At 39.9% G+C, this 144,179-nt stretch overlaps 2 protein-coding genes and 1 long non-coding RNA gene across 6 annotated transcripts; 1 reads left to right on the forward strand and 2 right to left on the reverse strand.

Annotated features, from left to right (window-relative positions):
* The first annotated feature begins 12,747 nt into the window (after positions 1–12,747).
* On the forward strand, positions 12,748–51,850 carry LOC139755166 (26S proteasome regulatory subunit 8). Of its 4 annotated transcripts, none has more exons than XM_071673328.1 (7): positions 12,748–12,898; positions 15,912–16,050; positions 29,237–29,460; positions 33,097–33,289; positions 42,183–42,469; positions 46,596–46,715; positions 51,366–51,850. In XM_071673328.1, the coding sequence occupies exons 1-7, from the start codon at positions 12,881–12,883 to the stop codon at positions 51,594–51,596; spliced, it is 1,212 nt and encodes a 403-aa protein (XP_071529429.1). In that variant the 5' UTR covers positions 12,748–12,880; the 3' UTR covers positions 51,597–51,850. The 4 variants fall into 4 exon arrangements, with proteins under 4 accessions (XP_071529429.1, XP_071529428.1, XP_071529432.1 ...); XM_071673327.1 differs by lacking the exon at positions 12,748–12,898 and adding an exon at positions 12,939–12,977; XM_071673331.1 differs by lacking the exon at positions 12,748–12,898 and adding an exon at positions 13,119–13,142.
* A 5,258-nt stretch (positions 51,851–57,108) lies between these two features.
* Positions 57,109–107,565, reverse strand: pea (ATP-dependent RNA helicase pea). Its single transcript, XM_071673326.1, has 13 exons — positions 107,287–107,565; positions 102,185–102,273; positions 100,018–100,914; positions 98,617–98,778; positions 94,088–94,259; positions 91,204–91,692; positions 87,072–88,013; positions 83,993–84,146; positions 77,186–77,353; positions 73,965–74,129; positions 65,575–65,778; positions 62,953–63,132; positions 57,109–57,466 (listed from the first exon to the last, which is right to left on the reverse strand). The coding sequence occupies exons 1-13, from the start codon at positions 107,378–107,380 to the stop codon at positions 57,244–57,246; spliced, it is 3,939 nt and encodes a 1,312-aa protein (XP_071529427.1). The 5' UTR covers positions 107,381–107,565; the 3' UTR covers positions 57,109–57,243.
* An 11,532-nt stretch (positions 107,566–119,097) lies between these two features.
* LOC139754920 (uncharacterized) lies at positions 119,098–125,765 on the reverse strand. Its single transcript, XR_011713986.1, has 4 exons — positions 125,629–125,765; positions 124,304–124,377; positions 121,664–121,760; positions 119,098–121,138 (listed from the first exon to the last, which is right to left on the reverse strand). It is a non-coding gene; the product is annotated as an uncharacterized lncRNA (long non-coding RNA).
* Positions 125,766–144,179: the final 18,414 nt, after the last annotated feature.

Consider the following 144,179-nt stretch of genomic DNA (forward strand, 5'->3'; position numbering starts at 1 on the left):
CACAAGCATCTTTTGCGCAATCCATCACTGATTCCCTAAATACATTCCATTCCTCCCCCACTCCCCTTACTTCCATTGTTCTCACCTTTTTCCATTCTGTACTCAGTCTCTCCTGGTACTTCCTCACACAGGTCTCCTTCTCAAGCTCACTTACTCTCACCACCCTCTTCACCCCAACATTCACTCTTCTTTTCTGAAAACCCATACAAATCTTCACCTTAGCCTCCACGAGATAATGATCAGACATCCCTCCAGTTGCACCTCTCAGCACATTAACATCCAAAAGTCTCTCTTTCGCACGCCTGTCAATTAACATGTAATCCAATAACGCTCTCTGGCCATCTCTCCTACTTACATAAGTATACTTATGTATATCTCGCTTTTTAAACCAGGTATTCCCAATCATCAGTCCTTTTTCAGCACACAAATCTACAAGCTCTTCACCATTTCCATTTACAACACTGAACACCCCATGTATACCAATTATTCCCTCAACTGCCACATTACTCACCTTTGCATTCAAATCACCCATCACTATGACCCGGTCTCGTGCATCAAAACCACTAACACACTCATTCAGCTGCTCCCAAAACACTTGCCTCTCTTGATCTTTCTTCTCATGCCCAGGTGCATATGCACCAATAATCACCCACCTCTCTCCATCAACTTTCAGTTTTACCCATATTAATCGAGATTTTACTTTCTTACACTCTATCACATACTCCCACAACTCCTGTTTCAGGAGTATTGCTACTCCTTCCCTTGCTCTTGTCCTCTCACTAACCCCTGACTTTACTCCCCAGACATTCCCAAACCACTCTTCCCCTTTACCCTTGAGCTTCGTTTCACTCAGAGCCAAAACATCCTGGTTCCTTTCCTCAAACATACTACCTATCTCTCCTTTTTTCACATCTTGTTTACATCCACACACATTTAGGCACCCCACTCTGAGCCTTCGAGGAGGATGAGCACTCCCCGCGTGACTCCTCTTCTTCTGTTTCACAAACATATACATATATAAACATGTACATATTCATACTTGCCATCATCCATTCTGTCGCTACCCCGCCACACATGAAATAGCATCCCCTCTTCCCCTTTCTTAACGACAGGGAAATGAAACACGATAAGTTCCTATGTGCACTTTCGTGTAATATTCACATCATTAGGGAAGATACAAGAAAGAAATATAACAGCCAGTTGATATACAACAAAGGGACTTAGCTAGGACTACCCGAATGTAGATCGGGTTCGTTCAAGTCTGGCAACATGCTTATCATTAAATCTATAATGTGGAAGAGAAATGGAACTGTGTACAAATTTTATCAACAAAAAAGCTATCCAATATGTATAGCCCTTCACAAATATTGATAGAAGATTCATTAATATTTTTTCTAGCAATAAATACACATATTATTGTAACATTTATATGTCATTTCATTTCATTTCTAAAACAAATGTTTTTTTTTTTTTTTTTGGGGGGGGGGGGTTAAAAAACCCTGATTCATTACCAGGAATTTTTGATATTTTTGGTAAGATATTAGATTTTCTTGAAAACCAAAGAATACGATAAAAATGTTCATGAATTCCAATCTGGGGTTGAAAAATATCGTGGGACTTTAAGGCCTGTAAATAAATAATCATTGGTTTCTCTCTTAGAAGAATCTGTGATTATTCGGTTCGTATTTATTGGGTATCTAATGGCTTGGAGAAGAATTATAAGATATTTCAAGTTATAGAAGTTTTTCATTACGTCATATTTCAATTCGTAAACATAAAGCTTTTTGGGCTAAAAATTCCCTTTTATAATTCATGCTGAATTGGAATCTAGGATTGAAATATATGTTGGTGGACATCAAAACCTGTAAATAAGTAATAAATATTCATTCTTTTAGACAAATTTGTGATCATTCGGTTCGTATCTATTGGGTTTCTGTCGGCTGAGAGAAGCATTATGATATATTTCCCGTTACTATTTCAGTTATGGAAGTGTTTCATTATGTCATATTTAAACTGCAAAACAAAAAGATTTTTGGACTAAAAAATTCCCAGAACTATTACCTGCCTTTTTTTTGTATTTTTGTGAGGGTACTAGAATTTCATAAAAACCTCAATATAAGGACAATCTTTCATGACGAATTCGAATCTAGGGTTAAAATATATGTAAGTGGACTTTAAAACCTGTAAATGAGTAATAAAAGTTTACTCATAAGATTCTGAGATGATTGTATTCTTGTCGCCTTAGGGAATCATAATGAGATATTTTCCATAATTATTTCAATTATAAAAGTACTTCATTATGTTATATTTGAATTGGAAAACAAAATGCTTTGTAGGCTAAACAATTTCTCGTAATTTCAGGTATTTTTGTGAGGGTATTAGAATTTCTTGAAAATCTCAGTATTAGGACCAATTTCCATGCTGAATTCCAATCTGGGATTGAAATATGTGTTCTGGGATATTAAGGCCTGTAATTAGATAATCAACGGTTACTCTTCTAGAAAAATCCGTAATTATTCAGTTAGTGTTTATTGGGTGCCTATCGGCTTGGAGAAGAATTTTGAGATATTTTCCCTGATTATTTACGTTATAGAAGTGTTTCATTATGTCATATTTCAATTCGTAAACAAAAAGATTTTTGAGCTAAAAAATTCCCTGAACTATTACCTGCAATTTTTGGTATTTTTTTCATGGTATCCGATTTTCTTGAAAACCATAGTATAAGGACAATAATTCATGCTGAATTGGAATCTAGGGTTGAAATATATTTTTGGTGACTTTAAAGCTTGTAAATAAGTAATAGATATTTACTCTTTTAAACAAATTTGTGATCATTTGGTTCGTATTTATTGGGTTTCTGTCGGCTTAGAGAAGCATTATGATATATTTCCATTACTATTTCAGTTATGGAAGTGTTTCCTTATGTCATATTTGACGTGAGAAACAAAAAGATTTTTGGGCTAAAAAAATCCCTGAACTATTACCTGCAAATTTTTGTATTTTTTCGAGGGTATTAGATTTTCTTAAAAACCACAATACAAGGACAATGTTTCATGTTGAAATTGAATCTGGGGTTAAAAAATATGTTAGTCTACTTTAAAACCTATAAATGAGTAATAAATATTTACAATTCTATAAGATTTTGTGATTATTCGGTTCATATTTATTATGTTTTTGTCGACTTGTGGAAGCATTATGAGATACTTTTCTTGATCATTTCAATTAAAAAAGTGTTTCATTATGTCATATTTCAATTGGAAAACAAAAAGATGTTTTTAGCTAAAAGAATTTCTCATAATTTCTTGTATTGTTGAGAGGGTATTCGAATTTCTTGAAAACCTCAAGATAAGGAACAATTTTCACTCTGTAAATAAATAATGAAAGTTAATCTCTTAGAAGAATCTGTGATTATTCTGTTCGTATTTATTGGGTATCTATCGACTTGGAGAAGATTTATGAAATATTTTCCGTGATTATTTAAGTTATAGAAGTGTTTCATTGTGTCATATTTCAATTCGTAAACAAAGATTTTTGGGGGTAAAAAATTCCCTTAACTTATACCTGCAATTTTTGGTATTTTTTTCAAAGTATCAAATTTTGAAAACTAAGTTATAAGGACGATAATTCATGCTGAATTTGAATATAGGGGTGAAAAATATATTGGTGGACATCAAAACATGTAAATAAGTAATAGATGTTTACTCTTTTAGACGAATTTGTGATGATTCGGTTCGTATTTCTTGGGTTTCTGTCGGTTTAGAGAAGCATTATGATATATTTCCCGTTACTATTTCAGTTATGGAAGTGTTTCATCATGTCATATTTGAACTGCAAAAGAAAAGTTTTTTTGAGCTAAAACATTCCCTGAACTATTACCTTGAATTTTTTGTAATTTTTCGAGATTATTAGATTCTCTTAAAAACTTCACTACTAGGACAATATTTCTTGGCAAATTCGAATCTGGGGTTAAAATATATGTTGATGGACATTAAAACCTGTGAGTAATAAATATTTACACTGATAAGATTGTTATTATTCGGTTCATATTTATTGGGTTTTGTCGGCCTGTGGAAGCAATATGAGATATTTTCCATGATTATTTCAATGATAAAAGTGGTTTAGTATGTCATAGTTGAATTGGAAAAGAAAAAGACTTTTGGGGTAAAAAAAGATCTAGTAATTTCTGGTATTTTTGGGAGTGTATTAGAATTTGTTGAAAACTTCAATATAAGGACGAATTATCATGCTGATATGGGATTGAAATTTATGTTGTTGGATGTTAAAGCTTTTAAATAAATAGTTAATGGCTGCTCTCTTAGAAGAGTCTGTATTTATTCTGTTCGTATTTACTGAGTATCTATTGGCTTGGAGAAGAATCACATTGAAGATATTTTCCGTGATTATTTGAATTATAGAAGTGTTTCATTACGTCATATTTCTATTCATAAACTAAGAGATTTTTGGGCTAAAAATTACGTAATTTTTGGTATTTTTGTCAAGATATCAAAATATTCTTGAGAACCACAGTATAAGGACAATAATTCATGCTGAATTGGAATCTGGGGTTGAAATACATGTTGATAGACATTAAAACCTGTAAATATGTAATACATGTTGACTCTCTAAGACAAATTTGTGATCATTCGGTTCGTACATTGGGTTTCTGTCGGCATTATGATATAATTATTGTTACTATTGCAGTTATGAAAGTGTTTCATCATGTCATATTTGAACTGCGAAACAGAAAGATTTTGGGGCCAAAAAAATTCCTGAACTTTTACCTGCATTTTCTTTTTGTATTTTTGCGAGGTTATCAGATTTGCTTGAAAACCTCAGTACCTGGACAATATTTCATGGTGAATTGGAATCTGGAGTTAAAATATATGTTAGTGGACATTAAAACCTGTAAATGATTAATAAATATTCACTCTTTTATAAGATTTTGTAACTATTCGATTCATATTTATTGGGTTCTTGTCGGCTTGTGGAAGCATTATGAGATATTCTTGATTGTTTCAATTATTAAAGTGTTTCATTGTGTCATATTTGAATTGGAAAGCAAAAAGATTTTTTGGACTAAAAAAATTTCTCGTAATTTCAGGTATTTTTGTGAGGGTATTAGAATTTCTTGAAAATCTCAGTATTAGGACCAATTTCCATGCTGAATTCCAATCTGGGATTGAAATATGTGTTCTGGGATATTAAGGCCTGTAATTAGATAATCAACGGTTACTCTTCTAGAAAAATCCGTAATTATTCAGTTAGTGTTTATTGGGTGCCTATCGGCTTGGAGAAGAATTTTGAGATATTTTCCCTGATTATTTACGTTATAGAAGTGTTTCATCATGTCATATTTCAATTCGTAAACAAAAAGATTTTTGAGCTAAAAAATTCCCTGAACTATTACCTGCAATTTTTGGTATTTTTTTCATGGTATCCGATTTTCTTGAAAACCATAGTATAAGGACAATAATTCAAGCTGAATTGGAATCTAGGGTTGAAATATATTTTTGGTGACTTTAAAGCTTGTAAATAAGTAATAGCTATTTACTCTTTTAAACAAATTTGTGATCATTCTGTTCGTATTTATTGGGTTTCTGTCGGCTTAGAGAAGCATTATGATATATTTCCATTACTATTTCAGTTATGGAAGTGTTTCCTTATGTCATATTTGACGTGAGAAACAAAAAGATTTTTGGGCTAAAAAAATCCCTGAACTATTACCTGCAAATTTTTGTATTTTTTCGAGGGTATTAGATTTTCTTAAAAACCACAATACAAGGACAATGTTTCATGCTGAAATTGAATCTGGGGTTAAAAAAATATGTTAGTCTACTTTAAAACCTATAAATGAGTAATAAATATTTACAATTCTATAAGATTTTGTGATTATTCGGTTCATATTTATTATGTTTTTGTCGACTTGTGGAAGCATTATGAGATACTTTTCTTGATCATTTCAATTAAAAAAGTGTTTCATTATGTCATATTTCAATTGGAAAACAAAAAGATGTTTTTAGCTAAAAGAATTTCTCATAATTTCTTGTATTGTTGAGAGGGTATTAGAATTTCTTGAAAACCTCAATATAAGGAACAATTTTCACTCTGTAAATAAATAATGAAAGATAATCTCTTAGAAGAATCTGTAATTATTCTGTTCGTATTTATTGGGTATCTATCGACTTGGAGAAGATTTATGAAATATTTTCCGTGATTATTTAAGTTATAGAAGTGTTTCATTGTGTCATATTTCAATTCGTAAACAAAGATTTTTGGGGGTAAAAAATTCCCTTAACTTATACCTGCAATTTTTGGTATTTTTTTCAAAGTATCAAATTTTGAAAACTAAGTTATAAGGACGATAATTCATGCTGAATTTGAATATAGGGGTGAAAAATATATTGGTGGACATCAAAACATGTAAATAAGTAATAGATGTTTACTCTTTTAGACGAATTTGTGATGATTCGGTTCGTATTTCTTGGGTTTCTGTCGGTTTAGAGAAGCATTATGATATATTTCATGTTACTATTTCAGTTATGGAAGTGTTTCATTATGTCATATTTGAACTGCAAAAGAAAAGTTTTTTTGAGCTAAAACATTCCCTGAACTATTACCTTGAATTTTTTGTAATTTTTCGAGATTATTAGATTCTCTTAAAAACTTCACTACTAGGACAATATTTCTTGGCAAATTCGAATCTGGGGTTAAAATATATGTTGATGGACATTAAAACCTGTGAGTAATAAATATTTACACTGATAAGATTGTTATTATTCGGTTCATATTTATTGGGTTTTGTCGGCCTGTGGAAGCAATATGAGATATTTTCCATGATTGTTTCAATGATAGAAGTGTTTTAGTATGTCATAGTTGAATTGGAAAAGAAAAAGACTTTTGGGGTAAAAAAAATCTAGTAATTTCTGGTATTTTTGGGAGTGTATTAGAATTTGTTGAAAACCTCAATATAAGGACGAATTATCATGCTGATATGGGATTGAAATTTATATTGTTGGATGTTAAAGCTTTTAAATAAATAGTTAATGGCTGCTCTCTTAGAAGAGTCTGTGATTATTCTGTTCGTATTTACTGAGTATCTATTGGCTTGGAGAAGAATCACATTGAAGATATTTTCCGTGATTATTTGAATTATAGAAGTGTTTCATTACGTCATATTTCTATTCATAAACTAAGAGATTTTTGGGCTAAAAATTATGTAATTTTTGGTATTTTTGTCAAGATATCAAAATATTCTTGAGAACCACAGTATAAGGACAATAATTCATGCTGAATTGGAATCTGGGGTTGAAATACATGTTGATAGACATTAAAACCTGTAAATATGTAATACATGTTGACTCTCTAAGACAAATTTGTGATCATTCGGTTCGTACATTGGGTTTCTGTCGGCATTATGATATAATTATTGTTACTATTGCAGTTATGAAAGTGTTTCATCATGTCATATTTGAACTGCGAAACAGAAAGATTTTGGGGCCAAAAAAATTCCTGAACTTTTACCTGCATTTTCTTTTTGTATTTTTGCGAGGTTATCAGATTTGCTTGAAAACCTCAGTACCTGGACAATATTTCATGGTGAATTGGAATCTGGAGTTAAAATATATGTTAGTGGACATTAAAACCTGTAAATGATTAATAAATATTCACTCTTTTATAAGATTTTGTAACTATTCGATTCATATTTATTGGATTCTTGTCGGCTTGTGGAAGCATTATGAGATATTCTTGATTGTTTCAATTATTAAAGTGTTTCATTGTGTCATATTTGAATTGGAAAGCAAAAAGATTTTTTGGACTAAAAGAATTTCTCGTAATTTCAGGTATTTTTGTGAGGGTATTAGAATTTCTTGAAAATCTCAGTATTAGGACCAATTTCCATGCTGAATTCCAATCTGGGATTGAAATATGTGTTCTGGGATATTAAGGCCTGTAATTAGATAATCAACGGTTACTCTTCTAGAAAAATCCGTAATTATTCAGTTAGTGTTTATTGGGTGCCTATCGGCTTGGAGAAGAATTTTAAGATATTTTCCCTGATTATTTACGTTATAGAAGTGTTTCATTATGTCATATTTCAATTCGTAAACAAAAAGATTTTTGAGCTAAAAAATTCCCTGAACTATTACCTGCAATTTTTGGTATTTTTTTCATGGTATCCGATTTTCTTGAAAACCATAGTATAAGGACAATAATTCATGCTGAATTGGAATCTAGGGTTGAAATATATTTTTGGTGACTTTAAAGCTTGTAAATAAGTAATAGATATTTACTCTTTTAAACAAATTTGTGATCATTTGGTTCGTATTTATTGGGTTTCTGTCGGCTTAGAGAAGCATTATGATATATTTCCATTACTATTTCAGTTATGGAAGTGTTTCCTTATGTCATATTTGACGTGAGAAACAAAAAGATTTTTGGGCTAAAAAAATCCCTGAACTATTACCTGCAAATTTTTGTATTTTTTTGAGGGTATTAGATTTTCTTAAAAACCACAATACAAGGACAATGTTTCATGTTGAAATTGAATCTGGTGTTAAAAAATATGTTAGTCTACTTTAAAACCTATAAATGAGTAATAAATATTTACAATTCTATAAGATTTTGTGATTATTCGGTTCATATTTATTATGTTTTTGTCGACTTGTGGAAGCATTATGAGATACTTTTCTTGATCATTTCAATTAAAAAAGTGTTTCATTATGTCATATTTCAATTGGAAAACAAAAAGATGTTTTTAGCTAAAAGAATTTCTCATAATTTCTTGTATTGTTGAGAGGGTATTCGAATTTCTTGAAAACCTCAATATAAGGAACAATTTTCACTCTGTAAATAAATAATGAAAGATAATCTCTTAGAAGAATCTGTGATTATTCTGTTCGTATTTATTGGGTATCTATCGACTTGGAGAAGATTTATGAAATATTTTCCGTGATTATTTAAGTTATAGAAGTGTTTCATTGTGTCATATTTCAATTCGTAAACAAAGATTTTTGGGGGTAAAAAATTCCCTGAACTTATGCCTGCAATTTTTGGTATTTTTTTCAAAGTATCAAATTTTGAAAACTAAGTTATAAGGACGATAATTCATGCTGAATTTGAATATAGGGGTGAAAAATATATTGGTGGACATCAAAACATGTAAATAAGTAATAGATGTTTACTCTTTTAGACGAATTTGAGATGATTCGGTTCGTATTTCTTGGGTTTCTGTCGGTTTAGAGAAGCATTATGATATATTTCCCGTTACTATTTCAGTTATGGAAGTGTTTCATCATGTCATATTTGAACTGCAAAAGAAAAGTTTTTTTGAGCTAAAACATTCCCTGAACTATTACCTTGAATTTTTTGTAATTTTTCGAGATTATTAGATTCTCTTAAAAACTTCACTACTAGGACAATATTTCTTGGCAAATTCGAATCTGGGGTTAAAATATATGTTGATGGACATTAAAACCTGTGAGTAATAAATATTTACACTGATAAGATTGTTATTACTCGGTTCATATTTATTGGGTTTTGTCGGCCTGTGGAAGCAATATGAGATATTTTCCATGATTATTTCAATGATAAAAGTGGTTTAGTATGTCATAGTTGAATTGGAAAAGAAAAAGACTTTTGGGGTAAAAAAGATCTAGTAATTTCTGGTATTTTTGGGAGTGTATTAGAATTTGTTGAAAACCTCAATATAAGGACGAATTATCATGCTGATATGGGATTGAAATTTATGTTGTTGGATGTTAAAGCTTTTAAATAAATAGTTAATGGCTGCTCTCTTAGAAGAGTCTGTGATTATTCTGTTCGTATTTACTGAGTATCTATTGGCTTGGAGAAGAATCATATTCAAGATATTTTCCGTGATTATTTGAATTATAGAAGTGTTTCATTACGTCATATTTCTATTCATAAACTAAGAGATTTTTGGGCTAAAAATTACGAATTTTTGGTATTTTTGTCAAGATATCAAAATATTCTTGAGAACCACAGTATAAGGACAATAATTCATGCTGAATTGGAATCTGGGGTTGAAATACATGTTGATAGACATTAAAACCTGTAAATATGTAATACATGTTGACTCTCTAAGACAAATTTGTGATCATTCGGTTCGTACATTGGGTTTCTGTCGGCATTATGATACAATTATTGTTACTATTGCAGTTATGAAAGTGTTTCATCATGTCATATTTGAACTGCGAAACAGAAAGATTTTGGGGCCAAAAAAATTCCTGAACTTTTACCTGCATTTTCTTTTTGTATTTTTGCGAGGTTATCAGATTTGCTTGAAAACCTCAGTACCTGGACAATATTTCATGGTGAATTGGAATCTGGAGTTAAAATATATGTTAGTGGACATTAAAACCTGTAAATGATTAATAAATATTCACTCTTTTATAAGATTTTGTAACTATTCGATTCATATTTATTGGGTTCTTGTCGGCTTGTGGAAGCATTATGAGATATTCTTGATTGTTTCAATTATTAAAGTGTTTCATTGTGTCATATTTGAATTGGAAAGCAAAAAGATTTTTTGGACTAAAAAAATTTCTCGTAATTTCAGGTATTTTTGTGAGGGTATTAGAATTTCTTGAAAATCTCAGTATTAGGACCAATTTCCATGCTGAATTCCAATCTGGGATTGAAATATGTGTTCTGGGATATTAAGGCCTGTAATTAGATAATCAACGGTTACTCTTCTAGAAAAATCCGTAATTATTCAGTTAGTGTTTATTGGGTGCCTATCGGCTTGGAGAAGAATTTTGAGATATTTTCCCTGATTATTTACGTTATAGAAGTGTTTCATTATGTCATATTTCAATTCGTAAACAAAAAGATTTTTGAGCTAAAAAATTCCCTGAACTATTACCTGCAATTTTTGGTATTTTTTTCATGGTATCCGATTTTCTTGAAAACCATAGTATAAGGACAATAATTCATGCTGAATTGGAATCTAGGGTTGAAATATATTTTTGGTGACTTTAAAGCTTGTAAATAAGTAATAGATATTTACTCTTTTAAACAAATTTGTGATCATTCTGTTCGTATTTATTGGGTTTCTGTCGTCTTAGAGAGGCATTATGATGTTTTGCGAGTGTATTTGATTTTCTTGAAAACCACAGTATAACGAAAAAAAAATCATGCTTGATTTTAATCTTATGTTGAAATATACGCGGGAAGATATTCAAGCTTGTAAATAAATTATAAATGTTTACTCTTTTAGAAGAATCTGTGATTATTCGATTAGTATTTATCAGATTTCTGTCGGCTTAGGGAAGTATTATATTTTCCACAGGACACCAGACACGCCTCAGCCCTTCTACATCGACACCACAAGACCCCAGACACCTCAGTCCTTCTACATCAACATAATAAGACTCCAGAGACGCTTCAGCCCTTCTACATCAGCAAACACAAGACCCCAGAAACGCCTCAGCCCTCCTACATCAGCACTACAAGACTCCAGAGACGCCTCAGCCCTCCTACATCAGCACTACAAGACCCCCGAGACGTTGTTCAGCCTGCAGTACAATGAAACTTTACCAACACTTAAACTCTCCTGTAGGAGCGCCATGGGGCTTTAGTAAAGCCTCCGTCATCCAGCAGCAGCAACAAAGCAGGACCTCGGCAATACCTCAGCCCTTCTGTAGCAACACCAGCTGAGCCCGGAGAGACCTCAGCCCTATATCAGCAGTACAAAGGGACCCCAGCAACGTCTCAGCCCCCCTGCGTCAGCACCACGTGTCCTTGGTAATATCGCTTCTCTCCTGCAGCAGCAAAATTGAACCTCAGTAATATCTTAGCCCTCCTGCAGCAGCACCACATGATCCCGGCAACGCCCCAGCCCTCCTGCAACAGCACCACGGGACCCTGTTAGCCCTCCTGCAGCGCCGAGTCTCCTGACTCACTTCTTCAGTTGAGCTATCTGAGCTTCCGCACTTTGCAACCGCACATTTCTGAAGGGTGTCTAGACAGACAACCATAACTAAACGTTACAACTACTATCTGAAATATCTCGACCCCAGGAAGGGGATGTATCACCCTTAACGTTTCCCTGCATGACATTCATAATCCTTAGCCGCCTAACAAACTTATTTTCGAATATAATCCACCCTTCTTCGTAAGCCAACTGTGACTGCGATAGGGTTAAAAAGTATCTGGTCAGGGATACTAAGAAACCAATAAATCACGTTGCTTATTAATTTATCTTTGGTGTTGCAGGGTGAAATTTCTACCACTAGTCATCATAAATGATCCAATTCAGGTTCAAAGTAATCATTTTCAGCTAGATATTTCCAATCCGACCAAGAACACGAGTTAAATTCTCTCATAAATTGTCACTATTACAGTTTGAGGCAGCTTCAGCCTGGGGTGTGCGAAAATTGATTTGGATAACTTTCATATACGACAGTATATATCATTTTACGCATCTTACGCGGCATCTCACGTTAAAAAAGAATATTACGACAGGGAAATCCTTCCGTAACCTTAAAAAATGTAACAATTTGCACTAATTCAAACCGGTGCAATCTAGACTATAATAACTTCATAGAAGAAAATCTCAAGCATGTTTAAACAACCACTTTGGTGTTAATATTGATGCCTCGATAAGGCAATGAATTTCTCTATTTTATCAGAGTTTGAATTCTTTTTCTATTTCAACTCTTAACTAAAGTCTAACAAAACGTTGACTTACTTTAGTACTTCAGAAATACGATATGAATCAATTACATAAGGTCGATACCCCTTCCTTGATATTAAAATGAATAGACAGAAGTAAGTGGAATGATAATGGAAAAATATAATTGTTACATATATCAAGAAGAATTTGCTATAAAGTCGATATTCCGTAGTGACAGGCGAAATGGGGACCGCAGAGAAGGTAAACAACTGCATTGATAATAATTTTCCTCAAGTTTTTGACGTTTAAGTACGGGATGTTTAAATTCTTTTTAACAAATGTAAGAAAACTGGACTAATGATTAATATAGGAAGTCATGTTGTGTGTAGTTACCTGCTGGCTATGTGGTGGCCTGACTTAACCTTAGCACCTGGTGTAAGGTCAGAATTTTTCTGCACCTAAAGACGGTCATCGGTGCGCTGTTACCACATAGAACCGTGTACAAGTGAGCTACAGGTTTTGTCAGTTGATACCAATGTGATACGGTCAGCGGTCTTGTTTAAGATATAATGTGATCTAGTCAAGGCCAAAGTGCTGCCCATAATCCACAGGACAACGTCTGCTCGGCCATCCATTGTTTTATACCGTCCCGCAGGTCGTCTTACCTGTACTGGCCCACAGCTGTGCTGAGAAGCGTCTCAGTAGACATCAAGTTCGCAATTATTATTCAGTTATCTGATTGCTTTGTCTTTTCACTCCTTCAAACCACCTAGGACGCATTTAATCTTGTCGGCACAACAGACCATGAAATCCCCTAATCATCTGAGGTGTACCAAAGTAACACAGTGTCCTATCAAAACTGTCATAGATGTGTTCACGAGAGCAGGTAGTGTAATGATTGATATAAGAGAAGATTCTTATTTGCTTAAAATAGAACTAACAATTATGCCTTATTGCTCTCAGCAGATTGGTCTCCTAGACATCATACATAGCATTCTTTCTTAAACGGTAGTCCCCACATTAGTTAGAAATAGGCAAATCTGCAGAATTAGTATGTATTTTTGAATTAAATTCCTGTAAATAGGAGTATATTTTTCTCCATATTGGTGTGAGAGGGTACTCAGCTCACGAATGGCACACTCTTAGGGAAGGCTAGGACATTCATTGTATATATAAGCATAGTTGCTGGACTCAGCCTGCTTGTGGTTATGTAGTGAGTGAAAATTCACCTTCGGCAAGGATGTATAATCATCTCTTGATGGTAGGGAGTACAGTCTTGTTGGAGGACGTCTCACTACAAAGGAATCCATTATTTCCCTGTTATTGGAAGTAGTGCATCCTTGGAGTTGCTGGAGCTCCTGGAATAAGGGTTTTGGAGTAACTCCGGCGTTATGCAGTTATGAATGGTTATAATGATCCTAGGTTTTTTGTTGGTGTGATTTTATTCAGCATACACCTGAAGACTATACCCTTTATGGATTATCTTTTATAAGGCATGATTTCACACATTTCATATGTATCATTTTCATAGTTGTAAAATACATTTAAAATGTTTTTCTATATTTTACATGCATTATTTGTAGTTGGTAGGCAGCCACTGATCAGGGAGGTATATTACTGGTGATACCTGCCTGGCCATTGGTAGGGTTAGTGATGGCTGCATAGAGAGCCAGCACTTCTGTGGTTGTCGAATTGCACTTTCCATGTCACACATAACACTTGACAACACTTAACTCCTACAACTCACTCTTTATAACTAGATTTTTCCTGTGGTGAGTGTTATGCACTAGCTCTGCCTTTGGCAAAATGGTGGGAGAATTAGGCAGAAGTAGTAGGTAGGAACTAACACAGGAGCACTAAGTAGCAGTAGGTAGGAGCATTAGGAAATAGTAATAGGTTAGAACATTAGGTAGACACCTCAGGTGGAAGTAGTCATTTGGAAGGTAGGAGCCTCTGAAAACATTGTGCTAGAGTCGCTCTATGCCAGTGGCCTGTTAAGGGTGAGACACTAAAGGCTAAAAGAATAGCACGAGTTCACCACTTATAGAGACTTTTTGTCATGGCCAGAGATACAGATAGATAAATAGACATTATTTACTTATCATTTACATAGGCAGGACATTATTTATAAGTAAATGAAAGAAGATATATTCTCGTCAAAAGGTAAAAGAGAAATTTTTTTTGTTTATTGTAAACTTTTTACTGTAATGACCTTACATTGAGCTTTCTCAAATATTGATGCAGTTACGCTTTATTCTACTATTCTAGGGCATCTTTGGTATGCTGTTTATTATTATTTAGTTTCTAGGAGTATTTGTGGACAAGATGTGGAATCATACATCACCTCAGAATTTAAGCAAACGTACACTGTACTTCATAATATTATGATAATGCTTGGTGCAATGAAAGGGTTAAAATGAATTTGTATAAAGAACAACATATCTAGTTTGGATAATGTTTAGCATTACAGCAAGTGATTGGATGTGAGCAAATGAGGCCTTTATGTTTCTGGTGCTGTCTCTGATGCAGGGAACATTGAACAAATATGAAAGAAAAGTTACTTTTATCATTATTACTATGATTATTACTATTATTATTATTACATCTATTATATAACCATAGGATCCCTTCTCTAAGGGTTTCTGCAGCATCAAGACTGCACTACAGGCAGTAGTAGAGAAAGGATGAACCCTTTGGAAGGGAGAATTTCTTTGACAAGAATGTGCTCAGATGATTCAGTTATTTGACAAATCGCATATTGATAATTTGCAAAGATATGAGCGATAACATGAGAAAATGTTTCTTTTACAGAAGAATTGATTATGATTGTTCCTCCTTGCATCTCACATTTTGTGATGATGCAGTTTCACTCTCTTTGTTGCTTTAGGGTTGTCTGAAATGTGATTTTTTTTCTACCTGTATTGTTATGTTTCTAGTAACATATGTAGATAAGATGTGGAATCGTATATGAGTTAGGAATTCAAATGAAGGTACGAAGGTTTAAAGTCATGGTGGTGGCATGGCATATGCAGTAATATGTAATACTGTGATAGTAATATGATGCAATGAAAAGGTTCAAGAGAGTGATGAAATAGCAAGTTCAAATGTTTTATATATTGCCTTGAAAAGTATATTGAAGGGGACTAGTTCATCCTCATTTTCAAACATTAGTAGAAACATTGCTTTAGATATTACTGGATATGACTGTAGTAAAGCATTTGCTGGTTGAAACTGGTTCCATGGCCATGTACTTACAGCATTTACTTTTTGGCAGATGGAGCTGGAGAATAAGAAAGGTGAAGGGTACAAATCTTACTATACCCACAAGACAGAAAACCTGCAAGCCATTATAGCAGAGAAAATGCAAGATCTAAGAAGACTGCAGGCTCAACGCAATGAGCTGAATGCAAAAGGCAAGTACACTCATGATTACTATTTTAAGTTATATTTCATTATTTATATCAATTACATTTATTTTTTCATACTTGATTGCCATTTCCTGTGTTTGAGAGGTAGTGCTAGGAATAGACGAAAAAAAGCTGCATTGGATCACATCCATACTTTAGCTGTCATGTGTTATGCACAGTAACCACAGCTCCTTATCCACATCTAGGCCCCACAGACCTTTCTATGGTTTACCCCGGCCGCTTCACGTACCTTAGTTCAGTCCAGTGATTGCATGTCGACCTATGTATACCACATCATTTTAGTGCTGTCTATCCTGCATGCCTTTAACTCTCCTGCATGTTCAGGTCCAAATCACTCAAAAATCTTTTTCACCTCATCCTTCCTTCTCTACTTTGGTTCCCCATATTTCTACTTCCCTACACTTCGGACACACCCATCCTCTTTATCAACTTCTCTCCACTCAGTCATCCCATGTGTCCAAACTATTTCAGCACCTGCCTCAGCTCTCTCAACCTCATTCCTATCATGGGAATATGATCACTGTTTGGGAGGTCACCTTTGCGATAATATTTTCCTTTTCCAATAAACTTGCCGATGATACCGGCACAAATCAAATCAATTATTATATCTTGTGTGGTCAGGGTTGTGTGAACTATAAAGTTTGCTGCACACCAACCTTCACCTGGAACCATTCACTCTCCTCTCTTCCTGCTCGTACACAACTTTCATTCTTGATAAAAACTCACTGCTTATAGCAGCTTTCCCCCCACACCATATATTATTAAAACCTTCCACAAGGCATCTTTATCAACCCTATTATATACTTTCTTCAGATCCATAAATGCCTCATACAGATCCTTCTGTTTCTCTAAGTATGTCTCATACTTTAAAGCATTAAAGAAACACATAGTCGACACATGTACCACTTTTAAAGCCACGCTGTTCCTCCCCAGTCTCATGCTCTGCACATGCCTTAATCCTTCACTTCCTCTACCCTTTATTATTCTGTTACAGGACCCAATAACTCTTGTGCACTTCTCTTTCCCTTATCTCTCCCATGTCTTCAAACTTAACCAAGATAGTTCCTAAACACTGAGATTCTTTCAAACCAAGATAGTTCCCAATCACTTAGATTCTTTCACCTCTTCTTGTCTTTCTCCCCCTTATTTGTAAAGCAGTTTAGTACATTTTTTTCTCTCATTTTATAGGGCTTTGCAAAATCAATTCTTTCACTCTGTTTTCTTTCAGACACCATTACTTTACTTTTACTAGCATTCACCTTTAATCTCCTATGCTTACACAAATCATAAAACACACTTACAGACTTCTGCAACTCCTCTTCACTCAGCAAACAACACAGTATCATCCACAAACAGGCTTATCACCAGATGTATCTCACATCTATTCAGGTATCATCTTAGCTGCTCTTTTCAGTTAGGTCTTGTGCTTATTTAGGTATGGTGACCAGACTTGTGATTCATTTACAAAGCTGACTGGAATAACTTATGTGACTTCTTTTCTTACTTTCCTTGGGTAAATTGCTGTCTCTTATGTGTGATGCTTCTTTTTCTGCTAAACTCATAGCAGTTTTTATTTATGTTAACTGAGATGGCATGGGCTGCTTAGGCCCTAATCAAGGCCATCCCATTAATACTGAGTGTGAATGAATATGGCCTTTTTTGTCTTTTTTCCTGGCACTACCTTGCTGAAGCAGGGGGTAGCGATGCTGTTTCCTGTGGGACAGGGTGATGCATTTATGGGCCACCGAGGGTTGGGCACATAGGTTTGAATCCTGGTTACAGCAGTCGGTCCACAGTCAACCTTGCTGTTCATCCACCCTTAGGGATTGGTCGATAAAATGGGTACCTGGTTCAGGCTGAGGTTATAGATATCTGGGAGTGGACTTAGCAATGAATGGAACCATGGAAGTAAGTCACAGGGTGAGGGATGGGATGAAAGTTCTGGGAGTGATGAAGAATGTGTGGAAGGATGGGACGTTATCCCGGACAGCAAAAATGGGAATGTTTGAAGGATTAGTAGTTCCAACAATATTATATGGTTGTGAGGCAGAGGAGGGTGGATTTGTTGAAAATTAAATGTTTGAGGACAATACATTGTGTAAGGAGGTTTGATTGAGTAAGTAATGAAAGGGTAAGAGAGATGTGTGGAAATAAAAAGAGTGTGGACTGAACCAGGGCATGTGAAACATCTGGGGTAAGCCGTGGAAAAGGTCTTTGGGGCCTGAATGTGGATAGGGAGCTGTGGTTTTAGTGTATTACACTTGACATATTCGCCATTTCCCGTGTTAGCCAGGTAGCGTCAAGAACAAAGGACTGAGCCTGAGAGGGTAAATCCTTACTTGGCCGCCTGCCTCCGTTCCTTCTTTTGGAAAAGTAAAAACTGGAGGGGAGGATATCCAGCCCCCTGCTTCCACCCCTCTTAGTTGTCTTGTATGACATGCAGGGTATACGTAGAAAGTATTACATTTCCCCAGTACTATATTTGCCAATAGACAGTTCGCCTTTTTCACAGTTCTCCTAATGTGTAACTCGGGCCCTTAATGAGGCACAGTGTTAACCCTTAGATCTCTTTTATATGCAGATTCCTGTAATTTGACTCCCACTAAGTGATGATCACACCAAAGCCTTCTTTCACTGTCCCATCATCATCACCTTGCGTTTACTTGGATTGAATCTCGTCATCCAGTTATCTAAACAACTTAGGAGTTTGTCCAGTTTCCCCTGTAGGTGAATGCAAGAGTTTTGGAAAGAGGGGCAAGGATGAAGTCTGTTGGGGATGAGAGAGCTTGGGAAGTGAGTCAGTTGTTGTTCGCTGATGATACAGCGCTGGTGGCTGATTCATGTGAGAAACTGCAGAAGCTGGTGACTGAGTTTGGTAAAGTGTGTGAAAGAAGAAAGTTAAGAGTAAATGTGAATAAGAGCAAGGTTATTAGGTACAGTAGGGTTGAGGGTCAAGTCAATTGGGAGGTGAGTGTGAATGGAGAAAAACTGGAGGAAGTGAAGTGTTTTAGATATCTGGGAGTGGATCTGGCAGCGGATGGAAACATGGAAGCGGAAGTGGATCATAGGGTGGGGGAGGGGGCGAAAATTCTGGGAGCCTTGAAGAATGTGTGGAAGTCGAGAACATTATCTCGGAAAGCAAAAATGGGTATGTTTGAAGAAATAGTGGTTCCAACAATGTTGTATGGTTGCGAGGCGTGGACTGTGGATAGAGTTGTGCGCAGGAGGATGGATGTGCTGGAAATGAGATGTTTGAGGACAATGTGTGGTGTGAGGTGGTTTGATCGAGTAAGTAACGTAAGGGTAAGAGAGATGTGTGGAAATAAAAAGAGCGTGGTTGAGAGAGCAGAAGAGGGTGTTTTGAAATGGTTTGGTCACATTGAGAGAATGAGTGAGGAAAGATTGACCAAGAGGATATATGTGTCGGAGGTGGAGGGAACGAGGAGAAGAGGGAGACCAAATTGGAGGTGGAAAGATGGAGTGAAAAAGATTTTGTGTGATCGGGGCCTGAACATGCAGGAGGGTGAAAGGAGGGCAAGGAATAGAGTGAATTGGAGCGATGTGGTATACCGGGGTTGACGTGCTGTCAGTGGATTGAATCAAGGCATGTGAAGCGTCTGGGGTAAACCATGGAAAGCTGTGTAGGTATGTATATTTGTGTGTGTGGACGTATGTATATACATGTGTATGGGGGTGGGTTGGGCCATTTCTTTCGTCTGTTTCCTTGCGCTACCTCGCAAACGCGGGAGACAGCAAAAAAAAAGAAAAAAAGAAAATTTCCTTCATGATATTGGCATCATCTACAAACATGGCTTGGAACAATATGAGTCATATATACACTAAGAATAGTAGTAGACCCAAGACCAAGCCTTTTGTGGTATGCCACTTGTAATGCTGATCCACTTTGGGGATGCATCTCTTACCTGTGTTCATGGTCTTTACTTCCTCCAGTTAGGAGCCAGCCACTTATTCCATCCTGTAGATCTCGCTTTTTAATCAACCTGCGATGAGAAATCATGTCAAAGGTTTTTTGGTGGTCCAAGAACACAGTCTACTCATTGTTTTCTTTGATCTAAGATGGAGGTCACCTTGTCATAAAAGTCTAGAAGATTGGTTATGCATGACCTCCTTTCCCAAAAGCCATGGTATTTCCCATTTAGAAAGTTTTCCTTTGCAAGAAGTCATTTTTACTTGCCTTTTCATCATATTTAACTATGGTTTACAAACCATAGTTGTTTGTTAGACTGGCCTGTAGTTCAGTAAAGTTTAATGATCCCAATTTTAAATATAGGCCCAAAATTTGCCCTATTCCACACCTTTGGTGCTACTTTATTCACTGATGACTTCTTGAACAACATTTCTTGTAGTTTAGCAAGTGTTTCCATATTTCTTTCAGCATGTATGGGGAAACTTCATCAGGGCCTTTGGCTATAGATGAGTTAAGTGGTTTTAATAGCCTGATTATGTCATTTCTGTCAGTTATTATACATTCCAAGACTTCATCCCCTTCCCACCATGGTAATTCTGATGTGCATTATTGTCCTCAAGAAATCTGTTTGACTCCTAAAGCCTAATTAGTTGCTCTCGCTGAGTTTGTTCCTTATGACTTTATATTTAAGTTTTGGATTGGTGTTTTGGTTTTCCATAAAGCCTTTTTTGGAATCCTTCTGCTTCTACCTCCTTACTCTGCAATACTCATTTCCTTGCTCTACTGTGTATTTTGTATGCTGGCTGGCTGCAGTGTCTCCATGATAAATCCTGAGCTTTTGCTTTATGACACTTATTGAATCATACCTCTCTCCATTTTGCTCCACTCTAGTTGGCCATCAGAGGTACCCATATTCTGATGCCTTCAGTGTAGATTTTGTAGAACCTCTTGTAGCACTGGTCTGTATTCTTATAGAACTCCCACTCCCAATCATCACTCTCGGAGAACCTGATCAGTTCTGCGTTGTTGCCATGACTGTACTCCTCATTGGTTTCTGTACCCAGTCTGCTCCCCCACTTTCATCCTCCACCACTACATATTCAAAAACAAGCTCTGCATGATCATCGTTTTCAGTATGAGGATCATATATGGTCTATTTCAATGCTGCATTGGATAAAGATAAGGTCAAGTCTGCATGATGTATTATCTCACTGAGTTCTCATATGCTTTGTTACATGTTGATGCAGTCTTCAAGACAGCATCTCCATTGGAATATTAGTTTTTGTACTCATTTCAATGTAATTGAAATTCCCCATTGTCAGTAAGTGTCATCTCCTTGGAGAGAGTGCCTTATTACATCTTTCAACACCCATATTGTTCATTATTCTCATTGTCCACCTGTTCTGCATTGTTGCAGTTCTTTGGAGAATTGTGAATTAAAGATAATGTAATACACTCCCTACTCACTGTACTCTTCTTCATTTTGTATTTTCTAAAGGCACCATCTACTGATTTTCCTGGAATTTAATGGAATCCCTTATCAAGAGGGCTAAACCCTCCACTTTTAATTTATGTATCGCTTCTTGTTATTGTTTACCTCTCTGGACAAACAAAGTCAGAGTTAAGTTGATTTGTAAGTTTTGTCTCCACCTCTCTCACAGTGTCTGGAATGCAATCTTGTAGACTCCTTTCCATTTGCTACTAGGTATTTGTATATAGGACCTTCAGCCAAAGGCACTTGCAACTTGTTAGCTTTGGCCTTCTTGGATTACTAAAGGGCTGTTTTGACCTGATCTACTCTTTAAGAATGAATTATAGTTGAAGATTAATTCTTGGTTCTATTTATGTACAAACAAATATTTTTATATTATTAATTATACTTTGTCGCTGTCTCCCGCGTTTGTGAGGTAGCGCAAGGAAACAGATGAAAGAAACAAACAAATATTTATAGGTGTCATAAAGGATATTTCAGTTGTCTTTTTATTCATTGTAGATTTTTTTATTCATTTATTTATGTATTTATTTCTTAATCCCCTATCCCCAGAGATTTTATCCCTGGGGATAGGGGATTAAGAATACTTCGCACGTATTCCCTGCGTGTCGTAGAAGGCGACTAAAAGGGGAGGGAGCGGGGGGCTGGAAATCCTCCCCTCTCATTTTTTTTTTTCCAAAAGAAGGAACAGAGGGGGCCAGGTGAGGATATTCCAAAAAAGGCCCAGTCCTCTGTTCTCAACGCTACCTCGCTAACGCGGGAAATGGCGAATAGTTTAAAAGAAAAAAAGATGTATTTATTTATTTTGCTTTGTCGCTGTCTCCCGCGTTAGCAAGGTAGCGCAAGGAAACAGACGAAAGAATGGCCCAACCCACCCACATACACATGTATATACATACATGTCCGCACACGCAAATGTACATACCTATACATCACAATGTACACATGTAGATACACACAGCAACATATACATATATACACATGTACATAATTCATACTGTCTGCCTTAATTTATTCCCATCGCCACCCCGCCACACATGGAATAACAACCCCCTCCCCCCTCATGTGTGCGAGGTAGCACTAGGAAAAGACAACAAAGGCCCCATTCATTCACACTCAGTCTCTAGTTGTCATGTAATAATGCACCTGAAACCACAGCTCCCTTTCCACATCCAGGTCCCACAAAACTTTCCATGGTTTACCCCAGACGCTTCAGATGCCCTGGTTCAATCCAGTGACAGCATGTCGACCCCAGTACACCACATCACTCCAATTCACTCTATTCCTTGCACGCCTTACACCCACCTGCATGTTCAGGCCCTGATTGCTCAAAATCTTTTTCACGCCATCTTTCCACCTCCAAATTGGTCTCCCACTTCTCGTTCCCTCCACCTCTGACACAGATATCCTCTTTGTCAATCTTTCCTCACTCATTCTCTCCATGTGACCAAACCGTTTCAACACACCTTCTGCTCTCTCAACCACTCTCTTTTTATTACCACACATCTCTCTTATCCTTTTCATTACTTACTCGATCAAACCACCTCACACCACATATTGTCCTCAAGCATCTCATTTCCAACACATCCACCCTCTTCCGAACAACCTATCTATAGCCCATGCCTCGCAACCATATAACATTGTTGGAACCACTATTCATTCAAACATGCCCATTTTTGCTTTTTGAGATAATGTTCTCGCCTTCCACACATTTTTCAACGCTCCCAGAACCTTCGCCCCCTGTGACTCACATCCGCTTCTTTGGTTCCATCCGCTGCCAAATCCACTCCCAGATATCTAAAACACTTCACTTCCTCTAGTTTTTCTCCTTTCAAACTTACCTGCCAGTTGACTTACCCTTCAACCCTACTGTACCTAATAACCTTGCTCTTATTCACATTTACTCTCAGCTTTCTTCTTTCACACACTTTACCAAACTTAGTCTCCAGCTTTTGCAGTTTCTCATCCGAATCAGCCTCCAGTGCTGTATCATCAGTAAAAACAACTGACTTACTTCCCAAGCCCTCTCATCCAGAACAGGACTGCATACTTGCCCCTCTCTCCAAAACTCTTGCATTCACCTCCCTAACAACCCCATCCCTAAAGAAATTAAACAACCATGGAGACATCACGCACCCCTACCACAAACCGACATTCACTGGGAACCAGTCACTTTCCTCTCTTCCTACTTGTCACATGCCTTACAGTGTCGATAAAAACTTTTCACTGCTTCTAGCAACTTGCCTTCTACACCATATACTTTTGATACCTTCCACAGAGCATCTCTATCAACTCTATCATATGCCTTCTCCAGATCATAAATGCTACGTACAAATCCATTTGTCTTTCTAAGTATTTCTCACATTCTTCAAAGCAAACATCTGATCCACACATCCTCTACCACTTCTGAAACCACACTGCTCTTCCCCAATCTGATGCTTTGTTTACATGCCTTCACCCTCTCAATCAATACCCTCCCATACAATTTCCCAGGAATACTCAACAAACTTATGTTTTTAAATGTTTTAATTTAGTTTTTGTTTTTCCTACCTAAGTGGAGAAAGTGGTACATTTCGTGGTGATTTTACCATTGTTAAGATCTATGTACACTTCTAAAAAAGTATCAGCTCCTTTTGTCATTGATACAATGTATCATAATAGACGAAACCCTCTGAACAGTAATTGTGTACCCTGCATTACGTTGATAGGCTTGCTTTACTAGAATTTGTGAGGTTACAGAGAAGAGGTAGTAAAAGCTTTGCAGAAGATGAAAGCCGGCAAGGCAGCAGGTTTGGATGGTATTGCAGTGGAATTTATTAAAAAAGGGGGTGACTGTATTGTTGACTGGTTGATAAGGTTATTTAATGTATGTATGACTCATGGTGAGGTGCCTGAGGATTGGCGGAATGCGTGCATAGTGCCATTGGACAAAGGCAAAGGGGATAAGAGTGAGTGCTCAAATTACAGAGGTATAAGTTTGTTGAGTATTCCTGGTAAATTATATGGGAGGGTATTGATTGAGATGGTGAAGGCATGTACAGAGCATCAGATTGGGGAAGAGCAGTGTGGTTTCAGAAGTAGTAGAGGATGTGTGGATCAGGTGTTTGCTTTGAAGAATGTATGTGAGAAATACTTAGAAAAGCAAATGGATTTGTATGTAGCATTTATGGATCTGGAGAAGGCATATGATAGAGTTGATAGAGATGCTCTGTGGAAGGTATTAAGAATATATGGTGTGGGAGGCAAGTTGTTATTAGCAGTGAAAAGTTTTTATCGAGGATGTAAGGCATGTGTACGTGTAGGAAGAGAGGAAAGTGATTGGTTCTCAGTGAATGTAGGTTTGCGGCAGGGGTGTGTGATGTCTCCATGGTTGTTTAATTTATGGATGGGGTTGTTAGGGAGGTGAATGCAAGAGTTTTGGAAAGAGGGGCAAGTATGAAGTCTGTTGTGAATGAGAGAGCTTGGGAAGTGAGTCAGTTGTTGTTCGCTGATGATACAGCGCTGGTGGCTGATTCATGTGAGAAACTGCAGAAGCTGGTTGCTGAGTTTGGTAAAGTGTGTGAAAGGAGAAAGTTAAGAGTAAATGTGAATAAGAGCAAGGTTATTAGGTACAGTAGGGTTGAGGGTCAAGTCAATTGGGAGGTAAGTTTGAATGGAGAAAAACTGGAGGAAGTAAAGTGTTTTAGATAGCTGGGAGTGGATCTGGCAGCGGATGGAACCATGGAAGCGGAAGTGAATCATAGGGTGGGGGAGGGGGCGAAAATCCTGGGAGCCTTGAAGAATGTGTGGAAGTCGAGAACATTATCTCGGAAAGCAAAAATGGGTATGTTTGAAGGAATAGTGGTTCCAACAATGTTGTATGGTTGCGAGGCGTGGGCTATGGATAGAGTTGTGCGCAGGAGGGTGGATGTGCTGGAAATGAGAATCTCTGTTTGAGGACAATGTGTGGTGTGAGGTGGTTTGATCGAGTAAGTAATGTAAGGGTAAGAGAGGTGTGTGGAAATACAGAGAGCTTGGTTGAGAGAGCAGAAGAGGGTGTTTTGAAATGGTTTGGGCACATGGAGAAAATGAGTGAGGAAAGATTGACTAAGAGGATATATGTGTCGGAGGTGGAGGGAACGAGGAGAAGTGGGAGACCAAACTGGAGGTGGAAAGATGGAGTGAAAAAGATTTTGTGTGATCGGGGCCTGAACATGCAGGAGGGTGAAAGGCGGGCAAGGAATAGAGTGAATTGGAGTGATGTGGTATACCGGGGTTGACGTGCTGTCAGTGGATTGAATCAGGGCATGTAAAGCGTCTGGGGTAAACCATGGAAAGTAGTGTAGGGACTGGATGTGGAAAGATGTGGTTTCGGGCATTATTTCATGACAGCTAGAGACTGAGTGTGAACGAATGGGGCCTTTGTTGTCTTTTCCTAGCGCTACCTCGCACACATGACGGGGGAAGGGGATGGTATCCCATGTGTGGCGAGGTGGCGATGGGAATGAATAAAGGCAGACAGTGTGAATTGTGTGCATGGGTATATATGTATGTGTCTGTGTGTATATATATGTGTACATTAGGATGTATAGGTATGTACTTTTGCGTGTGTGGACGTGTATGTATATACATGTGTATGGGGGTGGGTTGGGCCATTTCTTTCGTCTGTTTCCTTGCGCTACCTCGCAAACGCGGGAGACAGCGACAAAGCAAAATGAATAGATAACCAGTTATTATGTTTTGCATGTTTTAATTATAGTGAATCAGCATGCTGCTCCTTTAGTTGAATGATATATTAATATAGTGAAAACATATTAACAGAAGTTAAATAGCCTTTTTTATTTCTGCTGGAAGTCCATGACCAATGCTAGTAACTGAAATTCATTGGGAAACACAGGTTCCTGTTCTGTTTATAACAACTAGTGATAATGACTTAAATAATGTTTGGCATTGGTAGTGCCTTTCTGGAAATGAAGACAGTATTCATATAGATCTGCTATTACTTGTTGAATTATAGTTTCTATCTATTTTTAGTGGTAGAGGATGTGTGGATCAGGTGTTTGCTTTGAAGAATGTATGTGAGAAATACTTAGAAAAGCAAATGGATTTGTATGTAGCATTTATGGATCTGGAGAAGGCATATGATAGAGTTGATAGAGATGCTCTGTGGAAGGTATTAAGAATATATGGTGTGGGAGGCAAGTTGTTAGAAGCAGTGAAAAGTTTTTATCGAGGATGTAAGGCATGTGTACGTGTAGGAAGAGAGGAAAGTGATTGGTTCTCAGTGAATGTAGGTTTGCGGCAGGGGTGTGTGATGTCTCCATGGTTGTTTAATTTATGGATGGGGTTGTTAGGGAGGTGAATGCAAGAGTTTTGGAAAGAGGGGCAAGTATGAAGTCTGTTGTGGATGAGAGAGCTTGGGAAGTGAGTCAGTTGTTCGCTGATGATGCAGTGCTGGTGGCTGATTCATGTGAGAAACTGCAGAAGCTGGTGACTGAGTTTGGTAAAGTGTGTGAAAGAAGAAAGTTAAGAGTAAATGTGAATAAGAGCAAAGTTATTAGGTACAGTAGGGTTGAGGGTCAAGTCAATTGGGAGGTAAGTTTGAATGGAGAAAAACTGGAGGAAGTAAAGTGTTTTAGATATCTGGGAGTGGATCTGGCAGCGGATGGAACCATGGAAGCGGAAGTGAATCATAGGGTGGGGGAGGGGGCGAAAATCCTGGGAGCCTTGAAGAATGTGTGGAAGTCGAGAACATTATCTCGGAAAGCAAAAATGGGTATGTTTGAAGGAATAGTGGTTCCAACAATGTTGTATGGTTGCGAGGCGTGGGCTATGGATAGAGTTGTGCGCAGGAGGGTGGATGTGCTGGAAATGAGATGTTTGAGGACAGTGTGTGGTGTAAGGTGGTTTGATCGAGTAAGTAATGTAAGGGTAAGAGAGATGTGTGGAAATAAAAAGAGCTTGGTTGAGAGAGCAGAAGAGGGTGTTTTGAAATGGTTTGGGCACATGGAGAGAATGAGTGAGGAAAGATTGACCAAGAGGATATATGTGTCGGAGGTGGAGGGAACGAGGAGAAGTGGGAGACCAAATTGGAGGTGGAAAGATTGAGTGAAAAAGATTTTGTGTGATCGGGGCCTGAACATGCAGGAGGGTAAAAGGAGGGCAAGGAATAGAGTGAATTGGAGCGATGTGGTATACCGGGGTTGACGTGCTGTTAGTGGATGGAATCAGGGCATGTGAAGCGTCTGGGGTAAACCATGGAAAGTAGTGTGGGGCCTGGATGTGGAAAGGGAGCTGTGGTTTCGGGCATTATTGCGTGACAGCTGGAGACTGAGTGTGAACGAATGGGGCCTTTGTTGTCTTTTCCTAGTGCTACCTCACACACATGAGGGGGGAGGGGGATGGTATTCCATGTGTGGCGAGGTGGCGATGGGAATGAATAGGGGCAGACAGTGTGAATTGTGTGCATGTGTATATATGTATGTGCCTGTGTGTTTCTAGACTATTCTGGATGATGTCATGATAGGCATACTTCTTGGTCATTGCTGCCCAAATGTGTTCTAGGGGGTCAGGCCTTGTGATTTTGAGGGATGTGGCAACAGCATAATCTCCAGATGGTCCTGAAACCAATACTTGACATTTGCTGTGTGTATGGGGCTATTGTCCTTTACAAGGTAAAATGGTGTTGCATCAGGGAACAGCAGTGCTCAGACCGAAGGGAGATTTACCTTTTCCAACATAGACACTTACTTCACACTTGAGAGTTGTCTCACACCAGCATCGGTTAGTTGCCTGATACCACCTGCGTGGATCCAATCAAATAATCCAGCAGATAGTCTGCCATTTTTGCTGTTAGTTCTCTTGGTTGTGCTCCACATCATATCTGTCAAAACGCATTGAATGTCAGTGTGATTAGCAGATGAAGGAAATCTTTCAATTAGAATAAACGTTTCTAAACACTGCATAGCAACACCACAGCAGGTTATGACATTGTTGCAACACCAGTGCCACATGTACTGTGCACTTTACGACATTGTCTTGTGTTTGTATCAGAATATGTTTTGTTTTCTGAACTAATCATGGTGCACTTTACGACATTGTCTTGTATTTGTATCAGAATACGTTTTGTTTTCTGGACTAATCATGAGAAAATGCACCACAATCGCATGTGTTACCTCATCAGTTGAGTTATAGATAATGTTGCCATATAGTAAATCATAATGTCCTATAGCATTATGATATACCTCTGATTACTTTCACTTGAATGTGATATTGGATTACTATGATTCATATTGCATTTGAAGCGATTTGCCTGTAGCCTCCAGTCATGCAAACATTTTAAAGGTGTATTTATACTTGGCAACCCATCTCTTGGGACTGCTATATTGTCTCAGGTTGCATAAATCAGGTGGGGTATACATGACGTAAGTGGTTTTGCATATGGTATCACAATTCATCCTAGTTCATTACATGATTTGGTGTGATATGGTGATCATCAGGTGCTAGAAGAAGGAAGGAAAGGTGCCACTCACAGTCAGAAATACCATCCCAACTGAAATGGTTGCTTATGGTATTCTGTTCTTTTCCAGAAACATCTGGCCCAGAGGGGTCAATACTTTTTTAGGAGATTGTAAATCTGTATCCCTCAATATAAAGATTTTCTTTGCAAGGCAGGCAAAACTTTACATTCCAACAGGAAATTATGTGATGAATAAATTCATGACAGCTTATAAATGTTCTGAGACTGAAACGTGTTCCCATTAATGCCACAGTTCGTTTACTTCGAGAGGAGCTTCAGCTGCTGCAGGAGCAGGGTTCATATGTTGGGGAAGTAGTCAAGCCTATGGACAAGAAGAAGGTGTTAGTTAAGGTTCATCCAGAGGGCAAGTTTGTTGTTGACCTTGATAAAAATATTGACATAAACCAAGTTACAGCAAATGCTAGAGTAGCACTCCGCAATGATTCCTACACTCTTCACAAAATTCTTCCAAACAAGGTATGTCTTAGTACCATTTATACCTCTTTCATTTACAGTATATTACATTGAAGGTTTTTCCACTTACATGAAATGTAAAAGGAAGTAGTTTGTGAAAGAATGTAAGTTAAATGATTTTGATGATGGTAAGCATAAACAAATAGAAGTTTAGTGCTAGTTATGTGGTTGTGAATGACTTTTACTGAAAAATATCACACAAGATATAGTAAAAGAAGATGAAAAGGTTGTACTGTTCATTTGCTAAAAGTGATATTATGGGAAGTAGGACAGTAAGAAAAACACCACAATTTTGGGAGGGAAGGGTGATTGTTGGCTCTAAGCAAGAGAAATTGGAATTTTGTGATGTTTTGTGATTTATTTACTCATTATAACATATTCCAGTTTCTTTTTAGACATAAATGTGCTCAATGCATTGTAAAGTTAATTGTGGATGGTGAGGAGAATAAATAAATGGAAATGTTGTACACCAGTAAGAAAAGTAGTTTGAGCAAGGAAATAGGTGATTTGTATTGGTATACAGTGACATGGGCATACAGTGACTGTGATTAAAGAAAGTGTAGCTGGTCTAGTTTTAGGGAAACAGGATGAAAAGTATAGGAAATGGAATTGATCATCCCTGCCTGTGTTAGCCTGCTGGGTTGGGAACCCCAGTTCTGCCAAGACAATTCCTACCAAAAGTGCACAGCCATCTGCCCCCCATGCAAGTTGACATAGGATTAATGATAATTGGTAGATACAGAAGTGTAGTTTCAATTGTTTTAGTAGGGATGATATAATGGAAGTTTATGAGTTTTAAAAAGTAAGCATATGTTAGATATATGGTGAGTAAGGGAATATGAATAAGCAAGACATTAGGTTATTTATTTATTATACTTTGTCGCTGTCTCCCGTGTTAGCGAGGTAGCGCAAGGAAACAGACGAAAGAATGGCCCAAACCACCCACATACTCATGTATATACATACCTATAATTCTCAACGTATACATATATATACACACACAGACATATACATATATACACATGTACATAATTCATACTGTCTGCCCTAATTCATTCCTGTCGCCACCCCGCCACACATGAAATGAAAACCCCCTCCCCCTGCATGTGCACGAGGTAGTGCTAGGAAAGACAACAAAGGCCTCATTCGTTCACACTCAGTCTCTAGCTGTCATGTATAATGCACCGAAACCACAGCTCCCTTTCCACATCCAGGCCCCACAGAACTTTCCATGGTTTACCCTTGACGCTTCACATGCCCTGGTTCAATCCAGCGACAGCACGTCGACCCTGGTATACCACATTGTTCCAATTGACTCTATTCCTTGCATGCCTTTCACCCTCCTGCATGTTCAGGCTCCGATCACTCAAAATTCTTTCATTCCATCTCTCCACCTCCAATTTGGTCTCCCCACTTCTCGTTCCCTCCACCTCTGACACATGTATCCTCTTGGTCAATCTTTCCTCACTCATTCTCTCCATGTGACCAAACCATTTCAAAACACCCTCTTCTGCTCTCTCAACCACATTCTTTTTATTACCACACATCTCTCTTACCCATTCATTACTTACTCGATCAAACTACCTCACACCACATATTGTCCTCAAATATCTCATTTCCAGCACATCCACCCTCCTCCACACAACTCTATCTATAGCCCACGCCTTGCAACCACATAACATTGTTGGAACTTTGACATTAGGTATATCAAAGTTTTTTAAGAATGTGGCTCAACCTATGCCATTGTATAGTAATGAGAGATGGAAATAGAGTTTAAATGTGAATGGAACAACATTTAATGAAATTGATGTTTAAACTACACAAATATAAGTTTGTTGTGTGTACCTAGTAAGTTGTATGGGAGAGTGATGATAGAGAGTGGTGGTATGCACATAGCATCAGATGTGAAGGTAACAATGTGGCTTCAAGAATGTCAGAGCATTTGCAGATCAGGTGACTGCTTTGAAGAATTTCTGTGTACTAGGTAAAGCAGATGATATTTGATGTTTTCTTAGTTGTATTTTTATCCATTTTAATCCATTCCAGTAACTGTACTTTAGTGCTGGTGACACAAGTGTTTCTTGGAATACCCTTTTCTTAGTATTACATCATTGTATACCTGACATCTACTTTGTATACCTGACATCTACTTGCTAAGATAATTCATGTTCATTTCTCGGAAAGCAAAAATGGGTATGTTTGAAGGGATAGTGGTTCCAACAATGTTGTATGGTTGCGAGGCGTGGGCTGTGGATAGAGTTGTGCGGAGGAGGGTGGATGTGCTGGAAATGAGATGTTTGAGGACAATATGTGGTGTGAGGTGGTTTGATTTAGTAAGTAATAATAGGGTAAGAGAGATGTGTGGTAATAAGAAGAGTGTGGTTGAGAGAGCAGAAGAGGGTGTTTTGAAATGGTTTGGTCACATAGAGAGAGTGAGTGAGTAAAGATTGACAAAGAGGATATATGTGTCAGAGGTAGAGGGAACGAGGAGAAGTGGAAGACCAAATTGGAGGTGGAAAGATGGAATGAAAAAGATTTTGAGTGATCGGGGCCTGAACATGCAGGAGGGTGAAAGGAGGGCAAGGAATAGAGTGAATTGGAACGATGTGGTATACCGGAGTCGACGTGCTGTCAGTGGATTGAACCAGGGCATGTGAAGCGTCTGGGGTAAACCATGGAAAGTTCTGTGGGGCCTGGATGTGGAAAGGGAGCTGTGGTTTCGGTGCATTGTTACATGACAACTAGAGACTGAGTGTGAACGAATGGGGCCTTTGTTGTCTTTTCCTAGCGCTACCTCGCACACATGAGGGGGGAGGGGGTTGTTATTTCATGTTTGGCGGGGTGGTGATGGGAATGAATAAAGGCAGACAGTATGAATTATGTGCATGTGTATATATGTATATGTCTGTGTGTGTGTATATATATGTATACGTTGAGATGTATAGGTATGTACATTTGCGTGTGTGGATGTGTATGTATATACATGTGTATGTGGGTGGGTTGGGCCATTCTTTCATCTGTTTCCTTGCGCTACCTCGCTAACCCAGGAGACAGCGACAAAGCAAAAATAAATAAAATAAGAAATAAATTCATGTATTTAAAGTTGAAAGTAATCAGCATCAGCTTCTCTTTTGACATCTATATGAGGGATGTACAAACTACCCAGTGCTTTAAACACTGAAGTTGGATCTTGACTTTTTAGTGAGTGGAATTGCATGGTAATCAGCATTCTTAGGAAAGATTGTATGTGTGTGCTGTCATACTCTGACTGTGGGAAGCAGAATATTTGAATGAGAAAGCCTTTACTTTGTGAAGCTGATGAGCATCCTTTAGTCAGACAAGTAAAAGTTATTGTTTCATGTTATGGTGTAATTACAGCAAATATTTGCAGGTTTATCCAGAAATAGACCAAATGTTGTGTGTAGGTTCATCTGGAAGTTCTTAAGTTTAGAATGAGTATGGTTGTTCAAATTACCTCCTCTTTAAGTACAGGATTTAGAATGAGTATGGTCTCACCATTATTATTATGGTTCATATTTTGATAGCAAATAGATATGCTGCAGTTGACAGTATTGCGTAACTCCCTTATACCTTGCATTATACACTTTAATGAGTTTACTGTGGTTGTAAAATCTACAGGTTGATCCACTTGTGAGCCTCATGATGGTTGAAAAAGTACCTGACTCTACATATGAGATGGTCGGTGGCCTTGATAAGCAGATTAAGGAGATTAAAGAAGTTATAGAGTTACCGGTCAAACATCCTGAGCTGTTTGATGCACTTGGTATTGCTCAGCCTAAGGGCGTTTTGCTTTATGGACCTCCAGGGACAGGTTAGTATGATGTAGTTTTTGCCTGAACTAAAGAGTCCAAGACTGAAATTGATCAGAAGTGATGTATTTGGTGAAGAGTGAATTTGATTGTTGTGGATGTTTTGCAGAATAGATGCTGATATGGCTGAAAATATCATTGAGTTTTTGAGTATCGTTTAACTAAATAGCATCTCTCCCTTATAGGCAAACTGAATTTGAGCATTCATGCGTTTTCATCTAAAAAATGTACGGCTGTATGCAGTTATGTCATACTGTTCCTTGTAACTTGTACATGTATGTGTTCTTGTGTACTTCCTTACATGTGGTTTATCCTTTTACATGAAATTCCTGAGGAAACTCTCATTCATCCAATGTGTTGTTTCAGGTTATTGGAAACTGTTTTTGATTTGGGAAACCTGAATTAGCTATTGGAAACTGTTTTTGATTTGGGAAACCTGAATTAGCATGAATTATCAGCAGTTACTTTAGGGTTTATTGTTGTAACCCTTACACTGGAAATGGCGATGGTGGTAATTGTTATTTTAAAAGATAGTTTATGCATTAACGAACTTTGAATTCAGGAAATACCATCATGCATTAACGAACTCTGACTTCAGGGAATGTCATGCACATTTTCGTAGTAGATTTTAAACACCAGCAAGTTCTCAGTCAGTTGGGATTAACCCCTACTTGTGATGTTTGGATATCCGAACAAACAACTATACCCATTGACTATGAAATTCAGGTTGGCCCCATGTCTATCAAAAAGGTTTCCCTCTACTGCAACAAGTTGGAATATCCCTGAGACCTTGAAACAACTAACTCATAAGCACTGGTGCTATCAGATGTGTGCTACCTTGGGTTTCAGTAATTATGTGGTGGACATGGCCATTAACTTCCTTCTTTTGAGTTAGTTTTATAGCTGTAGATGAGTTTCACATGTGACATAAAACAGCTATGCAGATGCTCCTTGACTGATGATGGGGTTACATTCTGATCAACCCATCATAAGTTGAAAATATCGTGTCAAAGATATTTAATACATTTAATATTGCACATCTAACCTACTGAACATCATAGCATAGCCTAGCCTACCTTACCTGTTCTCAGAACACTTAGTCTACAGTTGGACAAAATCATCTAAAACAAAGCTTGTTATATGATAAAGTGTTTCTTTGCTGTGAACGTTTTTGGTGCCTCGGGTATAACTTCATGCTGGGCAGTTATCTTTAATTTCATCTCAAGAATAATTGCCTTTCTCTTCTCACCAGAGGCAGGAGACAGATGGGCATTTTGTAAACATGATGGGGTGCAAAAACACTAAACACAAAATCCAAAAAATGCTGGCAACACAGTACACTGTAGAGCAAGGCTATTCAGTTACTTTAGAAGTAGGGCTGGATTATGAAACTCAAATTGATAGAAGAGTCTTGCATTTATTTTACCTCCATTTTTTTTCTCTAAACACTTGTACATAGAAAGAAATGAAAAACTTCAATTGATCAAGTGTTTCATTCAGCTAATGAATACAATTGGTCACAGTAATAATCTGTTCATGTAAAATTTTATAAGTACTTAAATTTTTTTTTTCTTTTTGCCGCTGTCTCCCGCGTTTTCGAGGTAGCGCAAGGAAACAGACGAAAGAAATGGCCCAACCCACCCCCATACACATGTATATACATACGTCCACACATGCAAATATACATACCTACACAGCTTTCCATGGTTTACCCCAGACGCTTCACATGCCCTGATTCAATCCACTGACAGCATGTCAACCCCGGTATACCACATCGATCCAATTCACTCTATTCCTTGCCCTCCTTTCACCCTCCTGCATGTTCAGGCCCCGATCACACAAAATCTTTTTCACTCCATCTTTCCACCTCCAGTTTGTTCTCCCACTTCTCCTCGTTCCCTCCACCTCCGACACATATATCCTCTTGGTCAATCTTTCCTCACTCATTCTCTCCATGTGCCCAAACCATTTCAAAACACCCTTTTCTTCTCTCTCAACCACGCTCTTTTTATTTCCACACATCTCTCTTACCCTTACGTTACTTACTCGATCAAACCCCCTCACACCACACATTGTCCTCAAACATCTCATTTCCAGCACATCCATCCTCCTGCACACACCTCTATCCATAGCCCACGCCTCGCAACCATACAACATTGTTGGAACCACTATTCCTTCAAACATACCCATTTTTGCTTTCCGAGATAATGTTCTCGACTTCCACACATTCTTCAAGGCTCCCAGGATTTTCGCCCCCTCCCCCACCCTATGATCCACTTCCACTTCCATGGTTCCATCCGCTGCCAGATCCACTCCCAGCTATCTAAAACACTTTACTTCCTCCAGTTTTTCTCCATTCAAACTCACCTCCCAATTGACTTGACCCTCAACCCTACTGTACCTAATAACCTTGCTCTTATTCACATTTACTCTTAACTTTCTCCTTTCACACACTTTACCAAACTCAGTCACCAGCTTCTGCAGTTTCTCACATGAATCAGCCACCAGTGCTGTATCATCAGCGAACAACAACTGACTCACTTCCCAAGCTCTCTCATCCACAACAGACTTCATACTTGCCCTTCTTTTCAAAACTCTTGCATTCACCTCCCTAACAACCCCATCCATAAACAAATTAAACAACCATGGAGACATCACACACCTCTGCCGCAAACCTACATTCACTGAGAACCAATCACTTTCCTCTCTTCCTACACGTACACATACCTTACATCCTCGATAAACTTTTCACTGCTTCTAACAACTTTCCTCCCACACCATATATTCTTAATACCTTCCACAGAGCATCTCTATCAACTCTATCATATGCCTTCTCCAGATCCATATATGCTACATACAAATCCATTTGCTTTTCTAAGTATTTCTCACCTACATTCTTCAAAGCAAACACCTGATCCACACATCCTTTACCACTTCTGAAACCACACTGCTCTTCCCCAATCTGATGCTCTGTACATGCCTTCACCCTCTCAATCTTAGATATATTTCATTATTTAATTTCAATTTTTCTGGGTCTGTTAAAGGATCAGTGAAAATCCACTCAAGGGCTGGATTTGGCCTACAGGCTGCAAATTGAATATCCCTGCTGTGGAGTAATGGTTGTTTACACTCATGATTGCATGGCTGACTAGAAGCTGTGGCTTACTGCCGCTGCACAGCATCATGAGAGAGTATCATACTGCATATAGCTAGCCCAGGAAAATGTCAAATTTCGAAGTACGGCTTCTACTGAATGCTTGTTGCTATCGCAACATTGTAAAGTCGAGAAATCGTAAGTCAAATCATCGTACGTCAGGGAGCATCTGTATTATTATTGCATAACCCCCAAAACTCCCCTATCCAGGGGCCTCTACAGCTTCAAGGCTGTGCCACACTCAGTAGCAGAGAGAGGATGGCCTCTTTGAAGTGAGAAGTTGTTTGATGAGACTGTACTGTCTTTTGCCATTTGATGATGATACAGCATCACCAAAGGTAACTCTTCACTCACAGTGTAACGTTAGTCAGGTTGAGTCTGGTAACAGCTTACACTTCTGTTGCTGTATTTCTTGCAGTATGGACTATAAAACTGCTTGAATTTCAGTTGCATGAAGTTCAGTTCAGTGGTTTAAATATAAATAAAGGGTTAGGGACTAGAGGCTCCTAAAAACACTCCACATATTGCCTTAAAACTCCTCTTAAACTCTAAATAAAATCTCACAAAAAATCTTAGACTTGTTTAATATGTACATACAGTCAGAAAAGACTAACAACTATATTTGTATGTAGAAAATTAATGGAAAAATTTCATGGTAGAACTGGAATTGCTATGTATCATGAACACTTGGATCAGCTTAGGCTTAATCAGTAAATGATGAGTTATATTGTAGTTCTCTTGTATGTTTTCTGACTTTTTCTCTTCAGTAGAATCTTTCCTAATGTTTTCATCAATAATATTTACATATTAGAAAAATATAGAAAATAGTTGAAATAAACATAAGTCTTACCTCCTAACCATCATTAGCAATCACATTCCTTTCAAAACATTTTGCATATAACCGATACAGTAATTTGTACTTGTTTTTTTTTTTTTTTTTTTTTTTTTTTTTTTTATATACTTTGTCGCTGTCTCCCGCGTTTGCGAGGTAGCGCAAGGAAACAGACGAAAGAAATGGCCCAACCCCCCCCATACACATGTACATACACACGTCCACACACGCAAATATACATACCTACACAGCTTTCCATGGTTTACCCCAGACGCTTCACATGCCTTGATTCAATCCACTGACAGCACGTCAACCCCTGTATACCACATCGCTCCAATTCACTCTATTCCTTGCCCTCCTTTCACCCTCCTGCATGTTCAGGCCCCGATCACACAAAATCTTTTTCACTCCATCTTTCCACCTCCAATTTGGTCTCCCTCTTCTCCTCGTTCCCTCCACCTCCGACACATATATCCTCTTGGTCAATCTTTCCTCACTCATTCTCTCCATGTGCCCAAACCATTTCAAAACACCCTCTTCTGCTCTCTCAACCACGCTCTTTTTATTTCCACACATCTCTCTTACCCTTACGTTACTTACTCGATCAAACCACCTCACACCACACATTTTCCTCAAACATCTCATTTCCAGCACATCCATCCTCCTGCGCACATCTCTATCCATAGCCCACGCCTCGCAACCATACAACATTGTTGGAACCACTATTCCTTCAAACATACCCATTTTTGCTTTCCGAGATAATGTTCTCGACTTCCACACATTTTTCAAGGCTCCCAAAATTTTCGCCCCCTCCCCCACCCTATGATTTGTACTTGTATTTTATGTATTTTTAATGCAAAGTTCTCTTCTTAAGGCTCCTATGTAATGCTTCAATTAATAGTTTTTTTCATGCTTGATCGCCGTGTCCCACGTTAGCAAACTTAATTATCATCTGCATATCTATTTTTTTTTTAAACATTTTTGTCATTTCCTTTATTATTTAGGTAGTGTTAAGAACAGAGGACTGAGCTTTAGAGGGATATTTTTTTTCATACATATTTGCCGTTCCCCAGGCTAGCAAAATAGCGTTAAGAATAGAGGACTGAGCCTTAGAGGGAAAATCCTCACATGGCCCCCTTCTGTGTTCCCTCTTTGGGAAAAGTAAAAACTGGAGGGAAGGATCTCCAACCTCCCTGCTTCCACCCCTTTTAGTTGCCTTCTATGATACACAGGGAGTACGTGGGAAGGATTCTTTCTCCCCAATCCCCAAGGGGTAATTTAGAAAAATGTAATAGGAAATAATGAAAGCGGTGAAATTCCTACTGAGTTACAGTTTCTCCTACCAGCCATTTTTTAAAAAATTCAATATGTAATCAATAAAATGATACTGTAGGTTGTATTTTTCACATGTGTATTTTGTGCAGTTTTCTTCAGAAGGTCCTTACTTAGTGGATGAATTAATAATCATATACATGTTTAGATAAATCTATGTTTTTATATGTCTGTATCTGACACTGCACTAGAGTTGCCCTCTGCCAGTAGCCCGTTAAGGGTGAGGCTCTGAAGGCTAAAAGTGGCACTTGGTTTCGCCATTTGTGGAGACTTTTGCAGTGGCCACTCTTGATGGATTTCCTGAAGGGAATTGGCATTTGAGATATAGATGGATAGATAGATAGATAGATAGATAGATAGATAGATAGATAGATAGATAGAAGTGATAATTGTATTTTCAAAAAATATCTCTTCAGGGATTTTTCTGAGGAGAATTGAGAAGGAAACGTATTTAGAAAATACAATTTACTGTATAATTTTATTGCTTCTAAGTTTGAGAACATGATGGGCAGGAGCAGACATAACCTTGAAAATAGCCAAAATATAACAAAATAATACAGTGAGTGTCATTCATACTGTCAAATTTGTGTTCATTTGAGCTACTAGAACAATGTTTACATAAGAAATAATTGTGGGTAATCAGAGGAAGAACGCTGTTTTGCTGTATGACTATCACCAGATTACATTCACATACACTGATTTCATGGTAAATATTGAAATGATAAAGTAAAATGAAAATTTGTTTCACTTGTGAAGTAAAAGAACATCATGTAGAAATAATTAAACAATCATGAAACATGACATTTCTCAACTTACCCAGGGAGAGATAAAGAAATTGTGCTGGGATTGTACTACCACCACAGGCATATTGGCAGGATGTCCTGCCAGTACACTTCCACCACATTTTTCGTATTTTTCCTTGCATAAGTTAAGGAATATATAATTTGTTTCATTTCATGGAAGAAAAAGATTCTCACTTTACTGGTTTTGTATGCAAGATGATCTTTGTGTTCAGAAGACCACTCTGGGTGAGAGCATTTGGGCAAAATAATGTTTTTTCTTTGGCTACAGATCTTTTGTCAGTTTATGTCAAACTTTGTTCTGCTTGGTTATTAGACAGTTAGGTTAGCATACCCTCTATTATTCTGGTGTATTTCAGCTATTTTTGAGGTTTTGTCAAATTGAGGAGATGAAATCCTCAAGAAGCTCCCACCCACCTTGTTTTCAAGTTTTGTTAAAATGGTACAATAAATTGTATTTTTCATTTGTTTTTTCTTTACATTTCTCTTCAGTAGGTTCTCTTCAGATAATTGTTTAGAAATAAAGTACATGAAATATAGTATAGTATATTTTATGGATTTTATGTGGAATGTTTTGAAACAGAATGACTGTGAGGCGATAAGACTTCCATTTATTTCACTGTGGTATTCTGATTATGTAGATAATCATTAATTCATGCATTAGGTAAGAGCCATCTTAAAAAGAATTATATTGAAAAATGTATGAAAAGTGCAATTTGCCATATCATTCAGTGATTATAAGTTGAAAGATTTGAACCTAAGTTGATTTAAGTGTCTGTGATATTGTATACTCCCATCGCATATTCTTTGTTTCTCGTTGGATAATTTCAGGAGTATATCTCTTTTAGGAAGGTTAGGCTGGAGCATTAGGTAGTAAGTTGGAACATTAGGCAAGGACATTTGTTGGAACATTAGGTAGTAGCCTATGGAAACACAGCAGTAAAGTTGCCCTCTGCCCAATGACTCATTAAGGGTGAGGCATTAAAGGCTAAGAAGTGGCACTGAAGTTCACCAGTTATGGCGACTCTTTTTGCTGTGGCCACCCCCATGAGTAAGTTTCGGAGGGAACAGGCATCAGTGACATAGATAGATAGATCACTTGTTTCAGGATTGCTTTTACTATTTGTATGTGCTGGCATTTTGTCCACATACATACAATCTCTCCTTGTCACACATAACACTTGACAACATTGAACTCATGCAACTCATTTCTTCATAACTATAGGCTTTCCTGCAGTAAGTGCTATGAGTTAGCCTTGCCTTTTGGCAAAATGGTAGGATCATTAGATTAAAGTAGTAGGTAGGTACATTTAGGCAGGAGCATTGGTTAGAAGTGGATGGTAGGAATATTAAGTAGGAGCCTCTCCAAACAGTGCATTAAGAGCTACTCTCTGCCAGTGGCCCTTAAGGATGAGAAACTAAAAGCCAAGCAGCACTGGAGTTCACTAGTTATGGCTACCCCTTGAGGGAGTTTCAGGTGGGAACAGGTGTCAGAGATATAGATAGAAATGTTTGGTGATAAACATAGGAAACTTAATTGTGTATCAATGAATAATGCATGAGCTACAAGTTCATCGTAAGCTTTATAATTTATATCTGACTGTAATCAAGTATGCTATTCATAACAAATTGGAGAGTGCTTGAGGAGTCTGACTTACACAGTCCTTATCACTTCATTTTGAGCTCAGCAGAAGAGCTTGGATCATATGCTGAAATTTGCATGTCGCTTTAGGCATCACATAAATGAGACAGTTGGTAATTGCATGACGTGTTGCACGTTTGCCAGGGAGGCTGTACCATCATCAACATGTGAAAAGAGTTTAGCATTGTTAAAGATCTTTTTGCCTCCAAAGGAGCCCACTTTAGCCTGCACCCACATGGAGCACAGTCTTGAAGCTGCAGGAGTACTTTAAAAGTGGACCATAGGGTTACACAATAACAAAAAAAATTTCCTACTTTTTCTTTGTTTCTTGCTTTGGCAAGGTTGTGCCAAGTAAGGCTGTGGCAGGCTTCACTCGTTTACATCCATTCTTTAGCTTTCGTATTTAATGCACCAAAACTACAGCCCCTTCTCCACACCAGCCCCACAGACCTTTCTGTGGTTTCCCCTATCTGTGTTATATGCCTGTGACAAAGAAATTGTGCACCCAAGAAAAACAGTAGAAAGTAGGGAGCAAGAAAAATTAGAAAAAAGGTGAAGGAGGAAAGTTTATGAATTTAGAGAATAAGATATTTGAACTGTTGGAGGATAGGAAGGAGTTTGAATGGTTGTGGCAGACCACCTGTGAGTGTGTCAACAGAAAATCAGTATAGGGAAAAGAATAGTGTTAGACCTAGTTCTTCCAACTTAAATCTTATAAAGTAACTATACCAGTGGAAAGATAACCTTAATTTTATTTCTAAATTGATGGTAATGTAGCCATAAGATGGGCAGTAAGCATGTGAAAAGGGATAGTATTGGATCAGGTGACTGGGTTTAATATACCCTTTTTTTTTTATTTACTTTTATAGTCCCAAAGAAAACATTATCATCTGGTTGTGCATGAGAAAGAGTATACAGTTACTGGGACAAAGGAAATTTATTGTGTGTAACAGTTTATTGGCTTTTATTTATAAAGTAAATGCTCATCTCTGTTTTGGGCCAAATATTCTTGTTTATACAAGGCTGAGTTTGGAAGAAATTTATTGCCAAATTTACCTCTGTAATTGCATCTCTCTTTTTTTTCTTTGAAAAAAAAAAAAAACTCCTGTTTAAATGCAGCATCCTTCTCCCTCAGGTAAAACCTTGCTGGCCCGAGCTGTAGCACACCATACAGACTGTACTTTCATTCGTGTCTCAGGCTCAGAACTGGTTCAAAAATTTATTGGTGAAGGTTCAAGAATGGTGAGAGAACTGTTTGTTATGGCTCGTGAACATGCTCCATCCATTATATTTATGGATGAAATTGACTCGATTGGATCTTCACGCATTGAGTCTGGTAGTGGTGGGGACTCTGAGGTTCAGAGAACAATGTTAGAATTGCTCAACCAGTTGGATGGCTTTGAGGCAACCAAGAACATTAAGGTATGAACAGAATTTAATGTTAGATTTCTTTGCATGAAAGTATTCTAAAGTATATCCCCTACAGAGAAGAGGTAGTAAAAGCTTTGCGGAAGATGAAAGCTGGCAAGGCAGCAGGTTTGGATGGTATTGCAGTGGAATTTATTAAAAAAGGGGGTGACTGTATTGTTGACTGGTTGGTAAGGTTATTTAATGTATGTATGACTCATGGTGAGGTGCCTGAGGATTGGCGGAATGCGTGCATAGTGCCATTGTACAAAGGCAAAGGGGATAAGAGTGAGTGCTCAAATTACAGAGGTATAAGTTTGTTGAGTATTCCTGGTAAATTATATGGGAGGGTATTGATTGAGAGGGTGAAGGCATGTACAGAGCATCAGATTGGGGAAGAGCAGTGCGGTTTCAGAAGTGGTAGAGGATGTGTGGATCAGGTGTTTGCTTTGAAGAATGTATGTGAGAAATACTTAGAAAAGCAAATGGATTTGTATGTAGCATTTATGGATCTGGAGAAGGCATATGATAGAGTTGATAGAGATGCTCTGTGGAAGGTATTAAGAATATATGGTGTGGGAGGCAAGTTGTTAGAAGCAGTGAAAAGTTTTTATCGAGGATGTAAGGCATGTGTACGTGTAGGAAGAGAGGAAAGTGATTGGTTCTCAGTGAATGTAGGTTTGCGGCAGGGGTGTGTGATGTCTCCATGGTTGTTTAATTTGTTTATGGATGGGGTTGTAAAGGAGGTAAATGCAAGAGTCCTGGAAAGAGGGGCAAGTATGAAGTCTGTTGGGGATGAGAGAGCTTGGGAAGTGAGTCAATTGTTGTTCGCTGATGATACAGCGCTGGTGGCTGATTCATGTGAGAAACTGCAGAAGCTGGTGACTGAGTTTGGTAAAGTGTGTGGAAGAAGAAAGTTGAGAGTAAATGTGAATAAGAGCAAGGTTATTAGGTACAGTAGGGGTGAGGGTCAAGTCAATTGGGAGGTGAGTTTGAATGGAGAAAAACTGGAGGAAGTGAAGTGTTTTAGATATCTGGGAGTGGATCTGTCAGCGGATGGAACCATGGAAGCGGAAGTGGATCATAGGGTGGGGGAGGGGGCGAAAATTTTGGGAGCCTTGAAAAATGTGTGGAAGTCGAGAACATTATCTCGGAAAGCAAAAATGGGTATGTTTGAGGGAATAGTGGTTCCAACAATGCTGTATGGTTGCGAGGCGTGGGCTATGGATAGAGATGTGCGCAGGAGGATGGATGTGCTGGAAATGAGATGTTTGAGGACAATGTGTGGTGTGAGGTGGTTTGATCGAGTAAGTAACGTAAGGGTAAGAGAGATGTGTGGAAATAAAAAGAGCGTGGTTGAGAGAGCAGAAGAGGGTGTTTTGAAATGGTTTGGGCACATGGAGAGAATGAGTGAGGAGAGATTGACCAAGAGGATATATGTGTCGGAGGTGGAGGGAACGAGGAGAAGAGGGAGACCAAATTGGAGGTGGAAAGATGGAGTGAAAAAGATTTTGTGTGATCGGGGCCTGAACATGCAGGAGGGTGAAAGGAGGGCAAGAAATAGAGTGAATTGGAGTCATGTGGTATACAGGGGTTGACGTGCTGTCAGTGGATTGAAGCAAAGCATGTGAAGCGTCTGGGGTAAACCATGGAAAGCTGTGTAGGTATGTATATTTGCGTGTGTGGACGTGTGTATGTACATGTGTATGGGGGGGGGGGGGTTGGGCCATTTCTTTCGTCTGTTTCCTTGCGCTACCTCGCAAACGCGGGAGACAGCGACAAAGTATAAAAAAAAAAAAAAAAAAAAAAAAGTTTGTTGAGTATTCCTGGTAAATTATATGGGAGGGTATTGATTGAGAGGGTGAAGGCATGTACAGAGCATCAGATTGGGGAAGAGCAGTGTGGTTTCAGAAGTGGTAGAGGATGTGTGGATCAGGTGTTTGCTTTGAAGAATGTATGTGAGAAATACTTAGAAAAGCAAATGGATTTGTATGTAGCATTTATGGATCTGGAGAAGGCATATGATAGAGTTGATAGAGATGCTCTGTGGAAGGTATTAAGAATATATGGTGTGGGAGGAAAGTTGTTAGAAGCAGTGAAAAGTTTTTATCGAGGATGTAAGGCATGTGTACGTGTAGGAAGAGAGGAAAGTGATTGGTTCTCAGTGAATGTAGGTTTGCGGCAGGGGTGTGTGATGTCTCCATGGTTGTTTAATTTGTTTATGGATGGGGTTGTTTGGGAGGTGAATGCAAGAGTTTTGGAAAGAGGGGCAAGTATGAAGTCTGTTGGGGATGAGAGAGCTTGGGAAGTGAGTCAGTTGTTGTTCGCTGATGATACAGCACTGGTGGCTGATTCTTGTGAGAAACTGCAGAAACTGGTGACTGAGTTTGGTAAAGTGTGTGAAAGAAGAAAGTTAAGAGTAAATGTGAATAAGAGCAAGGTTATTAGGTACAGTAGGGTTGAGGGTCAAGTCAATTGGGAGGTGAGTTTGAATGGAGAAAAACTGGAGGAAGTGAAGTGTTTTAGATATCTGGGAGTGGATCTGGCAGCGGATGGAACCATGGAAGCAGAAGTGGATCATAAGGTGGGGGAGGGGGCGAAAATTCTGGGAGCCTTGAAGAATGTGTGGAAGTCGAGAACATTATCTCGGAAAGCAAAAATGGGTATGTTTGAAGGAATAGTGTTCCAACAATGTTGTATGGTTGCGAGGCGTGGGCTATGGATAGAGTTGTGCGCAGGAGGATGGATGTGCTGGAAATGAGATGTTTGAGGACAATGTGTGGTGTGAGGTGGTTTGATCGAGTAAGTAACGTAAGGGTAAGAGAGATGTGTGGAAATAAAAAGAGTGTGGTTGAGAGAGCAGAAGAGGGTGTTTTGAAATGGTTTGGGCACATGGAGAGAATGAGTGAGGAAAGATTGACCAAGAGGATATATGTGTCGGAGGTGGAGGGAACGAGGAGAAGAGGGAGACCAAATTGGAGGTGGAAAGATGGAGTGAAAAAGATTTTGTGTGATTGGGGCCTGAACATGCAGGAGGGTGAAAGGAGGGCAAGGAATAGAGTGAATTGGAGCGATGTGGTATACCGGGGTTGACGTGCTGTCAGTGGATTGAATCAAGGCATGTGAAGCGTCTGGGGTAAACCATGGAAAGCTGTGTAGGTATGTATATACATGTGTATGGGGGTGGGTTGGGCCATTTCTTTCGTCTGTTTCCTTGCGCTACCTCGCAAACGCGGGAGACAGCGACAAAGCAAAAAAAAAAAAAAAAAATCCCCTACTTATTATTCTAAAGAATAAATGTGTGTTTATTAGTGGAAAAAAATATATAAGTAATCTAGGATTCTATTTGGTAGGCAGCCAGTGGTTAGGGGGATACATTACCAGCACAGCCCACCTAGGTATTGGGAGGGTTAGTGATGGCTGCGTAGTGGTTGTCAAGTTGCTTTCTTTTGACCCAGGTAGCTGTCTTTTTATTCTGCCTCACCCACACATGTGGTGAGCACTTTGTGCTAGCCTTGCCTTTTGGCAAAATGATAAGAGCAGTAGGTAGAACTACTAGGTAGGAACATTTAGGCCGGAGCATTAGGTAGAAGTAGTAGGCATGAATATTAAGTAGGAGCATTAAGTAAATGTAGTCAGTAGGAACATTAGGCAGGAGTCCCTACATACACTGTGCTAGAATTACCCTCAGCCAGTGGCCTGTTAAAGGTGAGTCACTAAAGGCTAAGTGTCAATCTAGTTCACTAGGTATGGAGACACTGTTTTTCCATGACTACCCCCTTGATGGTGTTCCAGATGGAAACAGGTGCCAGAGATATAGATAGATTGATAGATAGATAAATCATTGCATCCACTGCCTGTACAGCAGTATCTTGTGGATTTTGGGGTAGTGTTAATGTATGTATTTTACAGTTTTTATGTTAATGAAAATGTTAAGTTTCAAAATACACAAGTAACTACATACTTTAAGTCTGATAATGTGATGGGTGTCAAATATCTAGGTCCCAAGCATTATAGATTTGCGATGTAATACTCATACTGTTGTTACACTCAGGACATTTAGTGTCTCTGTATTACTCCTTATGCAGATATTTTATGTTCTTTACTGAACACATTTGTAACCTGCCTTTTGTGTTGACAGGTGATTATGGCCACTAATCGCATTGACATATTGGATCCAGCATTGCTGCGCCCAGGACGCATTGATCGAAAGATTGAATTCCCTGCACCAAATGAAGAAGCAAGGCTGGATATTCTTAAGGTTGGTTTAGTCTATATGATATTACATGAGAAAGACAGACAACAGGAGGCCTGATTGTCCCTTAACTGTCATTTATACAGTTTGTTTCTGGTGCTTTTCTCATAGTAAACCTGAAAATATAAAACATTTGACTAATTGACTTTTGAAGGTATTTATAGTCTTAGCATTCACTATGTCTGACAGTTACTTATTCCAGTGCTCAACACACCTGTAGGAAAAGAAGCTTTTTCCCATGACCATACTACATATTTTAGCTCTTTTTTCACTTGTCCTAGTAAACATATTTTTTTGTACTTTGAAAAGATGTTTGTGATTTATGTTAATAAACTTGTTCAGAATTTTGAACACTTGGATTAAGTTGCTGCGATGTCTATGTTTTTTAAGGGAGAAGAGATCTAATCGTTTTAGCCTCTCTTCGTATGCCAGATTTTGAAGGGATGGGATTAATTTTGTCTTGCATCTTTGCACTTGCTCTAATTTTTCCTCAACTTTTTATAGTTTAGGACCAAAACTGTTCTGCATATTCAAGTTGTAGTCTTACTAGAGAATTATAAAGTGTGAGAATTGTTTCTGGTGACTTGTCATCTATGTTCCTGGCTATGAAACTTAACTTGCCTTTTTTTTACTTGCTGCTTAATACTATTTAGTGTACTTCAGATTGTTACTAATGACAACTCCAAGGTCCGTTTCTTTATTTACTTGAGTTAGAGAGTTTCCAAATAGTTTGAAGTTGTAACGTATATTCTTGTCTCCAGAGTGCATAATCTTACACTTGTGTACATTACACCTGGAATCTTCCATAGAAATTGGTTTGGGGTAAAATTATGAATGAAAAAGTAAATTACCATTTTGATATGCCACAAGCCATCACCAAACAACAACATACAACACAAACTTAGTTTGCTGTTATTCACTAAGCAAAACTGCCCAGTATGCTTGGTCTCTGCAAGCACCTGTAGTATGATATTGGATTATTTGCCATTTGTATACCTTATTACATATAAATCATCGACGATGTGCTGTCTAGTTATCCATCTGCTGCACATGTATTCATCCATGTGCACGTTTCATTTTGTTTAATGTATATATTTTACACTTCCTTACACTACATTGTGGATTAATTCTTTTTTTTTTTTTTTTGCCGGTCTCCCACGTTTGCGAGGTAGCACAAGGAAACAGACGAAAGAAATGGCCCATGGATTAATTCATGTACTAAGATTAAATTAAAATGTATTTTTTTTTTTTTTTTTGTCGCTGTCTCCCGCGTTTGCGAGGTAGCGCAAGGAAACAGACGAAAGAAATGGCCCAACCCACCCCCATACACATGTATATACATACGTCCACACACGCAAAATATACATACCTACACAGCTTTCCATGGTTTACCCCAGACACTTCACATGCCCCGATTCAATCCACTGACAGCACGTAAAACCCCGGTATACCACATCGCTCCAATTCACTCTATTCCTTGCCCTCCTTTCACCCTCCTGCATGTTCAGGCCCCGATCACACAAAATCTTTTTCACTCCATCTTTCCACCTCCAATTTGGTCTCCCTCTTCTCCTCGTTCCCTCCACCTCCGACACATATATCCTCTGTATTCATAAAACATAAAAACAGATGTTAGAGATGAAAGTGCTTACATATCACAGAAAGCTTGTAATGGCATGATGGCAAGTGATTTTCTTTCAGTTCAAACATTCATTTTTTTCTCAGTGAATGGTGCAGTAACTTGTAATTCTAATATATATTTACAACACAGTTCTCTGAAAAGGCCATATGAAGCAGCCAGGGAAACCACAGAAAGGTTTGCAAGGCCTGGATATGGATGGGGGCTGTGGTTTTGGTACTTTACACTTGAGAGATAGGAATGTTTGTAAGCGAATGAGGACTTTTCTACATATGTTTGTGGCACTACCCCACTGGCGTGGGAAAGGGCAAAAAAGTATGAAAATAAAAATAATGAAGAGGTACATTAGAATGACATATTGCCATTTTGTTGGAGGAGAAAAACTGATAATTCTTTCTCATCAAGGGGTTATCATTATAGAAATTTTTATGCTGTTGAAGATATTAACATTGATATGAATTTTATTCAAATTTTGGATAATTGTAGAGCAGTTTGATGTTGCATTTTGGAATGGACTAATTTCAGATATATTTTCTATATGTTTGTATCTATAATGCCTGTTCCCTTCAGGAACTCCCTCAGTTGGATGGCTACAGCAATAAAGTTTCCATAACTAGTGAACTCCACTGCCACTTCTTAGCCTTTAGTACCTCACCCTGAAAAGGCCTCTGGTAGAGGGCCAGTCTAGCAGTGTTTGCTGAGGCTCCTACCTAATGTTCTTACTGACTGCATCTACATAATGTTTCTACCTACTACTACTACCTGTTCCTGCCTACCACTTCTTTCTATTGCTCCTACCATTTTGTCGAAAGGTAGAGCTAGTGCATAGTATTCACCACAGGAAGATCTAGAGTTACAAAGAATCAGTTGTATGAGTTGAGTGTTGTCATGTGTTGTGTGTGACAGGGAGAGGTATACATTATGTTTGTGGACAGAATGCCAGCTGTCCTCATGTAGGTGAGACAGAAAGAAAAGACAGCTACCTGGGTCAGAGGAGTACACCTTGACAACCAATGAAGTGCTGGTTCACTATGCAATTATCACTAATCCTCCTGAAACCCAGGCAGGTAGTATTGGTAATATGCCTCCATGGTTGTTGGCTGCCTACCAACTACTACTATATTTTTGACATTGAATCTCAAGAAAATCTTTTTGATATTTTATATATAAAATTATAGTTCATTTTTTTTTTTTTTTTTTCCGCTGTCTCCCGCATTTGTGAGGTAGCGCAAGGAAACAGATGAAAGAAATGGCCCAACCCACCCCCATACACATGTATATACATACGTCCACACACGCAAATATACATACCTACACAGCTTTCCATGGTTTACCCCAGACGCTTCACATGCCTTGATTCAATCCACTGACAGCACGTAAAACCCCGGTATACCACATCGCTCCAATTCACTCTATTCCTTGCCCTCCTTTCACCCTCCTGCATGTTCAGGCCCCGATCACACAAAATCTTTTTCACTCCATCTTTCCACCTCCAATTTGGCCTCCCTCTTCTCCTCGTTCCCTCCACCTCCGACACATATATCCTCTTGGTCAATCTTTCCTCACTCATTCTCTCCATGTGACCAAACCATTTCAAAACACCCTCTTCTGCTCTCTCACCCACGCTCTTTTTATTTCCACACATCTCTCTTACCCTTACATTACTTACTCGATCAAACCACCTCACACCACACATTGTCCTCAAACATCTCATTTCCAACACATCCATCCTCCTGCGCACAACTCTATCCATAGTCCATGCCTCGCAACCATACAACATTGTTGGAACCACTATTCCTTCAAACATACCCATTTTTGCTTTCCGAGATAATGTTCTTGACTTCCACACATTCTTCAAGGCTCCCAGAATTTTCGCCCCCTCCCCCACCCTATGATCCATTTCCGCTTCCATGGTTCCATCCGCTGCCAGATCCACTCCCAGATATCTAAAACACTTCACTTCCTCCAGTTTTTCTCCATTCAAACTCACCTCCCAATTGACTTGACCCTCAACCCTACTGTACCTAATAACCTTGCTCTTATTCACATTTACTCTTAACTTTCTTCTTTCACACACTTTACCAAACTCAGTCACCAGCTTCTGCAGTTTCTCACAAGAATCAGCCACCAGCGCTGTATCATCAGCGAACAACAACTGACTCACTTCCCAAGCTCTCTCATCCCCAACAGACTTCATACTTGCCCCTCTTTCCAGAACTCTTGCATTCACCTCCCTAACAACCCCATCCATAAACAAATTAAACAACCATGGAGACATCACACACCCCTGCCGCAAACCTACATTCACTGAGAACCAATCACTTTCCTCTCTTCCTACACGTACACATGCCTTACATCCTCGATAAAAACTTTTCACTGCTTCTAACAACTTGCCTCCCACACCATATATTCTTAATACCTTCCACAGAGCATCTCTATCAACTCTATCATATGCCTTCTCCAGATCCATAAATGCTACATACAAATCCATTTGCTTTTCTAAGTATTTCTCACATACATTCTTCAAAGCAAACACCTGATCCAAACATCCTCTACCACTTCTGAAACCACACTGCTCTTCCCCAATCTGATGCTCTGTACATGCCTTCACCCTCTCAATCAATACCCTCCCATATAATTTGCCAGGAATACTCAACAAACTTATACCTCTTATAGTTCATATTTTATATATAAAATTATAGTTCAAGTATATTTTCTACAGAAAAAGTTATTTGAATTTGGAATCTGGTCAGTGACTATTGGTGAAGATGAAGGACTGATTAGGTTAATTGGATCAACTGTGTACTTGAGTGAAGGAATGCATGAAATTATTATGATAGTTTTGGAAATCCTGTATGGGAAACCATCCATTTGTGTGGTATTGCCTTTTGATTATATTTTGAACTCTCAGTGGGTTAGAGAGTATTTGAAGAAAAATCTCAAATGCAACCTTTATGTCAATGGAAGAGTCAATATGATTGGTGACTTTTCTTGATATTTATTTCTTAATCTTGCAGATCCACTCACGTAAGATGAACTTAACAAGAGGAATAAACTTGCGAAAGATTGCAGAGATGATGCCTGGAGCCTCAGGAGCTGAGGTGAAGGGTGTGTGCACAGAAGCAGGAATGTATGCTTTACGTGAGCGTCGTGTACATGTAACCCAGGAAGACTTTGAGATGGCTGTTGCCAAGGTGATGCAGAAAGATAGTGAAAAGAATATGTCTATCAAAAAATTGTGGAAGTAAAGGATTATTTTTTAATTATAGACAAAATTCCAAGTAAAATCTCATGTAAACTTTTGAAGGTGTAAGGTGAAATGCATCTTTGAACATTAGTTATTTATTGTATATTTCTTTGCTGATATGTAGGTTTCCTTGTAGGCTTTCAGTCACAATAGATGTCAGCCCATTAAGTATTATATCTAATATTCAGATTAATCTTATTTTGTTATGGTAAGGAAATTCCTTGTAGGTCTTTGAAAAATAAAATTTGTAAAATATTTAACTGTGATCCTGCCACCCATAGCATCAGCTATATGATGTGCTTTGAGTAAGGCATGACATGCATAAAACTTTTCTTTTGCTCAAACAAATTCTAAACTCACATCCTGAGTGCTTAAGTGGAGAAAGGCTTTCTTAAACTATGAGCATTTTTTAAATTTTGAACATTGTCAATTTTGCAAGTCCCCAGCATCATGGGATGATAAGAATCTTTGAGTTTCTGCCTAACTCTCCTGCCAATGAAAGGTAGGGCTCTGGCAGTAGTAGCACCAGCCCCTCCTACAGCCTTTCCCTCTCCGTTAGACTTTCCTCTTTTTCAAATCACTATACCAACATTGGTGGTCTCTAGTAACCTTTCCTCAGTTGAACGCCATCTGTCTAGTACCTCTCCTAAAACCTAACTTCTATCTGAGACACAGTTGTCTGATGTCCTCACTAGTCCCCTTTTCATGTCTAAATATAACCTGCACTCATGATTCCAGTTCAAAGGTGGTGTTTGTGCTTATTTTAACATCAACTCACCAGTTGCATACCTCAAGGACCATAAGTCTCCAAACTTTGATGTTATATGGCTTAAGGTCTGTCCCCCTACTACCACACATTTCCTCTGTCTTGCCTATTGCTCTCCTAATTCTACAACTTTTATATTTTTCTTCGATTATCTAAACTCCTGCCGTGAGACAGTGACACCCTCTCACCCTCAAACCGAGATCCTCTACTTGTGCCCCCTTTAGTGGCCTTTTATGACACGCAGTTGAATTCCAAAGGGGGCAGGAGTGGGGAGCTGGAAACCTTCCCCTTCTTGTATTTAAATTTTTAAAAGAGGAAACAGGAGTCATGCAGGGAGTGCTCATCCTCCTCAAAGGCTAAGACTGGGGGTGTCTGAAGATGTGTGGATGTAACAAAGATGAGAAGAAGGAGAGATAGGTAGTATGTTTGAGGAAAGAAACCTGGATATTCTGGCTGAGTGAAACGATGCTAAAGGGTAAAGGGGAAGAATGGTTTTGAAATGTTTTGGGAGTAAAGTCAGGGGTTGGTGAGAGGACAAGAGCTAAGAAAGGAGTAGCAAGACCCCTGAAACAGGAGTTGTGGAGTGTGTTTGGTGTAAGAAAGTAAATTATAGATTGATTTTGGTAAAATTAAAAGTGGATGGCGAGAGATGGGTGATTATTGGTGCTTATGCACAAAGGAATGAGAAGAAAGATCATGAAAGGCTAGTGTTTTGGGAGAAGTTGAGTGTGTCAGCAGTTTTCGTGCACGAGACTGGGTATTAAAAATGGGTGATTTAAATGCGAAGGTAAGTAGTGTGGCAGTTGAGGGTATAATTGGCATGCATGGGGTATTCAGTGTTATGAATGGCAATAATGAAGAGCTTATGGATTTGTGTGCTGAAAGACTGGTGATTGGGAATACCTGGTTTAAAAAAGATATACACACAAGTATACATGTGTGTGTGTGTGTGTGTAGAAAAGATACTCAACAGGCATTATTAGACTGTGTAATAATTGATAGGTGTCTAAAAGAGTTTTGGATGTAAATGTGCTGAGAAGGGAAGCTGGTGGAATGTCTCATCACTATCTTGTGGAGGTGAGAGTGAAGATCTGTAGAAGTATGCAGTGATAAAGTCAGGGAAAGTGGAAAGGTGGCTGGATTGGATGATCTTGCTGTTGAATATATTAAGAAAGGGGGTGACTGTTTTTTAAGGATATTCAATGTATGTATGGTGAAGTACCTGAGGATTGGAGGAATACATATATAGTGCCACAGTATAAAGGCAAAGTGGGTAAAGGTGAGTGTTCAAACTACAGAGGCATAAGTTTGTTGAGTATTCCTGGGAAATTATATGGTAGGGTATTGATTGAAAGGGTGACAGTAGGTACAGAGTATCAGATTGGGAAGGAGCATTGTGGTTTTAGAAGTGGGAGAGGATGCATGGATCAGGTTTTGCTTAGAAGAAAGTGTGTGAGAAATACTTAGAAAAACAAATGGATTTGTACATAGCATTTATGGATCTGGAGAAGGCATATGATAAGGTTGATAGAGATGCTTTGTGGAAGGTCTTAATTATATATGGTGTGGGAGGTACACTGCTGGGTATAAGGCATGTCTATGAGTAGGAAGAGAGGAGAGTGATTAGTTCCCAGTGAAGGTCAGTCTGTGGCAAGGTTGTGTGATGTCCCTATGGTTGTTGATTTGTTTATGGTTGGGGTGGAGAGGAAGTTAAATACAACTTTTACAGAGAGAGGGGCAAATATGCAGTCTGTTTGGGATGAGAGGTCCTGGGAAGTGAGCCCTTTGTTGTTTGCCAGTGATACAGGACTGTTGGCTAATTCATGTGAGAAACTACAAAACTACAGAAGTTGGTGACTGAGTTTGGAAAAGAGTGAAAGTTGAGAGTAAATGTAAACAACAGCAAGGTTATTATATTCAGCAGGGTTAAGCGGCAAGTTAGGTGGGGATGTAAGTTAGAATGGAGAAAAATTGGAGGAAGTGTTTTTGATATCTGGGAGTGGACTTGGCAGTGAATGGAAGCAGAAGTGAGTCATAGGGTTGGGGAGGGGGCTAAAGTTCTGGGGGCAGTGAATGCGTCGATAGAGAGAGCATTATCTCGAAGCAAAAATGGTTATGTTTGAAGGATTAGCAGTTTCAACAATATTATATAGTTGCGATTCATGGACTATAGATACGGTTGTGCAGAGGAGGGTGCAAGTGTTGAAAATGAAATGTTTGAGGACAATATGTGGTGTGAGGTGATTTGATCATGTAAGTAATGAATGGATAAGAGAGCTTTATGGTAATTAAAAGAGCATGGTTGAAAGAGCAGAAGAGGGTACGTTGAAATGGTTTGGACATATGGGGAGAATGAGTGAAGAAAGGTTGACAAAGAGGATATAAGTGTCTGAGGTGCAGGGAATAAGTGGGAGACCAAATTGGTGGTGGAAGGATGGAGTGAAAAAGATTATGGGCAATCGGGCTTAAACATGCAGGAGGCTGAAAGGTGTGCATGGAATAGAGTGAATTGGAATGATGTAGTATACTGGGATCAATGTGCTGTCGATGGACTAAACCAGGGGATGTAAAGCTTCCGAGGTGAACCATGGAATGGTCTGTGGGGCTTGGATGTGGATAGGGAGCTGATTTCAGTGCACTGCACATGGCAGCTAGAAGGTTAGTGTGAGTGGATGTGGCCTTTTTTTGATGTTTCTTGGCATTACCTTGCTGATCCTGGGGGTCACGATGCTGTTTACTAGTGAGGCAGGGTGGCACCAGGAGTGGATGAAGGCAAGCATGAATATGTGTATGTGCATGTATGTGTATGTATATATGTATCTATATATGTATATGTACATGTATGTATATATATGTGTATATGAATGGATGGGTCTTTCTTCGTCTGTTTCCTAGCACTACTTTGCTTACAGGGGAAACAGCAATCAAGTATAATAAATAAATAAATATATATGAGATGGGGTAAGTGCTCCAACATGCCATCTACCCAACAAAATGAATTGCACACCATACTTACCACTCTTAAAGCTTGGAGAAAACACAATGACAAACGGTTTAATCTGATGGTTTGACCTCAGTACTGATACACAGTACCTAGAGATCAGATTGGAACATGATTGTCTTTAAAAGTATACACAGATTTGCAAGAACTGATGGCAGTGGGATCCAAGTAAAACTGTTATGGATTCCCTTTTGCAAAAGTCTGCAACAGCAGGATAAAGCTGATGCTTAACCAAACTTGCACGTGATAAAGAGGCCATTGAAAACAATGCTGGGCTATTCTTTAGAAGTCCAGAAATTGTAATAAGGAAGGAACTAAGACATATGAAGCAAATAGACATGTGCAAATAGGCTCAATGAAATGTGTCGAGTAAAATGAGTGGAGAAAGTAATAAGATTAGTGACTACATAATATCTATTCTGCATTAAGGCTCTATGTACTCCTGGTGCTTTGGCCTATCTAGAGATGTTAATCATGTACATATTTCTTGCACGTGATAAAGAGGCCATTGAAAACAATGCTGGGCTATTCTTTAGAAGTCCAGAAATTGTAATAAGGAAGGAACTAAGACATATGAAGCAAATAGACATGTGCAAATAGGCTCAATGAAATGTGTTGAGTAAAATGAGTGGAGAAAGTAATAAGATTAGTGACTACATAATATCTATTCTGGATTAAGGCTCTATGTACTCCTGGTGCTTTGGCCTATCTAGAGATGTTAATCATGTACATATTTCTGCCTGAGATATGGACATAACCTACAACACTATGAAAAAAATAATGAGGGTGTTTTATGAAAGATTTGGTCTGATGGAATGCAAAACAAATGAATTGTGGGGTGGGTGAAGTAATACTTTGAGTTGGTTTGGGCATGTGGAAAGAATGCAAGATAGGGAGTTTACAAGGCGAGTTTATGACAGTACTACTAAAAGGGGTTGGTGTAAGAGGAAAACCACCTGTGATGGGGAAATAGAATGGAAGAGTACTGGAGGGACAGAAATGGGCGAAGAATGCGTGGAGAGATGTATGTATGGGAAAAGAGACTTTTGCAGTGGTCACCCACTTGTTTGGAGTTCCCAAAGGGAATGGGCATCAGAGATATAGATAATCTGTTGGCCTACAGTAGGAATTAGTTTGGAAACTGTTGAATGCTTTGGTGGAATTTGTGGTTTTTCATAGTAGTATCCACCTAACTTGATTAAAAAGGAATGCCTAAAATGTCCTTCAAGCTTCATCTTTCATTATGCAGAAATTAGCCCCCCACAATACCCTAATTTTCATGTGTGAAGAATATGTCGTTTCTTGATAATTTTCAGTGTCTGGTAACTGAACTTGTTGATCAGCTGGAATAATGGAGAGAAACATTTTCAAAATTACCTGGGATCCTTTAATGATAAATAATAAATTGCTTTACGATTTTCCTCTCATTTGGTTCCCATATCAGCGTCTACCATGGTAAAGATAAACCAATTTTTGTAGTCAATGATATACAAGTGAGAAATATGGCTGGCATTATGTCCACACATCACTGATTTTCGTCACGTGGACAAGTAACTAACTTACCACAAGGTGAACTAGGGATGCACCTTTGGAGGAAAGAGTGAGGAGGGTGCACCTTTGGAGAAAAGAGTGAGTAGGGTTTATTATTATGATCTCTGGGTTAGTAGTACAAAGCCATGAATTGGCACACAAGAATGGAATGCATCCTTGTACTACACTGTACACTTAGGTCTAAAAAAATATATATACAGTATTATATACAAATTATATTTAACTACAGTACTGGTGATGCTTTTTTAATGTCAAATAAAATCTACAGGACAACTATGTAAGGTACAAGAATACTCCCAACTTGTACATAAAAATAAATACATTTCTGGCTCAGTTTCTCCTCCTCCGAACTCTGGATATCCTCCAGGCATTGGGTTCTTCATATTTATTATAAAGGGGCTCAAGTCTCTGGTTCTTCTTATACTTGCTGAGTTTGGTTGGGTCACCCTGCTTAAAGAAAGAAGGGGCAAACTCAACCAGCCATTTGGGATCTATGGTTGTCACCTCCCGCATGTACTCCTTTGTTGTCTGCACCAGTTCATGATAAACTACCCTAAAATAAACAGGAGAAATATCCATTAGGGAACATTATGGCAAACAGTATTTTTTATCTAAAAACTAATATCACACCTTGTTACTATAAGATCATGTTGGCAGCTTATCATTCAGCTATCATGGGTTCTAAAGTAGCACCCCTGCTTCTACTGGTTTGATTGCACACATTACATGGCAGTATACTCTTCAATATTTATGTTGCAACATCAGAATAAGATTTCTTCACCCTTTTCTAAAATTATACGAAAACTTTCAATTTATGACAATAGAGTTAGAAGAACAGGAGGTAATGCAAAGGGAAATAGCTGTCTGAGAGATACAGTTGAAGTCTCCAAACAGTATCTTCAACGACCTGCTGCCCAACTTAAAAGAAATATATAATTTCAAACAGGAGGATAAGAATTACAGAAACTTTCCTGATTTGTTTATATAAGTATTTCTTCCTTAAAGAAACTGCACAGATATGAAGAAACAGCTTAGTGTAGCATTATACAAAAAATCTAAAATTCTTTGTTATCAAGTGGACATTACAGAACCTTTATGAGAAAATGTAAAAACTTTGGATAAGGGTGAAAAATTATTCTGCTCCTGATGATCTGATTCAATATCATGATGGGAAAAATAAATCAAGCATCACCCATTCTTCAATCAATAATGGATCAGCTTTTACAGATCAGAGATTGTAAGGGTGCTACTGAGTTTTGCCTGCAAGTGGTTACACCACAAGTGAAAAGTCATCTTTTGTGAAGCTACATTATCATCAGTGGATGGTAAGGAAAGTCTCACTGCGGCCCTAACTTCAAAGAAGTCCATTATTTCTGTGCTTCTTTGTGGAATGCAGCCTTGAAGTTATGAAAAACAAAATGAGACAGAGAGCTCTGCTGTCTAGCCATGCACATACAGAAGCATAGGTTGAATCAGCCAGTCCTTTAGTTGTTCATGTTCCACAATATCTGTGAGATATGATGGCCTGTCAGGTGCTGGAATAACCAATCCAGGAAGTGGAGGCATGCATGGAACCAACTTTTTATGATACAAAGCAACTATCAACTGAAGGCTTATTCTTTCTGAAGAAATAGCACAGTTTCATTAGAGAGGTTTCCCCACTTTGTCATATGAAGGGACATGTATCCCTTTTGTCTCTTCCAACTTAAGTCTAGTTATGTGGACAACTGGGGTGGGATTAATTTTGATTAACCATCAATCTCATTTAGTTGAACATAGAGCATTTTGTGTGTCTCTCTAATGCACTCCTTAACTGTGGGTGCTACAGTTAACAGCAGTCTAGGTAAAATGGGATTTTACCTTTACCCATTCTTGTAGGAATGCAAACCTAATCTTATGATCTTTGTGAACACTTCTGGAGAAATTCTCAAATCTAGCAGCACTGCTGTGAATTACCCCTCACTCCAACGAACACAAAAAATCTATATTACTGATAGACAACTATGATAACTGACATGCCTGCTTGTCTTCCTTCAAAATGGTACATAAGCTTGGTTGTAAAAATCTAGAAACTTAAGTATGTACCCAATGTTCTGAAATTTTGGGTGAGGACATTTATCACCTTTAAGCTGAAATCAAGAATTTTGAGATCATTTAGTGTATCAATAAGCCCAAAACAAGCATTGCTAAAATTCTAGAGCAGAAAGAGAGTAAGGCAAGGGAAATTACCATCCCTATACAACCATAATGAGGTCTGCTGGGAGGAGGCTTGTAAAATGTAAGTAGAAAAAATCAGGGATGAGTTAAGGGATAGACTCATTTGGGACTATAAGGAAGGGAAATTACAATGTTAATCATTTGGGACCATAAGGATGGGGAACTTGGTGGTTGCTCTAATGAAATAAAATCAGAAGTTACAACAAGTGATAGGGTAAATTATGAATCAGGAAACAAATCAAGTCATAAAAAGTGTCATTTAACAGAAGATGAAATTAGGGAAGTGAGAAATATAATTAAAGGGCATGATAAAATCATATAAACTGAAGAAATTCAGAAGAAATGGAACTAGAGGAAAGAGGGAGAACTCAATGAAAAGTCAGAAAAAAAATGTCTTAGGATATCCATGAGACAGAACAAAAGAGGAAATGCCCAGAACTCAGAGACCAGAGATTGTCTAAATTTGCCAGCAGAGTACAGGATCAAATTTGGGCCTTATCATCAGATACAGAGGGTATTGACTGGAGTAGGGGAACAGACCTAAGTACACTGAAATAGAGACAAACATTAAAAACAAAGTATATTAGTACTCTTTATGTGAAACATTATGACAACATGGACAGAAAATTTTGAGAAACATCCACTGATCTGGCCTCACACTGGTACCCCTGCTTTAATGATATTGTTATATATCAATTGCTGGAGTCATTTCCTGTCATTTGCCATCATAAATGTTCAGTGCATTGCTTTCATATCTTAATGGAAATAACTATTAAGTGGGTTGGTACCAGAATTATTAGGAAATTTGTCTCACGGACATGCTTACCAATCCTACCAACATAACGCAAGACGTATTGATCATTTTGAGATTCATCGGACCATCCAGGAAGATACTTCTTTTACTGTAGGTACATGGGAAATTATAGTGTGATGTCAATGGAGCTTTTTAACATACAAATGGGTGTAGTGATAAGAGAAATGAAAAGAAAGCAAAACCAGCTAAAAGGGATGTTGAGATGGAGTGTGTTGGTGAGGTATGGTGGCTACTGACAAGCCTGATCGTGGATGATACTGTGCTGTTTGTTGAGAATAAAAAGGAGTTGCAGAGGGTTGTAATTGTGTTTTATGATGCGTGTAAGTATGGGCAAATGAAAGAAAATGTGAGTAAAAGCAAACAGTGAAAGTACAGATTTTGCAAAGCCCTGTAGAGTGAGAAGTGTACTACACTGTGTTATAGATATAGTGATAAGAGAAATGAAAAGAAAGCAAAACCAGCTAAAAGGGATGTTGAGATGGAGTGTGTTGGTGAGGTATGGTGGCTACTGACAAGCCTGATCGTGGATGATACTGTGCTGTTTGTTGAGAATAAAAAGGAGTTGCAGAGGGTTGTAATTGTGTTTTATGATGCGTGTAAGTATGGGCAAATGAAAGAAAATGTGAGTAAAAGCAAACAGTGAAAGTACAGATTTTGCAAAGCCCTGTAGAGTGAGAAGTGTACTACACTGTGTTATAGATATAGGGTGAGAAAGACTGGAAGAGTTGAGAGAATTTAAGTATTTGGGAGCTATCTTGGGTAACTGTGGTGATATGGTAGGAGTGATAAGGGAGAAAGCAGTACCAGGTGGAAGGGTCACTGGCTCCCTTTACAGAATAATGAAGGGTTAAGGTGTAAGTATGGAAGTCAAGAAATTATCAAGGGACAGCAAAGTCCTCCTAACCCTGACCTATGCAGCTGAAAAATGGAAATGGGATAAGTCACAGAGGTCAAGAATCTAGGCTCTGGAAATGAGTTATTTGAGAGGAGTGTGTGGTATGATTAGATGAAATACAGAAAGTAATGAGGGGGTGTATGAGAGATTTGGTACGGCAGGTAATGCAAAGGAAATGAATTGTGGAGTGGCAGAGTGGGCGAGGTGTAATACTTTGAGTGGTTTGGGCATGTGGAAAGAATGCAAGAAGGGGAGTTTACAAGGAGTAAGTACTTATGATAGTCTGATTTAAGGGGTTAGTGGGAGAAGACCACTTGTGACATGGGGAAACAGAGTGGAAGAGTACGTGAGGAAGAGAAATGGGGGAAGAATGCATGGAATGGTGGATGTGAGGGAAGCATGTAGGGACAGGGATAAGTGGGGACTCTTTTGCTGTGGCCACCCCCTTCATGGAAGTTTCCAGAAGAATGGGCACCAAAGATATAAATAGATAGATTATCATGTGAAACTACACATTAAGTAATATGCACTGTTAGACATGTTATACTCACATGCAACGCTATGTTTGTGTTTGAAATAAGAGCAGTGTGTGCAACTGAATTAAAGTCAATCACACTCACACTGATTCTTAGCTTGAAATGTGCTATACTTCTTAAAACATTTACGTCCTTTACCATTAACCCTACCTACCGATGTATAATATTAGGGTGAAGTCTGAAAATAAGCTTAACAGAAAGGAAGAAACATCATATCTATCGTCCTCTCTTACTGGAAGCCTGTCAGACATGTCACCTACACCCTCACTTAACAAGCCTGTCAGACATGTCACCTACACCCTCACTTAACAAGCCTGTCAGACATGTCACCTACACCCTCATTTAACAATGGACCAGGGCAACACAAAGGAATTAATATGAAAATATGTGCATTTTCTGTTACTTATCAATCTCTCATTCATAAAGAAAACTTTTTTCACACACTAAAGAAATTTCTGGGCAATGCCCACCATCACTAAGTGATTTCATTAAGTTTTGGGAAATAAGAGAGGATGATCCCTTCATCAAATAGTACACACTGGAAAGAGTAAAAACAGGAAAGAACAGCATAGTGGTGTTCACAACATATGATCCTCCTAAGAATGTTAATAAACTAAAGAAGGGCTACAGGCATTGAACCCTGTTCCTTTCAAGAGTATGGAGGGTCTACAGCTCATGAATGGGGGTGGAGAGTACAATATGAAGGAATGCCTGAGTGATAAATGCATTAGATATTCATTTCAAGGGTGTCAAATTATGGAGATTAATAGGGCTTGGGAGTGGAAGCTTCCCAAGTTCAAATCGAATTCAGGAGCGTTGCCAAGTTCTGTGAATAAATTTTATTCCTTAAGACACAATTTTTGACAGAGGGAGTTGATAACACTAGAGAAAAGCAGCTCTAACTTGACACAAAGTGAGTAAAGTTTTAATGTGACCAAAATGGCAAAACTCAAGTGTCTCCTAAAGATCTAAATTCACCTCACAACTGATGCTATTTTATGCTGGTAATTTTCATTTCTGAACTTGTACTGCTTTGGGATTGGTGGAGAGAGGGCATGAAGCAATCATATTTTGGAGATGTGGAATGGAAAAGTTTAAGAAACATTGGTATTGGTAACTTCAGTGTATTGGTTGGGTATATTTCTTATTCCTACATGGGGATGGTGGTTTGTAAGGGTGTGGCAAGGATACAGCTGCAACAAAGTGTAACTCATGTCTAAATGTGTCTGTAGTGGTAACATTTGAGTTGCTGCATGTAGGTGATCATACTGTGGTTTGGGTGCATCCTGTTATGGATGAAAGCTTTGTTTTGTGTTACTTGGAGTTCTTTTGATTTGGTTTTGGATACATAGAACTAAAAATTTTCCCAAAGAATCTCTTGGACTACAAGAGTTTTTGGATTACTGGTGGTGGATGCAAGGCATTTAGCTAAAACAATTTTTGCTTACAACATATACATGATGGTTCTCCTGTCCCTTCACTCATGAACCAACTGATATTCTTTAATATATTTTACATCCAAAATTATACAACAGGCTAAATAGGAAAGACTTCAGGTAATATAGAGGGTTACTTACCATTCTGGTTGCCTGTTGAAGAGGGCTGATGAAGGGTGAATGTAAACCACCTGGGAGTCTACAAGTGTCCGGTAGCCCTCCTGAGGGTCCTTCTTTGCTGCATTTCGGAAGAAACCAGAGCAAATTGCCTTCTGAGCTCTGGCCACATTCTTACCGCATGAAACTACATCCAGTTTGTGTCTTTTAAGAAAATCAGTATCAATTAGTAATCTTTAAGAATAAATGAAACTATGGCAAATATCGTATTGTAAAACATTTCCCAAAAATGGATTCAACATCCTGGAGATCTCAGTTATACCCTCAAAAATTTCACTACAGTGAGTTGTCTGAACCCTCTAAGGGCTTGTGGCTTAATAATGTGCTTCTCCTCCAGAGTGACAGCTGTGCACAAGATATTCTGATTACAACCTAAAACGAAGCACCCTATGAACTAACACTCAATTCGTGTGATCCTTCAGGTAATAAATGGTTTTCATGATAAGAAAGCCAGGACTGACCCTCAAAATTAGCTGAGAACAGTTTTTCTTTTTTCTGTTTTCTAATATTGACTCCCCTGAACTGACTTCCCTTTCAGAAGTTCTTAAATCAGAGTCAAAGTACTCCTTGGTAAAGGATGATGATGGGGTATGGCATGAGTTCCTGATTCATTGGAAGGGGATCACACAAATCTTCAGAAAGGAGGTATGAGAGATGTGACATTTGGTACAATTTATAAAATAGGAGGCATGACTGATTAATTATTTAGAATCATCTTCCACATCAACAACAAAAGTCATTAGTGGCAAAGTCTGGCATGATTTCTTGAGGTTTCAAGAGGCCTAAGGAGAGTAAAATCCAATAGGTGAGTCTTCACCAGTGTAGATGATTTTAAGGGGCCTCCTGTGCCTTTGAAACAGATGTATGCCTGCCTGTGGAGAATCATAATAACCCATAAAGGAGCTGGATCAGTCTGTAAGTGGACTGGGACAGTCTAAATGTTCAGGTGATGCACATGAAGGTCAATATGCTTGGCCCTGTATCAAGTGATGGTCAGTCAAAGAAACGAGATATCTACAATTATTATGCTCTTATTTCACACGACAGGCTCTTACTAGATCTGTCCTGATCTTTGAAAGTACCACTGCAGCATAATCTCTGTTCGAAAGCATGCTTTCTATCTATCTATATCTCTGATGCCCGTTATCTCTGAGAACTCCCTCAAAAGGGGGTGGCCATGGCAAAAGAATTTCCATAATTGATAAACTCCAGTGTCGATTCTTAGCCTTTAGTGCCTCATCCTTAACAGGCCACAGACAGAGGGCAACTCTAGCACAGTGTTTTCACAAGCTCCTACCTAATGTTCCAACCAACTTCTACCTAATGTGTTGCTCTATGTTCCAACTAACTACCTTTACCTAATAATCCTACATACTACTTCTACCTAATGTTTCTACATTATTCTCCTAACTATTACTTCTACTTTTGCTCCTAGCATTTTAGCAAAAGGCAGGGCTAGAGCATAGCACTCACCATGGGAAAATCTAGTCACAAAGGGTGAGTTGTATGAGTTAAGTGTTGTCAAGTGTAAAGTGTGACAAGGAGAGATTTAATGTTTTTGGACAGAATGCCAAGAGACCGCATGGGGGTGAGGCAACAAGAAAAGACGGATATCTGGGTCACAGGAGCACAACTTGATGACTACTGAAGTGCTGGTTTCACTATGTAGCTATCACTAAGCCTCCAGGTATCCAGGCAGCTAATACTGGTAATATACCTCCCTGGTCAGTGGCTGCCTTCAAACTACAACCTACTTCAAAAGCATGCCAGTGCTAAGAGCCATCCCTAACATACTGAGTGCCTCTCAATGGCAAAAAAGCATTTGAAGAATGTGTAAACATGTGAAATTTACTTTACATGGGGATCATGTTAAATGGGGACTCTACAGGCAACAATGCACACTTTGGTCTTGACCAGCAATCTTTTGAGGGGGTGGAAGACCAGGCAGGTGAGGCAAAGTTTAGGGTGGAATGGATGAGTCACTTGCACAGGATGCTAAGGAGTTTTTCTCATGTTCAACTCTGCTGCCAGTTAGTATTCTGAGGGTATCTGAATTGTGTTGCTTTTGTATTGATGTTTTTGGTGTGAGAAGTGAATATCATCTGTGTATATGTAATGCCTAGAAATGCAGCAGAAGTGTTTGTCCACTAAAGGTGACTGGAAGATGTGAGCTGGATTTGTGTCTGTCTGGAGTTAAAAAAGTGACCAAAGATTTCTGTGGAGATTCAGACATTCTGTTCTAGGTGAGTCATTGTTCCATATGTGTCATGTAGTGTTGCATATTTGTTGTTGCTCCTGTGGTGTTAGGGTGTTGTGATGTGATTGTGAGGTTCTCTGCATGTGAGAAGACCTTCATATTGTTGTTTGCTAAGGTAATAGGAAGTCTTGTTGGGAGAGATTGCAGTATATGTAAAATATCCATTTTTTCATACTCATGTTATTTGATGAAATTTTAAACAAGTATAGTAATCATAATTATTTCATTTAAATATAGCAACTTCTAAAGCAATCAATAACAATATAAAATGGAGTGATGTAATTGCACATGTGGAGTGAATGACTGAAATGGGATGATGACATGCACACCTGTCCATAATACCAAGCAGTTGTTTCCTGACATCTTGAGCTCTCTTCAGTGTGCGCATCTGTACGAAGTTTTCATAACACCAGGCATTGGAAAATTTATTGTTTTTCCAGGAATTATATACTGCAAGAAGTGTAAGGTGGTCTCCCTCAGCCTGGTTGAACTTAGCTTTCTTCTGGTCAGCTAAAGCTTGTTTCTCTTTGGGTCTGTAAGGGAGTTATATCTGGGTTTAGACAAAATCTATCAATGATGTACCCTCTCAAAGTAAGATATGAATCCTTTTATGATCAGTGTTATAAGCCTTAAAAGATTGCTAGTTATTTCATGTTAATGTTAACATAGATGAGAAAGGGATATCTTGTACAACTTATTAGAAAAACATGATATCTACACTGCCAAATGCTATGAACTTTAAACTGAAAATCAATATTAAAAGAAAATACACAGAGATAAGTCCCATGTATTTTTATACACGAACTCTCATCTCTAGCTGGTCTGTTGATGATAGCTTTTTTGAAAACCTGATGAAAACTGACTGAAACAATATACTACATTACATTTGAGACAAATATAGAAAGAAGTGGTTCACGTCACTATGCTGGAACAGTTTATGTATGTGATAAAAACAGATGAAGCCAGACTATGACAAAAATGCTGCAAAAATTATTTTTCTCGACCTTCCAGGGATGATCTCTCTTTAGGTAGCATGGAGGACCTGGAGTCCACTAGATCACACTTTCCCCTTTACAGAAATTATAGGGATGACTGTGCCACACAAGGTTCCCAGAACTACCAAGATCTTCAGAATTCCTTTAAAATCATGCATACTCCTCCATATCTTATCTCTAATGCTACCCAGCAGTGAAAGAGAGTACTTATGAAAAAATTTAGCCATGAGGTAGGGTATGTGCATAAGAACTAACAGAGAATATACAGTATTGCTTATACTGTAATGCTGTTATCCTCTCTTGCTACACACATTACATAATCTTCTATTTCTGATTACATGCCTTGATTCAATCCACCGACAGCATGTCAACCCCGGCACACCACATCGCTCCAACTCACTCCACTCCCCGCCCTCCCCCCACCCCCCCGCACGCCCAGGCCCCGATCACACAAAACCCCCCCCACTCCATCTCTCCACCTCCAATTTGGTCTCCCTCCCCTCCTCGCTCCCTCCACCTCCGACACACACATCCCCCCGGTCAATCTCTCCTCACTCACTCTCTCCATGCGCCCAAACCACTTCAACCCCCCCCCCCCCCCCCCCCCCCCCCCCCCGCTCCCTCAACCACGCTCCCTTCATTTCCACACATCTCTCCCACCCCCACGTCACCCACTCGACCAAACCACCTCACACCACACACCGTCCCCAAACATCTCACCTCCAGCACATCCATCCTCCCGCACACAACCCCATCCACAGCCCACGCCCCGCAACCACACAACCACAACCACACAACTGAAGCTATTCTAGCCAACCATCTAGAAATGTGAAGAAGTGACATATATGCAATTTCAGTGGTAAAGTATGTAAGAATGACAGGGAAGCATCCTTTGTAAACTTGCTCCTAAAAAGAATTCCCTTACTTTTCTCTAAGGAATCTGGGGTTATGGGGAGAATTTGATACAGATGATATGTAAAGACCTATACTATTTCAAAGAAGCAACACCTCCAACATCCCCACTATACATACCAGCCACTTAGTCTCTACACACTTATATGCAACATAAAAGATGTAATATTTCTAAATACAGCCTGAGCATCCCTAATCTGAAAATCTGAAATCCAAAACTTTTTGAGCACCGACACGACATTACAAATGGAAAATTCCATACCTGACCTCACTTGTCCATGCTGCGCTCTGATGCTCTGTTGGCACCAGTTTGTTACAAACCATTGTCACTGCCAGACCTATGTGCATTATTCACTGTGTTTTTTGCTTATTCTCTGCTCTGTGGTACAAAGATATTGTTGAAAATGTCAAAAAGGCCTGCAGATAATGAGGCTCCAATTGTTCATTCACTGATCAATAGTGAAATAGTGGATTTGGTTCTGAATCAAGCTGACTGTGATAAGAGATGCTGAAGATAACTTTGTTAATGCTGGAGAAAAAGTGCCCATAGATGATATGGTAAAAATGTGTGATGGACTTATTGAAGAACTACAACAGCATGCATTCATAACAAAACAAGAGGTCATATCAGTTGATAAAATCAAAGAAAGACTTTTAAGACAAAAAACATTGTTAATGAGGCAGATAACTCTGAAGGAAACATTAAAAAAAGCAGAGGTTGTGACAACTTAGCTTTCTGATGGTTCAGTGTTACACATACTCTCTTTCATGCACAAAATCCTTAAAAATATTGTGTAAATTACCTTCAGATTACATGTATAAGGGGTATATGAAACATAAATGGATTCTGTGTTAAGGCTTGGGTTCCATTCAAGATATCTCATTATCTCTTATCCATCATGACAAATGTAGTAAACAGGATGGTATGGAAATGAATGGATTAGAGCTGAGTCATACCTCAACACTGCGACCATTAAATGGTCTTCCTCAGGAGATACTGATTCCAGCATTTGGCGTGACCATATTCCCCAGGAAGTGATGGTCATCCAGTCAGACACATTGGCGTGTTGCTCACTGGATTGCTTGTACTGCTGCCTCCACTCATTCAGAGTGATCTCCGCTGCCTGATATGACCAACAGATGAAACCAGACCTTGTGCTAACATTGTCTTTGGTAGCAATGTTAGCTGTTTCTAATGTCTTTCCCATTTGTCTGCTTAGGCCCTTGTGCAGTATTCCCGCCTTGTCCCACTACATGGATTTGCAGCGACGAGTTCCACTTTGTTTACATCATGCAAGTCTCAGGACGATGTAAACAAAGCGAAACTTGTCGCTGCAGATCTATGTAGTGGGACGAGGCGGGAATACTCCACGAGGGCCTAAGCAAACACATAAGAAAGACATCAGAAGTGGCTTACATTGCAACCAAAGACAATGTTAACACAAGGTCTGGGTTCATCTGCTGGTCATGTCAGGCAGTGGAGATCACTGTGAACATGTGAAGGCAGCAGGACAAGCAATCCAACCAGAAAGCAACACGCCAAGCATCCGACCAGGTGACCATCACTTCCTGGGAAATATGGCCCAGCCAAATGCTGGAATCAGTATTTCCTGAGGAAGACCATTGAACAGTCGAAACATTGGGGTCTGTCTCTGTACCATCCTGTTTTCCATAACTCATGATATATTTATTTATGTTCATTATACTTGACTCCTGTTTCCCATGTCAGCGATGTAGTGCCAGGAAACAGATGAAGAATGGCCCATCCACTCATATAAACATATATATATACATAAATGCCCTTACATGCACATTTTTTTTTTTCCGCTGTCTCCTGCGTTTGCGAGGTAGCGCAAGGAAACAGACGAAAGAAATGGCCCAACCCACCCCCATACACATGTATATACATACACGTCCACACACGCAAATATACATACCGACACAGCTTTCCATGGTTTACCCCAGACGCTTCACATGCCCTGATTCAATCCACTGACGGCACGTCAACCCCGGTACACCACATCGATCCAATTCACTCTATTCCTTGCCCTCCTTTCACCCTCCTGCATGTTCAGGCCCTGATCACACAAAATCTTTTTCACTCCATCTTTCCACCTCCAATTTGGTCTCCCACTTCTCCTCGTTCCCTCCACCTCCGACACATATATCCTCTTGGTCAATCTTTCCTCACTCATTCTCTCCATGTGCCCAAACCATTTCAAAACACCCTCTTCTGCTCTCTCAACCACGCTCTTTTTATTTCCACACATCTCTCTTACCCTTACGTTACTTACTCGATCAAACCACCTCACACCACACATTGTCCTCAAACATCTCATTTCCAGCACATCCATCCTCCTGCGCACAACTCTATCCATAGCCCACGCCTCGCAACCATACAACATTGTTGGAACCACTATTCCTTCAAACATACCCATTTTTGCTTTCCGAGATAATGTTCTCGACTTCCACACATTCTTCAAGGCTCCCAGGATTTTCGCCCCCTCCCCCACCCTATGATCCACTTCCGCTTCCATGGTTCCATCCGCTGCCAGATCCACTCCCAGATATCTAAAACACTTTACTTCCTCCAGTTTTTCTCCATTTAAACTTACCTCCCAATTGACTTGACCCTCAACCCTACTGTACCTGATTACCTTGCTCTTATTCACATTTACTCTTAACTTTCTTCTTTCACACACTTTACTAAACTCAGTCACCAGCTTCTGCAGTTTCTCACATTGTCATATGTACATATACATATATGTACATATACATATCAAAATATACACAAAACATACACATACATATACATATTCCACTGCAATACCATCCAAACCTGCTGCCTTGCCGGCTTTCATCTTCCGCAAAGCTTTCACTACCTCTTCTTTGTTTACCAAATCATTTTCCCTAACCCTCTCACTTTGCACACCACCTCGACCAAAACACCCTATATCTGCCACTCTATCATCAAACACATTCAACAAACCTTCAAAATACTCACTCCATCTCCTTCTCACATCACCACTACTTGTTATCACCTCCCCATTTGCGCCCTTCACTGAAGTTCCCATTTGCTCCCTTGTCTTACGCACTTTATTTACCTCCTTCCAGAACATCTTTTTATTCTCCCTAAAATTTAATGATACTCTCTCACCCCAACTCTCATTTGCCCTTTTTTTCACCTCTTGCACCTTTCTCTTGACCTCCTGTCTCTTTCTTTTATACATCTCCCACTCAATTTCATTTTTTCCCTGCAAAAATCGTCCAAATGCCTCTCTCTTCTCTTTCACTAATACTCTTACTTCTTCATCCCACCACTCACTACCCTTTCTAATCAACCCACCTCCCACTCTTCTCATGCCACAAGCATCTTTTGCGCAATCCATCACTGATTCCCTAAATACATCCCATTCCTCCCCCACTCCCCTTACTTCCATTGTTCTCACCTTTTTCCATTCTGTACTCAGTCTCTCCTGGTACTTTCTCACACAGGTCTCCTTCCCAGGCTCACTTACTCTCACCACCCTCTTCACCCCAACATTCACTCTTCTTTTCTGAAAACCCATACAAATCTTCACCTTAGCCTCCACAAGATAATGATCAGACATCCCTCCAGTTGCACCTCTCAGCACATTAACATCCAAAAGTCTCTCTTTCGCACGCCTGTCAATTAACACGTAATCCAATAACGCTCTCTGGCCATCTCTCCTACTTACATAAGTATACTTATGTATATCTCGCTTTTTAAACCAGGTATTCCCAATCATCAGTCCTTTTTCAGCACATAAATCTACAAGCTCTTCACCATTACCATTTACAACACTGAACACCCCATGTATACCAATTATTCCCTCAACTGCCACATTTGGATGGTATTACAGTGGAATTTATAAAAAAAGGGGGTGACTGTATTGTTGACTGGTTGGTAAGGTTATTTAATGTATGTATGACTCATGGTGAGGTGCCTGAGGATTGGCGGAATGCGTGCATAGTGCCATTGTACAAAGGCAAAGGGGATAAGAGTGGGTGCTCAAATTACAGAGGTATAAGTTTGTTGAGTATTCCTGGTAAATTATATGGGAGGGTATTGAATGAGAGGGTGAAGGCATGTACAGAGCATCAGATTGGGGAAGAGCAGTGTGGTTTCAGAAGTGGTAGAGGATGTGTGGATCAGGTGTTTGCTTTGAAGAATGTATGTGAGAAATACTTAGAAAAGCAAATGGATTTGTATGTAGCATTTATGGATCTGGAGAAGGCATATGATAGAGTTGATAGAGATGCTCTGTGGAAGGTATTAAGAATATATGGTGTGGGAGGAAAGTTGTTAGAAGCAGTGAAAAGTTTTTATCGAGGATGTAAGGCATGTGTACGTGTAGGAAGAGAGGAAAGTGATTGGTTCTCAGTGAATGTAAGTTTGCGGAAGGGGTGTGTGATGTCTCCATGGTTGTTTAATTTGTTTATGGATGGGGTTGTTAGGGAGGTAAATGCAAGAGTTTTGGAAAGAGGGGCAAGTATGAAGTCTGTTGGGGATGAGAGAGCTTGGGAAGTGAGTCAGTTGTTGTTCGCTGATGATACAGCGCTGGTGGCTGATTCATGTGAGAAACTGCAGAAGCTGGTGACTGAGTTTGGTAAAGTGTGTGGAAGAAGAAAGTTAAGAGTAAATGTGAATAAGAGCAAGGTTATTAGGTACAGTAGGGTTGAGGGTCAAGTCAATTGGGAGGTGAGTTTGAATGGAGAAAAACTGGAGGAAGTGAAGTGTTTTAGATATCTGGGAGTGGATCTGGCAGCGGATGGAACCATGGAAGCGGAAGTGGATCATAGGGTGGGGGAAGGGGCGAAAATTCTGGGGGCCTTGAAGAATGTGTGGAAGTCGAGAACATTATCTCGGAAAGCAAAAATGGGTATGTTTGAAGGAATAGTGGTTCCAACAATGTTGTATGGTTGCGAGGCGTGGGCTATGGATAGAGTTGTGCGCAGGAGGATGGATGTGCTGGAAATGAGATGTTTGAGGACAATGTGTGGTGTGAGGTGGTTTGATCGAGTGAGTAACGTAAGGGTAAGAGAGATGTGTGGAAATAAAAAGAGCGTGGTTGAGAGAGCAGAAGAGGGTGTTTTGAAGTGGTTTGGGCACATGGAGAGAATGAGTGAGGAAAGATTGACCAAGAGGATATATGTGTTGGAGGTGGAGGGAACGAGGAGAAGAGGGAGACCAAATTGGAGATGGAAAGATGGAGTGAAAAAGATTTTGTGTGATTGGGGCCTGAACATGCAGGAGGGTGAAAGGAGGGCAAGGAATAGAGTGAATTGGAGCGATGTGGTATACCGGGGTTGACGTGCTGTCAGTGGATTGAATCAAGGCATGTGAAGCGTCTGGGGTAAACCATGGAAAGCTGTGTAGGTATGTATATTTGCGTGTGTGGACGTATGTATATACATGTGTATGGGGGGGGTGGGCCATTTCTTTCGTCTGTTTCCTTGCGCTACCTCGCAAACGCGGGAGACAGCGACAAAGTATAATAAAAAATATAAATATACATATACATATATACCCATGTACATATTCATACTTGCTTACCTTCGTCCATTCCTGTTGCTACCCTGTCCCACAGGAAACAGCATTGCTATCCCCTGCTTAAGCGAGATTATATCCATATCTATTATATTTTGTCGCTGTATCCCGCGTTAGCGCAAGGAAACAGATGAAAGAATGGCCCAACCCATCCACATACACATGTATATACATAAACGCCCACACACGCACATATACATACCTATACATTTCAATGTATACATACATATACATACACAGACATATACATATGTAGACATGCACACATCCGTACATGCTGCCTTCATCCATTCCTGCTGCCACCCCACCACACATGAAATGACACCCCCCCTTTCCCTGTGTGCATGCAAGGTAGTGCTAGGAAAGGACAACAAAGGCCACATTCTTCCATACTCAGACTCTAGCTGTCATGTGTAATGCACTGAAACCACAGCTCCCTTTCCACATCCAGGCACCGCAAAATTCTCCATGGTTTACCCAAGACACTTCACATGCTCTGGTTCAAGCCAAATCCAAAAATCCAAAATCCAAAACACTTCTGGTCCCAGGCATTTTGGACAAGAGATACTCAACCTGTACATTCAAGTTCTTTACTGATAACACTATGCTTGTGAGTGAAATATAAGCATAAAATGGATAAGAATAGTTTTCAGGATAACGAAAAAACAAACCTATCCATAACCTCCCTACATTTGGAAGCCAATCTCCCTCAAAATGAATTTCTTTATGAGATTGGTATTGTTTCTAAATATATCTAATTAGCACCAGTACTGTGCCTGTGTCTGAAATAAGAGTACGATAAGCACATAAACTCAACAGAAAGAAAGAAATGTCACTACCACATCTTTCTCTGATATCAGGAGCTTTCAAACATATCATTCACACCTTCTTCGGGCCCCTTTAGGCACTCACTTAACACAAAGGTGATAATATAGCTGTCTGAGATTCATTTCATGTCTTTTTAATATTTTTTTTTGCACACTCCAAGACAGAATTTCCAGACCATTCCCACCACTTGAGGATGAGGAAGGAAGCAACTAAAACATGAAAATTAATGCTGCTTCAGCAAGGGAAGGAATCATGAGCTGTTTGATACTGAGATTATGGAAGAACAAAGAAACAGGACATAATAACACTTATGAAAATTATTTCAGTCTGATCATTTCTATCTAAAGTAAAAAATTAGAAAAGTCAGATGACCCATCTTTTTAAGAGACAACTAATTACACCTGAGTCTTACCTGTAAAATACATTTTGCACTGACAACATGGAAACAATGGTGAGAATTTCATCTGAGCACTGCAAATGCACTGACATAATCAACATCTTGGAAAGGTTTGGATCCAGTGGAAACTCTGCCATTCTCCTACCCAGTCGTGTCAGCAGACCCTCGTCATCTAGTGCACTGTTAACAAAACATCATTAAGAGGTAAACCTGTTCTTTATACAATAATCATAAAAAACACTACAGTTACTAAAAGAAAAAAAAATCATATTTTTTTTCTTAATTCAAAACAAAAAGACACATGTAAAATCTTTTTCAAGAATTTTGGCTCCTATTCATTTGTTCTCCCTGGGGATAGGGGAGAAAGAATACTTCCCATGTACTCCCTGCGTGTTGTAGAAGGCGACTAAAAGGGAAGGGAGCGGGGGGCTGGAAATCCTCCCCTCTCATTTTTTTTTTTTCAAATTTTCCAAAAGAAGGAACAGAGAGAGGGGCCATGTGAGGATATTCCCTCAAAGGCCCAGTCCTATGTTCTTAATGCTACCTCGCTAATGCGGGAAATGGTGAATAGTATGGAAAAAAAAAATTCATTTGTACACAAAAAGTGTCAAAGAAATAACAAACTAACAAACACTTAAAATATTTCCTCTTTTTTTTTTTTCCCACAATGATCAGGCTATCAACGAAACTAATAAACACTGAAACCCCCCCCCCCCAGTGATCAGACTATCAACGAAACTAACAAACACTTAAAACATTTCCTCCTTTTTTCTCCCAGTGATCAGACTATCAACGAAACTAACAAACTAACAAACTCATAAAACATTTCCTCTTTTTTTTCCCTACAGTGATCAGACTATCAACAAGTGAGATGATCTGGATGAAAGAGATAGATGAGTGAACTGGGTGTTCCTGAACTGCCACAGGCATCTAACTTTGTACCACATAGGAAGCTAGTAAAGAAGCTAGATTTTCAGGCAAGAATAAGGGGAAGACTACTTTGATGATGGAAAAGTGGAAGGAAACAGAGGAGCCATTTTAAATGAGTTGGGGTTTGACTGATGTTGTTCTTGATCTGTGACTGATGGGCCAGAAAGACTGCATTCATACTTGAATACGTTTGCTGATGATGCAAAGGTCATGAGCTAAGTAAGGACTGATGAAGATTGCATCAACTTACAAAGGGGGTAAGACAAGCTCCAAAACTTATCTGATCAATGGCTAATGAAGTTCAAGCATAAACATCCAGTGACATTTATGTTCAGGAGGATGTCCATGTTTCACTTTAATACACTGGTAATCGACTGGCTCTTTAAGTACCTAATCCATCCCGGAAAAAACTGGATGTGGAATAAATGATAATATACTGACATATTCAACCTGTCCCACATCCCCTTTTAAGGGGCTCCTGCAGCACTCAGGAGGTATATCATGTCCACTGGCCAGCAGGTTAAGAAGGTGTGGTGATATCATTTGTCTATCTAGTAAGGAGAGAGCAAGGCAGTTTGGGAGGTAGCATTCAGTGTCTTCAGTACAGAAGATGCATCTTCAATGAGGGGTCCTGTGATATGCTGAATCAATATTTGTAATGCTGAAAAGACAGCAGATGCCAAAAGTACAGATGAGAAGTTATTTGTGTTTGTCTGTGAAGTCAATTTTCTGATGTGTGTATGTTTGGGGGAATGAAGATCAAGTCTGGGTTCTATGGGGCTGTTATAAAGGAGTAGATGTATTTTGCCAATGTAGTGTTTGCTAAAGGTAGGTGATCTTTGTGTACAGGTAGGTGAAATGTGATGCTAGGGTGAGCTTTTCATTTCTGCGTAAATGTTGTTGGATGATTATGAAGTGGCTTGGGTGGCAGGGGATGACTTGCAAAAAATTAGGTGCCAAACAATGAGGAGGAACTGCACTGAAAGTAATTTTGTTTCAATATGCAGATGTTTGTGGTTGTTAAGAAGCCAGTAACTGTTCTTTCTAAGAGCCCTATTTTGTGTGGTTTGTAGTTCTGTAATTGTTTGCTTTTGCAGAGGTGGGTGCCCAGATAGGTGAAGAATCTTTACATAGGAGCAACTAAACTGATTGCAGAGGATACTGGGGGATTCTTTTTTAATGTCTGAAACAGTAAGTGCTGTGAAAATCTTTAGTTAGTTGATGGCCTTTGTGATGATAATTGTGAAGTGGAGAGTGAATGTCACGTGTGTTGTATGTGATAACTAGTAGGGTTGGTGTCTTGACCAGGAGCGGTTGATCACTCAGGGAAATTTGAGGGTACAGGTTAGATTTACATCTATCTGGGGTCAAAAAGGTGATGGTGGGTTTCTATGGGAATACAGATAGTATACTTCAAGTGAGCCAGTGTTTTATCTGCATGATGCAGTGGTGTATACTCATAGTTGCTTGTGGAGTGCTGGGATGCTGTGATGTAATTGTGAGGTCATCTGCATATCAGATGATGATCACACTGCATTCTATACAAGGCAGACAGAAGCAACGAAGGAAGAGACTGGCAAGAGTTGGAGAAAGAACGATTCCCAGGTGAGCTTCATTGTAGAGTTGGGTATTTTTAAAGTGTGGCTTTTGTGGATGACTCAAGCTTGACAGCTGGCTATGAAGCTGGCAAGAAATTTTATTTCATTTTTGTGAAAGAAGCTGTCAAGAATTTTTTGTGTGAGGACATGTCAACGAAGGATGTCAAATGCTTTGATGATGTCTACTGCCACTAGTATTGTGCAGGGTGCACTTTATAGATGGTTGAAGCAATTCATAATGTGCTATGTGAGGGTTGCATGCAGTGTGGAATTGGAGGATTGGGTCTGAAGCTGTGCTGGTTGGGTGACAGAGATGTTCTGGATGATGGATAGAGTTACTCCATATATGCTTACAAATCAAACTCTTTGACATGAATGGGGTTTGCTTAGAAGGGTATGATCACACTGAAAGGAAAGATCAGAAAGATGACAAGAAACAGAAAAAGAAAAGAAAAGTAATAAAAAATCTGAGGTGGAATTAAAGACAATATCCTTAGCAATGTGGGGCTCATAAATATAAGCAATATCAGTAACAGGACTAAATCATGAATCTAGCTAAAGAGGAAACCCCTGTGTGAGGTAAAGTCACTTCTGCCATGGGAGTCCTTCCAAGGAAAGCCTAGACTAACACAGCAGCTGAGCCATTGCCCTTGACAGAATGTTTGTATTTACAGTTTGCAAATCTAAGTTTTCCTAAATCATGCTTACCTTAATGAATGTAGAGTCTCTAGAGCCATGACCATAGCATCTGTTGGAGGAGGATCCATGAAGTTAAAGCCCAAAAGATCATTGATCCCCATTGCCTTGAGCTGCAATACTGTTGCTGCTAAGTTTGTCCGCTGAATCTCAGGTACATTCGTTGGTAACATTTCATCTCTGTATGAAACATGGATCAGGTGCAGGGCAGGAATTAGTCAGTGTCTAAAGTGAGGAAAATAAGTAGCATGTCACAATTCTAGGAGTGGTTTTGATGGTCAGGTAAAGAAAATAAGAGGTGGGACTACTTAACATAGGAATGAATATATATCACTGGAAATGTTTGGTGAAAGCTAATGCATTAAAAGTATACATTTCAATTGATGGCATTAATACACATTCATGGCATTATGAGAATAAAAAGTTAATAACATTTTTGAATATGTAATTACAAGTACAGGCATACCACCGAATTTCTGGCAACTGATGGTTCGGTACCTCCTTTATTCCGGACAAAATTGCTTGAGGGAACTTGAAATTACCGCATCCACCACACTAGTCTACTGGGCGGCCACAGATGGCGTTGTGTGTAGGTCGCGCTTATTTACATTCTTTACACTGCACTTGTTGGTGGTGATACTGCAATTCTGAGAGATTCCTAGCTTATTTTGCTTAAATCTAACCCTAGCTATGGCTTCTAAGACATATGAGAGCGTCAGTCGTGGTGTCAAACGTAAACACCAGTCCACGTCAATCCAAGATAAAGTAGAACTGTTGAAAAATATGGCCTGTGGTGTTTCGTTGCATTGAAATTCTATGCAGACAGCAATTCCAAGAGGCAAATGATGATTAGAAAAACTATGAAAGATGGTAAGAGCACTGAGCACGATCGAGTGATGGAATGGTTTCGACAGTGTTGGAGTGATGGAGTGGACTTGTCAGGTAGCATGATAATGGCTAAGTTGTTCCATAAAGAACTTAAATTACAACATGAGTGTAACTATAGTGAAGGACGGCTTCAAAGATTCAAGAATTGTCATGGAATTTCCATGAATAAAGTGTGTAGAGAAAAGTGGTCTGCAAACCACGAAGGAGCTGCCGAGTATGTGGACGAATTTGCAGAACTCGTAGCTGATGAGCAGCTCAGTCCTGAGCAAGTGTATAATGTATTTCATTTATCAATTTAATTTACATTTAATTTCTTTTTTTTTTTTTTTGCTTTGTCGGTCTCCCGCGTTTGCGAGGTAGCGCAAGGAAACAGACGAAAGAAATGGCCCAACCCACCCCCATACACATGTATATACATACGTCCACACACGCAAATATACATACCTACAAAGCTTTCCATGGTTTACCCCAGACGCTTCACATGCCCTGATTCAATCCACTGACAGCACGTCAACCCCGGTATACCACATCGATCCAATTCACTCTATTCCTTGCCCTCCTTTCACCCTCCTGCATGTTCAGGCCCCGATCACACAAAATCTTTTTCACTCCATCTTTCCACCTCCAGTTTGTTCTCCCACTTCTCGTTCCCTCCACCTCCGACACATATATCCTCTTGGTCAATCTTTCCTCACTCATTCTCTCCATGTGCCCAAACCATTTCAAAACACCCTCCTCTGCTCTCTCAACCACGCTCTTTTTATTTCCACACATCTCTCTTACCCTTACGTTACTTACTCGACCAAACCACCTCACACCACACACTGTCCTCAAACATCTCATTTCCAGCACATCCATCCTCCTGCGCACAACTCTATCCATAGCCCACGCCTCACAACCATACAACATTGTTGGAACCACTATTCCTTCAAACATACCCATTTTTGCTTTCCGAGATAATATTCTTGACTTCCACACATTCTTCAAGGCTCCCAGGATTTTCGCCCCCTCCCCCACCCTATGATCCACTTCTGCTTCCATGGTTCCATCCGCTGCCAGATCCACTCCCAGATATCTAAAACACTTTACTTCCTCCAGTTTTTCTCCATTCAAACTTACCTCCCAACTGACTTGACCCTCAACCCTACTGTACCTAATAACCTTGCTCTTATTCACATTTACTCTTAACTTTCTTCTTTCACACACTTTACCAAACTCAGTCACCAGCTTCTGCAGTTTCTCACAAGAATCAGCCACCAGCGCTGTATCATCAGTGAACAACAACTGACTCACTTCCCGAGCTCTCTCATCCCCAACAGACTTCATACTTGCCCCTCTTTCCAAAACTCTTGCATTTACCTCCCTAACAACCCCATCCATAAACAAATTAAACAACCATGGAGACATCACACACCCCTGCCGCAAACCTACATTCACTGAGAACTAATCACTTTCCTCTCTTCCTACACGTACACATACACGTACAATATTTGTTTAATTTGAATTTCTAGCAGTCCATGGTATACTTTAGACACATGGGAGATGTATAATCAGTGGGTTGAACTAGGTGTGTTGATGAATTATCATTATGTAACCACAGCTGGTCCGGTAAAATGATTAATCCGGCAAGGCTTTGGAACTAATAGTGCCAGAAAATCGGTGGTGTACCTGTACTTAGAAGAACACTTATAGTAAACAGTGTTATATGTGGTTACAAATATAGAGACCAAAAATACATAAATCATTCAATTACACATATTTTTCAGATTACGAATCGATTTTCAAATTTTTTTCTAAACTAAGATGCACGAAATTATCCTCTCAGAAACAGCAAATCTTTTCACTGAGGGGAGACCACATATTGTGTGCTCCCTCCCTCTTTTAGAGCAAGGTGAGGCAAGACCTTGCAACCTTGACCTTCAACCACTGACATGCAAACTTACTCAGATGTACAAATCTCTTTGAGGTGTCTGTAGTATAAGTTTGGTCAACATTCATTTAACCAGTCTTCAAATATTGTGTACTCAGTACACAAGATTTTGTGACCTTGATGTATGACCAATGAGCTCAAAAACTTTTTTCAGGCCCAGACCTTTGCAGGCTGTATCTGTGGCACAAATTTCATCCATATTTAAAAACCCATTCATAAGATATCATGTACACATGCATTTAGTAGTATTCTAACACAAAGGATCTCTGAGATAAATCTATGAATGTAGGATCAGTGTTAAAAGTTTGCTTCATGTTGAATCACCTTCAATTCACCTAATAATGGGCACAGAGTAGATGATGCAGAGGAAGGGAGATCTGAAGACAATGAAACAGAGGGACATAAATTACTATGTGACATCATAGGAAGAGTAATAAACTCTGTCAGAGGCAAAACAATCAGGTTAATACACGGAGTCTTCAACAGCAGTGTGATTCCACTTCTTTCATTTACTCGCACTCGACGCCACTCTTCACTTAATCTGGGGGAAAAACACTAGAAGAGGTGACAGAATTTAAGTATTTAGGAACTATCTTGGGCTAGTTTGGTATACAGAAGGAGAGATGAAGGACAGCAGTACATAATACAAAAGTCACTGGGTCCCTTAGCAGAATAATGAAGGGTAGAGGTGTAAGTATGGAAAAGAAGGAAGGATTAAGGAACTGCACAGTCCTCATAATCCTAACCTATGCAACTGCAACATGGACATGAAATGAGCCACAGAGGTCAAGAATCCATGCTATAAAAATGAGGTATTTGAGAGAAGCATGTGGTATGACTGGATGCAATGAAGAAGAAATGATGAGGTATATAAGAAATAAGGTATGGCAGGGAATGCAAAGATAATGAATTGTGGAGTGGTTGAGAGGGTTTGGGAATGCGGAAAGAATGCAAGATGGAGAATGAGCAATAGTATGATTAAAGGGGTTGGTGTGAAAGGAATATCACATGTGACATAGGTAAATAGAGTGAAAGAGTAATGGATAGAGAGAAGTGGTGGAAGAATGCACTGAATGGTGTATGCAAGGTACGCATGTAAGGACTGGGATTAGTGGAAACTCCTTAGCTGCGTTCAACCCCTTAACAGGAGATCCCAAGGAAACGGACAATAGAGATATAAGGATACAATTTCACTTTCACTTTCACCATGAAAGGAACAGAAATCTCATTTGCTGTCCTTCTCAGCTCACTCACATCCCATAACCTTTCCTTTACCCACATGTCAATGAACACATAACCTAATACTGCCTCCAACCTCACTCATCCTCATACACAGAGGAAGGACAGATAACAAGGGGACTGATAGTTCATAACAAGGTTATCTTCAAACTACATTTTATTTGCAATAGAAGAGGATAGCACAGAAGAAGGCAACTTCCCACACATCTCTATTCAAAAGCTAGCAAGAAAAAAAAATGAGATGAAAACATGGAAATTTTATATGAAAGTGTGGCCACGAAAAGTTCCCTGCTTCAATCACTTCTATTGATTTTTTCATGTTGAAGGCTCCACATCAAGGCTGGGCCTTAACTGAAATATAGAGAGAACCATGAAACGGAAAAAGAATAGACAAGGTAAAGAATTTACGAATTTTTGAGAAAGCGAAAGACCTGTCTTTTGAAATGTGCCAGGTTATAGCTACTGGGAAAGACATGAGAAGGTATAAACCTCCAAAGCTTTAGTGTGTAGGGGAAGAGGCAGGTATCAAAATGTCCCACCCTTGAGTTGCCAATGGCCACACAATAATCATGTGATGCAGCAGCTTGCCAAGTATTGTGTGGTCTAGCTAGTGGTGGGGGCACACAAGCAGCCAGCTCTTAGGAGCAAAAACCAAAGCAATATCTATAAAAGAAGGAAAGTGAACCAACACTGCAGCATAGTGCAAAGGGGGTCAAGTTTGGAAGTTAACAGGGAACAGTTTATAAGTCAGATTGCTTTTGACTCAACTCTGTCAAGGAGGATACAGAGCTAGAACCACCCCAAATATGAGAGCAGCACTCCATACAAAGATGAATCAATCCCTTGTACAAACAGAGCAACTGTTCAGAAAAGACGAAATTTCGACACCTAGTTTCTTTGAGGCCGACTTAGCTATTCTCATAATGTTGGGTTTCCAAGAAAGAGTGGATGTTACATTAATACCAAGTATGTTCATTGAGTCAAGAGGTGAAATTACAGAACCGTCAAAGGGGACATAAGAGTCATAAGCGATGGACAGAAATTGGGTAGATTTTGTGTACCCCACTGAGATGTCATGCCCAAGCCTGACTTCAGTGAGAAAGCTGTGTCAAGACATGATGCAGATTGAGTGAGAGAAGAGGCAGCAGAACTAAAGGATGAGGATGAATGCAGTGTTGAGTCATTAGTGTCTGAGAGCATTGGATTATGGAGAGGATTGTGGAGAGGAAATCATAGAAAAAAAGGAGAAAAAGTGTAGGGGACTGGACAGAACCTTGAGGGACACTGCTATTGATGGAGAAAAAAGGGAGGCTGAACTATCTACAACCACAGGAACAAAGTGAGGGGAGCTTAGAGATGAGACCCCAAATGCAACACCCTGTCAAAAGCCTTAGATATGTCAAGGGCAACTACCCATGTCTCCCTAAATCTTTCAGGTGTCAATTTAAGCTTATAAGGTAGAATGTAACTGGCATCAATCTACAAGTGAGAAAATTTCCCTTTAAAGTTCTGTCATCTGTTGTTGATGTTACTTTGTTCACTTGGGAAATGGCAAACATGGAAAAAATACATATGCAGGTTGAGCATCCCTAATCCAAAAATCTGAAATCCAAAATGCTCCAAAATCTGAAACTTTTTGAGCGGCGACATAACGTTACAAGTGGAAAATTCCACACCTGACTTCACTTGCCCATGCTGGGCTCTGATGCTCTATTTGTGCCAGTTTGTTACCGCCAGACCTACGTGCATTACTCACTATGATTTTTGCTTATTCTCTGCTCTGTGGTACAAAGATACTATTGAAAATGTCAAAAAGCCTGCATATAATGAGGCTCTAGTTGTTCATTCAATGACTGATAGTAAAAGAGCTGAAATGGTTCTCAGCCAAAGTGATCGTGATAAAATACGCTGAGGATGACTTTGTTAACACTGCAGAAAAAGTGCCTATAGATGACATGGTAAAAATACGTTATGGACTTACTGAAGGACTAGAGCAGTGTGCATTCATAACAGAACAAGAAATCATGTCTTTTAATAAAACCAAAATGAGACTTTTAAGAGAAAAAACCACTGTCAATGAAGCAGACAACTTTGGAGGAAACATTTAAAAAGATCCATTTAAAAAGCTGAGGTTGTGACACCTTAGCTTTCTGATGGTTCAGCATTACACAAACTTTGTTTCATGCACAAAATTATCAAAAATAATATATGAAGCAGGGGGTAGCAATGCTGTTTCCTGTGGGGTGGGGTAGCACCAGGAATGGATGAAAGCAAGCAAGTATGAATATGAACATGTGTATATATATGTCTGTGAATGTGTATGTATATGTATGTATCAGTGTATATGATATGTTTTTTTTTTTTTTTTTAAACTATTTGCCATTTCCCGAGTTAGCGAGGTAGCGTTAAGAACAGAGGACTGGGCCTTTTTTGGAATATCCTCACCTGGCCCCCTCTGTTCCTTCTTTTGGAAAATTAAAAAAAAAACGAGAGGGGAGGATTTCCAGCCCCCCGCTCCCTTCCCTTTTAGTCGCCTTCTAAGACACGCAGGGAATACGTGGGAAGTATTCTTAATCCCCTATCCCCAGGGATAATGATGATATGTATATGTGTGTATATGTGTTTGCATAGGCATTTACATATGTGTATATGAATGGATGGGCCATTCTTCGCCTGTTTCCTGGCACTATCTTGCTGACGAGGGAAACAGTGATCAAGTATAATAAATAAAAATAAATCATAACAACAATAGTTATAATTACCTATAAGCACGCTCAGTGTACAGTCTGTAGGCTTTTCCAGGTCCTGTCCGCCCTGCACGACCCGCTCGTTGCTTAGCTCCTGCTTGGGAAACTGGAGTGACCATCAATGAGTCCATTCCAGTCTTAGGATTATATACTTTCTGCTTGACAAAGCCTGTAAAGCATTTAATGTGATCTTCATCTGCTCTGTACTGCTGTGTACACAGTCATACACTTTAAGCTCTACAAGAAAGATCTTGAATTCTGATATAAATGCAAGGAAACTTATTTTAATACCAAAAATATCTTCTGGTTGAGACGACTGTTATTTCCAATGTTTTGAAATATTCTTAGTCAGGGTGCTTGAACCTTTTCTATTTGTAAAGTTAAAAGAGAATGGTGCTGGCAAGTTTAAAACACATAAGAAACATGTGTAAATCCCTTCCCTTCAAAAGCACTACACATCTTTCTTTCACAAGTAACTTAACTTCCTTATCCCACCAGTCACTAGCCTTTTTCAAACACTCACATCTTCCTTGCACATATCACACAATTCACCCATACATTTAAGCAATACTTCCTAAACTACTTTCCATTCCTTGCTCACTCCCTAAGTCTTGTTCATTCTCTCCTTTTGCCAATTTTCATCCATATCTCTCTTCGTATCTTTGCATACAAGCCTTTTTTTGAAGCTCACTCACTTTCACCACCCACTTCCCATCTGTATTCTTTCCTTTTTTAAGAAGCATTTGCAAAATTTCACACTTGTCTCCATCAAGAAGTGATCACAGGAAACATAGGAAAGATGGGAGAATGATCAAAGATTAGGAAAGGTCAGAAGGGGCTATTCTAGGAGATGATGAACGAGGGATGAACAAGAGAAAATGCCCATAACACAAAGTACAGAAATGACTGAAAATGGTGGACAAGCAGTTTCAATTATGGTGATTGGAAACTCATTCAGAGCACGTCAACTAATGCAGTGGGACACGAAGCTGGTGGACAATGAAACTAAGGTGCCCATGGCACTGAGTGAAGATACTGATAGAATAATATGTACTGTTAGAGACAAAACCATTAACAAATCTTATGGTCTAGTAGATGAGGATTTCAGAAAAGTGCAGAGTATACAAAATCAGTGTTTATTAGTAAAAAGGGAGTTAAAGAGAATGTTACATGCAAAGAGGTTGATGAATCAAAATTGATTGACATGAGGTGGGTGGCACCTAAATTAGAGAGATTAGTTAACCATGAGCTCAACGGATGTACATCTTAATAATTTTTGAATTGGATGAAGAACAAACACAAGATAAAGAGGAAAGGGAAGAGAAAGAAGAAATGATCATTGCAAGGTTACTAGAATTAATACACTTTTTTCATGTAAGCTTGCTATTTCCAGCATTAGAGAGGTGGCACCAGGAAAAGATGAAGAAATGACTCATTTGCTTGTACCTACTACAATTGAGACACCTTCTAGTTCCCCTACATCCAACAGACTGCAGACTTGCATATCTCTCCAAGACCCTTGCATTCACCTCCTTCACCACCCCACCCATAAACAAATAAAGTAGCTATGGTGACATCACACACCTCTGCTGCAGAACCACCTTCCTTGGAACCTCTCACCTTCCACCTCCTCCAACTTCTCCACATGCTTTACTTTCTTGATAAAAATCTTAACTGCTTCTAGTAGCTTTCTTACCACACCATATATTTGTAATACCTTCCAAAGAGAATCTCTATCAACCCTACCATATGCCATCTCTAGGTCTATTAACATCACATACATATCCTTCTTTTTTTCTAGGTACTTCTCATAAAATTCTTCAAAGCATACACCTGATCCACACATCTTCTACCGCTCCTAAAACTACTGTTCTTCCCTAATCAGAATCTCTGTGAATGAAACCGCAACCCTCCTGCATGTTCAGGCCCCGATCACTCAAAATCTTTTTCACTCCATCTTTCCACCTCCAATTTGGTCTCCCACTTCTCGTTCCCTCCACCTCTGACACACATATCCTCTTTGTCAATCTTTCCTCACTCATTCTCTCCATGTGACCAAACCATTTCAAAACATCCTCTTCTGCTCTCTCAACCACACTCTTTTTATTACCACACATCTCTCTTACCCTTTCATTACTTACTCGAACAAACCACCTCACACCACATATTGTCCTCAAACATCTCATTTCCAGCACATCCACCCTTCTCTGCACAACTCTATCCATAGCCCATGCCTCACAACCATATGACATTGTTGGAACCACTATTCCTTCAAACATACCCATTTTTGCTTTCCAAGATAACGTTTTTGACTTCCATACATTTATCCTCCTCTGTATTTTTGCTGTTTCTGCTGATTTTCAAAACCAGCTTCTTTCATCTCTTAATCAATTCATAAGGTAAAACTCCATGACATAAAAATGTGACCAACTTATTGAAAATCAATTTGGGCTGTGATGAGTTAATGAATTCATTTTCTGAGATATAAGAGGTCCTGAAGTTACATATGATTCCAAAAACAATTTTTCAAAATGATTTCAATACCGCACACTGAATAAAATATTCTAAGAAATTTCTCTGTTTAGGGCACAGCTTGTATTTCTACCCTGATTCTAGGGCTAATAAAAGCACAGCATATGGAAATGGCCATGTGCAATCTTTGTCAGCTTACTGGATGAAAACAGCTATTCAAAGGTGCTGGAAATTGGGACAGCAGGCAGATTAGAAACAAGCACTGTTTCTTTTATAGGATGGATAAATGGATAAAGTGGAAAGGAAAGGGTGGCTGATAGATGTGGTTTCTATGTACTGTATGCTTTAGATGTGGTTTCTATGTACTGTATGCTTTAGATGTGGTTTCTATGTACTGTATGCTTCCTTCAAGTCTTTCCTCTTAATCTTACAAAAGGGTCTTTGTAAACTTTTGAGTCACCCCAGAGGTGACCGTTCATTATACAGAAACAGTTTCAGCCAAATTACCTATGAAATGTATTTGGCCTGATTTATTTTTACCAGGTGACATCTTTGCAGCTTAGTATGTCATCACTTCTAACTCAAAACAAATAAAAACAGTAAAGACCAATTATCAACATACCTGGATCTACAACATAGTAGATGCCATCAATGGTGAGGGATGTCTCAGCAATATTGGTGGCAATAACAACCTTTCGTGATCCTGGTGGAGCTGGCTCAAATATTCTTGTTTGCATTTCTGATGGCAGTGCAGAATATACTGGCAATATAATTAGTTCTGGCACATCACTCCCAAGGGCTTTCATACGTTCATACAAAAGCTCACATGCCGTATCAATCTCCTCCTGACCAGTAAGGAAAACGAGGATATCTCCTGGAGGTTCAGACAGATGAATCTGCATGACAGTAATGAGTGCTGCATCTAAATAGTCTGTTTCTGGCTCCCTAGTGTATAAAATCTCCACAGGGAATGTACGGCCAGGAATTGTGAAGATTGGAGCTTGGTTGAAGTACTCTGAAAACTTAACGGCATCTAGGGTGGCAGATGTGACAATAAGCTGAAGTTCAGGTCTTTTTGCCACTGCTTGCTTCAATAGTCCAAACAAAACATCTGTATGGATACTCCTTTCATGAGCTTCATCCAGCATAATGCAAGTATATGCTGACATATCTGGGTCAATGAGACACTCTCTAAGTAACATACCATCTGTCATGTACTTGATGACTGTCTCTGAGCTTGTGCAATCCTCAAAACGAATGGTATAACCAACTTCCTGTCCTAACCTACATCCAAATTCTTCAGATACTCTCTTAGCAACTGACATGGCTGCCACTCTCCTTGGCTGAGTGCAGCCAATTTTACCTTTAGCAGTAAAACCTGCTTCAGCAAGGTACTGAGTCATTTGGGTTGTCTTTCCAGATCCAGTCTCACCAACAACAATGAGAATCTGGTTATCATCGACAGCCTTGATAAGCTGATCTCGCAGTTTGTAAATAGGAAGGCTTTGTCTTTGTTCTAAGAGGGACATGTTTGTTTTCTTGCCATAAGATCCTCTTGTACCACCTGAAAGAGAAAAAGAATAATGTTCTTAGGTTCACAGCTTATGCAAAGGACATTATTATAAAAATTCAGTGTCCTATGATACTGTCACTCATTCTAAATACTAATTTCAATCTATGACCTTTGATATTTCAGACTCTATTGTAAACTATGAATAAATAACTATACAAAATGGGTAATGTTTGGGAATATAAGCAAGTACTAACTAATAAGACACAATAATCAGAAGCAAATACATAAGAAACCAGTTTATATTTGATACATAATGGCAAATTGCATTCTATCTATCCATCTCTCTCTCTCTTGCTAACCCATTTCAGTGAGGTAGCACCTGGAAAACACAATCAGTCTCTAGCTGTCATGCGTAATGTACCAACACCACAGCTCCCTAACCACATCCATGCCCCACAGACCTTTCCATGGTTTACCCCAGACATTTCACATGTCCTGGTTCAGTCCATTGACAGCATGTCAACCCCGGTATACTACATCATTCCAATTCACTGCATTCCTTGCATACCTCTCACATTCCTATATGTTCAGGCTCCAATCACTCAAAATCTTTCTCACGCCATAATTCCACCTCCAGTTTGGTCTCCCACCTCGCCTTGTTCCCTCCACCTCTGACGCATATATATTATCTTTGTCAAACTTACCTCAATCATTCTCTCCACAGGTCCAAACCATTTCAACACATCCTCTTCTGCTTTCGCAACCACACTCTTTTCACCTCCATACATCTCTCTTACCCTTTCATTACTTAATCTATCAAACCACCTCATACCACATACTGTCCTCAAACATTTCATTTCCAATACATCCATCCTCCTCCATACACCCTATCTATAGCCCACGCCTCACAACCATATAATATTGTTGGAACTATCATTCCTTCAAACATACCCATTTTTGCTCTCAAAGATAATGGTGTCTCCTTCCACACATTCTTCATCGCTTCCAGAACCTTCACCTCACTTCCGCTTCCATGGTTCCATTTACTGCTAAGTCCACTCCCAGATAAAACACATCACTTCCTTCAATTTTTCTACATTCAAACTTACATCCCAATTAACTTGTTCCTCAACCCTACTGAACCAAATAACCTTGCTCTTATTCACATTTAGTCTCAACTTTCTCCTTTTACTCACTTTTCCAAACTCAGTTAGCAACTTCTGCAATTTCTCACTCTAATCAGCCAGACCAGTGTTGTATCATCGGCGAAAAAGAAGTGACTCACTTTCCAGGCCCTCTCATCCCGATCTGACTGCATCCTCGCCCCTCTCTCCAAAACTCTTGCATTCATCTCACTAACCAGCCCATCCATAAACAAAAAATAAACAACCATGGGGTCATCACACACCCCCCTGCTGCAGACCGACCATCACTGGGAACCAATCACTCTCCTCCCTTCCTACTTGTTCACAAGCCTTACATCCTTGGTAAAAACTTTTCACTGCTTCTAGCACCTTACCTGCCACACCATATACTCTTAAGACCTACAAAGTGTCTCTATCAACCCTATCACATACCTTCTCCAGATCCATAAATACTACATTGAAATTCATCTGTTTTTCTGAGTATTTTTCACACACATTCTTCAAAGCAAACACTTGACCCATACATCCTCTACCACTTCTGAAACCATATAGCTTCTCCTCAATCTGAGGCTCTGTGCATGCCTTCATCCTCTCAATCAATAGCCTCCCATACAGTTTTCCAGGAATACTCAACAAACTTATGCCTCTGTTGTTTGAACACACCTTTATCCCCTTTGCCTTCGTACAATGGCATTATGCATGCATTTTGCCACTCCTCAGGCACTTCATCATGATCCATACATAAGATGAATATCCTTACCATCCAATCAACAACATAATCACCCCTTTGTTAATAAATTCAATTGCAATACCATTCAAACCAACTGCCAGATTTCATCTTTCACAAAGCTTTCACTACCTCTTCTCTCTTGACCAAACCATTCTCCCTGACCCTCTGACTTCACACACCACCCTGACCAAAACACCTTAATCTTCCATGCTATCATCATTTTTAAGGCTTTTTCATGCCCATCTGAATATTTTTCACACCCTTTTTGCCCAAGTGTTAATGTTTGTGTACATGTATTATATAAGAGTAATCAATTAGCAAAAGCTGTAGTTTTTCAATCTGAATACAAATTTTACAATATGGAGCATACTTAAATGATGCTAGGTGAAAAAAGGGCAGAGTATACTGAAATATACATCTTTTAAGACTATCTTTTCAAACCCTAAAGGTGAAATTCAGGCCAAATGGTAGTTTTAAGGCCACTTCGACATTCCAGGCCTGAATTCTTAATCATGTAAAAATCAGACTTGCTGTTCCATACAAATACTGAACAAACATCCTCCACTATCTCTGTTCTCAGTCTCAACAGTCAGGTAGTGCTTATATCTAATTCCTCATTCTTTAAGCATAAATTCCATTAAACACCCTCACTAATTCTTAGAAAATCATCCTAACTGTTTGTATTCTCTCAGTCATCCTATGATTATACACTAAAGTTTCCATACAGAATTGAAAGTGAATGGGGCATATATTCTACCAAAATTCACCATGCATTATGGGTGACATGTTTTCCTTTTATCACATTCCTTAAGATCTCAAATTCTTCCTGTCTTTGAACATTATGATATCTTTGCCTTCATTCCACTATCAAAGGTGAAGGTGCTACCAAAACATTCAACATCCTTAACCTAACAATCCTGCGTTCATACTATGAGATTGAAAGTTCCAACTCTCCTTTCTCAATCACAATATCCTTGCTCATTTAAAATATGTCCGTTCATGTGGCTATCATGTAAGCAGTCAACTTCTGCTTGCACAATATCTTACAAAAATATTTGTGAAGAGAAAGGGAGCATCTTCAACAGCGAGCTAGCAAACAGGGAGTGGGGAAATAAGGTGGTACATACAGGAATTGAAAATGCATGACACACTCTAATATGTGGAGTTATACTGTTAATGAATCTGAAATCCTAGATCACTTTAATTGACAGGGGCCATCAAGATAAGTATCTTTCCTCAATAAACACTTTCCTTCTTAGTTGCATTATTCCTATGCTATGATACACCAATCTATTCTCTTCAAACATTTAATGTATTTTCGATATATTAAATCTGAACAATGTAAGCTAATCAATGCACAACAAACCTGTAATATGTCTTTTCCATTCTGGCACTTCCTGCTGCTGAGATGGCAACCCACGAGACATGGCAGCATCATTTCGCTGAGTTTCAGGAAGAGGATCATTCCAATTCTGGCCAAGGTTTGATGGCTGGGAATCCATTTCACTCTCCCTTTGAGCCATCTTTATTTCTCTACGCTCTTTTGCAAGAGCACTTTGCATCATAGCTGCCTGAGCTAAAGATCCATCAGGATTCTTCATGATCCTTACAGGGCTGAGTTCCTCTCTTACCCTACCATAACCACGCAAGAAAGCAGGCTCCTCCTCCACAAGTTCAATTTCCACATCTTCCTCATCATCATCCTCACCACCCATTACCCCCTGTTCCTCATCAAAGTCAGGTAATTCTGATTTGCTGATGCAATTGGCGGCCATCATCTGCTTCAGTTCCCATCGTTCAGGTGAAGAAATTCGATTAACACGTTTGTATGTTGCCAGGTCTTCTTCATCAGTACCTGAAAACAAACACAAAACAAGCTAAGCATGTATCACAAAAACCTGTCACAATACATAACAAAAGCAAAACTCAGCACAGAGTAAAAACACAGAAACACACATAAACTTCAAAAATAACAATGAAAAATTGTTTTTTTTTTTTTTTTCATTATACTTTGTCGCTCTCCTGCGTTTGCAAGGTAGCGCAAGGAAACAGACGAAAGAAATGGCCCAACCCCCCCCCATACACATGTATATACATACGTCCACACACGCAAATATACATACCTACACAGCTTTCCATGGTTTACCCCAGACGCTTCACATGCCCTGCTTCAATCCACTGACAGCACGTCAACCCCGGTATACCACATCGCTCCAATTCACTCTATTCCTTGCCCTCCTTTCACCCTCCTGCATGTTCAGGCCCCGATCACACAAAATCTTTTTCACTCCATCTTTCCACCTCCAATTTGGTCTCCCTCTTCTCCTTGTTCCCTCCACCTCCGACACATATATCCTCTTGGTCAATCTTTCCTCACTCATCCTCTCCATGTGCCCAAACCACTTCAAAACACCCTCTTCTGCTCTCTCAACCACGCTCTTTTTATTTCCACACATCTCTCTTACCCTTACGTTACTCACTCGATCAAACCACCTCACACCACACATTGTCCTCAAACATCTCATTTCCAGCACATCCATCCTCCTGCGCACAACTCTATCCATAGGCCATGCCTCGCAACCATACAACATTGTTGGAACCACTATTCCTTCAAACATTCCCATTTTTGCTTTCCGAGATAATGTTCTCGACTTCCACACATTCTTCAAGGCCCCCAGGATTTTCGCCCCCTCCCCCACCCTATGATCCACTTCCGCTTCCATGGTTCCATCCGCTGCCAGATCCACTCCCAGATATCTAAAACACTTCACTTCCTCCAGTTTTTCTCCATTCAAACTCACCTCCCAATTGACTTGACCCTCAACCCTACTGTACCTAATAACCTTGCTCTTATTCACATTTACTCTGAAGTTATATAACTTATTTCTTTATAATTAACCCATGACCATTCTCTAAAATGGCTTTGGTGTTATTCCATGATCCCCTGCAGGAAATATCATCATGAACTCCATTCCTAATTTTCATGGAACTGTTACAGTACTTACAGCCTCTGAAAATCACACAGATCCTAAATTCATGTCAAGTGTGATGAGGTGATAAATGGACTTATACACTTATACAAATGCTTCTTACTTTTTTGATGTGCACACCAAGCTAATTTGTCATGTGAAACCAACATCTCCATTCACACCATCTCTGTAAGAAAAAAGTTTAAACTGCACCCAAACTCCCTGTTATTGCCCTGATATCTGCATTTGTAATACTGCTAGCCTTTATCAGTTCTCTTACTACATCTATCCATCTCTTCTATACTCTACCTTTCATCCTTGTATCTTGAATGTATTATAAGTCTTTTGAAGAATCTATAATCTTTTATGCTTTCTAAATGGCCATACTTTCATTCAAACAATCTTTCAAACCAATATCCACATGAAAAGTGAGAAAGCATGCCAAGTGGCTTGGTGAAGAGAGATGTGATAAAAATCTTGTATATGATAAAATGTGGCAAGGCAGCTGGAGTGGATGGTACTGCAGTTGAATTTCTTAAGGGGTGACTGTGTTGTTGACTGGTTACTCACAGTTCTGTAGCACAATGGCACTCACTCCATCTAAGCTCATACAGACAGCTACAAGAGCATCCCCGTTCCAACCATTCTGAGCATTATCAATAATCAACAGACTGCTACCCCAGTGTTTGCCTAAGAACTGCCTGCTTAATCCTTATTCTTCTTGTTTTAGTGTGACCCTCTTTAATGTGTGTAGTTTCTCTATATATTTTGATTTATTGGCTGCAGTCAGTTCAATAAACATTTCATTTATCATTAACAACTGACACAGAAAGAGACTGGGATAAAGGAGAGCACATACCAGTAGAAAGAAAAAGATTGATAAGTATGAGGAAATCGAAGATGTCTACGGGGCAGCATGAGTGTAAAAAGTAGTCATCCAACTATCCAAAGTAGGACAGATCAGGTAATAAAATAAATCAGAGTCTATGTAATAAAGAATACAAGAAACCTAGTTAGTACTGAAACAAACTGAGCCACTGAAGAGATTCATGAAGAGAAAGAGTACAATGGAACATGATATATTTCAAGAAATACACAGTGAAATAATAGGCAGTCAAGGAGGATTCAATTCATGTACTCAGCCAAGGGAATAGTCCTTTTGATATGGAGCTTTTTTTTCTCTTTAGTGCTCTACCAGCAAATGTCAAAAGTAATATGGACCAGCCAGATGATAATTTCAACATACATAAAACTAGGACATTTAGGTTAATATCCACTTACCTTTTGTTAGTTCCATGAGAGACATGGGTCTGTCTGGATTTCTCATAGAATCCTCCTCCTGGACACTGCCACCCACAGGAGCAACATTAGGGTTGAGATCCTCACCCGTCTCCTGGTCAACATCTTTCATAGAAAGTGAGGTCTTCTGACCCGTAAAGGATAGCACCTTCACCTGTTTACAATATACAAAATAATCTATACACTATGAAATAGCAATCTACTACTGTTAAAGAGGAAAATTCTATATTGAAATGAACAAAAAATACATGAAAGACCCTTGCAGGTGTTATTCTTAGTTTTTGAAAACACTACACTGTGCTTCACACTGACGTTTCTATGTGTATTCCGAAAAAAATACTATCTGAGTACTGTGAAGCTTTCACAGAACTACTTAAGTATTCTACCTTTTGATGCTAAAGTATTCTACCTTTTAACAGGGTGTCAAACACTGTAAAGTCAGTCTTGTGGGTATCTAAATGAACAGAGGCAGGTTACTAAAGGTACTAAACCATCTGCAGTAGCAGTATGAAAGCTGTCTACTGATTGAGGATAAACTTAAAAAATAACCCTTTTGCATATGAAGTTGACTGTGTTGACCACAGAGATTTGTTCAGGCAAAAAAAAGTCCTCTATGTAAATTCTAGCATAACATGCCATGCACTATCATAATACAGCCCTATTCCTACGCAATGTAAATGTTGTAAACAAGGCTCAAAGCACTCTCCCTTTTCCAATGTTATACCGATATTTTATATAAAAATTTATCTAATATAGAGCTGTGCACATATTATATACATGTATATGTGTATATGTATATATATATGTAAATGGACAGAATGAGTAAGGAAAGAATGACAAACAGGATATATGTGTCAGAGGTGGAGCGAATGAGAAGAAGCAGGAGACTAAATTGGAGGTGGAAGGATGGAGTGAAAAAGATTTTGAGCAATCGGGGCCTGAACATACAGGAGGGTAAAAGGTGTGTGAGGAATAGAGTAAATTGGAACGATGTAGTATACCGGGGTGGACGTGCTGTCAAGGGATTGAACCAGGGCATGTGAAAAGTCTGGGGTAAACCATGGAAAATTTGTGGGGCCTGGATGTGGAAAGGGAGCTGTGGTCACAGTGCATTATACATGATACCTAGAGAGTAAGTGTGAACGAATGTGGCATTTTTTTTGTCTTTTCCAAACGCTACCTCACGTGCGTTCCAGGGGGATGCTATTTCATGTGTGGCGGGGTGGTGACGGAAGTGGATGAAGGCAGCAAGTATGAATACGTACATGTGTATAAATGTATATGTGTATGTGTGGGCATTTATGTATATACATGTGTATGTGGGTGGGTTGGGCCATTCTTTCGTCTGTTTTCTTGCACTACCTCACTAACGTGGGAGACAGCGATTAAGTATAATAATAATAATAATAATATTTATATTTATCTATTATACTTTGTTGCTGTCTCCTGTGTTAGCGAGGTAGCGCAAGGAAACAGACAAAAGAATGGCCCAACCCACCAACATACACATATATATATACATACACGTCCACACACGCACATATCCATACCTATAAATCTCAACCTATACATATATAAATATATACACACACACACAGACATATACATATATACACATGCACATAATTCATACTGTCTGCCTTTCTTCATTCCTGTCGCCACCCTGCCACACAATGAAATCCCCCCCGCTGCATGTGTGCGAGGTAACGCTAGGAAAAGACAACAAAGGCCACATTCGTTCACACTCAGTCTCTAGCTGTCATGTAATAATGCACCAAAACCACAGCTTCCTTTCCACATCCAGGCCCCACAGAACTTTCCATGGTTTACCCCAGACGCTTCACATGCCCTGGTTCAATCCATTGACAGTACGTCAACCCCGGTATACCACATTGTTCCAATTCACTCTATTCCTTGCACGCCTTTCACCCTCCTGCATGTTCAGGTCCCGATCACACAAAATCTTTTTCACTCCATCCTTCCACCTCCAATTTGGTCCCCCACTTCTCCTCGTTCCCTCCACCTCTGACACATATATCCTCTTGGTCAATCTTTCCTCACTCATTATCTCCATGTGACCAAACCATTTCAAAACACCCTCTTCTGCTCTCTCAACCACACTCTTTTTATTTCCACACATCTCTTGAAAATTCTGGGAGCCCTGAAGAATGTTTGGAAGTTGAGAACATTATCTCGGAAAGCAAAAATGGGTATGTTTGAAGGAATAGTGGTTCCAACAATGTTGTATGGTTGTGAGGTGTGGGCTATCGATAGAGTTGTGCACAGGAGGGTGGATGTGCTGGAATTGAGATGTTTGAGGACAATATGTGGTGTGAGGTGGTTTGATCGAGTAAGTAATGTAAGAGTGAGAGAGATGTGTGGAAATAAAAAGAGTATGGTTGAGAGAGCAGAAGAGGGAGTTTTGAAATGGTTTGGTCACATGGAGAGAAAGAGTGAGGAAAGATTGACAAAGAGGATATATGTGTCAGGGATGGAGGGAACGAGGAGAAGTGGGAGACCATATTGGAGGTGGAAAGATGGAGTGAAAAAGATTTTGAGTGATTGGGGCCTGAACATGCAGGAGGGTGAAAGGCGTGCAAGGAATAGAGTGAATTGGAATGATGTGGTATACCGGGGTCGACGTGCTGTCAATGGATTGAATCAGGGCATGTGAAGCGTCTGGGGTAAACCATGGAAAGTTCTGTGGGGCCTGGATGTGGAAAGGGAGCTGTGGTTTCGGTGCATTATTACATGACAGCTAGAGACTGAGTGTGAACGAATGGGGCCTTTGTTGTCTTTTCCTAGCGCTACCCCGCACACATGAGGGGGGAGGGGGTTGTTATTCCATGTGTGGCGAGGTGGCGATGGGAATAAAATAAAGGCAGACAGTATGAATTATGTACATGTGTATATATGTATGTGTCAGTGTGTATATATATATATATGTGTACATTGACATGTATAGGTATGTATAGTTGCGTGTGTGGACGTGTATGTATATACATGTGTACGTGGGTGGGTTGGGCCATTTCTTTCGTCTGTTTCCTTGCGCTACCTCACTAATGCGCGAGACAGCGACAAAGCAAAATAATAAATTCTTCAAAGCAAACACCTGATCCACACATCCTCTACCACTTCTGAAACCACACTGCTCTTCCCCAATCTGATGCTCTGTACATGCCTTCACCCTCTCAATCAATACCCTCCCATATAATTTCCCAGGAATACTCAACAAACTTATACCTCTGTAATTTGAGCACTCACTTTTATCCTCTTTGCCTTTGTACAATGGCACTATGCAAGCATTCCGCCAATCCTCAGGCACCTCACCATGAGTCATACATACATTAAATAACCTTACCAATCAGTCAACAATACAGTCACCCCCTTTTTTTAATAAATTTCACTGCGATACCATCCAAATCCGATGCCTTGCTGGCTTTCATCTTCCGCTAAGCTTTTACTGCCTCTTCTCTGTTTACCAAATCATTCTCCCTAACCCTCTTGCATACACATATATATATACATAAATGCCCATACACGCACATATACATTTCAACATATACACACATATACATACACAGACATATACACACGTACATATTCATGCATGCTGCCTTCATGCATTCCCATTGCCACCCTGCCACACAGGAAATAGCCCCCCTTCCAGTGAGGAAGTGCTTGGGAAAGACAAAAAGGCCACATATGTTCACACTCAGTCTCTAGCTGTCACATATAATGTACCGAAACCACAGCTCCCTCTCCACATCCAGGCCCCACAGACCTTTCCATGGTTTACTCCAGACACTTCACATGCCCTGATTCAACCCACTGACAGCACGTTGACCCTGGTATGCCACATCGTTCCAATTCACTCTATTCCTTGCACTCCTTTCACCCTCCTGTATGTTCAGACCCCAATCACAAGTATCTATGATGCGATTTTCTTGTGTTGACAGGCTAACGAGTAGCACTCACTGCTTGTCTTACGTGCTGGATAATGCTGTTTCTTTCAATTGCTACTCCTCTACTCATCACAGATTGTGGAAATGGAAGGATGGAGTGGGGAAGGCTCTGAGTTATTGGAAGCTGAACATTCAGGACTGTGAAAAGTGTACATGGGACTGAGTGAAAAAGAACAATGTGGTATACAGGGGCGACATGCTGTCAATGAGCTGAACCATGACATATGAAGAGGTCAAGAGAAACCACAGAATGGTTTGTGGGCTTGGTTATAGATTGAGGCACTGATTTCAGAGTATCATTCATGACAGATACAGGAGATGTGAGCAAATGAGGCCATCCTATGTCACTTCCTGGTGCTACCTCATTAATGTGGGAAATGGTGAATAAGTAAAAAAAAAAAAAAATGTTTATAAAATTCACGTTGATAACAAAGGACTAAACATATTAAAAATGCTGAAGGTGATATGTTTAATGTACGACACTGAAAAAAAAGAAAATATGAATATTTTCAACAGACGTGAAAAACTGGCACAACCAATACAGACCTTCACTTTCTGACCACGCATGACCACATCAGAAACATTGGTAACACGTCCCTCTCGCCTCAGTTGTGAAATATGTACAAGACCTTCAAGTCGGCGGCGTAAACCCTCTAGTTGTACAAAACAGCCAAAGTTCAAGATGTTTGTCACTTTTCCCTCATACATCTGCATAAATATGTCAAAAAGCTCATTACACAAAAATAATAAGTACATGTACTTTCAAAATCATATATACTAATTCATAATCATTCTATATATAATTGACCTAATTTTCTACTATGACCAAATAAGAAGTCAATGCAAATCTTTACACATTCACCCATGTTGACATCCCTGTAAACCAGCTCGACCTTCGCTCTTATCTTCTGTCTTCTCCAATATCTTTTCTTCCTCACTTCCTTCCCAAATGCTCTTACAGTAGGTCTCCCAACACCATTTCCCTCTACACACCCACACAACAGCAACATTTGATCTTTAGATCAACAAAACTAATCTTCAAAAAATCCCTTTTACATTTTCAGTCACTCCTGATTTTGCATTTACTTCTCATGCCTATCAACCAGACTATATTATAAACCGAATCAAATGATGTTTAACACAAATTGTACATTTCACACATTCATTTGGTATGTCAAATGAAATATTTCAAGCCTTACACAATTCACTCATCATTTCTGTCCACTTCTTCTGCAGTCTATTTCCAACTTCAATACTATATTTATCCTCTTGACCAAGCTATCATCTGGAATGCATCTTTAAAGTTTCATACATGTGTATAGCTAATGACTTCTACACACATATTTCTCATATCTTCATTCTTTATCTATTCACCTGATTCCAATAATACAATAAATGCTATCCATCTCTATTGCTCTTACTCTTTACCAACCTTAACTTAATCAAAGGTTTCTCAGTGACACAGTCGAGTTGGAACAAGCACTCCACCATGTAAACTACACACTAAAATTCTTCCCATTTACCCAAGCTTACAGTGAATCTCTAATTCTTCTAACTACATGGTTCTACTTGAGTTTAACTCTGCCATTACTATCTTTACTAATAGTGAATCCCATACATGAGATATGAACTTATACACAACTTTCAGTTTTTTCCACTAAAAATTATGTTACCTATAACAATCAGTCTTTTTCAAAACAAAGAATTTTTCATAGCACACTTTTACTTTTAAAACTCTCTTCCTGGACAAGTAAAAACTACATAGCATTCCATCCAATGCCTCCTTGAATTTAGCTAAAAGAATAGCATTATTTGCATACAACAATTATGATAATTTTCATTTTGTTCCATTAAGACTCAGGAGCATAAAACAATTACCTGACCTCACTCTCATAAAATGCCCTATCCATAAAAACATGACACAACTTTAAGCAAAGCTCTATTCACCTTTCCTACAACAGGATTCTCATCTGGAGGACGATTCACAAACACATCTCTATTGCCCAAGCGATTCCTATTCTGGTCTCTTTCACGACTTCTGCTTCTGCTATGCCTGCTGTATTTGTCTCTACCCCGAGATCTACTCCTGTCTCTTCTGTCTCGATCCTTTCTTGAATGATGCCTATCTCTGTTATATTCCCTTTCATGACTCTCTCTCTCTGTACTATGACGACGTTTTCTTCTTTCTCTGTCCCTGCTATCACTTCGATTTCTTTTGTCTCTGTCTCGACTGTGACTTCGATCTCTCCTGCTCCTGTGTCTCTCCTGACTTCTTGACCTTCTTCGTTCTCTTTCTCTGTCCCATCTATCCATTTCTCTGCTGCGACTTCTACTTCTCCTCCTTTCCTTTGACCTTGATTTTCTCTTTCGTTCTCTACTTTGACTTCTGCTTCTAGTTACTTCATGCTGCTTGGATGGAGCATGAAATTCTAGAAAAGCCATGAGATCATCCACTTCTGATTCTGTGTTCCTTTTGATTTTCTTTACATCCAGTTCAGGTTCCTTTTTAATTTTCTTATCACTCTTTTCTCTTTCCTTCTCTCTATCTTTGTCCTTTTTCTTCTTTTTCTCTTTCCTTTTATCCTCCTCTTTTTCTCTGTCCCTATTTCTGTCTGCTTCAGGAATTTCTTCTTTTACTTTTACTTCTTGTTTAACCTCATTATCCAACATATGGAGGACCTTTGGGTCATTTGGCATTGCTAAGAAAGGCAATAATGCTCGTTTTCTTTCTTTTTCTGTTTTAGGTTTGTCTCCCTCCTCTTTGATCTTGCCACTTGTAGGAGGGGCTGTCAGTGAAGGCATCATGTGCTGAATTAGTCGCCACAGGCTTTCAACAAATGAATCCTGAAAACAGCAATAAAACAATAGTCAGAATAGAGTCATACATTAATTTTTTTATATTTACAATTTTCACACTAAGCTATAGACTAAAGTGAAAGTTAAAGTGAGACCTAACACCAGAAAGACAGTTGGGCAATGAGAGAGATAAGGTAATCCATAAATACCTGCCATGCTATGCAAGAAACACAAAAATCATAGCATAGTTGCCAGCAAACTACTACAAATAACTAACAAGCATACCTTAGTTTTTCACAAACTATTAATCCAGTGACTGCTTCTACTCAATATTCATTGTGTCCCTAATGCAGCATTTTTCAAAAAATCTAGCTCTTTGTCTTACCATTCGAAAGACCATATATTTCTGAAGAAATCTATATATCTATCTATTTTCATTTCTCTATAATCTATCTATAATTACCCCATGACCAGTTTCCATGGAAGTCCTGATATCACTGCAGGATATCTTTCAAAAGGCTCCCGAAGCCCAAAGCTGCACAATTTCCGGAAGTAGGGAAAGTAGACTCCTTTGGAGTGAAAAAAAGCCCTTGACAAGACTGGCTAAAACTGTCAGACGTACAATGTATCCCTCTTTTTGGGATAATGTATACATATTTCACTATGCAATCATGTAACCATTTCCAATTATATAAGTTTCATGTCTTTTATATATCGATATATAATCTACATAAGGTAAATCTTTATACAGCGGTCCCTTGCAACTGTGAGCGTTACAATCCTGGAAAACCCTGTGGTTAGCAACTGCATGGTTGGTGAGGTACTGAGTCTATTGGAAATGGGGGTTAGGGGAAATGACCTGTGAAAGACATACCTTAAGACCTATAATGAACACTTCAAGATTAAAAATCAGCATGTTATACCTCAGAAACAACAGGTTTATTCTATAAAAGTTATATGAAACGATGTTCAAAACTAAAGAAAAGTTAAAAAAGAAATATTGCGTACAGAATAATGGCAGTGCATCACTTTGACTGGAACTACAAACTGAATTAGAAAACTTTGTTAGGATTACATGATGGAGGGTAGATGAAGCAGCAGGCTTGAAGAATTGAGATAACAGGAAGCAATCTAGAAAGACTGAGTTGATACAGTGATGGAATAGGTAAGAGAAAAGCATCCTTAAGCATAAAACACAGACAAATGAAATGAACAATTTCCAATGACAAAATTATGGTAAACAGCCTTATCTATAGGTTAATGATAAAAATATTTGAAATCAAGGCACTACAATAAAACATTGCTGTTTTTACTTTACCGCAAACTGATCTCCCCCATTTTCCGCAAGCTCCTTTTTGAATTTATCCAGTCGTTTACTCCTCTCAGCAAGGGAGATGATGAACTCAGCTGCAAAGAGATGTATAATCAAAATCCACTAACACTGTGCATTATGATCAAAGGTAATCAATGACACTTTATGACTGAAGGTGGACTGACTTTCAGGTAAATACAAAACTGACTGGATATACAGTGCGCTACTCAACATGTCATCAATGATTACAAGACATACTTGTAAATTTTTTTTTCTTTTTTGCTTTGTCGCTGTCTCCTGCGTTTGCGAGGTAGCGCAAGGAAACAGACGAAAGAAATGGCCCAACCCACCCCCATACACATGTATATACATACGTCCACACACGCAAATATACATACCTACACAGCTTTCCATGGTTTACACCAGACGCTTCACATGCCCTGATTCAATCCACTGACAGCACGTCAACCCCAGTATACCACATCAATCCAATTCACTCTATTCCTTGCCCTCCTTTCACCCTCCTGCATGTTCAGGCCCCGATCACACAAAATCTTTTTCACTCCATCTTTCCACCTCCAATTTGGTCTCCCACTTCTCCTCGTTCCCTCCACCTCCGACACATATATCCTCTTGGTCAATCTTTCCTCACTCATTCTCTCCATGTGCCCAAACCATTTCAAAACACCCTCTTCTGCTCTCATAACCACGCTCTTTTTATTTCCACACATCTCTCTTACCTTTACGCTACTTACTCGATCAAACCACCTCACACCACACATTGTCCTTAAACATCTCATTTCCAGCACATCCATCCTCCTGCGCACAACCCTATCCACAGCCCACGCCTCACAACCATACAACATTGTTGGAACCACTATTCCTTCAAACATACCCATTTTTGCTTTCCGAGATAATGTTCTCGACTTCCACACATTCTTCAAGGCTCCCAGGATTTTCGCCCCCTCCCCCACCCTATGATTCACTTCCGCTTCCATGGTTCCATCCGCTGCCAGATCCACTTCCAGATATCTAAAACACTTTACTTCCTCCAGTTTTTCTCCATTCAAACTTACCTCCCAATTGACTTGACCCTCAACCCTACTGTACCTAATTACCTTGCTCTTATTCACATTTACTCTTAACTTTCTTCTTTCACACACTTTACCAAACTCAGTCACCAGCTTCTGCAGTTTCTCACATGAATCAGCCACCAGTGCTGTATCATCAGCGAACAACAACCGACTCACTTCCCAAGCTCTCCCATCCCCAACAGACTTCATACTTGCCCCTCTTTCCAAAACTCTTGCATTCACCTCCCTAACAACCCCATCCATAAACAAATTAAACAACCATTGAGACATCACACACCCCTGCCACAAACCTACATTCACTGAGAACCAATCACTTTCCTCTCTTCCTACACGTACACATGCCTTAGATCCTCGATAAAAACTTTTCACTGCTTCTAACAACTTGCCTCCCACACCATATATTCTTAATACCTTCCACACAGCATCTCTATCAACTCTATCATATGCCCTCTCCAGATCCATAAATGCTACATACAAATCCATTTGCTTTTCTAAGTATTTCTCACATACATTCTTCAAAGCAAATACCTGATCCACACATCCTCTACCACTTCTGAAACCACACTGCTCTACCCCACGACAAGACAAGTGCGTAAGACAAGGGAGCAAATGGGAACTTCAGTGAAGGGCGCAAATGGGGAGGTGATAACAAGTAGTGGTGATGTGAGAAGGAGATGGAGTGAGTATTTTGAAGGTTTGTTGAATGTGTTTGATGATAGAGTGGCAGATACAGAGTGTTTTGGTCGAGGTGGTGTGCAGAGTGAGAGGGTTAGGAAATGATTTGGTAAACAGAGAAGAGGTAGTAAAAGCTTTGCGGAAGATGAAAGCTGGCAAGGCAGCAGGTTTGGACGGTATTGCGGTGGAATTTATGAAAAAAGGGGGTGACTGTATTATTGACTGGTTGGTAAGGATATTTAATGTATGTATGACTCATAGTGAGGTGCCTGAGGATTGGCAGAATGCGTGCATAGTGCCATTGTACAAATGCAAAGGGGATAAGAGTGAGTGCTCAAATTACAGAGGTATAAGTTTGTTGAGTATTCCTGGTAAATTATATGGGAGGGTATTGATTGAGAGGGTGAAGGCATGTACTTGTAAATATATGTGTATATACATATATGTCTGTGTATGTATATGCATGTATACATTAAAATGTATAGGTATGTACATGTGCATAGGCGTTTATGTATATACATGTGTATGTGGGTGGGTTGGGCCATTCTTTCGTCTGTTTCCTTGTGCTACCTCGCTAATGCGGGAGCAGCGTTTAAGTATACATAAAAAAAACTAGTAGATAATACTAAATACATAGACAAATATATATATAGTGACTACCTAGCAAGCAGTGGCAACTACAGAATATGCAAGCATACCATATGAGCCTGCCTTAGTAGCAGTTCAGCTGCTTTAGCGGGTGGGATTTCCCTATAATGCTTCCAACTCATTCCCTAGATTTTCATTATTTTTCCCTTTTCGTACCTCTACCACCTCTTATGGATGGAAATACTCACCTTACAAGTGAAAAAACAGCTTCTGTAATTGCACTTTACAAAGGAAATAAGACACTTAAGGAAATTTCAAATATTATGCGAGTGAGCTCGAGATCAGTATAACGAAATGTTAAGAAATCTGATGAGAACAGCAGCATGTGAAATTCCCTGGCAGTACAAGAAAAACCTTCCAGCATATTCTGAATGTTCTTAAACTTCAAGATCCACGCTTGAATGCACAAGAATTTAAAGAAGGAACCATAGACTGCTTAGAGATGTGTCAGTAAGGACAGTGCAGCGCCACTTACACAAGGACCTCAAGTTCCGGACCTGCAAGCTGCTTCACAAACTGCTTGTAACCCAAAGGCGCCAGAAGAAAAAGTAAATTTTTGCAAGAAATATGTCGAATGGGACACGGTTAATTTAGAAATGTCTTGTGGAGTCATGAGTCCATTTTTTCTGTGACAGGTGGCCGTGTTGGGTATGCACACAGTTGACCAGGTTGTGACCCATTTGACCCTGTGACCCATTTGACCACAAGTACAATGCAAGCACTGTAAAGTTCCCTGTTTCATTTATGGTATGGGATTGTTTCAATTATTATGATGCTGGGAACTTGTAGTGTTGCCAAAGAATGAAATTATGAACAAATATAGTTATCTTGAGCTACTGTACGACCATTTTCCAGATTCGTTCACAAAGTGCAAGGCCAAAGTGTTCATGCAGGATGGGGCTCCCTATCACCTGGTAAACAAGTCAGTGATTGGCTTAAGGACTGTGCTGTGGAGATTTTCAGTGACTGGCCTAGGAATTCATTGAATTTGAATCCAACAGAAAACTTGTGGACACATGAAAATTAAATTACCTAACAGGGATACTATGTCACTACCTAAACAGGAGGCGGAATTTTGTGAAATTTTGGAAAAGAATCTTGCTGATTTAGTTCCTGGTCATCTTGAGTGTATTAAGAGGAAAGAGAAACAAATGAAGCACTAGTTGGAGGTGAATACAGTAAATACACAGTTTTCATGGCTTTCTTTCATGTTTATTCTTGATGGCTGAGCCACAGCCCCCTCATGCCTACTTCACTGGCTGGCACTGTATAACTAAGCTACAAAAGGAACAAGGAAAAGACGAACTATGTTGAAGAAAGAAGTTCTGTGAGATAGTACTCTGATAATACAACCCTGTCAAAGATTAATTTTCACATGTGGTGTAACTGTAAGCAGCCTTAAGTAGCTTGTTATATCAAGATTATCAAAGGACTGGGCCTTTGAGGGAATATCTTCACCTGGCCCCCTTCTCTGTTCCTCTTTTGGAAAAAAAAAAAAAAAAGAGAGGGGAGGATTTCCAGCTCCCCGCTCCCTCCCCTTTTAGTTGCCTTCTACGACACGCAGGGAATATGTGGGAAGTATTCTTTCTCCCCTATCCCAAGGGATAATATATACATATATATGCTACAGATACATATATATGCTATAGATAATATATGCTATAAATAGAGTTGTGCAGAGGAGGGTGGATGTGCTGGAAATGAGATGTTTGAGGACAATATGTGGTGTGAACTGGTTTGATCGAGTAAGTAATGAAAGGGGAAGAGAGATGTGTGGTAATAAAAAGAGTGTGCTTGAGAAAGAAGAGGGTGTTTTGAAATGGTTTGGCCACATGGAGAGAATGAGCGAGGAAAGATAGACCAAGAGGATATGTGTGTCAGAGGTGGAGGGAACGAGGAGAAGTGGGAGACCAAATTGGAGGTGGAAAGATGGAGTGAAAAAGATTTTGAGTGATCGGAGCCTGAACATGCATGAGAGTGAAAGGCGTGCAAGGAATAGAGTGAATTGGAACAATGTGGTATACCGGGGTCAACGTGCTGTCAATGGATTGAACCAGGGTATGTGGAGCGTCTAGGGTAATCCATGAAAATTTTGTGGGGTCTGGACGTGGAAAGGGAGCTGTGGCTTCGGTGCATTCTACATGACAGCTAGAGACTGAGTGTGAATGAATGTGGCCTTTGTTATCTTTTCCTAGCGCTACCTCGCGCACATGCTGGGGGAGGGGGCTGTTATTTCATGTGTGGCGGCGTGGCGACGGGAATTAATAAGGGCAGACAGTATGAATTATGTATATGTGTGTATGTGTATATGTCTGGGTGCGTATATACATATGTATATATATATATATATATATATATATATATATATATATATATATATATATATACATATATATGTTGAGATGTATAGGTATGTATATGTGCGTGTGAGGACGTGTATGTATATACATGTGTATGAGGGTGGGTTGGGCCGTTCTTTCGTTTGTTTCCTTGCGCTACCTCGCTAACGTGGGAGACAGCGACGGAGTATAATAAAAAAAAAATACTAACAATGCATATGCGTTTTGCCATATAAATTCAAATACAAATCCATGTCTAAAATTTTCAATTAGCTGCTTGAATCAAAGACTCACTTCCCTGTAAAAATAAATAAAAGGTAGTTATATTCAGACAGATAGCATGAAAACTCACCCACATCCTTATCATTTAATCCTAAATGGTTCTCCAACTCAACACAAATTTTGGAGACCAATGAGAGTCTTTCAAGTTTTGACAGATCTTCCATTGTGGGTCACAGACGGCGCAGGATCACGAATCCGGGGCAAACACACCTTCTCCTTCTTCCTAAAACTTTAAATGATCTGATCATATGTTCAAGTCAAAATCAATCACATGGTGCACGGTTAATACAACTATCATAGTAAAGCTTTCCTATTACAATCACAAACAAAACAAAAACAAAGTCGTAAGGCATCATTCATATCTAGCAAAATATTATTCATGTCACAAACTCCAAAAACGAGAAAAATAAGCAATATGTATTGAGAACAATAAAATTAAGCATATAAGATTTATTTATTGTAATTACATAATTCATTAAATTTTTTAATAAACTTGAAGAACTATTTCACTGGATGAAAACTAACGAACGTCAGAAAACTACGAGCTCAAAAGATTTTATACACGAATGAGATAAATAGATCATGAATAAATAGAAACAATTATCTATGTGATTATCTATCTCTGTGGCATCATACTTTCGTTCATATGACACCAACTTTAAACTCCAAACTGGCTTTTCATCATTATGAAATCATCTTAATTTGTATTTAGTTCATTTGTATTTTTCTACTGTCCTTGTTTTATTGCGTGGTGTCATCAATCATTTTTGATGCAATACAAGGACCACACTGAAAATAAGCATATCTGCACACTTCCTGTGTAGTCCTCGGTGAAAGATTCATAAATGTACATCGCATATGCATTTCGCCAAACAGACCCAAACATTCATGAACGTTTCAAATGTACGCAACTGCTTTTGTTTAGTTATGGAAGAATATATAGATCGCCTGGTTTCATTTTTTTACTGACTGATTCCCCTACAGAACGCATAGAACATTGAACAAATGACAGATAATTCAGGATATATTCAAAGATATATATTTTTTGTTAGCGTAGACGGCACAGGCAGAGGCGCTAATCAAGGCCATTCCTTGCGCTTCCTCGCTAACGCGGGAGAGGGCGATTAAGTATAATAAATAAGATATATATATATATATATATATATATATATATATATATATATATATATATATTATTTATTTATTTTGCTTTGTCGCTGTCTCCCGCGTTAGCGAGGTAGCGCAAGGAAACAGACGAAAGAAAGGCCCAATCCACCCCCATACACATGTATATACATACACGTCCTCACACGCAAATATACATACTTATACATCTCAACATATACATATATATATATACACACACAGACATATACATATATACACATGTACACAATTCATACTGTCTGCCTTTATTCATTCCCATCGCCACCTCGCCACACATGAAATAACAACCCCCTCCCCACTCATGTGTGCGAGGTAGCGCTAGGAAAAGACAACAAAGGCCCCATTCGTTCACACTCAGTCTCTAGCTGTCATGTAATAATGCACCGAAACCACAGCTCCCTTTCCACATCTAGGCCCCACAGAACTTTCCATGGTTTACCCCAGACGCTTCACATGCCCTGATTCAATCCATTGACAGTACGTCGACCCCGGTATACCACATCATTCCAATTCACTCTATTCCTTGCACGCCTTTCACCCCCCTGCATGTTCAGGCCCCGATCACTCAAAATCTTTTTCACTCCATCTTTCCACCTCCAATTTGGTCTCCCACTTCTCCTCGTTCCCTCCACCTCTGACACATATATCCTCTTTGTCAATCTTTCCTTACTCATTCTCTCCATGTGACCAAATCATTTCAAAACACCCTCTTCTTCTCCCTCAACCACACTCTTTTTATTACAACACATCTCTCTTACCCTATTATTACTTACTCGATCAAACCACCTCACACCACATATTGTCCTCAAACATCTCATTTCCAGCACATCCACCCTCCTGCGCAAAACTCTATCGATAGCCCACACCTCGCAACCATACAACATTGTTGGAACCACTATTCCTTACATACCCCTTTTTGATTTCCGAGATAATGTTCTCGACTTCCACAAATTCTTCAAGGCTCCCAGAATTTTCGCCCCTTCCCCCACCCTATGAGTCACTTCCGCTTCCATGGTTCCATCCGCTGCCAAATCCACTCCCAGATATCTAAAACACTTCACTTCCTCCAGTTTTTCTCCATTCAAACTTACATCCCAATTGACTTGACCCTCAACCCTACTGTACCTAATAACCTTGCTCTTATTCACATTTACTCCCAACTTTCCTCTTTCACACACTTAACCAAACTCAGTCACCAGCTTCTGCAGTTTCTCACATGAATCAGCCACCAGCGCTGTATCATCAGCGAACAACAACTGACTCTCTTCCTACACGTACACATGCCTTACATCCTCGATAAAAACTTTTCACTGCTTCTAACAACTTGCCTCCCACACTATATATTCTTAATACCTTCCACAGAGCATCTCTATCAACTCTATCATATGCCTTCTCCAGATCCATAAATGCTACATACAAATCCATTTGCTTTTCTAAGTATTTCTCACATACATTCCTCAAAGCAAACACCTGATCCACACATCCTCTACCACTTCTGAAACCACACTGCTCTTCCCCACTCTGATGCTCTGTACATGCCTTCACCCTCTCAATCAATACCCTCCCATATAATTTACCAGGAATACTCAACAAACTTATACCTCTGTAATTTGAGCACTCACTCTTATCCCCTTTGCCTTTGTACAATGGCACTATGCAAGCATTCCGCCAATCCTCAGGCACCTCACCATGAATATATATATATATATATATATATATATATATATATATATATATATATATATATATATATATATATATACATATATATATATATATATATATTTTTTTTTTTTTTTTTTTTTTTTATACTTTGTCGCTGTCTCCCGCGTTTGCGAGGTAGCGCAAGGAAACAGACGAAAGAAATGGCCCAACCCCCCCCCCCATACACATGTACATACACACGTCCACACACGCAAATATACATACCTACACAGCTTTCCATGGTTTACCCCAGACGCTTCACATGCCTTGATTCAATCCACTGACAGCACGTCAACCCCTGTATACCACATGACTCCAATTCACTCTATTCCTTGCCCTCCTTTCACCCTCCTGCATGTTCAGGCCCCGATCACACAAAATCTTTTTCACTCCATCTTTCCACCTCCAATTTGGTCTCCCTCTTCTCCTCGTTCCCTCCACCTCCGACACATATATCCTCTTGGTCAATCTCTCCTCACTCATTCTCTCCATGTGCCCAAACCATTTCAAAACACCCTCTTCTGCTCTCTCAACCACGCTCTTTTTATTTCCACACATCTCTCTTACCCTTACGTTACTTACTCGATCAAACCACCTCACACCACACATTGTCCTCAAACATCTCATTTCCAGCACATCCATCCTCCTGCGCACATCTCTATCCATAGCCCACGCCTCGCAACCATACAACATTGTTGGAACCACTATTCCCTCAAACATACCCATTTTTGCTTTCCGAGATAATGTTCTCGACTTCCACACATTTTTCAAGGCTCCCAAAATTTTCGCCCCCTCCCCCACCCTATGATCCACTTCCGCTTCCATGGTTCCATCCGCTGACAGATCCACTCCCAGATATCTAAAACACTTCACTTCCTCCAGTTTTTCTCCATTCAAACTCACCTCCCAATTGACTTGACCCTCACCCCTACTGTACCTAATAACCTTGCTCTTATTCACATTTACTCTCAACTTTCTTCTTCCACACACTTTACCAAACTCAGTCACCAGCTTCTGCAGTTTCTCACATGAATCAGCCACCAGCGCTGTATCATCAGCGAACAACAACTGACTCACTTCCCAAGCTCTCTCATCCCCAACAGACTTCATACTTGCCCCTCTTTCCAGGACTCTTGCATTTACCTCCCTTACAACCCCATCCATAAACAAATTAAACAACCATGGAGACATCACACACCCCTGCCGCAAACCTACATTCACTGAGAACCAATCACTTTCCTCTCTTCCTACACGTACACATGCCTTACATCCTCGATAAAAACTTTTCACTGCTTCTAACAACTTGCCTCCCACACCATATATTCTTAATACCTTCCACAGAGCATCTCTATCAACTCTATCATATGCCTTCTCCAGATCCATAAATGCTACATACAAATCCATTTGCTTTTCTAAGTATTTCTCACATACATTCTTCAAAGCAAACACCTGATCCACACATCCTCTACCACTTCTGAAACCGCACTGCTCTTCCCCAATCTGATGCTCTGTACATGCCTTCACCCTCTCAATCAATACCCTCCCATATAATTTACCAGGAATACTCAACAAACTTATACCTCTGTAATTTGAGCACTCACTCTTATCCCCTTTGCCTTTGTACAATGGCACTATGCACGCATTCCGCCAATCCTCAGGCACCTCACCATGAGTCATACATACATTAAATAACCTTACCAACCAGTCAACAATACAGTCACCCCCTTTTTTAATAAATTCCACTGCAATACCATCCAAACCTGCTGCCTTGCCGGCTTTCATCTTCCGCAAAGCTTTTACTACCTCTTCTCTGTTTACCAAATCATTTTCCCTAACCCTCTCACTTTGCACACCACCTCGACCAAAACACCCTATATCTGCCACTCTGTCATCAGACACATTCAACAAACCTTCAAAATACTCATTCCATCTCCTTCTCACATCACCGCTACTTGTTATCACCTCCCCATTTGCGCCCTTCACTGAAGTTCCCATTTGCTCCCTTGTCTTACGCACCCTATTTACCTCCTTCCAGAACATCTTTTTATTCTCCCTAAAATTTACTGATAGTCTCTCACCCCAACTCTCATTTGCCCTTTTTTTCACCTCTTGCACCTTTCTCTTGACCTCCTGTCTCTTTCTTTTATACTTCTCCCACTCAATTGCATTTTTTCCCTGCAAAAATCGTCCAAATGCCTCTCTCTTCTCTTTCACTAATACTCTTACTTCTTCATCCCACCACTCACTACCCTTTCTAAACAGCCCACCTCCCACTCTTCTCATGCCACAAGCATCTTTTGCGCAATCCATCACTGATTCCCTAAATACATCCCATTCCTCCCCCACTCCCCTTACTTCCATTGTTCTCACCTTTTTCCATTCTGTACACAGTCTCTCCTGGTACTTCCCCACACAGGTCTCCTTCCCAAGCTCACTTACTCTCACCACCTTCTTCACCCCAACATTCACTCCTCTTTTCTGAAAACCCATACTAATCTTCACCTTAGCCTCCACAAGATAATGATCAGACATCCCTCCAGTTGCACCTCTCAGCACATTAACATCCAAAAGTCTCTCTTTCGCACGCCTGTCAATTAAAACGTAATCCAATAACGCTCTCTGGCCATCTCTCCTACTTACATAAGTATACTTATGTATATCTCGCTTTTTAAACCAGGTATTCCCAATCATCAGTCCTTTTTCGGCACATAAATCTACAAGCTCTTCACCATTTCCATTTACAACACTGAACACCCCATGCATACCAATTATTCCCTCAACTGCCACATTACTCACCTTTGCATTCAAATCACCCATCACTATAACCCGGTCTCGTGCATCAAAACCGCTAACACACTCATTTAGCTGCTCCCAAAACACTTGCCTCTCATGATCTTTCTTCTCATGCCCAGGTGCATATGCACCAATAATCACCCACCTCTCTCCATCAACTTTCAGTTTTACCCATATTAATCGAGAATTTACTTTCTTACATTCTATCACATACTCCCACAACTCCTGTTTCAGGAGTATTGCTACTCCTTCCCTTGCTCTTGTCCTCTCACTAACCCCTGACTTCACTCCCCAGACATTTCCAAACCACTCTTCCCCTTTACCCTTGAGCTTCGTTTCACTCAGAGCCAAAACATCCAGGTTCCTTTCCTCAAACATACTACCTATCTCTCCTTTTTTCACATCTTGGTTACATCCACACACATTTAGGCATCCCACTCTGAGCCTTCGAGGAGGATGATCACTCCCCGCGTGACTCCTTCTTCTGTTTCCCATTTTAGAAAGTTAATACAAGGAGGGGAGGATTTATAAAACAAACTTTTAGCTTGAAATGAATGAAAAAAATGAATGTCACATAATGGTTCAACCTCTGGCTATGGAAAAGGAAATGTACAATTTATTCACACAATTTATATATATATATATATATATATATATATATATATATATATATATATATATATATATATATATATATATATTTTCTTTCAAACTACTCGTCATTTCCCGCATTAGCAAGGTAGCGTTAAGAATAGAGGACTGGGCCTCTGAGGGAATATCCTCACCTGGCCCCCTCCTCTGTTCCTTCTTTTGGAAAATAAAAACAAAAAACAAGAGGGGAGGATTTCCAGCACCCCGCTCCCTCCTCTTTTAGTCGCCTTCTACGACACGCAGGGAATACGTGGGAAGTATTCTTTCTCCCCTACCCCCAGGGATAATATATATATGTATATATATATATATATATATATATATATATATATATATATATATATATATATATATATATATATATATATATATTCGAACCTATGCGCTTGACCCTGGGCGGCCCGTGAATGCGTCACGGTCACGAACGCTAACTGCTAAAAGGAGGGAGGTCTACATTCGCTAGGGTCCAGATCTACAGTGTATTAACTTTCTTGTGTGTCATACCATCTTTTACACTAGTAACAAATTGGTTGTTAACACGGTAGGCGTGTTATTGATCTCTCATTCACGTTGAAGTTAGATTATGTTACAGATGATTGTAGGTAATCGCCCGTGATACAGAGGTAGTCTGCTGTGTGAGCAGGTCATGGTGCATGTAGTACTGTGGTGTTATCAAGTTAGTGGTTGAGTGTCACTATAATCACCGCACAAGGCTTGGTTTCCAAAACTCATCAAGTCTTCCCTCAAATGACTGTACGGACTAAGTTGAAACTAGTGAAGCTGGATGGTACAGTGTCACCTCGCCGCCGACCTGTGTACACATGATGGTCTTCTCCTGCATCACACCAGACGCTAGACGTTGTCTCACCAGTCTGGGAAATGTATTTGGTCATAGCTCCGCCCACCATCTTGCTCCAGGAATCCTTCCATCTTCACTAGGGATCCCGCACCCTCCACCGGCCGGGGTCACACCATATAAAATGTAACGTTGTGTGAATGTCTATATGAGGAGAGTGCGGCACCATGTAACAGCATGTGTTCAGTGTCTTCATTGCTGAGGTTTCCTCTGCTGCTGCTGACCCATCTGTACAAATGTTATATATCTCTGCGATCATCTAACTAAACTCCCGCCATGAGACTATGGCATCCTCTCAGCCGCGAGCTAAGATCCTTCAACGTTCACCACAAGCAACGGTGGAATTTCTCCCATACGGAAGATGCAGGATTTCCATACGGAAGGTGCAGGAGTTCCATACGGAAGGTGCAGGAGTTCCATACGGAAGGTGCAGGAGTTCCATACGGAAGATGCAGGAGTTCCATACGGAAGATGCAGGAGTTCCATACGGAAGGTGCAGGAGTTCCATACGGAATGTGCAGGAATTCCATACGGAAGATGCAGGAGTTCCATATGGAAGGTGCAGGAGTTCCATACGGAATGTGCAGGAGTTCCATACGGAAGATGCAGGAGTTCCATACGGAAGGTGCAGGAGTTCCATACGGAATGTGCAGGAGTTCCATACGGAAGATGCAGGAGTTCCATATGGAAGGTGCAGGAGTTCCATACGGAAGGTGCAGGAGTTCCATACGGAATGTGCAGGAGTTCCATACGGAAGATGCAGGAGTTCCATATGGAAGGTGCAGGAGTTCCATACGGAAGATGCAGGAGTTACATACGGAAGGTGCAGGAGTTCCATACGGAATGTGCAGGAGTTCCATACGGAAGATGCAGGAGTTCCATATGGAAGGTGCAGGAGTTCCATACGGAAGATGCAGGAGTTACATACGGAAGGTGCAGGAGTTCCATACGGAATGTGCAGGAGTTCCATACGGAAGGTGCAGGAGTTCCATATGGAAGGTGCAGGAGTTCCATACGGAAGGTGCAGGAGTTCCATACGGAATGTGCAGGAGTTCCATACGGAAGATGCAGGAGTTCCATATGGAAGGTGCAGGAGTTCCATACGGAAGGTGCAGGAGTTCCATACGGAAGGTGCAGGAGTTCCATACGGAAGATGCAGGAGTTACATACGGAAGATGCAGGAGTTCCATATGGAAGGTGCAGGAGTTCCATACGGAATGTGCAGGAGTTCCATACGGAAGATGCAGGAGTTCCATACGGAAGATGCAGGAGTTCCATACGGAAGGTGCAGGAGTTCCATATGGAAGGTGCAGGAGTTCCATACGGAAGGTGCAGGAGTTCCATACGGAATGTGCAGGAGTTCCATACGGAAGATGCAGGAGTTCCATATGGAAGGTGCAGGAGTTCCATACGGAAGGTGCAGGAGTTCCATACGGAAGGTGCAGGAGTTCCATACGGAAGATGCAGGAGTTACATCCGGAAGATGCAGGAGTTACATACGCAAGGTGCAGGAGTTACATACGGAAGGTGCAGGAGTTACATACGGAAGATGCAGGAGTTACATACGGAAGGTGCAGGAGTTCCATACGGAAGGTGCAGGAGTTCCATACGGAAGGTGCAGGAGTATGTAGTAACCTTTAACATATCCAAAGCTTTTGACGGTGTGGCATCCAAGTCTTATCTCTACGCTTCCCTTTTCTGACTTCCCTCCCTCGGTTTGTTCCCTCATATCCAGCTCTCTCTTTAGCTTGTCTGTGTCCGTGGTTGTTGATGCATCAGCTTCTCCCAATGTTTCCATCAACAGTGGTGTTCCTCAAGTTTCTGTCGTGTTTCCTACACTTTTCCTTCTTTCTATCAACGATATCTTCCCTGTCACAAATAACGAAGTGCACTCATACGCCAGCCACTCAACACTGGATTTTTTTTTCCACGTCCTTCAATTCTGCTCCTTCTCTCACTCGATCAACATCTCGTCTCATCACAACTTCTCAAAAAGTCAAACTTGGACGGGATATCTTAACGTGGAAGACGAAATATGGTTAAGTTTAATGCCTCCAAGCCCCATTTTATACCCATCTCTCTATCAAAATCTCCTCACAACTTTCGTCTCTCCTTTGACGGTTCTGTAATTCCACCTCTTGACTCAATGAACTTGCTTGATATTACTGTAACTTCCACTCTTTCTTGGAAACCCAACATTACAGGAATATCATAGGAAATGGGTGCCTGTGTAGATGTCGAAACTTCTTTTCTGAACAGTTGCTCCGTTTATACAAGGGATTGATTCGTCCTTGTATGGAGTACTGCTCTCACATATGGGGTGGTTCTAGCTCTGCATCCTTACTTGACGAGTTAAATCGAAAGCGGTCACACTTATAAACTGTCCTGGTTAACTTCCAAACTTAACCCTCTTGCCCTACGCTGCAATTTTGGTTCACTTTCCCTTTTCTATAGGTATTACTTTGGTTTTTGCTCCCGAGAGCTGGCTGCTTGTGTGCCCCCACCACTAGCTAGACCACGCAATACTCGGCAAGCTGCAGCGTCACATGATTACTGTGTGGTCGTTGGCAAGTCAAAGGTGGGCCGTTTTGATAACTGTTTTTTTCCCTACACCTTGAAGCTTTGGAACTCCTTAACCTCTCATGTTTTTCCCAATAACTATGGCCTGCCTCACTTTAAAAGAAAGGTTTTTCACTTTCTCCAAAATTCATAAATTCCGTCATTTCTTTTTTCCTTTCACTAACCCCTCTATATTTCTATGAAAGCCCGGCCTTGATGCGGACTTTTCTCCGTGACTGGAACCTCCAACGTTAAAAAAGTAAAAAGAAAATCTCGTAAAATGATTCATCTTAACCGACTAAAGTTTATGTTGTGTCAAAAGTTGTAGAGCTGGTATAGATTAATTACCGTGGTGACATGCAGGGAATACGCGGAAGTACTCTTTCTCCCTTATCTCCAGAGATAATATATATATATATATATATATATATATATATATATATATATATATATATATATATATATATATATATATATATATATATATATATATATATATATATATATATATGGTCATCAAATGAAGCAAGGTGTCGTGAAAATTCAGATGATCGACCTCAGCATGAGGAGCAGCGGCGGCTGTAACAGCACACTCACTGGGGCCAGCGCTGGTCAGGGAACAGTCCGTCAACACTCTGTACACAATGTTCAACTGTACACAATGTTCAACTGTACACAATGTTCAACTGTACACAATGTTCAACTGTACACAATGGTCAACTGTACACAATGTTCAGCTGTACACAATGTTCAACTGTACACAATGTTCAACTGTACACAGTGTTCAACTGTACACAATGTTCAACTGTACACAATGTTCAACTGTAAACAATGTTCAACTGTAAACAATGTTCAACCGTCAGAAACAACTTGAGTTTTACAAAACACTTACCTGAATCATGCACTTATTGCATGACATTTGTTTTCTCTCTCAAGTTTCCACGTCTTGAAAACTATGAACATAAAACATGGTATAGTAATTATTCCACTACCGTCCTGTCCGTGTTGTTGTCCACCCACCCAGGTGAGGGGGAATAAAGTGACACACAGGAATATGTACCATGAACAGGTAGACATACACTGTCAGGTATATAATATCACCGCCACAATTACTACATCAATATTGTACATTTGAACTAGGAAGATAACACTGAGAACTGAGGACAATAATAAATGAATTGGACTTATTCCAATGTATCAAAATAAAAAACTTAGGATAAATAAACTGGAGATAATAAACATAAAAGACTCTTAAAAGACAATACAAATTACAAATACTTACAAAGTAGGTACAGCACCAGTTGTATATAACATACTGACATAACAAGAAAATTGAAACATATAGATTTACATCATGCTAATAACAAACCAACTAATGGACATGAAATTATAATGTGAAAGAAACATTAGCCGCCAAGTCAGACCTGTACTGCTACTTTATACTGAGACAAACGAAAGGATGTTCTTTGACAAGAAATGATCAGAAACTGTTGCCGACAGACTACTGGTCATCATGCACAGTTAAACCGTAAACCATCTTGTTTATGCTAGAGTTAACAGGTAATACATGTTAAGTGTCCTGGTGAATTTCAAATACATAGGATGTCTGATGAGGGAAAAGCCCTTCATAAAGTAAAATAATTTCTTGATGATTCCAACATTCCAACACCATGTCATGTATCATACATACGGTAATTTGAAATGTACATTTTCTTTTTTCCGTGTCAAGTGATCAAAAATGTCTTCGAAAAATTTAAGATATTGGTAGAAATGTAAGGAACTTACTTTGTTACTAGTTAACGTAGCACTCGCTTATATCATTTTCAGTTCATTAGTTCTAAGCACCGTTCTGGATCACTTCTGATATAGTATTACTCACAAATGAAATCAGTTACGTGCATTTATGACACATTGAGATTGGGGACCGTATCGGGTAGTTAACAATGGTTAACTAATCTTATTGCAAATGACGAGATGAATAGACGTTAAACAGGACACACAGAATTGTGTAGATGGACAGAGAACTTCCCGAGACATTGAAGCTTTTACTGAGTAATGTACACCCCAGATTAAGGATTATTTTTCTTTGAAGATCGTAGACCATAAAGTTCAAGGGTATAGTTACATTTTTACTAAGATTAATTTTCAAGGTACTTTTCATTTCCTGAGACAAATGATTATTTATGATCTCAAGATAAAATCTACCACACCAATAATGTGTATCAAAATGTATTTTTTATGAACTGATGCGGAAAATTAGACACTAGCATAGATTCTGTTCAATAAAGAACGAAAGGCAGGAAAATAGAAATAACATTCTGAAATATAGCAGTGATTCTTGTACTAATGCTACTGACTGGTACGGTAAATAATGTCATAGGTGATTCTTAAAGGGTATTTACTTTGAATTACATTTACATCTGCAAGTCAGTAAAATGTGTATGTGTATTTACTTTGAATTACATTTACATCTGCAAGTCAGTAAAATGTGTATATTTTTCTTTCCGGAAATGTAGGACGCTTGGCGAGCCTCAGCTGACGCTGGTGGTGGTGTAACATGACGTAGTGGTCCAGGCTAGGCAAGAGATCGTCCATCACGTAAACTTTCTGGCAGATTTGTACTTTCCTTGTGAACATGAGGTATGGCATACTCTTCCCGAGGCTTCAGGTGCTTCATTACACGTTCATTATTAGATCATACGCAGTGCAGCACATGACGACACACGAGCAGACATCCACAATGATGAGTTATACAGCACACTCAATACACTGTCTATGGTTCAGAGTAATGTGTGACAACGAACGAGTCTGAGTAGTACTCACATAATTGTCATTGTGTTTTGATAACCATTTAATCACATGAAGCTCATATGTGAATAAATAACTAGATACATATGATATCAAAGAAAAGAAAATGCTCTCCATGTTAGGACAATGTGCTGGCTGTGGGAACGTGATAACGATGGTTGTTGGTTGATTGGGCTTGTAAGCCTATCAACTGCCAGGGTCATTAAGGTCGTCGACGTAAGTTACATCCAACAACCGAAAAATCTTGACCACCTTCTTCATGTGTTGAAGATAATACTAACACCACATACACTCTCACTATGCATGTGGCCACATACACTCACTATGCATGTGACCCGTGACCACATACTCTCACTGTGCATGTGGCCACATACACTCACTATGCATGTGACCCATGTGGGTAACTTTAGAACTTTTGGATGGTATTGCCATCTATTCCTTACATCTGGAGAACTCGTAATCATAATATACAAATCATTCGAACTTAACAATAAGTTCTGAAAAATGTACAATTAACCAATATCCACCTTTATTATCTACTAAAACCCAGGTACAAGTATTTTAATAATCTGACTTAAGATGTTTTGTAAATACATCTATGTCGGAATTTGATGTGTTTAAGTTCTTTCATTAAAAGCCCAGACTCTGACGCACAGTACACACTAATCGTCTAAATTGACAAGAAATAAGAAAAAAAATTATGAGCTTTCTATATTTCAGCATGAGGAAGGGTTTCATGCAACACCAACCAAAATGGCATAACGGAGCATAACAGGATGGGTGTCGGGACCGAGGCTTTCCTCCCTCCATCAACAAGTTTCACCAACCATCTAGAAAGCTAAACTGTAATTTACGGAAAGAAGTTTGGCGACATGTCATGGTTACGGCTGCTTAAAGCATAACTTATGTGTAAAGTGGCGTGTCATCAGTGTTAATGTTGAAGATGATAAAGAATCTTTGAGTCTTAGGGTTGTTTACACAGATTATCCTGCGTCAGGTGTGTTAAACTGTTGTTCATGTATGTTACAATAATGACAACTGGGTAGTTTCTGTGGTTGTTCGGTTACCCGTCTTTGGAAGTGACAAGAGAAGTTTAGTTGTAAGAAAATAGGTTCCCTAAGTCAACTCAAGATACATGTTAAGGTTACTGCGGCCAACAACATTAACTAGGAGGCAGTGTAACCCAACGATGAAGTTTACAACAGATGATGCACCTGCGAGACTGTGATCCAACGAGAACTGTGGAAGGCACGACGCTCCGTGTCGTACTGATCAAGATCTGTGTATGTTCTGAGGACTTAAAGTGAACAATTTGGAGTTGGGCTTCAACTCTTGTTCAGCAATCCAACAAGTCCTCTTCCAGTCTAGTGTGTACACCTCACACCTGCAGGTAAAACACACGACAATAAATGTTTTAGAATAGGAAAATAGTAAGAGTAAGGTCGACCAATGACAGATGCGTGACGTGAAGTTGATAATAATCTACATTTTGTGTGTTTCCTCAACATCTCCCCCACAGAAGACACGCTGCTGCTGGCCACGAGGAGCTGGCCATACACAATGTAAACACGAAGGCCTCTAGGTTGCACACGTGAGGGAGGTGAGGGAAGCTCATAACCTTCAACTGTACTGTTGATGTGTGACACATGAAGATGGTAATGAAGGGTCAGCCTCACGATCCATGATGCTAGCCATGGTGCAGGTGCTCATACTGACTGAGATGCCTCACACTCGCCCCTGTGTGACCTACAACACTGGGGGAAGGAAGACACCCTGGGGTGGTGGGTTACTGAACATGGGGGAGACACCCGGGGGTGGTGGATCACTGAACATGGGGGAGACACCCGGGAGTGGTGGGTTACTGAACATGGGTTGGTGGTGGCAGAGGTTAGGAAATGAGGCGACTCACCTGAGGGAGGCGTGGCGGGAGGAGGTCATATGCTCAAGGTCACATCGCGAGGAGGTAGGTGAGGGCAGGCGTCTGGTGACGCAGGTCACGCCCGTTCCTGCAGGAGAAGGTCACCTGTAACTACTGCAACAATGACACCACACACTCATCAATGGTCAACAACAATAAGTTTTATCATACTTCATCAATAGTGCAAATCATGTTTGTGTCGTGTTTTGGTGATGTATTTCCCAGTGTGTTGTTGTGGTCGTGCATCATCATAGGTCGTGGCCACGGCTAGGCTAGGGACTGCCGCTGGTCCAGCTGGGTGTTGCTGCGTGAGTCGTGAGGGCTGATCGCTCCCCAGATGATCGGCGACAGAATTTTAGATAATGAAACGTGACGATGATGTTGCGAAGTGTCAACAGTACAGCTGGAGAGGAGTCATCTGGCGGGCGATGGGGGACACGAAGTAGTTTGCTGCGAGCGCCATTAAGGTTAGAGCAGTAGGGCAAGGCGTTGTACTGGGGGAGGTAACACTGGGAATGGAAGAGAGATTTGAGGACATATAGATAGATGTATGGTCTACGTTATGATGAAAGATGTTCTAGAAACGTGTTTTTAGTGGCTCATTTTTTTTTTTTTTTTTATCCCCAAGCAGACTAGGGATGTGTATATCATGTTTCCTGTTAGGAAAGAGAAGGAAAAGTAGCTAAGCCAGCCTAAGCATTGTTTACTGTATGGAGAGGATGAGTGAGGAGAGGCGACACTTGTCGGAGGTGGAAAAACAAGGAAACGAGAATAGGGTGAGGGTTGGGAGTGGGGTGCGAGGGTGCGAGGGTGGGTGTCACTGAATTAGAAATGGAATGAAATTATTTTTCAGGGGTCGAGGTCTGAACTTGCAAAAGGGTGTGAGGCTTACACAGGAATAAGTGAATTGGAGCGATATGATACACAGGGGAAGACGTGCTATCAGTGGGCTGAGCCAGGACGGACAGTTGGTTTCCGTGACTATTCTTCTAATGTGGAACTCTAACAACAGGACAAGAATGATGTCAACTTCCACGACCCTCTGGCACGCATCTTCCTCCAACTCACATCCTTTTGTATGATGTTGATATTGAGGCCTCGTCGCTGTAGCCCATCCTCATGACTCAACATTTACTCGGGTTGAACTTCATGAAGCCTGGATCAAACCAGCTTTGGAGTCTGTCAGGTTCCTTTGTAAGTTGAGGCAATCTTCCTTGATTCTCACATCCCTCATGTTCGGAGTCACCTGCAAACATGCTCAGGTAGGAGTCACTTCCTTCAGACAAGTTGTTCATAAAGATCAAGAAGAGTAACGGTCCCAGTGGAGGACCCTGAGGCACTCCATTGGGGACCTCAGCTCATATAGAGAAAACTCCTCTGGCATGCGCCCTGTGTCCACTAATATCATTTTCTACCCATCCAGGGAGTCTCCCCCTTATTCCTGCCTGGCGATTTAGCTTCTTAATCAGCTTCCTATGCAGTGGTTTCCAATGCCTTCAGTGACCGCCTCGCCCTAAGTGTTGTATATAACTCTGGTGCTTTCTATTCTGTAGAGTCATTCATTTCCTGTCTGATTATCTTCTCCAGTACCTCACAGACCACATTGGTCAGGGTGACCCGTCTGTAGTACAGCGGTTCTTCCTGGTCTCATTTTTCATGGAAAGGTATGATGTTTTTCCTTTTCCATTCCCTTGGCACTCTGCTGTTCTCCAGCAACGTGCTGACCAGTACAGAAAGTGTCCTCTCATATGTATATTCACACATCTTCAGTACATATTGTGACATTTCATCGGGACCACCAGCCATGTATGGGTCAAGTACTTTAGTATTGCTAATGTCTTTTCTAGATACCTCAGTTCCGCGTAAGACCTTCCCATGCATGTCACAGTTGCTGGGGCTACAGTGTCTTCACTGTTACAGCACATCTGAACTTGTCCTTCAGTTCCTCATCAATCTTTACATAATCCTCCACAACTCATTCCCGTCAATTTGATCAGCTGCTCTCTAATTGACAATTTCCTTATGATGAAACTATGGAAGATTTTTTTTTTCATTTTCTCCTGCCTTGTCCACGATATTATTTTCAAAGTTTGTTTGTACCTCCTTCCTTATCCCAGTATATTATTGTGATCAATGATTAATGTGTGTTACGGGGAGAAAGTTTTACACTTGTGCGGTCTCGTCTTTTAACTTTGTATATATGTATCATATCTCTAATCCTATGTGTGTATACACGCACACAAGCACCCTAGACTAAGGTATGAGTTTGTGTGTGTGTGTGTCCCTCCCGCCATAGATGCATGAGTTACTTTCCTGCCTGATCGGCTGTTACCCACCTGGCCGCCTGCTGTGCTGCGGTACTGTGAGGTATACAACACCTGCTGGATGATGCAGAGAGAGAGAGAGAGAGAGAGAGAGAGAGAGAGAGAGAGAGAGAGAGAGAGAGAGAGAGAGAGAGAGAGAGAGAGGATATACTGCCAGAGCATCTGAGGTGGTCAGAAGCCTTAACAGCTTTACACCACTTCTGATGGTGACATGTGGCAGTTCTTTGTTTACATTCTAGGGAGTTGTTACAGAGCTCAGTGTAGTCGGGCTGGACCTGGTGCACGGGGAACCACGGGGAAGACTCACCTGGAGTAGCCCTCCTCGTCGAAGCCGTACCAGAGCTCCTCGGTGTCCCGCGGCAGCACCCCCGGCAGAGGATACTGTAGGGACACAAGAACACCATAGGTTACCACTCCTTCATCCACGTCAGGATACCAAACATGACTAGAGGCTGTCTCATGGTCAGGAGTAGGAGGATCTCATGATAAGGACACAAGGATGATCTGACGTACAATGCACGGGACTGACCCACATGGTGGACTGACTGACTGACTGACCCCCATGGTATACTGATTGACTGTCTGGCTGACTGAACCACATGGTATACTGATTGACTGTTTGGCTGACTGACTCACATGGTGGACTGACTGACTGTCTGTCTGGCTTGTCATGATGCCGTACATATACCACGGAGCACTCGATACCTTCACAAAATGCTCGGTATTAAGTAAAGGACAATAAGTATCATCACATCACATGACGATAGGGAAATAAAGTTGTAAGAAACATACTATAGTGACATAGCTTTACATTAGACATTTTTCTGCCATTTTGTTTTCTTTAGGTCACTATACAAAGCTCGATCAATGAAGGTCATTTGGGGTACTTTAAGGACGACACAATATCATTTATTTTGCTGATTTCACCGTAAAAAAATTCGGGACTACAAATCCGGAATGCACGAAGAAACATCAAGGTAAACATGGATTGTCTTTCTTATTCTGGTGAGCTGAGCAGAAGTGCAAATATGAGCAGACAATGAAATGTTTCCTGGATATGTTGAAGACAAACTGGTTCATGTGTTTGTACAACATGACGTCCACAGTAAGGTGCCCTCATCATCTTCACAGGAAAATTCTACATGAGGTTCGAGGGAGTGTGTGTATCTATGTAGTTATCACTCATTACTGAAACAAACTTATAGTCCTTGATTCACTGCGTCATTACTCTGATGACTGTAGTCGAGGACAAAAATAGTGTGCGTTTATTAAGCTCTTCAGACAAAAACTTCAAGTCATCCACTGGAACGTCAGTAAAGATTGACTTCACGTCAAAATTTCGGTCACAATCATCGAACATATAAAGCTTAGCACGAAGGAAAGAATATATCTAAAGATGATGTAAAGAAATGTAGTGACGCAAAGGATTACATATGGCTGTTAGGTTCATAGAGTTGCTATGTTTGAAACAGTGTGAAGTGATGTTTGTGATACACTGAATCAGCGAATCAAGTTTATGCTGTAGTATTGTTTATGTCAGTGAACAACTGTATCCATGTTGTCCTCAGTGTTCCTTTTCCTCTTATTACGATGTCACCCACCATGTGTACCAGCTTAACAACGACTACTTACCTGCAGTTCGTTTCTCTTAGGGAAGCGGCCGAGTACAGAAGGGAAGTACCCGAAGGCTTTGAACAAGTTCGGGGCAGCGAGGCTGGACGACGCCGCCACCACCAGCAGGACCGCTAGCACCAACCCTGGCGACACCTGACCACACACTGGGCTTTAGTACATGATGCATGATGACACAACCACCAGCGAACAGTGAAAAGTTCAACAGATTGTTTTATCGACAAGGAAAGTGGAACAATATAGAGAATAAATGAAAAAAAAAAAAAAGACTGGATGAAATGACCAAATCAAGAAAACATAAACTAAAAGATAACGAGGAAACAGTGTCAGATTTACGGTAAATGTCTGGTATGTACGTAGATGCTCATGGATGAATGTCAGGTACATAGATGTTCATGGATGAATGTCAGGTACATCATGGATGAATGTCACGTACACAGATATTCATGGACTCCTGGGGAATGGTATGGAGTTCGATGTCAAGGACAGAGTTGGTGAAATTAAATCCGTCATGAAGGTTGAGACTACTACAGTCAGAAAGCGAGGGTGTCGCACCAACGTTTCTCCAGCAGGATAGACCATGACGTGGGAGGAGAGAGTAGGGGCAGAAGGGGGAAGTGTCAGGCCCTTGGAGATGAGGGCAAACTATAAACAATTTACACAATTCATTCGGGGTAAATATTGGCTGACAAGTTCTGCCCTGATAACCCAAGTAATAAATGATTTTTAGAGGGATCACATTACTTAAAAGAAGAAATAAAGAATGAAGGAAACAGCACGGATGTTGCAAGAAGCAGCAAGATCAGCCATGCACAAGGATGGACAGGTTCTTAAACTGAGGATCTTCAACTACGGGGAAGTAAACCAAACAGTTTGTTGGCAGTCAGCTACAACATGACCTACAGCTGTGCAGAACGCCTTATAAAACCAGCTGTTGTTGCCCACCGATGGTCCCGAGGCTTTCGCTGAAGAAAGGCACAAACATTACTGATGACTTGTGAATAATGCAAATAAAGCGACTACATTTTCTGCACCCATGCCAGATGACGCATCTTTACGGACTGTGATGGATGGATAAACGCAGTCTCTCAGGTTCTAATTTACCAACTAGCTGACTTTAGGCGCAGCTTATCCTGAGAATTCCCTGGAAAGTATGACGTCTACTCCGCTCAGACCATCTAGGTACAACAGCTTCTTCAGCATTAATTGAGGTTCATTAATCTTAAAAGGAGACACAGCGAATATTTTTCTGCATTCAGTCCTTGTCGCGACCCGATTCGACCCGTTGGACTAACACGGTCGACGGGAGCTAGTTTTTAAGGTATGTGGTGAGTTCACTCATTACTTTTTCATGTTCAAGGTCTCATCTGAAGATCAACCTTTTCCTGCTTGCAAGACGCTGTTCTCTACAAGCTGTGGCGTCACAAAAGACAAATGAGTTTCTTTTTAGGGACAAGTATAGTTCAGAAGGTGGTCTTAACGTTTCACGCTCTGGCAAATACAGGTAACAAGAAGGAAACACGTAGCACCCATATGTCTTATGTTATTACATAGTAGTTGTTGAGCTTTTACACAGACGATCATGTACTTGGAGAAGGGCAGTCCAAACTACCATATACCAGTTTAAATCACAGCATCCGGCCCACTTGAATGTCCGCAGCACACACTGCGCTACGGAAGAGACTAAGTATACGGTCGGGAAGTAAACCTGGCGGCTGAGAAATCAAGAGATATATGGAGCTTGGAGCTACAGAGACTGCCCGCAGCGGATGAAGAGGCCGAGTTGTGAGCGTAGAAGACGTGTTGCCGTAGGGTCTCATGTGTCCGAGTGAGACGATTGGAGACCAGAAACGTTAGTGTGATATCGTAGAAAAGGAAGGTAGAGAGACAGACGGAATGCTCAATATACGAAACGTATAAGTCTCTATTTTCCGGGACTATGACAAGCCTTCTTGGGTAATACTGAAAATTACATTGTGTAATAAGCTTAAACCTTTGTACTATTCATGCATTGGTTCCCCAGTAGATTACCACAGACTTCAGTCCATGATGGGTGTCTAATGCCAGTACCAGCTTCGCTTAAAGACGTTTTCGTTAATTTTCTCTTCCTTTACTTCATCATGTATCATGTGCCACATATATAAGCAAAGTTCTCAGTCAACTCGAAAATTCAGACTGTACTATCAAAAATGGTTAGAGCAGAAGTCTCTGACATCATCTTTTTACTGTCTCTTCAGTAGCAGCAGGACATCTCATGACTATTCTGCTTCTATAATTCAGATATATAAAATAAATGAATTTAGATATATAAAATGAATGCATCTTTTTCTCATGATTCCCGGGAACAAAGGAAGAACAACAAAGAATTCACTTGAATGAGTGACTGTCTCATATTCGTACATTTTTGTTATGCAACATCCAAATACGGCTGACCAGACATAACAGGATGAAGCTGTTTAGATGCTGGGATGTCCGTGAGTTTTTATGAAAGAAGAGCGAGGCAGCTCGTTACTTATGTGAGTTAATTAAAAAATACTGACTTCTTTTTTAAAGATGATAGCACAGTTAAAGATACTGACACATCAGTAGAGATAAGATGATAAATTCCTCATCGCTATATTCCATTACCTGCACTTTAACGCGGGAGGTGTAAAGATTTTATTGGCGCAAGTTCTACGTCTTCAAATTAGTATGTCTATGTCTCGCTGGGTCTAGTGATAACGCGGGACGCCGCCGTGTACAGTGGACGTGGTCATCCTTTGTGGTAGGAGGTTCGTATGGTCTCTTCTCTGAAATTCTTTTTAAGACTGGCCAGGTCTTTGTCTGGTGCCGGACACTGTCAAATTGAACTTCTTTGTTCACGTCTAAATTCTAAAGACCAGCAGGCACTGAAAGTTTTGTTTACCTCTTAACATAGATTATATGTATATCTAGAACGTTTTTGATGATGATGCAAAGATTTCATAAATCTTTGAACAATAATACTAGATAGATACTGCGTTGATTAATGTTAACCTAACGAGATTAACAAGCTCTTATCGAATGAATTATCCCATGAAGACCTTCAACCGCTGTCTTGTGATTTATAGGAGACTGTGGCACACCTGTGGAAAATATGGTCAATCAGAAGGAACGCTGAGCTTTGATTTCATCAGATAATAGCGACCATTGTACTATATGTCCAGCTCAGAATGGTCGGTCAATTATACAAGGGCCCGAGGCAGGCAGAGCGGTAATTAATCCACCACCACCGCCACCATGTGCTGCACCTGCAGGTACGTTGCCATTGCCAAATGTTTGGCAGTAAATATACCATCATTCTGGGTGTCGCTCGATTGCACTCACTTGTTTAACAGTTCACACTGCTAAACACTAGCTTTTAGTGGAGGATAGTCTCTAGGAAAATGGTGAACGAATTTAGATTCACTGAAGGCACATGTCAGGAAAAAACCAACACTGCTCAAATCCGGATTTACCTCAAGGTCGAGAGGTCACGAGTCAACACGAGAAGAAGGCGATGCACCCAGCCAGCGTTACCTGGAGCGCTTCGGGAGCTACCTACCTTGTATGAGTTAACCATGGCGACTGTGGCGAGGCTTCTACCTGATCCTTGCTTTCACCTCGGATGCTGCAGCCCTCACCCACGGGCCACATTATGCAATTGGTAACGTGACTTTCTACTTACACAGCAGAAGAAGTCCGTAAGAAGAGCCTTAACTCCGAGATAGCAATAATTGTCTGTCAATATGTAGTTCCGTTGTTTATCAAGGTGAATTAGATGATAATATCTACGATAGTTGAGTTGGATGTAGAGTGTTGAGATATGGAGCAGTTCTCTGTCCGTTTTCTTCGGCTAGTTTTTAAGGTACCTTTGTTTTCAGAAGGAACTGCGAGGAGGACTGACAACTGTAGCTCTATACCTGGTGCAGCCTAACATTGCTCTTATAAAGCAGAATACCGCCTATCATCTTAGAAATGAGAGACTTTCTTAGATATGCAATGAAACTAAAGTTCCGAAGAATAACTCTTGATAAATGTGTTATATATCAAGGTTAGCAACGTATGAATCATGTGCATCTTGATTTATGTAGCTTAACGCTATATCACAAGTCCAGAAAAACCAAGATGTTGTATGTCATATCTATACTTGTATGGAACGATTTCTGGAGTAATGACGTCAGCAGTCGATGGCACTTGTCACCAACAAGCACACACATCCAAATTCACAACCTTATTAACACAAAAATAACTTAGTGTGGTCTAACATCGTCTACCCTAAGTGGACAGCCCGCCACTTTCTACTATCCATTCCCCTATCTAATCTTCTTTTTCCAAAAGTCCTTCAGTTCAAGCTTCACTTTCGATATATCCCATTAGACAAATATCCTTACTTCAAAATAACATCGTTGACACATGATAAAGAGCACCTGGGTTAAGTAAGACCAGGGACCTGTTGTCCTCCTTTTCTTTCTCTTTTCTTACCATCGCACTCTCAGTTACATAACAGATGTACCATAAAAAGTCCACACTCCCATGTATAACAATTAGTTTCATTCTCATTTCCTTTTCATTTACTATCTCCTTGCTTAGAGAAATTACAGCAGTCTTACAGCAACTGTGCTTGAGTGATTTGGCCTTTGACCTAAGCCTGCTGGCATAATAAGGTCAGGAGAGTCAGATTAAAGGCCAGGCCATCATACCCTTGGTCGTTCGTCGTGCTCCACATGTCAACATAGTGTATCAATATAGAACGCTAAAAATAATTGATTTCCAGAGAAAATTTTCTCAGAAATATTGCATAACCCACACAGGTAAACATTCTACCTTTGAAGTCCAGATACAAACAAAATCTTACTTGATTACCGATGATTTGGTATGTATAGTGAAGACTGGTTACTTGGTATGTATAGTGAAGACTGGTTACTTGGTATGTATGGTGAAGACTGGTTACTTGGTATGTATGGTGAAGACTGGTTACTTGGTATGTATGGTGAAGACTGGTTACTTGGTACGTATGGTGAAGACTGGTTACTTGGTATGTATGGTGAAGACTGGTTACTTGGTATGTATGGTGAAGACTGGTTACTTGGTACATATGGTGAAGACTGGTTACTTGGTATGTATGGTGAAGACTGGTTACTTGGTATGTATGGTGAAGACTGGTTACTTGGTACGTATGGTGAAGACTGGTTACTTGGTATGTATGGTGAAGACTGGTTACTTGGTACGTATGGTGAAGACTAGTTATTTGGTATGTATGGTGAAGACTGGTTACTTGGTATGTATGGCGAAGACTGGTTACTTGGTATGTATGGTGAAGACTGGTTACTTGGTATGTATGGTGAAGACTGGTTACTTGGTTAGTTATAGCAACTTTGGGCCGATCGTCTACCACGGTCACTGAGGCCGTCAACGTCAGGTTGTAAACATTATTCGGAAAATCTTGACCATGTCCTTCAGGTGTCCAAGAAAACTGTAAGACCATGCACGTTCTGTCGCCCTGTATGATCCTTGCGAAAATGTTTTGCTATGTGAATGCTAAAGTAGGTATTTTGTTACTTGAGTAATATAAAAGATAGGTACCTCAATATGCAAAACTTTAAAAAGAAAATACTCAAATGTATGATATGTAAAGTAGATCGTTTAGTATCTATAAATGAAGATGCTTTAAAATGTATAGAGTAGGTGTAGTTAAAACCTGTTTGTTGAGGACGAGAGGCTTGCTAGTTTAGGAAACGTTGCACTAGTTTGAGCACCAGATACCTGGGCGACCTGAGACGGCTGACTTAGATTCGGAAGCGTAACACAGGTGTCTTCACTAGCACCCTAGGGGCCTGAAGCTTCAGTCCAGAATCGTGTAAAAGAAAAAAGAAATACTTCGTACATGATAACATGTGAAGCTTTGATATACAAAGGTGTAATATATTACAATATGTGCTATTATAGGTAAAAGCATTAGTATGTAAAACTTTACATGTTCTCTGGTTGTTAGGATCTACGTCAACATTTACTCTCACAGAATACGTATGCGTGCACGGGTATGAATGGGGAAGGTTTCTATAACCGGGGGGCTGGAAATCCTCCCCTTCAGTTTTTCCTTTTCTAAAAGAACGAATAGAAAGGGAGTCAAGTGACGATTTTCCCAGTTAGGCTCAGTCCTTTGTTCTTAAAGGTACCTCGCAAATGCGGGAAATGGGGAATATGTATGAATATATATATATATATATATATATATATATATATATATATATATATATATATATATATATATATATTCTTTGGTTTAATGTTTATGGAGTACTAGATGTTTGAGACCAAGTATGATCTACGTCAAATTGTCAGGCAAGAAATACAATGCGCCATACATTATTTATCTATTTTTTTCACTGCGAGAGCCTCTGGAACGTCAGTAGTTGGTTGCAGGATCAATCTATCATGTGGTACTTTCACTTCTGGTTAACCAAGTTTAACAGTCGTTGCGGCAAAAACACCTGTTGGGTTCATTGTTAAGATCAACTCGGATAATCGGTCACTGCCGAGCGATGCTGGAGTATAACATTATAACATGCTGAACTTCCTAGATGGTAACAATTTCAGTTGAGAAGATATTAGTTACTTCAGCATACGATCAATTGTATTCAAATCTAAGGTTTGATGAGTTGGGATGTAAATATATTGCCAGACGCTCACGATTTCAACTGAGAAGAAATATTACTTCAGAGCACACACGAAGTCGAGCGATGGTCTTCCTTATCCTAGCTAATGCTTGGCCATAACAGTGATCACACTTCTCAAGTGTAACAAGAGCAGATATGAACATACCCTCATTTTGCCTGGAAAAATAAAGAGAAGCAAGAAAGTTTTTACCCATCTTGGCCCAGCTCTTGGCCCTGCATGGCAGAGACCAACGTAACCTGCATCCCATCCGCTCAGGCTAGGCTAGAGGACAGCAAGTCATTAACATTGGGTTAACTTTCCTCACACGTTGACCATTTGTATTCGATTATCGTTATCCACCACGACAAAGCTGGAATACTGATGCTCACGGTCGTCGACTCCTTCACCTCCCTTACCTCATCACCGAACCGGGGATTTGAAAGATAAGGAGATGTTGACTCGTCAACGAGACCAGCATATATTCGAGAACGCTGGTGAAATTTTTGCGTCCTACGTTGCCCTAAACCGAAACTAGTTAATTCTAGTTCGCTTTCTGCGGATTAGAAGGACTTGATGGATTATAAGCTCCAATACCAGCTACCTTCGGTTTGTGTAAGACTGAGAACATAACGTTCATGCATTCGCTTACAAGAAAAGGTAAACAGTTGCTCAATGCCGAGTTGGCTGTTTCCTGTCAGCTAGGAAGACTTTGCCAATATTTAGTCTCAAGTATTTCATGCACATATCAACTTGAGGTTAAAACCTTACTAATCACAGTTAAAAATGCGGATGCTTTGGTTAGAAGCTAATAGAATCTCTCTCTCTCTCTCTCTCTCTCTCTCTCTCTCTCTCTCTCTCTCTCTCTCTCTCTCTCTCTCTCTCTCCAAGATTCCTCTTTAATGAAAGGATCAGATTATTAAAACTAGCCAATTATGCCAATCTAAAACTGATGAAATTGCTTTTACGCTTAAGTTTATGTCCCAGCGTTTTTAAAATCAAAACATTCATTGCACATTAATGTTTTTACTTAGACACGCAGTGGCAAAAGTATTCATACATTTGCCCTTTATGTTGCTACAAGGATGACCATATACTTCGTAGAGGTCGAAGTTTACTAACGCATCCAGTGAACAAAAAAGATAAAAGTTTAGACGGGAAATGTCACTTTGAAAACTCACTTTTTTTTTTTTTAAGGATATTACAATTTCCTCAAGCTGCATTGGAGACAAAAGTATATGATACATTGTCAACGTCCCACATGCTAAAGAATGCTCTTAGATGAGGAATTGGAAAGAAATATCCAAAATATCATTTCACATAAAATAATGAAGTAAAGATACATATACTAAGTACTGTATATTCAGTGATTTACGATGACTTCAAACAACAGTTTCTAGAAAAGATCTCATTTATTGGCCGACTTTTCCAAACAAGCTTATCTCAGCTTCAGCTTAAAAAAGACAATGACAGTTTCTACTAATACCATGGTAATGAAGCAGATGAATATATACAATATACAATATAAATAACTATCTGGTGAATAGCAATAGCAGATCTGTTGAAGTGCATTTATCAACTACTACATGAATTCATATATACTGTATGTATCAATTATAGTGATTAAACCCAATTGATTCTCGTGCAGCGTAGCAGCTGCAGGCAGCGTCAGAAATAAGCAAAGAACAGTCTGATTTGTTCACATATACTCTCTAGTTGTCATATATAATGTTTTGAAACTAGCTTCCTCAGCTAAGTTCTGCAGTCCTTGGTCTTCGTCCTCCCCTTCTAACACGTAGATCCTCTTAGTCAGTGCTTCTTCGCTCATCCTCTCCTGTGTCCAAACTGGAACAACTGTTCATTAGAAAGAAAGCTTCGGCGTCTGTACAGGACTTCAAGTTTCTTTTAGGAAAATTGATCTATCTCTGTTATTTGGTGTTTCCAAAATACAATAGTTGGTTCGATGTTACTGTGTTTATAATGGTTATTGGTGGATTTATAAAATCGTTAAAGGAGACAAGAAAGTTTTCGAACAAGAGATGTGAAGTTGGGGGGAAGCGTTAAACTTAAGAAGGTTACGTCTGCTTCACTGAAATATTCTGTCTTAATCCAAAACGAGATGTGACGTGCATTGAGCAAGAGAAAATTGAACGGAATTAGAAAATTGGAAGGATGTTAGGTCGGATCGTGAATGAGTTTAGTTATTTCTTGAAAAGTAGGAGTGCAGGAGACAGAACAGAATACTGGAGGGGAGCGGGTTGGAATATTTCACAACAGAACACAGGTAAACAAAGTCGTTTAAGCGAATCTGGTCAGTATTCAAAAGCTCAGGCGGGGTATCACCGGTGGATCTTGCCTTGTGAAGGCAAGCTTAGAAAAAAAGTTTAAGATCCAAGACTAACCTGTCCACTAAGGTCTGGCAGCAGTACCTCTACCACATGGATTACCGTCCAAAGATATTCAGTGCTGACCTCTTCATACTCCTGGCCAGCCGTGCGACGGACTCCTCGTCTGGTGTCCAGTTATCCGCTTCCGCCAGCTGCTTAAACTGACCGAAACATGTCTCCCACTAAGTTGTCTTGTCGAACTCTCGCCGTGCAGATCCCTCCCGTACCTTCAGGTAAGACTGTTGACAAGCGAAAATTCCGAACTCCAGGATTCAGGTTCGCCGCCTTAGGACTGGTTACTGAGAGTCCACACGTTGTGGTAGCGCCTTGCAAGACCCTGCGGTCCACACCCATCCCCTCAATGATCTTCCTGGCTTCGTTCCGGGCAGGTCCACCCATTCCAACACTGCATCTGCAGCAGCTCACCTCTCATGCTGTCCAGCTGCTCAGTGTTCAGACTTACCTATTTCTCCTTCTGGTCGAGTCACTGCTCTCGTTAGTCTACCTGCTACCCTACTCATCCTGTAGTTCTGCCTAAATTACTCCTGTAACTATGCCTCACCGTCAATAGACCTTCATCCTGCTGCCTTGCCTTTGCCTGGAACTGTTGCTTTACTTAACGTACGAGTTGATGACTGTTAGTGTAAGCCCTCACCTGGGCACCGCCTTAACTTGTGCACCTGCCGCCGCTGCTGCTGTTGTGTGAAGTTGTGGGGATATGCAACTGTCAGAGTCAAGTTATAACACATCTACAGCTGTTGGTGGGTCGTTATAATACATCTACTGCTGTTGGTGGGTCAAGTTATAACACATCTACTGCTGTTGGTGGGTCAAGTTGTAATACATCTACTGCTGTTGGTGGATCAAGTTATAATACATCTACTGCTGTTGGTGGGTCAAGTTGTAATACAGCTACTGCTGTTGGTGGGTCAAGTTATAATACATCTACTGCTGTTGGTGGATCAAGTTATAATACATTTACTGCTTTTGGTGGATCAAGTTATAATACACTACTGCTGTTGGTGGGTCGTTATAATACATCTACTGCTGTTGGTGGGTCGTTATAATACATCTACTGCTGTTGGTGGGTCAAGTTATAACACATCTACAATTGTTGGTGGGTTGTTATAATACATCTACTGCTGTTGGTGGGTCGTTATAATACATCTACTGCTGTTGGTGGGTCAAGTTATAATACATCTACTGCTGTTGGTGGGTCAAGTTATAACACCTACTGCTGTTGGTGGGTCAAGTTATAACACATCTACTGCTGTTGGTGGATCAAGTTATAACACATCTACTGCTGTTGGTGGGTCAAGTTATAATACATCTACTGCTGTTGGTGGATCAAGTTATAACACATCTACAATTGTTGGTGGATCAAGTTATAACACATCTACAGCTGTTGGTGGGTTGTTATAATACATCTACTGCTGTTGGTGGATCAAGTTATAACACATCTACAATTGTTGGTGGATCAAGTTATAACACATCTACAGCTGTTGGTGGGTTGTTATAATACATCTACTGCTGTTGGTGGATCAAGTTATAACACATCTACAATTGTTGGTGGATCAAGTTATAACACATCTACAATTGTTGGTGGGTTGTTATAATACATCTACTGCTGTTGGTGGGTCAAGTTATAATACATCTACTGCTGTTGGTGGGTCATGATGAGGAACATGTGTAACATCATCATCGTCAAGTGACTGACAGGCCCAACCCACCCAGTATTCGTCGTCGTCCCCTCCTCCACCATCTGGTCCTGACTCCTGGCGTGTGTTTTCTCTCTCCATGTTCAAATATCTTGCAACGATGCCACCACCACGCCCCTGACACCACCAGCTGTGGCAGCGGTCGAGATCACCCTGCCAGGGGCCCTGGCGTCTTGTTGTTGAAGTATATGTGTGTGAAAGTCGATGTGGCTAGTGAGAGGCAGCATCATGCTCATTATGGATGAAATGACGGCTGAAGTAACGCTCATCCTTCACATACAACCCCCTCCCCCCCTCAACCCCACCCCACCATAAAGGATGATTATATCACGTGCGTTCACCGTGCTAGGCAACACTAGGTCATGCCGCTAGGCTGCGTGTAACAATATTCTGGTGACGAATTATGTGATGGTCCCTCTCACCAACACCAGAAATAATGAAAATAATTCTGTATCTCCTTAGTTTTCTCTTTTCTGAAACGGCTATGACGGCCTCTCCCTGTTCAAATTGTTCATGCAGGCATGACCATGTCTCACAGGAATGTCCTCATTTCTGCTGCTGCTGCTGCACTTCAGTACATGAAATCTCCTCTGTTATTAACATAGTCTTGAACTCAACAACACTGAGCTTCACTGTTACCATATAACAGTTACAGCAATGTGACGCCAGACATTACTCACTGACACTGGCGTCAGGCAGAACCTTCATCAATGTCTACTTTCTTATTTATATTTTCATTGCACAGACATGTTGGCAGGTTTTGCCCGTGGTGGTGCTGGTGATGGTGGCGGTGGTCATCTTGGGATCTAACAAACTTAATGAATTGTCGCCACCTGATGAGGTGGATTGTCTCCGTGAAACATGTTGTGCTGCATGTATAGAAAAATTATGTTGAATGAAATTATATGAACTGTTGAACTGCGATTTCACATTCCCACACACACATACACACACACACACACACACACACACACACACACACACACACACTATTTTAAAGGAGATTTTGGCTGAATTGAAGGACTAAGAAGATAACCATAAGGCTTATGACTATAGACAGCAAGATATCAGGGTTCCCTGCTGAGCCTTATGGTAGGAGGAACCAGAGGTCAAAATTCTGATCGTGCTGGCCTGGCGGACGTCTCAATACCTGACCGCAGCTCCCTCTAGCCTAGCTTTAATGAGTGCCCCTACCTGGGTTGACGAGTACCCGTAACTTCTGGTTGCTGCCGCTAGTTAAACCCCTCACGTCCAGGAGGGACAGTTGAATGTCAATCATCAAATGTCTGTTGTAGTTGATATCAAAGATGCCACCTGATCAACAAGCAACAGAGGGTAGCATTGGGGTCACAGCAATCACCTGGTAACGTATACACTTCGCACAGGGAGGACGGAATTGATAACAGATAACCTGGTCCCTCACAGACTGCAGCAGTTTGGTGGCTGGTTCATCAGTGTGAATGAAGTTTACAAAACTATACGAACAGCTATAGACCACTGGATTCTCTCAAGGCTATTTGCGTTAGCACAGATGGAAAAGCAAACAAACAAACAAATAAACAAAGTTTAGTGTGCAGAATGTAAAAGTAGAGGAAATGCTATATATTGCTTTAAAAACGGAAGGGCAAAAATCATTAGTCGTGGACTTAAATACAGGTAAACGTGAAGTGTTTTAGGTGTGTACATATTGTTGCTTTGAACCCCTCGTTGATAAGATTTTTTTTTTTTTACATTAACATTCTGTCTTGTAATTCCTAAAGTTTACAGGTCCACTGGCTACAAATAACTCAGTCCCACTTGATACTTCTTTTCTAGTTCGTTCCCAGTTGTTACCTACTGAATCCGAGAGTAAACATCTCGTTCATCAGTCGACAGGAACAAAAGTATTGCCAGAGGTACACATGTGCCGGGAACAGCTAGCTGGATGCAGCCAATCATGAATGTGCACAATAAGTTATGACAAGTTCCGAGGGAAGCGTTCTTCCTGTGGCTCGGAGAACAGTAACACACACGTTCTTATGCTCAGTCACGTTTAACCTTATTTTCAATCAGGGTTGTGGAATCTGAGGTCCCTGATCTCTGTTGATATACATATTTCAAGAGAATACACTCCTCATGTTAACTACACTCGTGAAGCTGGTGGATGTGAGTGTGTTTCCGTCTGCTCGTCTTCATCTTTAGTGGAACGTACGTTGACGTATCGGCAACAATTGGTTGACCTACATTGGCCGACCTGCAGGATGTAGTGCTTGTGTGATAGGATGGCCATATATAATCCTCCAATCAGACTCATGGCAAAGTATATAGATCAACTCAGGGCCATGCAGTTGTTGGCAGTGGTTTGAGGATTGTTGTTCGTGCTGACGACTGAACTCCGTCAACAGCTGAGTTTTTCAGAGGCGTCGGCAGTTTGAGTGGATGGATGGATGGGGTGAGGTGAGGCAGGGGCTTTCCAGGCAGCACGTCTTGAATAACAACAGGTGAGCACCTACAGTAATCACCTCTGGTGCGGGACATACCAAACTGTGGCAACTTTCATCTTTCTCCGGTTTGTTGGGTGTACATGAAGTCTCGTACAGTATGATGATGAAATCAATGATATATGTATTGCATAAAGAAAGGAATTCACTTAATGAATCGTAAATTTAGAAAAAAAAATATAGAATACAAACTTTAATAGTTGCTTTTTTTTTTGTTAAATGAAAAGGAAATCTTTATGAGGAATTTCTAGTATCATTAGAATAATGAAAGAAGTACAAGAATATTTTTCCTTAACATTGATTTCACTTTGGAAATTATATTGCAGTATACTGTATAGATTCAGCAACACATGAAACTCACTTTTAAGGGATATATCTAACTGAAATCATGAGGATGACCATAATCTTCCATGACGCCAGAAGACCTATCAATGAAAGCATTTTTTGCACGTTTCCCAACCAACCCACAAGACAGAGTCAGACATATCTGACCTTACTCTCAACCACAAGACAGAGCCAGACATATTCAACCTTACTCTTAACCATTCTCCTCCGCTGATAACATATCCTGGTATGATCAAACCTCGGAGTGTAAAGTATTACATCGCTGTCATACGGAATGTCATAATTAACTATGTAAAGAATTAAGTCATGCAGGTACAGTATATTGTTTATGATTAATATACTTGAATAATGACACATTTCTCGGGTAATAAAGATAATCATGACCGTACAGATCACTGCTGACCGGTTCGTGCGTACGATAGTTTTACACTAGACGACTGGAGGAGGCGCCAACCAGGCCCCAGCTACCGGCCATACGACGTGAGCCATGGCCATACCTCCCTCACTTTTACCCCTTTTTAAACTCATCTTCAGAATCATTCACGAATGATACAAACACCAACTTTGCTGACATAATTGTTCAACATGTGACACACACACACACACACACACACACACACACACATCATTCCCGTACAATACAAATAGGTAGTTTCCCCACCCCACAAGAATATCCAGGGAAGCTGGGTGTAATAAGCGACACAGTAGAAGGGCTGAGAGTAACGTTCGTATACTAGTGTTGATGGATTGCTGGTAAATGGAAACCTTCCAGGATTCAAGCACAGAGCACCACAGTTATGTGTTACGAACGATATCACCATCCCTCCTCCAACACACCCACTGGGGAAAATAAAGTATATAAAAATTGTTTCTCGTTAAATCGTCGATCTTGCTCGACAGTGTTTTCGATGTAAGCGCACCTTTTTTGAGCAAATTCAGCATATATAAACCTTCAACATATGTGATTTAAAAGGAAGATGAGTGGGTACTGGATATTAGGTCTAGATCGGGAGGATCACAGCCTTTACCAGGAGTTGCTTTTATCTCTCTGGAAGATGTCAGGATCATGTTAGTGGATGGTCCAGGATTTTCCAGGTCTTCTAGTGGGTCAGCACATAGCAACATCAGTTAAATCTGATAGATTAAACAGGGAAGGTAAATATTCAAAGTTTACACTTTCTTCTGTGCATTTTCACAATTTTCATGTCCATTCTATTTGCAACTTTTTGTCTGATGTTTGTAACGATCTTTGACGCAGATGATTATATCTTATTAACATCATCATGCATTCTTCTATGTTTAAAGAACGTGCTAGTAATGACAATGAACCTGCAATCATGAGAAACAATATAACATAATCATAAAACGTTTTGATATACGTCTTTAGTGTATCGTTATTTTTTTTTTTACTGAACTTACCGGTTATCAACGGCTGAGACTCATTAAGTCACTGTCAGTATTTTGCATCAAACGTACAACACGTAATTTATATATCTGGGTACTGGACGTGCGTATGTTGGTTCTCAGAATCTTCAGATGTGAGGCCCAGCGGTGATGTTGTGGTTGATGTAGGAAGGAAGCACAGACCCCAAGAATGCCCATCTCTAATACATCTTTATGGATATATAGATTGCCTGATATCATCATCAATATCATTCATTAGCGTATGGAACAACAGATATCTATCTTCAGTTTTCTTACTGATATATTTTCTTTTCATAAATGGAAATTTAATATTTAAATTAGTTATCCACACACATTGACCAAAGCTTCAACGTTTTCTCTCTACTCCACAGAAAATATTATCAAACGATTGACATCAACTTTACTATTCGTAAATTTGTTTCCATTAACCATGAATTGATCTAACATATGGAGTGTCACATAATGTCCATACACATTTTCAACCTACGCATACAATAGCGGAAAAGATAGAGCTAGATTTTAAAGACACGCGATAATTAACTTCCGTATACTGGAGACGACAGTGCAGGGGAGAGGAATGGAGCGATAGTTGGTGGGGTCCAGCGGTCTGCTTTCTTAGGAATGGGCTGCAGCAGTGTTCTTCCAAGAAGGAAAAGTCTGGGATTTTAGAGGGACGAAACAGGTGAAAAGAATCGGAGTTAGTTTAAAGGCTATGCCACCTGGGTCATACTTGGAAGATCTTATTCGAGGAAAACATAGATGGCACTTTAGTAGGAGGGAATGGGAGCAGAGGATTAGATGCATAATCATCCCTGTCAAATGAGAGCAAAATAAGGTAACAAAGAGAACGTCATCTATAAACTGATTAGGTCGGAAGAGAGGAGGAAAGTTGAATTACTAAAGTTGTTGGATATGATTTTGGTTAAGGAGAAGCAGGATTTGTCAGAAGTCAAATCAGTGAAGTTGCGCTTGACTCTACGAAGAAGAGCACCGCAGTGATGACGAGCAGATATGAAACCAGAGTGAAACATAAGGGAAAGGTAAAGCCTCATTAGTCGATACGCTCTGTCCTCGTTGTGACAGACATCAGAGAAGGAACGATCAAACCTTGATTGGTGAGATAAAGATTTAATGGAAGGGATGTAGGAATCCATTCCATTTAAGGTAGCTTCCGCTATCTGGTCAGCACATCATAAGGTACTTGTTAGCTTAAGACATGATCAAGAAACTAGAGCGCGAATGAAACTCCATTATTTTGGTCCAAGTGGTACATACTTATTCTAATAAAAAAAACTTCCAAACTAACTGAAATTTTACTGTCGACTTCCCTTCCCAAAAAGAAACGATAATCAATTATATCCTTCCATCAGTCTTTATCCCCAGAAATCCTAAATGATCACGTATGCTGACGACAATACGATGTGGCCCTCGTCACCTAACTTTTGGCTTTCGGCAGGAGGGATTCAAGCTTGATTAAAGTTCGTCCAGTAATGGGCCTTGTATTAAGGTTTCAAGGTTTTCAACCACTAAATATACAGATCTTTGTTTTCTCTTGAAAACTTAGAATTCTTTATTCACAATTAAGTTCAGATAACACAGCAGTCTAGGTGATCATACTGAATTCCTGTCTGCATTTTCATACTGGAATAAACTGGAAAATCCATGTTGCTCATCTAATCAGTAGTTATGATCGGAAATTGGATGTCCTCAACTACCTATCTGGTTCCTACTGGAAAACCAACAGATGGTGTGTTCTTTATTAATGGTGCAGACGGCCCTGACCAGAAGATCAAGGTCACATTACTGCTCACACGTGTTCACATCGGTGACGGAGGCAACCTTGGTGAAGCTGGATATGAATCAGAATAAATGTTTACTATCATGTTCTGTAGTTCTAACGTGCACCAAGCCTGGACGACGGGAATTGACTGTACCGAACCTCCGTCTTCGACAAGAGTATTTTGCCACAAAAAACTAACGACCAGGAAACATGATAGCCATCATCCTGCTTGGTGTCGTCTGTCCCAGGTTAAAAACTGTATGGATCGTCAGGCTGCCGACCCTTGCACTTCACCTGCTGTGTGGTGTTTCTGGCATCAGGTTACAGGAGGTGGAGGAGCTGGTGATGAGAGACACAGCGCTATAGGATTGTTAAAGAACTGATAACACCACCGACTGACTCCCAGCCACACAGCTGCACCGCATTTGAAGGTTCGCCAGAGATGGTGAGAGGCGCCCGCCCAGGATGTGATACACTGTGCCACGTCTGTGCTGTACTGCTAAATGTGGCCGTTGTTATGTTGGTCAGTGAACGTTCCCTCATGCTATGTTGGCATGTAACTCACCCACTGGTGTCATGTGCCTCACTGAGGTCATATGATTCACTGGTGTCATGTGACTCACTGGTGGCATGTGACTCACCCGCTGGTGTCATGTGACTCACTGGTGGCATGTGACTCACCCACTGGTGTCATGTGCCTCACTGAGGGCATATGATTCACTGGTGTCATGTGACTCACTGGTGGCATGTGATTCACTGGTGTCATGTGTGATCTTAGAATCCCCGTGAACACCTGATGAGGGGAGGGTGTTCAAGATTTTTCAGCTGGTAATATCAACTTGATGACGGTCATGTTGAACGACCCTGGTAGTAGATAGGCCTAAAGCCCACACAATCAACCGCCAACGTTTTTGAAAGTTGTTGTTTACATATGGATATAGAGAATGAAAGTATTGGGTAACCGCTTACTGTGGAATACTGTTCTCAGGTTGAACTAATATTCATTCACGTATGTTAACATAGGACTTATTTTTTTTTTTTTTTTTTTTTGCTTTGTCGCTGTCTCCCGCGTTTGCGAGGTAGCGCAAGGAAATAGACGAAAGAAATGGCCCAACCCACCCCCATACACATGTATATACATACGTCCACACACGCAAATATAAACACCTACACAGCTTTCCATGGTTCACCCCAGACGCTTCACATGCCCTGATTCAATCCACTGACAGCACGTCAACCCCGGTATACCACATCGCTCCAATTCACTCTATTCCTTGCCCTCCTTTCACCCTCCTGCATGTTCAGGCCCCGATCACACAAAATCTTTTTCACTCCATCTTTCCACCTCCAATTTGGTCTCCCTCTTCTCCTCGTTCCCTCCACCTCCGACACATATATCCTCTTGGTCAATCTTTCCTCACTCATTCTCTCCATGTGCCCAAACCATTTCAAAACACCCTCTTCTGCTCTCTCAACCACGCTCTTTTTATTTCCACACATCTCTCTTACCCTTACATTACTTACTCGATCAAACCACCTCACACCACACATTGTCCTCAAACATCTCATTTCCAGCACATCCATCCTCCTGCGCACAACTCTATCCATAGCCCACGCCTCGCAACCATACAACATTGTTGGAACCACTATTCCTTCAAACATACACATTTTTGCTTCCCGAGATAATGTTCTCGACTTCCACACATTCTTCAAGGCTCCCAGAATTTTCGCCCCCTCCCCCACCCTATGATCCACTTCCGCT

This window comes from Panulirus ornatus, chromosome 18, assembly GCF_036320965.1.
Source record: "Panulirus ornatus isolate Po-2019 chromosome 18, ASM3632096v1, whole genome shotgun sequence".
NCBI classification, from domain to species: domain Eukaryota; kingdom Metazoa; phylum Arthropoda; class Malacostraca; order Decapoda; family Palinuridae; genus Panulirus; species Panulirus ornatus.

Excerpts from the sequence above, each read along its gene's own strand:
- LOC139755166 (XM_071673327.1), top strand. The coding sequence starts at position 12,954 with ATGTTTAAATTCTTTTTAACAAAT. Across the intron at positions 42,470-46,595 it reads AGGCAACCAAGAACATTAAG|GTGATTATGGCCACTAATCG; the intron begins GTATGAACAGAA and ends TTGTGTTGACAG. Across the intron at positions 46,716-51,365 it reads CAAGGCTGGATATTCTTAAG|ATCCACTCACGTAAGATGAA; the intron begins GTTGGTTTAGTC and ends TTAATCTTGCAG.
- pea (XM_071673326.1), bottom strand. The coding sequence starts at position 107,380 with ATGGAAGATCTGTCAAAACTTGAAAGACTCTCATTGGTCTCCAAAATT. Across the intron at positions 98,779-100,017 it reads AGAATCCTGTTGTAGGAAAG|ATGTATGAGGGAAAAGTGAC; the intron begins GTGAATAGAGCT and ends ATATTTATGCAG. Across the intron at positions 91,693-94,087 it reads TCTCATGGAACTAACAAAAG|GTACTGATGAAGAAGACCTG; the intron begins GTAAGTGGATAT and ends GTTTGTTTTCAG.